This window comes from Microtus pennsylvanicus, chromosome 3, assembly GCF_037038515.1.
Source record: "Microtus pennsylvanicus isolate mMicPen1 chromosome 3, mMicPen1.hap1, whole genome shotgun sequence".
Lineage (NCBI taxonomy): Eukaryota > Metazoa > Chordata > Mammalia > Rodentia > Cricetidae > Microtus > Microtus pennsylvanicus.
Genome location: NC_134581.1, coordinates 83,308,804 through 83,452,982, shown reverse-complemented (window position 1 = coordinate 83,452,982; position 144,179 = coordinate 83,308,804). Strand labels below are relative to the sequence as shown.

At 42.4% G+C, this 144,179-nt stretch overlaps 4 protein-coding genes across 6 annotated transcripts; 1 reads left to right on the top strand and 3 right to left on the bottom strand.

Moving 5' to 3' along the window:
* Positions 1–43,634: 43,634 nt before the first annotated feature.
* Positions 43,635–54,500, bottom strand: Spa17 (sperm autoantigenic protein 17). The gene is made up of 5 exons (XM_075966336.1): positions 54,359–54,500; positions 52,642–52,822; positions 47,906–47,976; positions 46,299–46,376; positions 43,635–43,975 (listed from the first exon to the last, which is right to left on the bottom strand). Exons 2-5 carry the CDS (start codon positions 52,793–52,795, stop codon positions 43,826–43,828), a joined length of 453 nt encoding a protein of 150 aa, XP_075822451.1. The 5' UTR covers positions 52,796–52,822; positions 54,359–54,500; the 3' UTR covers positions 43,635–43,825.
* Positions 54,501–54,563: 63 nt separating this feature from the next.
* Positions 54,564–91,405, top strand: Siae (sialic acid acetylesterase). Of its 3 annotated transcripts, none has more exons than XM_075966332.1 (11): positions 54,564–54,715; positions 58,344–58,505; positions 65,231–65,406; positions 70,516–70,654; positions 74,388–74,646; positions 75,905–76,014; positions 76,534–76,667; positions 84,308–84,465; positions 86,474–86,669; positions 88,045–88,259; positions 88,304–91,405. In XM_075966332.1, exons 1-11 carry the CDS (start codon positions 54,649–54,651, stop codon positions 88,326–88,328), a joined length of 1,641 nt encoding a protein of 546 aa, XP_075822447.1. In that variant the 5' UTR covers positions 54,564–54,648; the 3' UTR covers positions 88,329–91,405. The 3 variants fall into 3 exon arrangements, with proteins under 3 accessions (XP_075822447.1, XP_075822449.1, XP_075822448.1); XM_075966334.1 differs by having other exon boundaries at positions 88,045–88,272; positions 88,317–91,405; XM_075966333.1 differs by having other exon boundaries at positions 88,045–91,405.
* An 869-nt stretch (positions 91,406–92,274) lies between these two features.
* Tbrg1 (transforming growth factor beta regulator 1) lies at positions 92,275–100,073 on the bottom strand. Its single transcript, XM_075966335.1, has 9 exons — positions 99,808–100,073; positions 98,063–98,133; positions 97,224–97,444; positions 96,222–96,358; positions 95,799–95,945; positions 94,466–94,563; positions 94,106–94,216; positions 93,176–93,318; positions 92,275–92,614 (listed from the first exon to the last, which is right to left on the bottom strand). The coding sequence occupies exons 1-9, from the start codon at positions 99,952–99,954 to the stop codon at positions 92,469–92,471; spliced, it is 1,221 nt and encodes a 406-aa protein (XP_075822450.1). The 5' UTR covers positions 99,955–100,073; the 3' UTR covers positions 92,275–92,468.
* A 3,471-nt stretch (positions 100,074–103,544) lies between these two features.
* Positions 103,545–110,703, bottom strand: Panx3 (pannexin 3). Its single transcript, XM_075967939.1, has 4 exons — positions 110,523–110,703; positions 108,673–108,815; positions 106,310–106,524; positions 103,545–104,184 (listed from the first exon to the last, which is right to left on the bottom strand). The coding sequence occupies exons 1-4, from the start codon at positions 110,701–110,703 to the stop codon at positions 103,545–103,547; spliced, it is 1,179 nt and encodes a 392-aa protein (XP_075824054.1).
* Between the last annotated feature and the right edge of the window lie 33,476 nt (positions 110,704–144,179).

The window sequence follows — 144,179 nt, the reverse complement described above, 5'->3', positions numbered from 1 at the left end:
TGCAGCAATTAGTAAATTACCCATATTTAGTAAATAACCCCTCATTCACACTCTAATTAATCTCAGTGGGTCACACATGAAAAAGAACAATGAAAGGTCACGGGGATAGAAGGGACTTGTTGGGAAGAGGAAGGGGCTCAGTGGGAGTGGGAGAGGGATGGAAGAATATAACGGGGAGCTTGGAAGTGAATGGAATACATTATACATGTACGAAACTGCCAAATAATAATGGTGATGATATCGATAAGAATAAGAAACTGCCAAATAATAATGGCTCTTGTTTCACCAAGGAGCACAGCTCGGCAGGGGGTTTTGCGGTGTGCATCTAGGAATGACAGATTGGTCCCTGATAGTTATCATCATCCTAACAGCACGTTGCTCCCTACATCTGGAACAGATGGACAAAAGAAGAGAAGCCATTTCTCCCTCCTTGAGAAAGCTACAATTGGGAAAGACGTAGGAGGGTGAACTGAAAGTCTGTGTGGTTAGGATCACAGGGAGGGGGTGTTATTTCTCTTAGGTTTTTGCACCTTGGCACAAGCTGATTTGTCTGACTTCAGCGGACATCTCTAGTGGACTCTCAATCCTTCTCCAAGGGTCTGCTCTAAAAAGCCAGCCTTAGTTACTCTCTTCCATTCTCTTCACCCCAAGCCTGTCCTAGGAACCTTCTCGCAACTTTGATGGTCTCATGTCTTCATTACCATGTTCATCATGTTGTGTAAAGTCTCTTCCTCCCCAAGGATAGAGCTCTCTGGTGGTAGAGGAGGTTTCATGGCATATACTTCTTTGTGGGGATCAGTATGTGCCTGGTGGGGGAAAGTTTTGTAATTTATTTATTATTATTATTATTATTTTAGAGAGGGTTTCTCTGTCTAGCCTTGGCTGTCCTGCAACTCACCCTGTAGACCAGTCTGGCCTTGGAGTAAGAGGTCCTCTGGCCTCTGCCTCCTGAGTGTTGGTATTAAAGGCACGAACCACCATCACTTTAGTTTTATTGAAAGTAGTAGGTTCTTTTCTAACATAACATCTGATTGCAGTTCCCCTCCTTCTACACCTCCCAGTTCTTCCCCTCCTCCCTGCCCATCCAGGTCCACTCCATTTCTGTTTCTCATTAGGAAACAACAGTCTTCTAAGAAACAATATTAAAATATAACATAATAAAAAATAATAAGATGGCTGCAGTGGAGGCGCACGCCTTTAACCCCAGCACTTGGAAGGCAGATGCAGGTGGATCTCTGTGAGTTTGGGGCTAGCCTGGTCTACAAAGAGAGTCCCAGGACAGCCAGGGGTGTTCCACAGAGAAACCCAGTCTTGAAAAACCACATATATATATATATATGGTTTATATATGATTTTATATATATATGATAAAACAAAAACTATCACATTGAAGTTTAAAGGTTATTTTTAAGGAGCACCTATTATTACAAAAGCAAGAAAGGACCTAGCATTAAAATGACTTAGACATCAGCTTCTAGAAGCACAGAGATAGAAGACTCAACTGTTGGACTCATGAAAAGGCAGTGGTATAAGGGCCTGGGAATTTAGAAGAGAAGGTAACTCAGGTTTCTGTGATGACTCGCAGGAAAAATCCCACATGTATCTGAGAAACCTGGGAGAGAATGAACCAGAGGAAAGGAGAAAGCCGGAGTGCGTCTGGACACCAGGTATTTGGGATCTCAAAGTGTTTCTGTATTTCTAACAAGAGGAAACTAGTGCTGTGTATGTTAGGTTGTTTCGCGGTTTGACCTCTGCCTTTCCTGGAAGAAAACTGTGCTGTCATGTTCCCATGTGACTGGAAGGTGCTGGTGAAGGTGTCAGAACTGCTCTGGGAAGGGGGAAGAGGAGGCAAGGAGCTGACTGTGTTGGAGTCTGGCGTGGTTATCACTTTGGTCCATGTATTTGGTGGGGGGGCTTGAGAAAGAGGGCTCGCCTTGGGTTCTCCCCTCACCCTTTCTTTTTCCGTCTCTCTTAAAATACCCCGTGTTCTTGCAGCAGTGTGGCTGCTCATCTAAAATAAAAACAGCAGGAAATGTAAATGGTCAGGTTCTCCTAGCAACAGGAGCCAGCCCACGCAGGGCGTGCAGAGCAGAGCAAAACTGTCCTGTGGCTGAGATGCGGGTGATTCGGGTGAGGAGCAAGTCTCCTCTTCCAGCTGGCCTCCTCCAATTTCTGGGAGGGACTGATCCGTAGGCAGCCACCTGCTGGGCCAAAGGCACCTCCTATAGGCTGGATTGGCAGAGGACCAAGTGTGGAGAGGAGGTGCAGGCTAAAGAAAAGGGGTCAGAGAGGAATGCCCTAGGGCGACACCCCTCCCTAGTGGGGTAGCTGGAGCCCAATCTCTCAGAGAACTTACTGGAAGAGGGCTGACTCAGTGAGAGGCTAGAAGGTTGCTGGGAAGGGCCTTGGGTTTGTGAACATGCTTATGTGGTCCATTGCAACCAACCCACGGGGCTTTGTCATTTCTAAAGTTTCGGAACGAAGGAAGATGCAAGGTAGTTCAGGTTCCTAAGTAAAGGGATCAGTATCAGGAAACTGCGAAGACTCTCTAAGACATCTGGTTTAATCCCCTGCTATGAAGGAAGAAACTGAGGTCAAGAGAGGTAAGTGAATTTCCCAGGACACAGAAGTAATTAGTAGCGGAGGAGGAATTGGAAAACAGGGTTCCAGGCTGAGACATTTCATCTTAAGTAGAAGCTGCTGACAACCCTCCTCTGCGCACAGCTTGATAATTAGAAGCCATGATAACCTTGCTGGGCCCCTGGGGGGGGGGGAACCATTCATTTTAGGCGCTTCCAAAAAGGCTGAAGACGCTTGAGCGACAAACTAGGGTTGGGCAGGAGCCCAGAGAGGCGCCATGTAAAAGTGAGAATGTGAAAGTGAAAGAAGCCTTAGCTGGGAGGCTCAGCAGGAGCTCTGCTGGGTTCTTGGCCTGCCTTGGGGGCTTCTCTCCTGGAGAAAAAGAAGGAAGAACACTTCTGTGTTCAGAAAACTGGAGAAGGTGACGATGGCTTGCTCTAGAGGATTGACCCAAATGTGCGTGAACGTGAGACAGAAACTTGGGAAAGATTCTGGCTCTGGTTCCCAGAGAGGTCCACATACCCTAGATGGTGTGGATCTCTCTTACATAAGCAGTTCCTTCATTACTCACACCCTGGCTTGCTGCTGCAGCCCTCCTACAGCATCTCACCTAGAACACACCAGAGAGAACGGGGTTTAGTTCCAACTGGATACTGGAGACTCTGGGGACACGGTTGCACCTACGGGTTCCAGGGGTGGATAAAACAAATGCATCAGGAACACTATTGTATCCAGACTTGATTTCCGAGCCACTGGCCCCCGTGCCATCTCTCAGTGCCTATCTGCATGCTTCACTTCCCAATGGACATCCCCACAACACCTGAGAGTGTCTTTAGTTCTTCTTTTCCTATGCTGCCTCATCCTTCCTGGCCAAAGCCCCAAACGGAGGTGGTCAGCTGATGACTAGAAGGAACATGGACTTTACTGTCTGTAGCCCGACTCAAATTTGAAGTTGTCGAATTCGTGATCTTAGTCTACACTTCCCTAGCTCCTGAGGGTTGGCTTCTTCAACTGTAAAATGAGAGCAACGAGTCTGTTTCAGAGATCTATGTGAAGAACTGGTATAGCCAGACATACAATAGGCACTCAATAAATATTGCTTTCTACACTTCTTACTTGTGGTAGCAGTTGCTCAGAGACCAGGTGGAGATTCAACTGCTGTTGCCAAGGCAGAGAATGCTATTTTCCAGGTAGCCCAAGATGGAGCTGTGGTTTCAATTCTTTATCACATAAAAAAAAAATGGCTTTGCTTTCGTAATTGGCAGAATCAGCTTTGATGGGTTGGTCTGGGCATGCCATTTCTCATGGCTTTGTTTTTCATCATTGTATCCCCAGCACAGCATGTATACAATAGACATTTGCTGAAGTTGTTTACATGCCAAAGGATACATCAAATTATGGGTAGTCAATTGACAAAAGGATATATAAAGCAGTGAGTGGATGTTTGGTATGCTCCAGGGTTCTCGCTAAGGCTGGGAAGACAGCCTATCAAGAGCTAGCCCTACTCTGGACAGTGCCTTTACTCCATCAAGACAACAGAGTCATAGGGATTTTTATAAGTAGATTTTGAAGAGGTAGGAGTGCTCGTGCATGTGTGTGTGCATGCGTGTGTGTGTGTGTGTGTGTGTGTGTGTGTGTGTTCCAGCAGCACAGATGAAGACACATTTCACTGAATTCTCTTCCAAGGAATTTGTTCTTTTCTCTTAGTTATGACTGCACACCCCCTCCACCTCAGTCCCTGCCTGACTTTCTCTCTCTCGTACACAGAACTGTGAGTTTGGATTTTGATCCTGCCATTTGAATTCCAGTTTCTATTCCTGTGAGCAGTACTGGCTTGTTCGCTGGTTCCTTGTTGCTGGAGTTGTAAAATTCAATGTCCCATTGTCGAGATGATGGCTCCTGTGTCTAAAGGGGCATTGCATTGGACTTCTGGGAAATCCCAGAGACAACCTACAAATGGGCTCAGGTAGTGAGGCCCCCAGAGAATTCCAACCCACCCCTCCTGGGAAAAGTACACCTGCTGAGCTCATCACATCTCCTGGAGTCTCAGAAGCACCGAAGTTTAGATTCCTTTTTCCTTACCTCCTGCACAAACACATTCGACTCGGGCACCAGGGATTATAGTCCCAGACTGCCACAGTGAGAAACAAGGTGTCTGACTTTCCCTTTTTGAAATAAATAAAGGTCCCAGCTCCCAGGAATAAAGCTGCCTGACATCATTATCTATGAAACTGGTGGAAAGCAAGAAAATCATATTTCTCTTCATGGGTGGAAAATCAGGTCAGGCTCTGCCAAGGTATAGCAAACTCCCTCAGGCTGTAGAGAACATGTTCTGGTTTCTGCCCAGAAAAACTATAGAGGCAAACTGTGGCTGCCTACTACTGAGTATCAGGGGAAAAGCAGAGATATTTTTAACATACGGAATATCAGTGAACAGAATGCTAAGGAACTAGGAAACTTATTCCAATAAATATGAAGCATATGCTCTGCTCAAAGCAAACCCAGCTTTTGCTATATACAAATTTCACAAAGGAAAAATATGTCAGAAATTGCATTATCTGATGGAAAGTGGGATACTATACCACTGTCTGCAGGAGACCCGCAAGATAGAGTGGGAAGAGTGGCTAAGTGGGTCAATGTGCTGGACTCTTCAGCAATCTTGTCTTGTGGGTGCGGGCTAGCTGTGGGCCCTTTGGCACAGAAGACACCCACTCCAACACCCTCATTTGCGATGGCAGGGGACTCCAGCAGCCACCGGACCATAATCTCTAGCTTCTCTATTCTGAATTGTCAGGCATACAAAATGCCTGTCTTGGTGGCAGAGATTCTCAGGTTTAGAAAAAAACAAAACGAACAAAACATGGCACTTTGGATTTTATGTGACAGGTTCTTCTTCTTGCAACTAAGGAAGGCAATTTGTATTCATCTCATTAGCGAGGCTCTAGTAATTGGGGGATATTAATTTTATTGCTAAACCTGACAAATACTTTACTCTCTCCTGTAGCGGGTAATTGCATCCCCAACAGCCTCGCTTTTGTGCCGCCAGATGGAAAGGATGTGTGTTTGCCATTTTCATTAATACAATTAGTACCTCAGCATCCCGTCTGCCCCCTCTCTAGCTGTGCACTGCCTGGGTCCTGGAGGAGGGTGCGTAGGAGGAGGGAGAGGAGGAGGAGGAAGAGGAGGAGGCCAGCCTGCCTGGGACTTAGGTGCTGGGGAGGCTGTGCCCAGGGGTTGGCAGAGAGCTGCTGAGAACCGCTGTTGAGAGCCAGCGAGCACAGCGCCTGGAGGCTGCCAAGCACTAAACCACAACAATAACACCACTGCTGCCACCGCTGACAACTCTGTGGTTAGGGAGCAACAAATCATTATGCTGCCTAGAACTCCCCAGTCCCAGAAGGGCGTGCACTCGCATGTGGGTGCCTCAGCCACCTTGGCTCCGGGGACTGCCTCACTGTTGATGCCCCTGCTGCAGCCGGCTTCTGCTTGCTCGCTGCACTCTTTTCCGTCCATGCAACTCTGCAAGGAGGGGATGGGAACATGGTTCCCTGCTCTCCCTCCTTTGGGAAATGGTGCAAATGTTATGCTCTTGCTGCCTGGGCCTCCACACTCCTTCTTGCTTTCCTTCTCCAAAAGCTGCTAACTGTTCCGAAGTTTTACTGTGCTCCTTGCTTCTCAGCCACCGCAGGCTCAGCTGGTCAGACAATCACTGTTAATGCGTTTCTTGGAGAGATGGAGAGGATGGCTGAAGCCATAGCGCACAAGGACTTCAAACTGTGTGTCAAGTCATAGGATGGCAAAGAAATAGGCCAGTGCCATGTGTGGATCAGCCTACCTCTAGTTGTTGGTCAGGGGTATCCCGGAGAACCAGCCCCTCCCCCCAAATATTACAGGCTATTGTTATTGCTTTTGGTTGCTCACCTGAGCCAGTGGTAAGAGCTTGCTGCTGAAGACACCATAAAATATGACCCGAGGACTGTAGGAAGCTTTGTTGTCAGTGGCCAGCTTACAAATAATGACATGGAGACTTCTTAATTATGAAAGCTAGGCCTTACCTTGTCCCACTAGCTCTTACAACTTAAACCGACCCATTTATATCAACCTACATTTTGCCTTGCGGCTTTTTACCTTTCTTTTATTCTGTACGTCCGATTCCCGCCATGTCTCATTGACATCCCCTCTGCCCCTTGATTATCTTCTCCTTCTTCCTCTCTCTGCCTGGAAGTCCCACCTATACCTCCTGACTAGCTATTGGCCTTTCAGATCTTATTAAACCAATCACAGCAATATATCTCCACACAGTGGACAAATTGTCCACAACCCAGGACAATGAGAAATCAAGTCGATACTGACCAGGAAACTTCCCCCGAAGCAGCTTTGCAGGCTATTGGATGGAGTGCAATAGTCTTACCCAGTTGTGAATTATAATGACAACCATGGCAAGATACTCTGGGACGCAATAGTGGCGTGCATGATATGGGGCTAACCAGTCAATTTGTGATTGGATTTAAGGCCTTACACTTCATGGGGAAATGTGTGCCTGATACTGTAAATCTACCAAGGAATCCAGGGCTGGTATCCTGTGGCAAAACTACTACTATTATTTTGCTGAGTGGTCGTAGTATCAAACTACCATCTATGTTTGCATCTCTGTATCAATAGAATGATTACTGCAGGTTCTTTGTGCAATGAATAAACATTAGTGCAAAAACTCACAACTGTTCAAAATGTAGAGAATAGAGTCTTTGGAGTGCTTAGTCACAAATGAGACCTCTAGCTCACCCTTTCTGCTCCTGAGGCTTAGAGACCATTGTGGAAGAGGAGGCAGAAAGATCATAGGTAGTAAAAGACTGAGCCGATGCCTTTTGGGTGCGACAGGACTGCTGCAGTGCTGAACTCAGAGCAATTGTAGCTGCCTGTGCAAGACCTGCCCTAAACCCAGCTGGCCAATACTCCAGCATGGAGGGGGTAAGAACTGATAAGCCCCTACCTTTGTCTGGGAAGCTACTGACAGTTGGTGGCTTCTGCAGCAGGGATAGTAAATTTTATTTAATGGTCTCTGATAGGTCAACCATGTTCCAGTGTGTGGCCCGACATTCATAGGTATATGAGTAACACAAGTTGGAACCTGTGGGAAGAAGAAGAAGAAGAAGAAGAAGAAGAAGAAGAAGAAGAGGAAGAGGAAGAGGAAGAGGAAGAGGAAGAGGAAGAGGAAGAAGAAGAAGAAGAAGAAGAAGAAGAAGAAGAAGAAGAAGAAGAAGAAGAAGAAGAAGAAGAAATGCAGGGGCAGGAGGTAGGAGGAGTGTATCTGAGTGGAGGAGTGTATCTGAGTAGAGGCATATCCAGGAGAGGAGGGATATGACCAAATGCATTGCATGCTTGTCTGAAATTCTCAAACAATTAAAAAATTAATTAAGTTCCAGGACACCAAGGCTACACAGTGAAACCCTGTCTTGAAAAACCAAAAGCATATACTTACTTTAGAAACAAGAAAAAAAAAACAAAAATATTTCCAAGAAAGCACGCTCATAATCTGCTGTCTATTATCTAGAGCTGCCCGTAGTTATCACTGATACACTGGAGACTGATGGCTTAAATGATAAATGTTTATGTATCCAGTTCCGGAGGTTCAAAGACCAAGATCCAGGCGCTGGCTAATCCAGTATTCCTGGAGAAGGCTGTCTTCCTGGTCTACAGACACCAGTCTTCTCTGTGTTCCCTCCCATGATGGAGAGGGAGACAGGAGAAGCCAGCTCTGTCTGCTTTTGTTTTTTGAGACAAGGTGTCACTATGAAGCCCACACTGGCCTGAAACTCCCTAGTTAGCCCAGGTCGACCTTAAACTTCTAAGTGATCCTCCTGCTTCTGCTTATCAGTGTTGGGATGACAGGAATGGGCACCAGGTCTCTCTTCTGATGAGGTTACTAATCTCACCATGAGGGAATCACCCTCAGGGCTGAACTGCCTCTAAAGACCCCATGTTAAAAGACCATCTCATGTGGAATAGGGTTCAGTACATAGGGGGTAGGGCACATACATGGGTGTTCCCATCTGTTCACAAATATCAGGAAGATGGGTACGTGGTGGTGCCATTTATTTTCAACCTGGCCATACCCAGAAGTCGGGCATCTGTCCCTCCCCTTTCTCTGGCTTCTCAGTGCAATTTGGGGACCAATAAAAAGGAGTCACAGGGGCCTGGAAAGATGGCTCAGCAGTTAAGAGAACTGACTGCTCTTCCAGAGGACCTAGGTTTGTTCCCAGCATTCACAAGCTGGCTCACAACTGTTTGTAGCTCCAATTTCAGGGGGTCCATCTGACACCCTCTTCTGGCCTCTTCTCAGGCATGTGTATACTAGTATGCACCCATATACATAAAACACAAAAACAAATAAATATCAAAGAAAAAAGATTCTCAGAAGCCTGCTCTAGACATCCAAGTCCTTCTCCTACAAAGAAGTCCGTCTTCCAGGGAACAGTAGCTGTTTTAGAGTAGGAAATGCTTTTAAAGATGTTAGTTTTACATCATATTGAGTGCTGTGACCCAGACCCAGAAAGACAAACACCACATGTACTCATTCATAAGTGGCTTTTAGACATAAAGCAAAGAAAAACCAGCCTACAGTTTATAATTCCAGAGAACCCAGACAACAAAGAAGACCCCAAGAGAGACACATGTGGATCTAATCTACATGGGTAGCAGAAAAAGACAAGATCTCCTGAGTAAAGTGGGAGCATGGGGACCATGGGGGACGATAGAAGGTGAGGGAGAGGAGAGCGGGGAGTGGAGAAAAAGATATTGCTCAATAAAAACAATAAAAAGATTAGTTTTAAACAGGGCAGTGGTGGTGCACACCTTTAATCCCAGCACCTGAGAGGCAGAAGCAGGTAGATCTCTGAGTTAGAGGCCAACCTGGTCTGCAAAGTTCCAGGACAGCCAAGGCTACACAGTGAAACCCTGTCTTGAAAAACCAAAAGTAAAACCAAACCAAAACACAACCCCCCCATACTGGTTTTAAATGTTGTCATCATAGATGTTTTGTGTTTGAGATCAATGTTTATTCTGATTTAAACATTATACTATGCTTACATATATTAAAAAATTTACATGATAACCCATAATATGTAAATAAATTAAAATAGTTGGGCATTGTGGCTCACACCTAAAATCCTAACGGTTGGGAGGCTGAGGCAGGAGAATTGCTATGAGTTTAAGTCTAGCCTGTGAGATTCTGTCTCAAAAAACCAAAACAATTTTTAAAACAAAATAAATGATTCTCAGATATATCATGGAACAGCAGTCACAGCTATTACATTGTACAAATGTTTCCCCAGGGACATTGAGCCCCCTTTTCTCAGGTTATTGTCTGATGTTATTTCAGCCACTTGCTTCCTTCCAGCTTATGGTCTTCCACTCAGAAGCCTTCCTTCACTGTGGCTGTGCAGAGCAAGCATTGCAGAGACTGCCCTGCCTGTCCTGATCTCTGACGGTGTAAATGGTGTTGTCTGCTACACTTAAGGGTGGCAGGAGAGCCTGCCTGGATGGTTGACAAAAGTTTCCTTATTCTGAACTTGAAACTGGCAGCACCGTGGGAGTTTCCAGAGTAAAGGGTTAAAGCAAATTTTGACATGTGGCCCTTGTCACTTTGCTTCCGATGTGTGCAGAGACCACCCACTCATCTGGCCTTTTCCTTTTTCTTTTGATAGATGGAACCACTTACCCCTTCCCCCCCCCCCCCGCCAAATAAAGTCTATTTAAAGTGGACAATTTTTATTAGAGTTTAAAGGAGAGACCCTAGGACAGGCAAGCCATAAATCACAGCAGCTGCCTGGAGGAGGAGAGGAGGAGGAGAAAAGCCCATGCAATTTGGGTTACTCTGGCATGAAGGTCAGATACATGATGGACAGGCAGACGTATGGTGAGCAATCATTTGCTCTTTACGTTAGAAACTGGATCACGACATGAACCATGATCTTTCGGATCTTCACTGGTGTGGGAAGTCTTTGAGAATTCTGTCACATTACTAAGAAATAAAATAACTCAGTGTTCTCTAGCGTTTTGAGTCACCCAGGGTATCTCTAGACCAGTTTAGGGTAGGCTGAGGTATGCAGGGTAGCATACCTCTCTCTTTGCTACAAGAAGTTGCTTCTGATTATCTTTAACAATGGGACTGGTAGGAAAAAGATTTTGTTAAGCTACTTTCCACAGACCAGCTTCCAAGGGCTGCACTGTTTAGCTCCGCCAAGTTACTGTATCCAGAATGTCATGAATGTTACCACCCGTGAGTGCATCTTCTGGTCTGTGGAGCCACTAAAACTAAGCAGATGTGATTGGAACCACAATTCTGCCTGTGTGTAATCTCCAGTAGTGGGATAGTCTGGGGTCCCCCAGGACGGTAGCCTTGGCTTATTAGCTTAGTAAGGGAGACTGGGTTGGGTTGAGTTGATTCTAGGAGCTTCTATTTGCTACTTGGAACTTGCTTCAGGCTATAGTAGATCCCACTCTAAGAATCAGGGAATTGAAATAGGATTCTCCCAGCTACTAAACATTGACTCATTCTGAGGCCAGAAATCACAAAATACCACTGATCTTAGATAAATCTTGAACTTTTTTTTTGAGACAGGGTTTCTCTGTGTAGCCCTGGCTATCCTGAAATTCACTCTGTAGACCAGGCTGGCCTCAAACTCAGAGATCTACTTGCCTCTACCTCCCGAGATCTGGGATTAGAGGTGTGCGCTACTACTGCCTGGTGGCAACCTGTTGTTAAGAAGGATACTTTCATCATTAGTCAACCAAGATGGCATTTTAGGTTTTATTATTAGAATCAGTTCAATTTCTTTTTTCTTTGTTTTCTTATTTTTAAGCATGTGTGTCTTCTTTTCTCCCTTTTTACTGAAAAAAGTTTCCCCCTGAATAATATATTCTGATTATGGTTTCCACTTCCTCTACTTATCCCCACTTGTCCTATCCAGAACCACTTCCTTCCTGTCTCTAATTAGAGAACAGCCAGGCGGTGATGGCGCACTCCTTTAATTCCAGCACTCGGGAGGCAGAGGCAGGTGGATCTCTGTGACTTTAAGGCCAGTCCAGCCTACAAGAGCTAGTTCCAGGACAGGCTCCAAAACAACAGAGAAACCCTGTCTTGAAAAACCAACAAAGCAAAACAAAACAAAACAAAAAATAATAACAGGCTTCTAAGGGATAATAATAAAATAAAATACAGTAAGATAAAACAAAAACTAAAACATCAGAACTGAACACAACAAACAAAAAAGAAAAAAAAAGAACCCAAGAGAAGGCACAAGAAGCAGAGACCTCTTGTTAGCACACTCAGGGATCCTATAAAAGCACTAAACTGGAAACCATAGTATATACGCAAAGGACCTGATACAGACTAGTACAGGGTCTGTGCATGCTACCTCCGTCTCTGAGAGTTCATGTGAGCTTTTTTAATTTAAAGGGTCTTATTTTCCTGGTGTTTTCCATCCCCTCTGGCTCTTACACTCTTTCTACCTCCTCTTCATCAGGGTTCCCTGAGATCTGAGAGGAGGGATTTTTATGGAGACATTCCACTTAGGGCTAAGTTTTCCAAGGTCTCTTACTCTTCTCATAATGTCTGTCTGTGGGTCACTGTATTTGTTCCCATCAGCTGCAGGAGGAAGCTTCTCTGATGATGGCTGATCAAAAGACACTGGTTTATGTATATAGTAGAATGTCATTAGGAGTCATTTTATTGCTGTTTTGAACAGCAGTAGTACTTGGTTTTACCCTTAATGCCCTAAGCTATCTATCTAGTCTCTAGTCACCCAAGCACTGTCAAGTATGGGTTCTTTCTTGTGGAGTGGGCTTTAAGTCAAATCAGATATTGGGTTCCACCCCTACAAGCCTTGTGCCGTCATTGCCCTAGCATAATTTACAGGCAGGACACCTTTGTAGATCAAAGAATTTATGACTGGATTGGTGTTTATGTTTCTCTTTCGGTAGCATTCAGAGTACCTTCTGCACCAAATATGCTAGAACGTAGGAGTGAAGGCTCCATGCAGGTAACAGCTTGACTTTCCCACTTTTAATGAGTTGTTAAAGTGTTGTCTTCAGTGATGAGGCCTTGCTGTCTGTTTGTGGAGAGCATCCTATAGTCTTGGCAACAGGCCAGGTTGTTTGGGGATTCTTATGGGACCCCTTTAACTCAATTAGATGTAACCCAATCCTGGGACTGGGTTCATTTGGTGACAGGAGATGTACAGTTGGGCTCTGTCTCTCCCATTATTTGGTTATTTCATTTAGATCTCCTTCATATGTATTATATTTTAGGAAGATGCTACTAGGTTTCAATGCTAGCCCTCAAATAGTCATTAATTTTAACTGTTTCTTCCAGTTTTCCCTTCCTTGCCCTCCTCTTCCCTTCCCCTTCTTACTTGATCCTTCTGTTCTAGCCCACCTCATCTTCCATAACTATCTATTCTTTTCCCTTTCCTAACAAGATCTCTCTGTCACCCTCGTCCCTTACCGTATGCTTAAACTCTGTGGATTTAACAGATTGTAGTTTATCATTGACTTAACAGCTAATATTCACATATAAGCAGATACATACCATATTTGGTTTTCTAGGTCTGGGATATCTCATTTAGGATTTTTTTTAATTCCATCCATTTACTTATGAATTTTATGATTTTATTTTTCAAACAGATGAGTAATACCACATTGTGTAAGTATACCATATTTTCTTTATCCATTTTTCTGTTGAGGGGTATCTAGGTTGTTTCCAATTTCTGTCTATTATGAATGAATAGTAATGAATATGGTTGAAAAGTATCTCTTTGATAGGATACAGAATCCTTTGGATATATGCCCAAGAATTGTACAGCTGGATCTTGAGGTAGATTGATTCCCATCTTCCTGAAGAACTGCCATCCTGATTTCCACGGTGGCTGTACAAGTTTGCACTCTCACCAGCAATGGATGAGTGTTCCCTTACTCCACATCTTCACCAGCATGAGCTGTTACTTGTTTTGTTGATCTTAGCTACTCTAACAGGTGTAAGATGAAATTTCAAAGTAGTTTTAATTTGCATTTTCCAGATGCCTAAGGATGTTGATCAAAGCACATATGGTATATCTAGTTTACTTTTCCCCTGTCCTTTAGCATTTTAACTACTTACCATGTCTGCTAGGTTCCAGGGAAGTTCTGATGCCTCAGTTTTGCTACCTGTCACTTTTGGACAGCTTAGCTGACTCCATGCTGCTTCCTCAGATCATGTGAGTAAACTCCAATTCTCCGTCGTGCCTCCACGTCAGCACATTCTTCCTCATCAAATCTTGCTGTATCTACTTGGCCTACTGACTTATGGAACCCACTTGAACACATGATACCCAGACTCCTGATTTAAGGTTTTGAATTTCTGCTCTTCCTTAGGTAGAAACTTCATCTCCTCTTAAGTTTTACACTTTCATCACCTGGACTGTGTTGGTATTTAATTCTCTTTGAGAAATTAGAAGCAATAGAAGATCATGGAAATAGATATTCAAGAAAATCACAGTTCATTGTATGGCTCCTTTCCAAGGTATGGTCTTCAGAATTTTTCAATTCTTTGCAAATGACCAGCTATAATCCTCCTGTTGGAGGTTTAGGTGATTTTCAGCTCGAATTCTAGACTCACTTGAACTTGTATAACTCTCTCCAACATCTCAACATCTATATATATATAGGGGGGGGAGTTCTACACTTTTCTCTGCTCCCCTCCCTGCTTCTCTCCTCCCCTTCAACCCTTTCCCAAGGTCCCCATGCTCCCAATTTACTCAGGAGATCTTGTCTTTTTCTATTTCCCCTGTCAGATCTTATAAATAAGCCAGGTTTGGCCCTTTGTTCTCAACAGACCAATTAAACAAACAAGTAATCTAGAAAAGCAGAAAAAGGAAACCTATATAATTTATGCATGGGGAAGAGAGACAAAGATGACCGACAGTCCTCCTAGTCTGTCTTCAGGGCCCTGGCGTCAGGCTTAAGTCGTGGAGCCAAGGTGTGAATAGCTAAGTAGCCCCAGTCAAGATATTCCAGAACAGTTTAACATCTATTTCTCTTCTAGAAGACAATTTCTTCCTCTGTTTGGCATTAGGCATCAGTCTTCGCCCAGCATGAGATTCCTGAGAAAACTGTAGTTTCACAAGGATATTGTTTTTGTAGTCTGAATGCCAAAGCGAGGGACACAAGTATCTCTTTAGATTCTTTCTTATAAACTGGCCTCCACAGTTTCTCTCTCTCTCTCTCTCTCTCTCTCTCTCTCTCTCTCTCTCTCTCTCCCTCCCTCCCTCCCTCCCTCCCTCCCTCCCTCCCTCCCTCTCTCTCTCTTCCTCTCTCTCTCTTTCTCTCTCTCTGTCTCTCTCTCTGTGTGTGTGTGTGCGCGCGTGCGCGTGCTTTACCAACAGCTTTCCAGATATCAGTACTTAATTGTTTTCTTTTAAAAAAATTTAACCCTGCAACTATTAAAAATAACTTTTAGTTTTGGTCTTGGTTTATATTAGTTCAATGACCAAAGGAGAAGGACTCTTTTAAAGATGCCACAGAGACTCTGACTTCCCATTAGATTCTGAGTTGGATATTTAAGTCACTTGATATTTTTTTCCTTGTTTACCATTCTTAGAGCCATCAGAAGCCATCAGCTGACTATAGTCTCTACAAGCACTACCGTTACCATAGCAACTAAGTACCCCAGTCACTTTATTTCTATTGCCCTCCTCCACCTGAATCCACTTCATGCTGCCACCAGTGATAGGTTGCCACTGTTATTTCACTGAACACCTTGGGTTGCCAGCATTCTACTTTCTCCTGGTGAGGAGGGTGGTTGTGTGTTTCTCAAATATATGAGAGCAACAAAATATCAGACTACTATTTTGAGAGTGTGTTTTCTTGAGCCCCTCCTGGTACCTATCCCTGCATCTATCTGCAGCCAGGAAGGCAACATATGGTACACTCAAATGGGGGCAATTGAGATGGATTTAATAAAGGAAATATTTATATAGATGTAAGCAGGGGTGACAGATTGAGTAATGAACTTTGTTTTCTTTAAAGATTAATTTTATGTGTACAGGTATTTTGCAGGTATGTATATGTATTGCAGATATGTACCTGTGCTCTTGGAGGCCAGAAGAGGACATCATATTTCCTGTAACTGGAGTTATAAACAGTTTTAAGCCACCATGTTGGAAATAAACCTGGGTTTTCTGTAAGAGCAGTGAATGCTTTTAATCACTGAACTATCTCTTCAATTCCAACTTAATTAAAATATTTTGTTTTATTTTTATTTCTCTGTGTGTGAGAAAGAGAGAAAGAGGGAGAGAGAGGGAGACTGTGGAGGCCAGAAGAGGGCATTGAATCCCCTGTAGCTGGAGTTACATATGGTAAGTTTACTCTATATCAAATAAATGGGTCACAGTGATGAGAAAGAAAACTCATATAGCCCCTTCTGTATAACTGTCTGACGGTGTGGAAGTGATACCGATTCAGCAACAATTTCTCTTTTCCCAGGTTAGCTTTTTGTGAAACAATACAGCAGTGAGCTGCAGCTTCCAGTTGCTTACAGGATGGTAGCGCAATCAGCAACTAAGTCTATGTAGCACACTGTGTTGCTTACATTTTAATTTTTGTTATGACAACAATCTGTGTGAGATATCCAGCCTTTGATCACAGAGCAAGTTTTCTGCTGATGTTTTGCCCAGCTTTAGGCTAATATGAGTGTTCTGAGCACATTTAAGGTAGGTGAGTTGAACTGTGATGTTCAGTAGTCTAGGGGTATCAGGGTCATTCCATTTATGGTGTTCAACTTTGATGGGGCTATTGGATGCAATCCATTGTAAGTCGAGCAGCGTCTGTACTCGTTTGTGCTTACAAGATGCTGCCGCAGCCATTAAAGAACTATGGCTGCTAAGAAGGATGAAAGACATGGGAACAGAGTAGCTCCGACCACACATTATGTACAGTATGAAATGCTCTTGTTCTAGGTGCTAAATTGTGAAGTAATGATGTCTAGCTGAGCTCATCTGACTCAAGCAAGATCTAGTGGACCTGAACCTGGAGATTATAGAAACACATGGTGGCTTTGCAGCATTAGTGTCACGGCAACCTGATGCATTGCAGTAAACAAAGGGATGGGACAGATGGGACAGATGGAGCCTAAAAGACGGTGGGAAAGAAGTTACTAAGACCTAGAGAGAGTAGACAGGAAAGAATGCTTGGCTAGAGCTGTGGCATTTGGTGATGGATGCAGGGATCCATAGAAATCAGAGTGGTAGCCAAGGGAAATAACCGGCATCACCTTGCTGTCTCCTGCTCTCCAAGGACTCTATTAGTACAGCTCACTTCTTCATAGTAACTGAAGCAGGATGAAGATTTGGAAGGAGATAGAAAATATTATATGTATTTCGCATTTCTGAAAATCTTTCTGTTTTATTCTCACGATCATGTGATAGTCTGGTGGGGTTCAGGATTCCTGGCTTGAGATGATTCTTTGCAGAAACGTGAAAAAGTTTCCAGTGGACTAGGGAGAGGTTGCCAGTTCTTCAGCTCTCTTTCTGTTTTTTTTCCAGGACAAGGTTTCTCTATGTAGGTCTTGTTGTCCTGGGACAGCTCTTTAGACCAGGATGGCCTAGAACTCAGAGATCTGCCCGTCTCTGCCTCCCAAATGCTGGAATTAAAGGCATGCTCAACCACCACCTGGCTTCTTCTTCAGCATCTTCTTCTTCTTCTTTTTTTTTTGAGACAGGATTTTTCTGTGTAGCAGTCCTAGCTCTCCTGGAAATAGCTCTGTAGACCAGACTGGCCTCAAGCTCACAGAGACTTGCCTGTCTCTGCCTCCTGAGTGCTGGGACTGAAAGCGTGCGCCATCGCCGCCCTTTCTTCTTTCAGCACTCTTAACTTTTGTGTGTGAACCATTAATTTTTATTCATCTCTGGAAACCAGTAGGATTTTCTTTGTCCTCAGTCAGATTTCACTACTTGCTAGTGTGTAGCTTGCACTGGATCTTTCTTTTGTACACTATTCTAGACAATTTACAGAGTTTTGATTCTGCAACTATTTCCTGAATTATTCATTTAAAGATCACACTTCTCCTTGTCGTGCTTGTGTGTTATGTATGGCATGTATATGCCATGAGGTGCATGTGGAGGTCAAAGGAACATCTGAGTCAATTCTCTCCTTCCACCGTACTGGTCACCGGGGTTGAACTCAGGTCGTCAGCTTCATGGCCAGTGCCTTTACCCACTGAGCCATCTCACCAGCCCTCCATAATTTAGCCTCTGCTCTTACTCTGTTCTTTTAAAATCAAATTTCTTTTTTATTGTTAAAACCTTAGTGATTTGGTTTTACTGTGTGTGTGTGTTGGGGGGGGCGTACTTACTAATAGAGGTGCCCATGGAGGCCAGAAGTGTTGGATTCCCCTGAAACTAGAGATCCAGGTGATAGTGAGCATCCTGATACGGGTGCTGGAAACTGAACTAGGGTCCCCTGGAAACGCATCAGGACACTCTTGGCCACGGAACCATCTCTTATTCCCCCCTTTTTTTCTATTTTCTTTTTCTCTACTCCCTTCTTTCCTCCCCCACTCTCTTTTCTTCCTCATTTTTATCCCTTACTTCTTCCTCTTTCTCCTTCCTCTCTGCTGGAAACAGGGCCTTGTGTTACCTAGTGGGGCCAGATGGTACTCCTGGTGATTGACCTGTTTTCTGAGAGCCAGCATACATTCTGGGAAAGAGTGCAATGAAAGGGTCAGCAAAGGAAAGAAGGCAAAAAGGAGGGTACCTTGGTTCAAGAAAGTTGCCAGCCTGCTTCATCCAAAGATGCTCACTTGTGTGAGAAACACAGAGGAGGAGGCTGATCTGCTGAATTCCCTGTGTTCATGGTATAAGAGATGAAAAACCAAGAAAACAAACAAAACCCCTTCAGTTGTAAAAATAACAAAGCTCCCCTCATCTACCCTCATTTTCTGTATCAGAAGCTACCTGTCATGTCTCATAGTCCTTGGCTGTTTAATAGTGATTTTTATTCAACGTGCAGAACCAGAAAGCCAACTGCATCATGGTCTTGATCATGTGAGTTTCTAACAGAATTTAAATCTAACTAATTTGATGGTGTATCTGCTGAGATCTCCTAATACCACTTAGCCTTAGATCAGCTTTTCCAGAAAGGACCTTATTAACATTGCTCTGTGTGTGTGTGTGTGTGTGTGTGTGTGTGTGTGTGTGTGTGTGTGTAATGTATGTACCCATAAGTGTCAATGGGTCTTAGAAAAGGGCAAAGGATCTCTGGAAGCTGGAATTACAGGTGGTTGTGAGCCACTTAAACTAGGTGATGAGAACCAAACTCTGGTCCTCTACAAGAAGAATAAGTGGCCTTTTACCACACTGTGCCATCTCTCCAGCCCCAGGGACACTGCACCTTCTCCTCTGAGAAGAAAAGGAGTTGGGAAGCCTTTGTACTCATGGTGTAGTATGCTATTAGGTTAGTCTGCTCTCTCTGGGTGTGGTGGTTTGAATGAAAATGGCCTCCATAGGCTCATAGGGAATGACATTATTTGACAGGATTAGGACCTGTGGCCTTGTTGGAGAAAGCAAGTGTTTCACTGGGGATGGACTTTGAGGTTTCATAACCAAAGTCTAGCTCTCTCTTTCTGCTGCCTGCAGACTGGCATGTAGAACTCTGAACTATGAAAGTGTGTCTGCCTGCACACTGTCATGCTTCCTGCCATGACAACAATGGACTAAACCACTGAACTGTAAGTCAGCCACAATGAAATGTTTTCCTTTGTAAGCGTTGCTGTGGTCATGGTGTCTCTTCACAGCAATAGAAACCCTAGCTAAGACACTGGGCATGGCATCCCATCTTTATAAGAACTGCTTCTATCTCCCAGTTCAGAGGTCATGCTACTCTCGGGACTATAAGCCTCAGTTATCTGTCAGGGCAAGGAATGAACACAGAAAAAAAGAGTTAAGGGACAGGACTGACTTTTCAACAGCCTTTATTGTCCTTTTTTTTTTTTTTTAAATGCTCATCCCCTTACCTGTCTTTTACCGCCACATCTGGTACCTGACACCCACTAGTCCTTACGTCCACATCTGGTACCTGACACCCACTAGTCCTTACGTCCACATCTGGCACCTGACACCCACTAGTCCTTACGTCCACATCTGGCACCTGACACCCACTAGTCCTTACGTCCACATCTGGTACCTGACACCCACTAGTCCTTACGTCCACATCTGGCACCTGACACCCACTAGTCCTTACGTCCACATCTGGTACCTGACACCCACTAGTCCTTACGTCCACATCTGGTACCTGACACCCACTAGTCCTTACGTCCACATCTGGTACCTGACACCCACTAGTCTTACGTCCACATCTGGTACCTGACACCCACTAGTCCTTACGTCCACATCTGGCACCTGACACCCACTAGTCTTACGTCCACATCTGGTACCTGACACCCACTAGTCCTTACGTCCACATCTGGCACCTGACACCCACTAGTCCTTACGTCCACATCTGGCACCTGACACCCACTAGTCCTTTATCTTTTGTGGATTTCGTGGCACAAACTGTTTCTCAGACTTCCTCACAGAGGGTCTGGGATTCAGATGTTCTGTTCTACTAGGTAAATCTAATTTCTAGCTTTCATAAAGCTTTGGTGGTGTTCTCTTTCTGTTGTAAACACCAGGATTAGCTTCTAAGATAACAGCATTTCTAGAGGATAAAGAATTAGGTATATTGTGTTCAATTTTCTATCTCAATCTACAAATTTCTAAGTCAATCAAAATCTGGTATTTTGAGTTTCATTTAAATTAATCACAGTCTTATTGGGACTCAGAAGCTGCTATACTTTATAGAATTCAATGTTAAGAATTACTAGTCAAGTGCACAGAATTGTTGCCATATGACTGAAAATGCTGTAGAGACAATAGCTGTTACAGAGACAAACATGGCTAGAAGCAGCTACTTGCCAATTCTTGTTCTAAAAGACAATGAGAAGTTGGAATTACTAAAACTTTCTTAGGAAAGGGGTCTCCTGGAGCTAACACTCGAACAACTGAGGAGCCTGGTGGGTGGCTGAGTGCTGAAAACTGGATGTACGTGCTTCTAGGCTGAGCTGCTGCTCTGGGGCCAGGAAGACACACTGTTGGTGGCACTATAAGGAATAGGGAGCAAACAGGAAGCAGACAGGAGGGGTACCTTCCTCTTATGGCCTTGAAGTCTCTCCTGAGATACTTGCTGTGCAGAAAGCAGCCCTGTATCACAGAGCCAGTCCCAGTGGCCTTGGAGGAGAGAGGACAGCTTACTAACTATTCAGGATCTTCATGCCTTTTGCCTTCCTACAAAGTCAATTCTCATACTCTCCCCCTACCCCCACAAGAAAAGGAGACATTTGTACTCACATAGGGGAATGGAGTCTCAGAATCTAGTACTGGGAAATACTGTTGTCAAATCCAGTTGAAGTCCCATCTAAACATTTTGTTTCTCTACATCTTATGGGCCAGGGAGATCTCGGCTCAGTAGGTAAGGGCATTTGGCACCAAGCCAGATGACTTGAGTTCAATGTCTGGAACTCTGTATTGTGGAAGGAGAAAACTGACTCCTGTAAGTTTTCCTCTGACCCTCTGACCTCCACTCAGCAGTGTGAGACACCACCCCACCCCCACAGCTTTTTACAAAGTGAAAAATAAAAAGAGCTTGTTTCTATTGCTGTGACAAAACACCATGACCAAACAACTTAATTTGGGGTTCATGGTTCCAGAGGGTTAGAATTCATGACCCTCTTCTGTGGGAAAATGGTCTTCTACCCTGTAAAGATCTGTCACTTGTATTGCTTTAATAAAACACTGATTGGCCAGTAGCAAGGCAGGAAGTATGTGCAGAGCAACCAGGCAGGAAGTATAGACAGGACGACCAGAACAGAAAAATTCTGAAAAGAGGAAAGGCTCAGCCTCAGATGCAAAGGAAACAAGATAAAAATGCCTCACTGATAAAGGTACCAAGCCACATGGCTAACACGGACAAAAATTATGGGTAAAAATTAGTTAATAAGAAAGCCTTAGCTAATAGGCCAACCAGTTTATAATTAATGTAGGCCTCTGTGTGTTTCTTTGAGACTGAACAACTATGGCACCAGGCATGATAGAAACCTCTGTCAACAACCCTCATGGTGGGGAACATGGCAGCAGGTGGGTAAGAGCTCACATCTTGATCCACAAGTATGAGGCAGAGAGTGGTAACTGGGAATGGTGTGGGCTCAAAGTCTGTTCCCAGTGACACACCTTCTCCAACAAGGTCACACCTCTTAATCCTTCCCAAACATTTCCACCAACTGGGGGTCATTCTCATTCAAACCACGACAGGGCTACACATTATCTTTTGCATTGTTTCCTCCTCAGCTGGTTCAGGGTGTGACTGGAAAGAGAGGTGATATTTTGGTGTGGCAGTTTGAATAAGAAAGGTTCCCATAGGCTCATATATTTGACTGCTTAGTCATCAGAAAATGGAACTATTTGAGGAGGATTAGGAAGTGTGGCCTTGTTGGAGGAATTGTGTTATTAGGGGGTGAGTTTTGAGGTTTCACAAGCCCATGACAGGCCCAGTCTTTCTGTCTTTCTGTTTGTGGATCAGATTGTATCTCTCAGCTACTTTGCCAGCACCATACCTGCCTGCTGCCATAATGATAATGGACTAAACCTCTGTAACTATAAGCAAAAACCCAATTAAAGGCTTCCTTTATAAGAGTTTCCTTGGTCATGGTGTCTTTCTTTTTTTTTTTTAAATTTATTTTTGGTTTTCCAAGGCAGGGTTTCTCTGTAGCTTTGGAGCCTTTCCTGGAACTAGCTCTTATAGACCAGAATGGCCTTGAACTCACAGAGATCCGCCTGCCTCTGCCTCCCAGGTGCTGGGATTAAATGCATGTGCCACCACTGCCTGGCTCACAGTTGGCTTTCTAAAAGCCCCCATAGTATGATCATTATAAATTTTATGGCAACTCTCATTCCAAAGAGCAGAATAAATGGGTTCTGGTTCATGACATCAATTTATGGGAAATTAAAAAATTTTGCTTGGCTGTACATGAAAATTTGTATGGCACCACTCTGTTGTGGGATAGTCTTTTTTTTTTAAAGGAACTTCTTTTTTTTAATATTTATTTATTATGTATACAATATTCTGTCTGTGTGTATGTCTGCAGGCCAGAAGAGGGCACCAGACCTCTTTACAGATGGTTGTGAGCCACCATGCGGTTGCTGGGAATTGAACTCAGGACCTTTGGAAGAGCAGGCAATGCTCTTAACCACTGAGCCATCTCTCCAGCCCTGTTGTGGGATAGTCTTTTCTGTATACTGTGAAACTGTGTCTCTTGCCAAGGCACCTTCTGATTGGTTTAATAAAGAGCTGAATGGTCAATAGCTAGGCAGGAGAGGATAGGTGGGACTTCTGGGAAGAGATAGGAAATCTGGGAAGAAGAAAGGTGGGGTTCATCAGCAAGATGCAGAGCAGGTAAGATGTACAGATGTAGGTAATGAGCCAGGTGACAGAACATAGATTAATATAAACATGTGAATTTAAGTTTTAGGAGCTATTTGGGAATAAGGCTAATCTAAAGCTAAGCTTTCATACTTCATAAGAAGTCTCTGTGTTATTATTTGGGAGTTGGTGTTCTGAAGAAAGTCTGGTTACACCTCTCCCTTCCCCTTCACCCTTTCCCTCTTCCCCTCTTCTTTGGAAGCATAGTTTATCAAGTATATTACAAGGGAGTTTTGGTTGCTATCCCCCTTTTTGATAGTACATTTCTTTCCCTTTTTAAAAAGTCTATTTTTATGTGTATGAATCTTTTGTTTGCCTGTATGTATGTCCACCATGTTCATGCTTGTCCACAGAAGCCAGAAGAGGCTATCAGAGGCCCTCAAAATGGAGGTACAAATGGTTGTGGGCTGTCATATGGGTACTGAAAATCAAATCTGGGTCCTTTGCAAGAGCACAAAGTTCTCTTAACCACTGAATCACCGCAAGATTGTGTTTCACTTAGCTGAGGTTAGTCTTGAACTTACCATATAACCAAGGATGACTCCTGATAATCATGCCTCAGCTTCCCCAGTTCTGGATCAGAGGCATGTCTCACTATATCTGGCTTGAAGTGATTTTCTTTGTTAGAGAGTCTTAACATCATTTTTCCATATGCTCACTAGATTTAGGTCTTCTTTCTCTGTTCTTTCATTTTTCCCACTTTTCTATTTTTTCTTCTTATTAATTTGTAAGCATTCTTACAGTTTTTCCTGAAACATATTTGAAGTATATAGATAAGAATGAAAGTTATGACAATTTATGTTCCCACCACCCAGCCTCAGTATTGCTCAGCACCATTTTAGTCAGTCAGGTTGTCCTCCAATTCACTCTGCCTGCCTCCATCTTTGTGAGTGCTAGAAACACAGGTGTATGACACTGTAACCAGTTTATCTCATTTTTAAAAGAAACAATGAAACAGGGGCTAGAGAGGTAACTCAGCCTGTAAGAGCAAGTATTTCACTTGCTGAAGACCAGAGCTAGATTCTCAGCTTTCATTTTGGGTGGCTCACAACTGCCTATATATCTCCAGATCCAGAGGGAGCTGACGGACGCCTCTAGTCTCTGGAGGCACCTACACTTATGTGCACATAGCCCTCACCTCTAGTCTCTGGAGGCACCTACACTTATGTGCACATACCCCTCTAGTCTCTGGAGGCACCTACACTTATGTGCACATAGCCCTCACCTCTAGTCTCTGGAGGCACCTACACTTATGTGCACATAGCCCTCACCTCTAGTCTCTGGAGGCACCTACACTTATGTGCACATAGCCCTCACCTCTAGTCTCTGGAGGCAGCTACACTTATGTGCACATAGCCCTCACCTCTAGTCTCTGGAGGCACCTACACTTATGTGCACATACCCCTCACCTCTAGTCTCTGGAGGCACCTACACTTATGTGCACATAGCCCTCTAGTCTCTGGAGGCACCTACACTTATGTGCACATACCCCTCACCTCTAGTCTCTGGAGGCACCTACACTTATGTGCACATAGCCCTCACCTCTAGTCTCTGGAGGCACCTACACTTATGTGCACATAGCCCTCACCTCTAGTCTCTGGAGGCACCTACACTTATGTGCACATAGCCCTCACCACTAGTCTCTGGAGGCACCTACACTTATGTGCACATAGCCCTCACCTCTAGTCTCTGGAGGCACCTACACTTATGTGCACATAGCCCTCACCTCTAGTCTCCGGAGGCACCTACACTTATGTGCACATACCCCTCACCTCTAGTCTCTGGAGGCACCTACACTTATGTGCACATAGCCCTCACCTCTAGTCTCTGGAGGCATCTACACTTATGTGCACATACCCCTCTAGTCTCTGGAGGCAGCTACACTTATGTGCACATAGCCCTCACCTCTAGTCTCTGGAGGCATCTACACTTATGTGCACATACCCCTCTAGTCTCTGGAGGCAGCTACACTTATGTGCACATAGCCCTCACCTCTAGTCTCTGGAGGCAGCTACACTTATGTGCACATAGCCCTCACCTCTAGTCTCTGGAGGCACCTACACTTATGTGCACATACCCCTCTAGTCTCTGGAGGCACCTACACTTATGTGCACATACCCCTCTAGTCTCTGGAGGCACCTACACTTATGTGCACATACCCCTCTAGTCTCTGGAGGCACCTACACTTATGTGCACATACCCCTCTAGTCTCTGGAGGCACCTACACTTATGTGCACATACCCCTCTAGTCTCTGGAGGCACCTACACTTATGTGCACATACCCCTCTAGTCTCTGGAGGCACCTACACTTATGTGCACATACCCCTCTAGTCTCTGGAGGCACCTACACTTATGTGCACATAGCCCTCACCTCTAGTCTCTGTGGGCACCTACACTTATGTGCACATAGCCCTCACCTCTAGTCTCTGGAGGCACCTACACTTATGTGCACATAGCCCTCACCTCTAGTCTCTGGAGGCACCTACACTTATGTGCACATAGCCCTCACCTCTAGTCTCTGGAGGCACCTACACTTATGTGCACATAGCCCTCACCTCTAGTCTCTGGAGGCACCTACACTTATGTGCACATAGCCCTCACCTCTAGTCTCTGGAGGCACCTACACTTATGTGCACATAGCCCTCACCTCTAGTCTCTGGAGGCATCTACACTTATGTGCACATACCCCTCTAGTCTCTGGAGGCAGCTACACTTATGTGCACATAGCCCTCACCTCTAGTCTCTGGAGGCATCTACACTTATGTGCACATACCCCTCTAGTCTCTGGAGGCAGCTACACTTATGTGCACATAGCCCTCACCTCTAGTCTCTGGAGGCACCTACACTTATGTGCACATAGCCCTCACCTCTAGTCTCTGGAGGCACCTACACTTATGTGCACATACCCCTCACCTCTAGTCTCTGGAGGCACCTACACTTATGTGCACATACCCCTCACCTCTAGTCTCTGGAGGCACCTACACTTATGTGCACATACCCCTCACCTCTAGTCTCTGGAGGCACCTACACTTATGTGCACATAGCCCTCACCTCTAGTCTCTGGAGGCACCTACACTTATGTGCACATAGCCCTCACCTCTAGTCTCTGGAGGCACCTACACTTATGTGCACATAGCCCTCACCTCTAGTCTCTGGAGGCACCTACACTTATGTGCACATAGCCCTCTAGTCTCTGGAGGCACCTACACTTATGTGCACATACCCCTCACCTCTAGTCTCTGGAGGCACCTACACTTATGTGCACATAGCCCTCACCTCTAGTCTCTGGAGGCACCTACACTTATGTGCACATAGCCCTCACCTCTAGTCTCTGGAGGCACCTACACTTATGTGCACATACCCCTCTAGTCTCTGGAGGCACCTACACTTATGTGCACATAGCCCTCACCTCTAGTCTCTGTGGGCACCTACACTTATGTGCACATACCCCTCACCTCTAGTCTCTGGAGGCACCTACACTTATGTGCACATAGCCCTCACCTCTAGTCTCTGGAGGCAGCTACACTTATGTGCACATAGCCCTCACCTCTAGTCTCTGGAGGCACCTACACTTATGTGCACATAGCCCTCACCTCTAGTCTCCGGAGGCACCTACACTTATGTGCACATACCCCTCACCTCTAGTCTCTGGAGGCACCTACACTTATGTGCACATAGCCCTCACCTCTAGTCTCTGGAGGCATCTACACTTATGTGCACATACCCCTCTAGTCTCTGGAGGCAGCTACACTTATGTGCACATAGCCCTCACCTCTAGTCTCTGGAGGCAGCTACACTTATGTGCACATACCCCTCTAGTCTCTGGAGGCAGCTACACTTATGTGCACATAGCCCTCACCTCTAGTCTCTGGAGGCAGCTACACTTATGTGCACATAGCCCTCACCTCTAGTCTCTGGAGGCACCTACACTTATGTGCACATACCCCTCTAGTCTCTGGAGGCACCTACACTTATGTGCACATACCCCTCTAGTCTCTGGAGGCACCTACACTTATGTGCACATACCCCTCTAGTCTCTGGAGGCACCTACACTTATGTGCACATACCCCTCTAGTCTCTGGAGGCACCTACACTTATGTGCACATACCCCTCTAGTCTCTGGAGGCACCTACACTTATGTGCACATACCCCTCTAGTCTCTGGAGGCACCTACACTTATGTGCACATACCCCTCTAGTCTCTGGAGGCACCTACACTTATGTGCACATAGCCCTCACCTCTAGTCTCTGTGGGCACCTACACTTATGTGCACATAGCCCTCACCTCTAGTCTCTGGAGGCACCTACACTTATGTGCACATAGCCCTCACCTCTAGTCTCTGGAGGCACCTACACTTATGTGCACATACCCCTCACCTCTAGTCTCTGGAGGCACCTACACTTATGTGCACATAGCCCTCACCTCTAGTCTCTGGAGGCACCTACACTTATGTGCACATAGCCCTCACCTCTAGTCTCTGGAGGCACCTACACTTATGTGCACATAGCCCTCACCTCTAGTCTCTGGAGGCACCTACACTTATGTGCACATACCCCTCACCTCTAGTCTCTGGAGGCATCTACACTTATGTGCACATACCCCTCTAGTCTCTGGAGGCAGCTACACTTATGTGCACATAGCCCTCACCTCTAGTCTCTGGAGGCATCTACACTTATGTGCACATACCCCTCTAGTCTCTGGAGGCAGCTACACTTATGTGCACATACCCCTCACCTCTAGTCTCTGGAGGCACCTACACTTATGTGCACATAGCCCTCACCTCTAGTCTCTGGAGGCACCTACACTTATGTGCACATACCCCTCACCTCTAGTCTCTGGAGGCACCTACACTTATGTGCACATAGCCCTCACCTCTAGTCTCTGGAGGCACCTACACTTATGTGCACATACCCCTCACCTCTAGTCTCTGGAGGCACCTACACTTATGTGCACATAGCCCTCTAGTCTCTGGAGGCACCTACACTTATGTGCACATAGCCCTCACCTCTAGTCTCTGGAGGCACCTACACTTATGTGCACATAGCCCTCACCTCTAATCTCTGGAGGCACCTACACTTATGTGCACATAGCCCTCACCTCTAGTCTCTGGAGGCACCTACACTTATGTGCACATAGCCCTCACCTCTAGTCTCTGGAGGCAGCTACACTTATGTGCACATAGCCCTCACCTCTAGTCTCTGGAGGCACCTACACTTATGTGCACATAGCCCTCACCTCTAGTCTCTGGAGGCATCTACACTTATGTGCACATACCCCTCTAGTCTCTGGAGGCAGCTACACTTATGTGCACATAGCCCTCACCTCTAGTCTCTGGAGGCACCTACACTTATGTGCACATAGCCCTCACCTCTAGTCTCTGGAGGCACCTACACTTATGTGCACATAGCCCTCACCTCTAGTCTCTGGAGGCACCTACACTTATGTGCACATAGCCCTCACCTCTAGTCTCTGGAGGCATCTACACTTATGTGCACATACCCCTCTAGTCTCTGGAGGCACCTACACTTATGTGCACATACCCCTCTAGTCTCTGGAGGCACCTACACTTATGTGCACATACCCCTCTAGTCTCTGGAGGCACCTACACTTATGTGCACATACCCCTCACCTCTAATCTCTGGAGGCACCTACACTTATGTGCACATACCCCTCTAGTCTCTGGAGGCAGCTACACTTATGTGCACATACCCCTCACCCATACATACACAAAATTAAAAATAATAAATCTTTTAAAAAAGAGAAACAAAACATTTCATATATGTGCTTCTGTGGCCTGCCCCATCCTGATTTCTCTGTTCCTCTCCTACCATAATCAGTATCACAAGTTTAGTATCCACTCTTCCCTTGCAGTCTTTATACTGAGTAGGAGTTTGTATTCTGTACACTAGTTTTTCCCTTAATTTTATGCAATTTGAATTGAAAATATCTCTTCTCAGTCTGTTGTTGTTGTTTTTTTTTTTTACCTTGCTTATGGTGTTTTCTTTTTTTAATATATGAAAGTCAAATTTGAATGTGACCACATTTATCAAATGTTTCTGTATGGCTTGTGCTTTTTTACTGTCTCCTTCAGCCCTGCCTCTTTTCGCTGCACTCATTTTGTGAATGCCTGTCTAATCTTTTGTGGAATGTCTGTTTCCTTGAGGAAATGTCCTGACTTAATGTACCTCCTTCATCCTCTACAAACTTCAGTGCAGTGTTTGCCAGTCGGTAGTTGCAGGTGGGCTGTGTGACTGTGTGCCTGTGCACACTCAGATCTACCTGTTGAGTTTGTATGGCTGTATCTTTGCACATCCAGATCTACCTGCTGCATTTGTGTGCCTTTGCACACTCAGATCTACCTGCTGCATTTAGCTGGTAGTTTCTACCTTTGCACTCTTTCCTCCTCCTTATTGTCAGCTTTCCTTTCTTTTCCTTTGCCCAGGACTTAGAGCACAGGAGTTTTCAGTCTGTTACAGATTACTGAAAATGATTAAAAATGAAGAAATTTGTGCCCACAAGTCAAAGTTCAAAGATTTTAGCATTATGTTGTTGATATAATCACTAAGCAAACAGACATGGTATGTTTCTTTAGTCTCTATTTCCTGCTTGGTCAGTTTTATCTGAAATCTTGTTCTCCCTTGGAACTACATGACATTGTTAGTGCTCTATTCAGGGGTTTTGCACCTTTAAACTATAGACATTTGGCCTTGATATTTTTTTTATGGTGGTGGTACATCTTACCTTAGTGTTGTACAATGTTTAGAAAACATGTTGGACTTCTACATATAGATATTTATAACCCGTTTCCTCCCTGTCCTGAGCTGCTACAACAGAAAATGTCTCCAGACATTGACAGCTGTCTCTTGAGGTAGGAAATCACCCTGGCTGAGCCTGACTATCTTAGTTCATTTTCTTTTTTAGAACATTTGATATGCACTAATAAAGGAGTGTATTTAGCTCATAGCTCTGAAGGCTGACATCAAGTGGCACAAAGTATGAAGGAGAAACCCTGCCCAATATATACATATGTGTGTATATATATATATATATATATATATATATATATACACACATATATATATTATTAATAGAATAAATACGTCCTGGAACTAGCTCTTGTAGACCAGGCTGGTCTTGAACTCACAGAGATCTGCCTACTTCTACCTCCTGAGTGTTCAGATTAAAGGCGTGTGTCACCACCCTCTGGCTATTGAAATGTTTATTGTCAGTGGTGATGCTATACCATACATGTAAAGTACAGCTTGTATTAGCAAATACATTTTCTTTTTAAAATTTTATTGAAACGTCTTTTCATTTATTTTACAAACTGACTGCAGTTTCCCCTTCCTCTTCTCCTCCAAGTCCCCTGCTCCCCCTGCTTCCCATTTACTACACCTCTTCTGCTCCTCCATTCAGAAAGGAGCAGGCCTCCTATGGGCTTGAGCAAAGCATGGCACATCAAGTTGAGGCATGACCAAGCTCCTCCCCTTGCATCAAGGCTGGGCAAAGTAATCCAGTATGAAGAACAGGTTTCCAAAAGCCAGCTAAGCAACACATAGAGAGAGGTCTTGATCTCACCACTAGGAGCCTTACAAAGAGACCAAGTTATACAACTGTCACACAGGTGTAGAGGGCCTAGCTAGGTCCCATGAGCTCAGGTCAGATGTCTTTATGGGTCTGCCCCCCATGGTGAACTCCTGGCTCATAAATCCCTTCTTCTTTCCTTTAGCAAGACTCCCCCAGGAGCTCACCCCAATGCTTGACTGTGGATCTCTGCCTCTGCTTCTATCAGTTACTAGATGGAGTATCTCTGATGACATTTAGGGTGGTCATCAATCTGATTAGAGTAGATGGCCAGTGCAGGCATCCTCTCCATCATTGCTAGGAGTCTCAGCTGGGGTCACCCTTGTGAATTCTTGGGTTTTTTTTCTGGTGCCAGGTTTCTCCCTAACCCCCAAATAGTCCCCTATCAAAATGTCTCTTTTCTTACTTTCCCCCTCCATCCCACCTCCAACCCACCTCCCACACCCAGCCTGTCCAACCAATTCCATCAAGATCCCATCCCTCGGCTGGGCGGTGGTGGCGCACACCTTTAATCCCAGCACTCGGGAGGCAGAGACAGGCGGATCTCTGTGAGTTCGAGGTCAGTTTGGTCTACAAGAGCTAGTTCCAGGACAGGCTCCAAAGCTACAGAGAAACCCTGTCACAAAAAACAAAAAACAAAAAAAAGAAGGAAAGAAAGAAAAAGAAAAGGACAAAGATCCCATCCCTCCATACCTCTCCCCACCCCCAGTTTACCCAGGAGATCTCTCCTATTTCTTCTTCCCAGGGAAGTCCATGCATCCCTCTTTGTGCCCTCCTTGTTATATAGCCTTTCTGGGGCTGTGGATAATATAGTATATTATAATTTTACTTTACTCCTAATATTCACTTAAGAGTTAGTATATAGCATGTTTGTCTTTCTTTGTCTGGGTTACCTTATTCAGAATATTTTTTTTCTAGTTCAGTCCAGTTGCCTGCAAATTCATGAGGTCATTGTTTTTTAACAACTGAGTAATACTTCATCTTGTAAACGTACCACATTTTCCTTATCAATTTTTGGTAGGGGGGTATCTAAGTTATTTCCAGGGTCTTGTTATTACAAATAATGCTGCTATGAACATAACTGAGTAAATGTCCTTGTATGATTGAGAATCCTTTGGATATAAGCCCAAGATTAGTATAGCTGGGTCTTAAAATAGATTGATTCTGAATTTTCTGAGAAACTGCCATACTGATTTCCAAAGTGGCTGTACCAGTTTGCACTCCTACCAGCAGTGGAGGAGTGTTCCGCTGAGTCCACAGTCTCTCCAGCATAAGCTGTCATTAGTGTTTTTGAACTTGGCCATTCTCACAGGTATCTCAGAGTTATTTTGATTTGTATTTACTTGATGGGTAAAGATGTGGAGCAATTCCTTAAATGTCTTTCACCCATTTGAGATTTTTCTGTTGAGAATTCTCTGTTTATATCCGTACCCCATTTAATTATTGGATTATTTGGTAGTTTGATGTCTAGTTTCTTAAGTTCTTTATTTTAGAGATCAGCACTCTGTCAGATGTGTGATTAGTGAAAATCTTTTCCCATTTTGTAGGCTGCCACTTTGTCCTATTGACCATGTCCTTTGCCTTACATAAGCTTTTCAGTTTCAGGAGGTCCCATTTATTAATTGTCCATCTCAGTGTCTGCGTTACTGGTGTTATTTCCAGAAAGAAGTCTCCAGTGCCAATGCATTCAAAGCCACTTCCCACTTTCTCTTCTAATGGCTTCAATGTAACTGGATTTATATGGAGGCCTTTGATCCACTAGGACCTGAGTTTTGTGCATGGTGATAGATATGGATCTATTTGCCTTTATCTACATGTTGATATCCAGTTATACCAGCACCATTATTTGAAGTACTTTCTTTTCCCCATTGTACAATTTTGGCTTCTTTGTCAAAAATCAGGTTTTCATATTCTACTCTATTAATCCATATGTCTCTTTTTATGCCAATACCAAGATGTTTTTATCACTACAGCTCTATAGTAGAGCTTGAAGTCATGGATGGTAATGCCTCCAGAGGTTCTATTACTGTACAGAATTGTTTTAGCTAGCCTGGGTTTTTTATTTTTCTATATGAAATTGAGTATTGTCCTTTCAAGGTCTTTGAAGTATTGTGTTGGGATTTTGAAGGGGATTGCATAAAATTTGTAGATTGCTTTTGGTAAAATCAGACCACGGTAATTTCTATAAAGGAAAACATTAAACTGGGGCTGGCTTACAGTTTAGAGGTTTTGTCCATTTTCATCATGGTGGGAAGTATGGCAGCACTCAGGCAGACATAGTGTTGGAGAGGAAGCCAAGAATTCTACGTCTGAATTGACAGGCAGCTGGAAGAGAGTGTGAGATTGGGCCTGGCTTGAGCACTTGAAACCTCAAAGTCCACCCCCAGGGACACACTTCCTCCAACAGGGTCTCAACTGCTCCATCAAGGCCACAACTTCAATAGTGCCACTCCCTATGAGTCTATGGTACCATTTTCATTCAAACTGCCACAATGTTTCTAAATATTTTATGTTCTTCCCCCTTTACATGATTTTCCATTTTCTTCTAATTTCAAATCTTGCTGAGCCTCTCTCCTGTTTGCAACTCTAACAAGTATCATTAACAGCACAATTTATATGGCAGATGCCCTACTTTTACTTTTGCTGCTGTGATACTATACAGCAAAAAGTAACAAGAGAACGTTCAGATCACAGTCCCAGGTTGCAGTCTTGGAAGAGTTGGTCATGTGACATCTACAGTTACAAGCAGAGAGAGATGGATGCATGCATGCTTACGACTCAGCTCATTTTCTGCACTCTAAAAATATTTATTTTTAAATTTCATGTAGATATGTGTGTCTCTGTGTTGGAATGTATATATGAATGCATGTGCCTGCAAAGGCCAAAAGAGGCCATGGGATCCGCTGGAGCTAGAGGTGGCAGGAGTAACATTGTTACTCCTTGGGACTTGGGAACTAAACTCAGGTCTCCTTTAAGAGCAGTATGTTCTCTAAGCCATAACTCCAGCTTCATTTTCTCCACTCATACAGTGCAGCACCCAAACCCAGGGAATGGTCCTGCCTACCGTGGCTATGTGTTTTAAATCAATTAGTGCAATTAAGACAAACCCCTATAGACAAGCTCACAGGCTAGCCAAATCTAGACAGTCCCTCCTTAGTGATTCTAAATCATGTCAAGTTGACAATTGAAAAAAGTCATCACAGCAGGCTACCCAAAATCCATATTTCTATATCACATTAATCTCTCACCTATTGTTTTAATATTTTCCTTTCATTCTCGACACTTCTCTATGACATAATGTCTGGTTTTTAGAACCAACAGGATAAACTGAAAAAGGAAGGTGTGATAGTTTGAATATAATTGCCCTCCCTAATCTCACAGGGAGTGGCACTATTAGGAAGTGTGGCTTTGTTGAAGTGGGTATGACTTTGCTGGAGGAAGTGTGTCACTGTGGGGGCAGACATTGAGGTTTCCTATGCTCAGGATAGTGCCCAGTGTCTCAGTCAACTTCCTGTTACCTACAAGATGTAGGACTCTCGGCTACTCTTCTAACACCATGTCTGCTTGTGTGCCACCATGTTCCCCACCATGATAATGGACTGAACCTCTGAAACTGCAAGCAAGCCCCCTCAATTAAATGTTTTCCTTATAAGAGTTGCTTGGGGTATTGGTGTCTTTTCACAGCAATAGAAACCCAAACTAAGAAGTCAAAAGGCTTAAAAAAAAAAAAAAAACTATTCCAAGAGAAGATCTCACTTTTACACCCAGAGTAATGACCCGAACTGAGATGATATCTGGTGAAAAGCATTCCACAGAGATGCAGGGAGCACCACACATAAAATCCCTAAGATGAAAGCAAGCCTAGAAAGTCTGAAAGATATTGATGCCAGTGTGTCTGGATCCCAGTGAATAAGCAAAGTAGGGCTGGAAATAAAAAGATCTGAAAAGGCCTTTGCAGACCATTATGACACCTTCATTTACAACTTGCAGTGAAATGAGAAGCCATTGAGGGTTTAAAAGGAGGGACATTTCAAAGAGCTGGAGATTTTGGGGGTGGACGTATGGGTAATTTTGTGTGCAAATTTGACTGGGTTAACGAATGCTCAGACAACTCATCCAAAGATATTTATGGGCATTTCTAGTAGTGATCAGCATTTAAATCAACATGCTAAGGGAGGTAGGTCTCCCCTCACCACAGGGTTCAACAGAGTGAAAATGCAAAGGAAGAGTGAATTCTCTTTTTGGAGCAGGGGTAATCCATCTTCTTTTGGTCTTAGAGACCGGAGCTCCTGGTTTGAGACCTTGTGAACTCCAGGACTTACAGCACAGGTACCTTCCTGATGTCAGGCCTTTGGTCTTGGACTGAGAATTACACTTTTGGCATCTGACTCTCCTGAACCTTCAGATTCTTACTGAATTACATGACTGGATTTCCTGATTCTCCTGCTTGTTAATGACATATCATTCTGAACCTCCATAATTAAATCATTGTGTGTGGGGGTGTGCATGTGTATGTGTGAAAAGTTCTTTCTTTTCCTTTGGACAATTCTAAGACAGAGCAGGAACAGAAAGGTTAGTTAGATATTATAGCTAAGGGCTCTATTGAAATTTGGTTTCAATTCTTGAAACTCTTAAAAGAAAAAAAAAGAGATGTTTTAACTTTTAGTACACAGAGTTTATGGTAGCCAAATACATAGAAACTTCACTAATTCTAAAGATAACCTTATTAGCACAAATATTACCAGCAGGCCTGAAAAGACGTCTCAGACACAGGTTCCATTCCCAGCACTTACATGGCAGCTCACAACCATCTTCTTTATTTTTATTCTCTCTCTCTCTCCTCTCTCTCTCTCTCTCTCTCTCTCTCTCTCTCTCTCTCTCTCTCTGTCTCTCTCTCTCTCTCTCTCTCTCTCTCTTCAAGACAGGGTTTCTCTGAGTAATAGCCCTGGAACTTGCTCTGTAGACCAGACTGGCCTTGAACTCAGAGAAATCCACCTGCCTTTGCCTCCCACGTCCCGGGATTAAAGGCATGTGCTATCACTGCCTGGCTCTCACAACCATCTTTAATTCCAGTTCCAGGCCATCTTTTCTGACCCCCAAAGGCATCAGGCACACAGCTGGTGCACATAAAAATATTCAGGCAAAATATACTCTTGTATACAAAATTAAAATAATAAAGCTTAAAATACATTTAAAAATAAGTACTAACATCAACTAAAAGAGAGAAAAACCCGTGTAAGTTATAGACAGCCCCTTCGGCATTCAATTTCTTACAAACAGGAAGCAGGTTGAGAACTCCACTGCCCTTTGCAAATATCTGAGGAAAACATGGAATCCAGGTACAGGGGACAGAGTGGGTGTCTATCCATGAGACATCATTCCACCTTTCATCTCACGCAGGAAACTAGTTACTCTGGAATTTCATCATTGTGATTGCGATTTGCTTTTTTAATTCAAAGATTTCTACATCAGGAAAAGGCACACCTGGACTTTGTAGAGATCATGAGATTCTAGATGTCAAAGATTTGATGGACCTTCTAGGGGGTTAGGATCAAGAGTGAATGTATTTTGCATGTGGGGAGGATGTAATTATAACCAAGAAAGCAGCCTACATAGGTTAAATTGGTCCCCATTACTCCCTACCCTATACTAAAATAGTATTTTGCACACAGACTCCTTTGCTATGCTGCAAATAAATAAGGGGTTATACTATTGCCTTTATATTTGGCCAAATGACTTTCTTTGGTCTATGGGATGGAGCACAAGTGACAAGTGCAAACACTTGAAATATTTGCCTGTGGTCTTGCTGCTTTTGCTTCTGTGGTCATCATGGGAAGGGCTTGTCTGAGGTTGTATCTTTCAGCAGAGGCAGGTGACCTGAGATTAGAGCATACAGTATGCCTCAAAATTAAGGCAACTGCTTGTGAATTATTATTCACAAGAGAGATGATGGGAACTAGGATCAAAGTGCTGCAATGGGCGTGGCAAGATGTGTTTAGCTTCTGGGTATACTTTATAGGTAGACCCCACAGATTTGCTGAGCATATATTTGATAGGAGGGAAAGTGATGAGTTAAAGATGAATCTGGAGATTTGGGTCTAGAAAGTAGGAAGAATGGAGCGGCCATTTGCAATGTATATTATATTAGTAAGTTATCATGTGTTGTTTGAATTTAGTGAGAAGTTGTCATTGGAAGCTGGTTGCCCCAACCTCCATTTTCAGACATGTCTGTCTCATAAGTGTCCTCCAAACCAGGTATGGTGGTGTACGCCTTTAGTCTCAGCATTTTGGAGGCAGATGCAGGTAGATCTCTGTGACTTCAGGGCCAGCAGTGGATTACATAGTGAATTCCAGGACAGATAGAGCTACAAAATAAAACCCTGCCTCTAAGAAAACAAAAAACAACACAAGACAGAAAAAGTGTCCCTCCTAGGCCACTTGTCTGAGGATGGATTGCATCCTCATAACTATGTGACAGGGAGAGAAGAAAACCTTAAAAAAAACCCAAGAGTGAGGCCCCAGCGACTTCCAGGAGCAGGTAGGAAGGCCCGAGTGACCTCTGGGAACAGGCAGAAAGGCTCAAGAGACCTTCAGGAGCGGGCAAGCAAGGCCTGAGCAAATTCTGGGAGCAGGTAGGAAGGCCCAAGCAACCTCAGAGAGCGCTGAGTGACTGGAACCATGGCCCTGACTCTAGCTCAAGGACAGACCATCTGAGCCTTGAACCCACTGGCATAGGGAGAAGTGATCATCGGAGAAACAGCTTCAATTACACCAGCTGGAAGAAAAGATGGGTAGACAGCAAGGTAAGAACACACTCAACAAAACATCACCAAAAAATAGTGGTTTTATGACAGCAAGACTTGAACACCCCAACACAGATGAAGCAGAAGAAAACATCCTTCAAAATAACTTTAGCTCCAAAGCTACAGAGAAACCCTGTCTTGAAAAAACAAAATAAAACAAAAATAACTTTAAGAAAATATTTGGGGTCCTTAAAATCGGAAATGAAAAATTCCCTCAAATAGAAAAAATAGAGGAAAAGACAACAAAAAGTTAGAAGAAATCAACAAAATCCTTAAAGAAAACCAAAAAAGGGGGGGGGGGGAATTAAACAGGTGAAAGAAACAATTCAAGACTAGGAAACCTGAAATAGAGATAATAAAGAATACAAACTGAGGGAATTCTGGAATGGAAAAAATGGGTAAACTATCAGGAACCACAAATGAAAGCATAAACAGAAGAATACAAGAGATGGAAGAGAGAATCTCGGGAGTTGAAGATATGATAGAGGAAATAGGCTTATTGGTCAAAGAAAATGTTAAATCTAACAAAAGCTTAACACAAAATATCCAGGAAATCCAGGACACCATGAAAAGACCAAATCTAAGAATAATATGGATAGAAGGAGAAGGCCAACTCAAAGGCACAGAAAATATACTCAATAAAATCATAGAAGAAAACTTTCTCAACCTAAAGAAGGCTATGCCTATGAGATTACAAGAATCTTACAGAACACCAGATAGACTGACCAAAAAAAAGTTCCCTTGCCATATTGTAATCAAAACACTAAACTTACAGAACAAAAGAAGAATATTAAGAACTGCAAAGGAAAAAGGCCAAGTAATATATAAAGGCAGACCTATCAGAATTACGACTGACTTTTCAATGGAAACAATGAAAGTCAGAAGGTCCTGGTCAAGTGTTATGCAGACCTATTAAGAGACCACAGATGCCAACCCAGACTACTATACCCAGCAAAACTTTCAATTACAATAAATAAAGAAAACAAGATATTCCAAGACAGAACCAGATTTAACCAATGCCTAGCCACAAACCCAGGCCTACACAAAGTACTAGAAGGAAAATTCCAACCCAAGGAAGTCAGCTACACCCACAAAAACACAGACAATAGATGATCTCACAGCAATAAATACCAAAGAAGGTAAAACACACACAATAATATCAGCACCAATGAAAACTAAAATAACAGGAACCAGTAATCACTGGTCATTAATATTCCTCAATATAAATGGACTCAACTCACATATAAAAAGACACAGATTGGATATGAAAACAGAATCCAACCTTCTGATGCATAGAAGAAACACACCTCAACCTCAAAGACAGACATCACCTCAGAGTAAAGGGTTGGGGAAAAAATTCTAATCAAATGGACCTAAGAAACAGGTGTAGCTATCCTAATTTCGAACAACATTAACTTCAAACTAAAGTTAGTCAAAAGAGACAAAGAAAGACATTTCATATTTGTCACAGGAAAAATCCATGAAGAGGAAATCTCAATACTGAACATCTATGCCCCAGATACAAGTGCATCTCATATGTAAAAGAAACACTACTAAAGCTTAAATCATACATTAAACTCAACATACTAACAGTGGGAGACTTTAACACCCCACTCTCACTACTGGACATGCCTACCAGAAAGAAACTTAATGAGAAATAATGAAACTAACAAATGTTATAACTCAAATGGATTAACAGACATCTATAGAACATTCCATCCAAACATAAAAGAATATATCTTCTCAGCACCTTATGGGACCTTCTTAAAAACTGACCACATACTTGGTAACAAAGCAAACTCAACAGATACAAAAAAAAATTGGAATAACTCCATGTATCTTATCAGATCACCATGGCTTAAAGTTCAAATTCAGTAGTAACACTAATTTCAGAAAGTCAACAAACACATGGAAACGGAACAATGCTCACTTGACCAATGGGTCAAGAAAAAATAAAGAAATTAAAACCTCCTAAAATTCAATGAAAATGACTGCACAAAATACCTAAACTTATGGGACACAATAAAAACAGTGTTAAGAGGAAAGTTCATAGCACTAAATGCCTACATAAAGCAGATGGAAAATTCCCACAAAGTGCTAGAACACAAAAAATATAAAATAGCAAATTCACCCAGGAGAAATAGACAGGAAATAATCAAATTGAGAACTGAAACCAACAAAATAGAAACCAAGAAAACAATACAAAAAAATCAGTGAGACAAAGAGTTGGTTCTTTGAGAAAATAAACAAAATAGACAAACCTTTATTCAAACTAACCAAAAGTCATAGAAAGAATATCCAAATGAACAAAATCGGAAATGAAAAGGGGGACATCAGACACAGAGAAAATCCAGAGAATTATCAGGTCATACTTCAAAAACTTGTACTCCACAAAATGTAAAACTTAAAGGAGATGAACAATTATCTGGATAAATATCACTTACCAAAATTAAATCAATACCCGATAAGCAAATTAAATAGACTTATAAACACTAAGGAAATAGAAACAACCATCAAAAATCTCTCAACCAAAACAGCCAAGGACCAAATAGTTTCAGCGCAGAATTCTACAAGATTTTCAAAGAACTAATACCAACACTCCTCAAATTGTTCCCCACAACAGAAACGAAACATTGCTAAACTCTTTTAATGAGGCTACAATTACTCTGATACCAAACCACATAAAGACATACTAAGAAAGAGAATTACAGACAAATCTCACTCATGAACATTGATGCAAAAATACTCAATAAAACACTGGCAAACTGAATCTAAGAATACATCAGAAAAATCATTCACTATGATAACCAAGTACGCTTTATCCCAGAGATGCTGGGATGGTTCATATATGAAAATCTGTCAATGTAATCCACCATATAAACAAACTGAAAAGAAAAAAAACACATGATCATTTCATTAGATACTGAAAAAGCCTTTGTAAAATTTAACACCTGTTCATGATAAAAGTCTTAGAGAGAGCAGGGATTCAAGGAACATACATAAATATAATAAAAGCAATATACAGCAAGGCAACAGCCAACATCAAACTAAATGGCAAGAAACTCAAGGCATATCCAGCTGAAATCAGAAAGAAGACAAGGTTGTTCACTCCCTCCATATCTATTCAATACAGCACTTGAAGTTCTGTAGCACAATAAGACAAAAAAGGAGATCAAGGGGATGGATACAAATTGGAAAACTCATGAACACCTTCAGTAATGCAACAGGATACAAGATTAACAAAAAAAAAAATCAATAGCCCTTCTTTATACAGATGATAAAAAGGCTGAGAAAGAAATCAGAGAAACATCACCCTTTACAATAGCCACAAATAACATAAAATATCTTGGGGTAACTCTAACTAAACAAGTGGAAGACCTGTATTACAAGAACTTTAAGTTTTTTAAAAAAAGAAATTGGCAAAGACACCAGAAAATGGAAAGATCTCCAATGCTCTTAAGTAGGTAGAATTAACATAGTAAAAATGGCAATTTTACCAAAAGAAATCCTCAGATTCAATGCAATGCCCATCAAAATCCCAGCAAAATTCTTTACAGACCTCGAAAGAACAATATGCAAATTCACAAGGAAAAAGAAAAAAACCAGGATAGCCAAAGCAATATTGTACAATAAAGGAATTTCTAGAGGCATCACTGTCCCTGACTTCAAACTCTACTATAGAGCTACAGTAATGAAAACCACTTGGTATTGGCATAAAACCAGACAGGAGGACCAATGGAATTGAATCGAAGACCTGGGTATCAATCCACACACCTATGAACACCTGTTTTTTGACAAAGAAGATAAAAATATAAAATGAAAAAAAAAGAAAGCAAATTCAACAAACGTTGCTGGCATAACTAGATATCAACATGTAGAAGAATGCAAATAGGTCCATATCTATCACTATTGGATGAGAGCCAGTTGTTGGTTCCTGGCTGCTTAGCAGCTCAGCCCGAATAATCACACAGAAACTGTGTTAATTAAATCACTGCTTGACCCATTAGCTCTAGCTTCTTATCAGCTACATTTAAAAAAGGAAGGTTTTAACTTTTAGTAATATTACATATAACAAAACAGGTATCAAGGAAGACTTACAGTTACAGTATTTATATCTATTTTATCTTTTATCATAACTAAAGAAAACTATAACTATAAATTCTTCAATTCCATCAAAGACCACAGAAGGATATGATATTACCTAAGGAAACAGGAAGTATATTGTAAGCAACTTTCAAAACTCTAGAATTGACAGAGAAATCTCACTGCCTGGACAGTCACCCAAAGTTCTTCTGTACCATTGGGGCATCCATCTTCAGCCTACATGCCCATAGTATCCAGTAGACTTTTCCATGAAGCAGGAAATTTCAAAGACAGTTCTGCCTATATTGGAAGTTTGCCAGTCACTTTCTTCTGTATCCTGCATAATGTCTAGCAGAGTCTTTCATGAAGCAGGAACCCTGAAAGATCATCTTATCTTTAGGCAAGTTCAGCAGTCACTTTCCGGGGGTCCTGCATGTCGAATTTACACAGCATACCAGGCAAGGGCTTAAAATTGTATCAATAAACCAAAATTCACACCAATGTAAATCTCTAAAGCATATCCCCCCTTTAAATGTAAACAAACATTTATAAACAATATTTGGGAATATGGACATAATTCTTCTCCAAACTGCTTCCTGCTGTTTATTGGGTGAAGTAAGTTTTTGATGGGTGTTCAAGAAAACCTTTCAGGGGCTCTTGGTCCATCAAACCACATTAGCCTGGAATGAATCCACAGGTTCTCATCCTCTGTGGAAACAAAAGAAGAACCTCTTTTCCAAAACAACATATCCTTAGACCCAAATTATGAAGTCAAGATGCCATTATAATATACATGCTGGTTTAGCTTAGCAACCCATTCAATGAAATGTCTTTCTGTACTTAGCTCTTTAACAGTCCAAAAATTCAAAGAAAGCACAATAATATAAATAACCCAGACTATCTGTGTATATTCCATATTTACGTGGCTTATTTGTTTTTACTCTATTACTTTTTAATATTTATTTTATTATCTTTGCTCTGTCTCTTTAAAGACAAGGAACATCAGTGGGGAGGGCAGGAGCTTTACTTACCTTTGTAACAACTCAAACATTAAAAGGAAATTAGGGCTCAGTCAGGGCCCTGGGATTCATCACCACCAACACCGAGAAGAAACAGAAAGCAGACTATACTTAAAAGGAAGTGAGGTTATCAGCAGAAGAGAAAGATGAGCTGAAGCCCAGATTCCAAGGGTCAGGTAGAGCAGCTTTACTCACTAGTTGTCAGTGTGAGGGCCAACCATGATAATCTAAATCTGGGCAGAAAGGAAGTTCTCCTCCAACCATTATCACCTGGAATTCTGGCCATCAATAAATTTAAATGGAGCCTAGAGTCTCAATAGTTGGGTTTTTGATCCTACTGCACGTACTGGCTTTGGGGGAGCCTAGGCAGTTTGGATGCTCACCTTACTAAACCTGGATGGAGGTGGGTGGTCCTTGGACTTCCCACAGGTCAGGGAACCCTGTTTGCTCTTCGAGCTGATGAGGGAGAGGGAGTTGATCGGGGGAGGGGGAGGGAAATGGGAGGCGGGGAGGAGGCAGAAATCCTTAATAAATAAATAAATTTTAAAAAAATAGTTTATCCTGAGACAATGCCTGGCAGGCTGAGATTATCTGACTCTCACCCAAGAGCATACCATTCAAAGGAAATTCTTGACATTCCAAGCACTGTAGATACAAACACCTGCCAGCACTTCACCAGGACACCCCTAGACATATGTCAACCAATCAGGGTTCCTGGACCTCAGAGACCCCTCACCCCCACCCTTTACTACTATAAAAACCCAATTCTAATTGAGCTTGGGGCTCTCCAGATACTCCAATACGTTGGACTTGCGGAGAGACCGAGTTTGCAAACTTGATTAAAATAAAGGCTCTTTGCTTTTACATATGGGACTCCTTTGTTGGCTTTTGTGGGGACCCACAAATTTGGGCATAACAATCAGACCACAACTCAAGGTCTGAAGTGTCAGGCACTACTGTTCAGATGCTGAATATATATATGTAAGCTGGGGACAAGTAGAGATGATCCTCCTGGTCCCAAGGAAGTCTTCATGGGGTGTGTTTCAATGCCATGTTTACTAAACAAATGCTAATGACAGATTTTCACAACAGCAACAAATGCTATTCTACTACATCAAATCTCCCTTACTGAGGAAAAAATGACAATCACAACATTGATGGATTTGGATTACTTTTTCATGTTTTCTAGGGTGGGGGGTAAAGCCAGTATCCTCACTCGGCTTCCTCTTCTTTCTCTTCTTCACTTTTATCTGACTTCATTTTCTTTACCTCTTCTCTGGCCACATATCCCCGGAAAACGGATTGTATTTTGAGAGCAGCAGCAGACTTCTCCTTTTCTCTTCCTTGCTCAGGTAACTCCTCCTTCATTGAAAGAAGAGAAAGTGAGACCCTTTTCCAGAATGCTGCCTCTTAGATGCCGTAGAAAGGAATGTATAGATTTAACTAATTTACAGATGCAACTATCTGAAGTCTGTTGCTTCCTGGGGGATTTTATACATTGTCACACACTGTGTATGTACCAAAGGCTACATGCCAAAAGAGCATACATTCAGCTTGCTACTCTTCAATATGTCTTAATACAAGATCGTTGCCAACTTCTTTTCTCTTGTTTCCAGACAGCACCTATTTAATGTTTCCTGAGAAATAACCTTTTGTTTAGGGTGGGGAAGCAAGAATTATTGAAGTAAGTACTGTTTGTTCTGTGTTAACACCAGCATATGTGCTATTTTGAAGTAATTGTGATTATACAAGACTTATAAATGTTAATTCTAATTTCTAAATGTTTAGACAATTAAAACCACACATTTAGAGGTGGAGCACCAAAGAGAAAGTCAATTTACTATTAGTAAATTGGACTTATCAGAGTTGGTTAAACAGTGACATACAGTTTCTTCTTTTTCTTTTAAATTTAGGTATAATTTACAGATGGCAAAATTCATGGATCCTAAATGTAGAACTGAAAAAAATATGGCCCTCAATATATCTTTTTTAAGCTATATTTAAAAATCCTCAAGTTATCACTTGTAGTACAAGTTGAAACATTTTCACCTCCTCAAATCTTGCTCCTAAAAAGTACCCTTTATTGTAGGTTGCGTGTCTCTGTGTGTATTTGTGTATGTTTATACATCCTTATAAAATTTCTCTATCTGTGAGTCCATTTACATGAAGACACATTTGTTTTTCAGTTTAAAACAAGACCATGCTAATTGGAGTGCTCTATAGCTACTTTCCCCATGAAACAAGATATCTGGGCTCTTTCTTCTATGCTATTATTTCATATATAATTTTGCTCAGTTTTAAGGGGAGGGACATGGACATTGTGTTCCATTGTACTGAAATTTATTATTCAGTCAACTATTGATGGACCTTTCAGCTATTCAAATCTATTCACTCTATTTCATATTTCAAACTGAGTTAAGTTTAGCTCTTAAACTTTTAAATACAAATAGACAGGCATAAAATTTTTTGAGGTGATATTCCAATATGGGCAAGTGAATTACTCTTAAGTTAAAAATCAATGGGACCATAACACAAACTTGTAGTAGCTTATAAAAGACAATCTACAAGAGAAGTAAGGAAATGGCTCTGCCTTTCTATATTCCCTGAATCCCTATTATGTCGGATGCCACTGTTAGATCATTTAGATTGTAGTAGTATTATTCTAGATTAGTTAAATAATGTAAGGAAAGGTTGGTGTAAAGTCAAGGACCCCTGAGGCGCATATTCATTTTAGGTATCAATATTGCTAACTGAGATACTAGGACATGAAACGGAACTCAAAGGTTTGAACTCTGACATTGTACAGAATGAATTCTTTTATGCAAAACCTTGCTTTTCTTTTTCCTTTTTTTAAAAGATGGGGTTACATTATGCAGCCTTATCCATCCTAGAACTAACTCTGTAAACCAGGCTGGCCTTGAACTCACATGCACCGCAGCCATCACCACCAGGCAAAGCCTGTTTTTTAATTAGTTTGGACTATGAAGAATACAGGTAATAATGTTCGGGTAAATGTTTAACTGGCTCTACAGGGAAATAATAGAACAAACAACATTGCCTTCCTAAAATACCACCAAAACTCTGGTTTGTAGTGTTTACCTTGGTCTCAATACTTTTAGTATTTTAAGTTATCAAAATGATGTTTATTGCATTGTAGACAATTATCTCCAAGTAATGGCTTTAGCACACCACTGAATAGAAATAGGTAGTCTCTTTGAAAGTGGATTTTCCTATGTGTAGGTGGTTTGGATGTAGAATATCAAGGCAGGAAATTATTTCTATAGAAGATCTTACAGGAAGTATGAGTAAGCCATACCGTGTAAGGCCATTTTATTTGGTAGTATGTAATTGTTTCCCTTTAGTTATCTCTAACCTTTGCCTTTGTGTGGTGGCAATGACAACAAGTAGTGGAAAAATTCCCAAAGTAGAATATTAATATGAAAGATGAGAGGCAGTTCCAAGTTCATCTGTCTACCTCTTCCATGGAAAGATTTTCTGATCTAGAGTTTTTAAAGGGAAGAATGCATTTATGAAAACAATCTGCTAGTTTATCACCAGTGTTAATCATCTAGAAAGCATGATTTTAATTTCAAAAAGTGTGTTGATATATATTTTGTGCACAACTTTAAACTCATCGATGCCATTTTGGATAGCAATACATAAGTAAATGAGAAATACTACATACAAAGGCCATAACTGGTGTTTCTTCATTAGCAGATGATTTGGCCATTTCTTCTTCACATTTCTCAGTTTGTTCTTCGTCCTAGAAAGAGATGAGAGGGCCACATAGGAACTGTTTTGAAGATAGAAAACTCTGGACCATACTGCATAAGAGAAACTTTAAGTTAAGGTACTGAGAATCATTGGGGAATTAAAGATATATACATATATATAAAATATTATATTTATCTTTAATATATACAGTATATGTATATTTAAATAATAATTTGTCTTGGAAGAAAGAAGTGAACAAAAACTCAAGGTATAAACCACCATCTCACACTAAAAATTGATTCAATTTGGTAATAAATCTTGAGGATAGTTAAAAAAAGTTTATAGTTTCTACAATAGTAATAAAATAAAAGTCATTGTATTCCATACTATGAAGCCAGGTTGACTTTTTAATGACAATTATAAGTTAAAAACTCAGTCAGTATTACAGAAGAGAAGGGGATTTGGGAAGAGCAGGTAATAGAGGATGAATATGATCACCTTATGTGCATACATGAAGATGTTAGCCATTATTTTATGCAATTAACATACAATAATATATTAAATCAAGGAAGTGAGTTTCACTTTGGAAAAAGCTATAAGCATAAAGGAGGAGCCAGCTCAGTCTGTTCTGATATGACTAGTCCAGTCTTCTGCCAAACAGAAGCACTGCTAACTCACTGCCTTTAGGAAGAGAGTCTAACATAGAACATGGAAAATTGAGGATAAATAAATAAATAACATAAAACCATAAAAACCCAAAATAAAAGAAACTCCTTGAATTTTCTTTGTGACACAAGGACATAACATTTTCAATATTATCTCTTTGATTTAAGTAAAAAATATAAACGAACAAACCAAAAACTCATGCGTATAGATAATCGTGGTTAAACTACAAATAAAAGCAACAGACTTACACAAGCAGGTATAAATGGATAGAAATTCACTTCTGAATGAAAAGTAACAGCTTCTACAAAAATATTTTGCAAATCTATTGGAGTGCATTAAAGCCTGAACTTTGTCAATCTCTAAAATCTCTGTCAGAGTAACAACAGAGAAAATGGTGTTTCTTCAGCTCTCTAGAGTAGTATTCTAAAAAATTTAATATATTGTCATTTGTTGTTGTTGCTGTTTCGAGATAGGGTTTCTCTGTGTAGCCCTGGCTGTCCTAGAACTTGCTCTGCAGACCAGGTTGGCCTCGAACTCAGAGATCTACCTGCCTCTGCCTCTGAGTTCCAAGATCAAAGGCATGCATGATCATATTTAATTCAAATTAGTCTTTTTGTAACATGCAAATGGAAAAGTTGGACTAATAATGTTTTATTTTATGAAATATAATTTATGACTTATGATGCTCAATAAAGTTTAAAGAATAAGAGATGAGAGTAATTCTGTGATATCATGCTCTTTCTCCTATTGGTCATCTTTAAATTTATGCTAAGTATCAGTATTCAATTCAGATAGTTTAGAAGATTATCTCTCATTATAAAAAAGTTTTAGTAAGCTATTAATAAAGCTTGACACACTTCTCGAAAGTTGGGGGAGACAATAGCCAAATCTGGTAGCTTCATAGGACTATACCTTGAATGCATGGTTGTTATAGAAGCGGTCCTCTATCTTAGCCCCCCATTCTGCTGGATCAAAGTTGGTTTCTAAATAACAAAAATATTTTTATATTTATTTTGTGTTCATTACAGTGACTCTAGAACAATACAGGAATAGAGGTTTCTTGTTTCAAATCATAGGTTCTTTACTGATAGCTGAAAATCTTACTGGCATTGAACAGCCCAGGGCTGCAGGCATAAACAATTATTAAATATATGATGACTAGTTTAACACTGGGTGATCCTTTAGGGACATTTACTCACAAGAAAATGGTAAAGAAAGAACAAATGCCAATATTCAAGTGAACAGACACCAAAAGCATGCATTAACAACGCATAAAAGCATACAAAATATGGTATTTGTATCAGGGAGTCTGGAAAAGTGAAAGATAAGGGAGGGTTTTCAAATGAAACACTATGTAGACAATTAACATAGACAAGAAGTATTTCTAGCCAAATATAATTTTCTTTAATTTTCTGTCATGAAGATTTTCAAACTCCCAAAATAGGATGTTCTGACAACCTCACGGGCACATTTCCTAGAGGCTACAATGGCCAATTCATGGCTTATCATTTTATCTCTACATATTCTTCTGGTTATTTTCCGGCCAACCCTAAACACCATATTAATTCATCTGTAAACATTTAAATTTGTAACTTTAAAATAGTCTTTAAAATATAAGCATGTACCATTACCATATCTGAAATATTAGCAGTTCCTTACAATCATCCTGCATCTAGCCTACTGTCCAAAACTGTCTGCAATGTCTAATATACTTAGGTATCTTGGTCATCAGAGCCCCCAAATGGACACACACTACCTTTTGTTATGCCTTTTAAAGAATTTTTAGTGGAAAATCCACCACCACCTTGTTTTTCTGTGCAATTTATTTGTTGATGAAGTTGGGCCAGTTTTCCTTTGGAATTTTCCAGTGCAGTTATTTCTGACGACTCCACTGGGAATTTTAACAGGGTCATTTGCCCTTAAATTCTCTGTAGTTAGAGTTGCAGGTTTCATCTGATTCAGATTTGATTGTTTTGGCAAGAATATTGATTGGTAGTGCTACTTAATCTCAGAAGATAAGTCATAACTTGCTCTCTCTAACCTTTAAATAATTTTTATGGGATCATGATGAGTGTTCCCTAACTTGTTTTGGGGTACAAAATGATAATGTTCTAAAGTAATCAGTACTTATTTTTGGGTGGATTCAATAAAGAAAACAGGCAACCATTTGGTTACCCTGAAATATGGCTCTTACAAAAAAGGTTACAGGTTTGATTCCCTCACCAGCTCTCTGAATAACCAGCTGGCTCCCAGAACTTTCCTGGGCAGCCTGACAATGATGAATTCTGTGACTGATTTTAAGTATTATGATCTCACAAATATTTAGTAACCTGGGTGAATTCTGGTCCACGGAGTTTTATTATTTTTTCTTAATTCTTTCTTTGTCCAAAATCTGGTTAGTGGTAGCTTATCCAGGTGCTTGGATGCTCCTCAGGTCTTTGCTAGCATCCCTAGAAATCGTTAGGAGCTTATTTCCTGGGATGGAAAGATGGCCAGCCTAGTCTTACATATTTATCCCATGTGTATAGAACTGCAAGTCTGACTCATGGGAATTGGTATTCAGGGATGATAATATAGGGGACAGATGTCCACTAACATTTGGTTAGTCATGATTTTGAGTTTTCAAAATCTACCAAAAATGACTTCCATTAAAAACGCATTTTAAAATAGTGCATACATGCATGAGTATGTGAGTGCATGCTCTATATATGTATGGGCATGGACATGCTATGGCACATGGTTGGAAGTCAGATGGCAAATTTCAGGAGTCTGCCTGATCTTTCCACAATGTGGGTCTTGGAAGTTGAACTCTAGTCTTCTGGCTTTTCACCAGGTGCCTTCACTCTCTGAGCTGCTTCCATTTTAAAAGAGAAAAGATCACATTGCTATTTCTAAATTCAAGATTACATGGTTTTATTAAACTATCTATAAAATTATATCTTCTTACACTCCAAATTTTATTCCCAATAAGACTAGCATACTTGCTTGATTTATTCTTTAATATACAGGTCAAAGTTTCTGGAATAACTCTACATATTAATCAGCTTTTATCACTGTCACAAATACCTGTGATAACTTAAAAAAGGTAAGGTCTACGTTGGTTTACAATTTGAGGTATTAGTTAAAGACTGTTTTGCCAGCACAAAAATTTTAAAAAGCAAAACAAAACACCTAATATGTATATTTGGGTTGTTTTCATAATGCTGTAATGAAAAGTGCAGAGGTTCAACTTCTGGGCTACAGGTTAAACAAATATGGAATTTTGGCATATGTTGCAAAATTCCTTTCCTTTAGATTTTATATTACATATTTAGTAGGAATGAGTATAAGGGCTTATTTCTCTGAGCTGTATCTACAAACCATATTGTCAAAGTGTTGACTTTCTGACAGTACGATGCAGGAGTAGCTGATGGCAGTTCAGTGTAATTTCTTCTATTTTTCTTTATGTGTGTGTGTGTGCCTATGGAAACAAAGAAGAAGTCAGATTCCCTGGAACTGTAGTTACAGGCAGTTGTGAGCCTCCAGAAGTGGGTACTGTTATCTGAACTTGAGTCCTCTGCAAAAGCAGTAAGTGCTCTTTACCCCTATACCATCTCTCCACCCCTAGCTGAGTGACATTTTGATTTGAATTGCTATTATGGGCCAGTCTGACTACATTTTCATGTTAAGGGCTATCTGTGTTTACCTCTGTGTGAACTGTTTGTTGGTATCTCCTGGTATACATATGTTACAACACAATATTTTTACAAGCTGTTTATTAGGTTTATTAACTTACTGGTATGCAAATTGCAAGCATTTTTTCTCAGTTTGCTATTTGCGTTTTTGTTTTCTTCATGGTGCTTTGCCACATACAAGTTTGCTTTTTATATTGTCAATTCTATCAATCTGTTCCCCCGTTGTATTTGGATTTGAAGCAACGAAGGCAACTTAGCAAGCAAGATGTTTTCTCCTAGCATCTATATGGTTTCTTTTTCATGTTTAAATTTGGAGTCAGGTTATAATTTATCTGGATGTATGCCATAAAGAATTGATGCTATTTTGTTTATCCATTTTTTATCTCACATCATTTAAGAAGTTTATTTTCCCTACTGATTGGAGAGACCACTTACATTGTATATTAACAGGTTTCCCACACAAAAAATGGAGCCTAGTAACCATCTGTGAAAAATGGTGGCAAGGGATTCTTGCAATGTGGGAGACTGGACGAGAAACCTACAATCGTTTATTTTGCCTTTGCTTGGGAAGGCTAAATTCTTACACTGTGTCAGTTGGAAATTCATGTGTAGTTGATATAGGTGGAAGTGGGTGTGGTGGTTAAATTTTTTCAAAGGTTTTAGTCATTTGTTTATCAGAGAGCTTGCATTCTGAGGCCATTCGTCATCAATTGTTTTTATTACTATGAGCTGGTAACAATGACTCAAATATGATTTTAGTGGTATGTTCCTGAGTTCTAAAGTTAAACAAATGACCAAAGATTTTTACTGCATGAATTTTCAAAATTACTGTTATAATAACAAAATTTGTGTTCATAAAACTACTACTTTTAATCAAACATGTTTAATAGCCTTTCCCTACTAACGTTGCAGGCTGTGCACCCTGACTAGATATGGGACAGATCGGCAGTAATCAGGAAATTGGTGAAATTTTGAGTTCTTCAAAGGCAGGATCATAATGGGCAGGGGGAGGAGCTGTTTGTGTGTACGGGAGTTGTTTTGATTCTTGCCTTGCTCTGGGTTTCTTCTCTTTGTAAAATGATTTACAAAAGAACATCTGTTTGTTTGGGGCTATTTCTAGTCTCCTTTGCCCAAAGTAATGATAACAAAGCTTATATAACAGGATTGTTTCAGGCAAAGAACAGGTTTTCAGTACAAAGTTACGATTTTAACAGTCCTCTTTGACCACTGGGCCAGACCTTCATAGTCATGAATCTTCAAGGCTGGGATCTGAAGATTGTCTTTATGAAAGGGAATGTAGGAACTTCACTTTGGCTTGAAATCAAAAAGTCACTATTAGCATGGACCCTAGTCTCTATGTAGGAAGGGACCTGGAGAGCATAGAGAATGTAAATTACCTTCCCCAACTGGCAATCCACTTGCCAAAGCGGTTTGTTTCTGTGTCTTCGTTGAAGAACAGTTTCATATACCCCAGAAAAAACTAATTTACTTAATCTAAAGAGTGTTGAAATATTTTTATAACACTTATAATACTTTCAAATGAGAGGAATCAAAATTTAAAGAAAGCCACAAATTATCCTCCCAGGAAGAACAGACAGTCAGCTAACAGAGATGCATAGGAACAGGCCCGCCTCCTTCAACACCCTGGATGTGAGAAAGGCAGCGAGTGTGGCCTGGGGAGTGAACCGGTACATACTGTTTCCAATAGCAAGAACCTGTCTCATAAAGGCTTTCTGCACAGTGAACACGATCTTAAGTTTTTGTTGTTGTTATTGTTCTCTTTTTTGTGTATGTTTTTGTGTTCACATGTGTGCGGGTACATGTGTGTGTGTGTGTGTTGAGGGTGTGTGAACATGTGTTTGCATATGTATGGAAAGACCAGGCTGAAGACAGGTATATTCTTCAATTGTAAGTTTTACCATAACAGAATGCTTAGTTCATTTAAAAATTCCTATTTTTTTTAAAAGAGCTTACTTTCTCTTTTTTCTAGAAGGTTTTCAAAATACGCTGCGGCAAAAGCTGGTATATTCTCCGGTTGCTCCCTCAGAATCTCCCGTGTCAGCCCTTCAAGAAGATTTCCAAATCCTTGTGGAATTCGGTAGTGGGTGTTGGAGAAAGGAATAGACATCTCCTTGGAAAGAATTGACTATGGTACCTGAAGATTTAGTTAAAAGTATCTAATTTTAATGTGTCTAATTTAAAGTACATAATCACAGCTACAACAAACCAACTCACAACACAACTCAAATTATTTCACAGACACACACATTTTGGACTTTAAAAAGAAAAGTTCATACAACCCAGGCCTGGTGGTGAACTACCTCAGTAGGTAAAGATAGCCTGGAAAGAAATCCCTGCAATCCACATGTGGAAGGTGAGAATTGACTCCCACAAACTGTTCCAGAGGCAGGCTGTGTCCCCAGGGTTACACCCATACAGACATTCGCACTCAATAAATGCAAACACAATTCAACCCTCTAAGTCTACCCATTTCTTTTGGAGTTTTTAAGTCTATCACGAATCACTGGATTTTTGTTTTGTTTTTCCTTTTGAGATAAAGTGTCTCTACATAGCCCTGGCTGTCGTCCTGTCTCCCAAGTGGTGGGATTAAAGGCGTGTCACACCACAGCCCGAGAATTATAGTATTATAAATGCAGATCCACTACTTTGGACAAATCATTCTTTTTAGAGAGCCACAGTTTTCCCTAGATATTAAGTACTTTGTCTTCCTGTCCTTACAAGGTGAGGTTGCTTTTGCTAGCCGGCAATATTTAAGAGACAGTGGTTGCTGGGAAGCTCATATAGTCCTGTTTACATTGCTAAGAAGAAACTGTTTAAAGTTTAAAGTTAAAAAACAAACAACTGGTCAGCTGAGGGCGGGGGAGCACTCCTCTGATCCCAGTAATTGGGAGACAGGTGGGCAAATCTCCGAGTTTGAGGCCAGTCTAATCTATAAAGCGAGTCCAAGGACAGTCAGGGTTACACAAAGAAACCCTGTCTCGGGGGGGGGGGCAAAAGCAACCCCCCCAAAAAAACTAGCCTAGCCTTGGTTGCAGACATTATTATAATTTGTTGAATAAAATTTCACTTTCTTTTTCAGCCCCCACTTCTGAAGCATAGCCTATAAAGTCTTCAAGCACCTCTGTATTCTAGGTATTCTAGGGTAGGGCTGAGAAAGAGAGGTCGTGGTTTTGGAAGCCAGCCTTTGAAGTTTGGTGGAGTCTTATTTTCTGTGTTTGCCTGGCCTTCTATTTTGTAATTCAAGGGCTGGTGGCTGAAAGGTGACTGACTGAGTAAAGACTGCTTAGGGATTGGGTTCTTTACCCTGAGAGGCACAAAGGGGCGCTGGGTGGGGTCTAGGCGGGAGGACTTGAGGTTTAACGAGGCCTAACCTTAGAGAGTCTTCCTTCTCTCTTGTGGGCGGGAACAGGAGATTAAATACCGAATCTTTGAGGACTGTGAAAAGCCCTAAACCGGGCGAGGAAGCGCGGGTGGTAGAGGGGGAAGACGGGTCAAACCGTGGGCGGGACGTCGACGACCTAACGTTCCAGCTTCTCCAAGAAAGGGCTTTCTGGGCTCCCTATCCGCTCTAGGGGTTGTGGGAGTGTAGGGGATGCCGAGAGACTAGGCCACACGACGAAAAAGGCGAAGCCTCCACGTTGGAGAGGGAATGGGGAGGAAACTGCCTCACCTCTTCTTTCTCTTCAAGCTGGTGCGGATGGTTCCAGTTGTTTTATCTCGTTGCTGGGTAACCGTTTTTTATTTTTTTTTTGTTTTTTTTTTTTTTTTTTACTACGGCGGCCGGGAAGGAGAGGGCCGGCTCCTTGCCGAGGATGGTTTCGCGTACTGAAGACTCGAGGGTGGGGCCCCGCTATTTGGCCCTGCCCAGGCCCCGCCCACCACACAGTGATCACGCCCCGTCCCCGCCCCTGCCTAGGGCCTCTTCCTGAGTCCAGCGCATTGACACGGATTTCCGCAAGCATGGTTGCCCTGGGGTCTGTGTATGGTCTGCTGCTGCTCATAATCGTTCGAGCCAGCAGAAGTGCAGGTGAGGTGACATGACTCTGCGGGACCCTTCCCTTTCAGATCCTCTGCAGGATCTTGGCTCTCCTTCCCTCTCAAGGTCTGGTTTGAGTCAGAACTGGTCTTTTCCTACGTAGGCCTGGGGTGTAGGTGAAGGTCCTGCTGGGCGGTCAGCTGCCTTTATCTCCACCCACCCACGGTCCTTCACTTAAAGCATTGGGGGCAAAGGGACACTTCGGTTTATCAAGTTGGGGAGGCTCCTATGTGCCCAGACCGAAGCCTTCAGGAGAGCTCTGAGAGAAGGGGGCGAAGCTAGTTAGATAATATTTGGAAACAGGTGACTGAGTCATCCAAAATACTTCAGCTCCTGCCCCCACAGTGGTACCCTTGGGGAGGGCTTCTATCGGAATGGGTGCCTTGAGGGAATTAAATTTTACTAGTTTAAGTGGTTATTAGGGCTAAGAAATGCAACCCCCTCACTAGTGCAGAATAATTTAAGGTTCAGCTCTGAATTTTGGTGCAGCTTAGAGAGATTGGTGGAGGGAGAAGGCTCATTGCCCTGGGAAGAGGGGGAGGCTAACTCACACTGGTCATTCTGCAGGGCAGAGCTTGTCATCTGACTAATCCAGACTGGACATTGCCTCTCAGCAAGGAGGTGCCTGATGATAGGAATCTGTCTCAAAGAAAATCTTTGAGAATCTTCACTCAAAGTGATAGTTAAAGCTGGATCCACCCACCCTTTTTCTTATTTGGATCGTTGAAAGAGTGAACCCCAAACACTGTCAATAAATGAAATTTGGGGGGTTGGGATTATAGCTCAGCAGTAGAGCTCTTGGCTAGAATGCTAGGAATTTGGATTTTGTTCACCACAGTAAAAAGAAATGAAGGTTGAAGTGAGAAGAAAAGGCTTGTTGGTGTTCCACCTAAGCACAAGACAGACCCAGCCCATCAATGGCCTTTCAGAGTTTCAAAGCTGTAGTTAGCGGTCTCTCCCATTTCTTGTCTTTCTCATGATCCTGGAAACCTATCCGAGGAGGTGGGGAGAAGGTAAAGACAGTGGAGTTTTCCTCTTAGTTATTTTTCTTAAGGTCTGTCACATTTAATATCACTTTTATTTCCTTTGGGTCATATTATATGACCTTGGTTGCTCTTGCCATTCATTGGTGCTCTAGAGTTCTCTCCCTTCTTCCTGGCATATCCTAAGGTCTTTCTTTTAACTCTCTCCTTTTGCTCATGTTTATAATGTAACAAAAAGTTACACTTCACAATGAGGGTCCCTATGAACTCACCACCCAGTGTGAGAGCTGTGGTTTTTACGGAGACTGCCAGAGTACTCCTCATTAGTACCTCAGCTGGGTTCTCATCAGAGGTAACCACTGTCCGAAAACTTTTGCTAGTCTACTTGTAATGATTGCTTCTTCCCCACAGCTCCCGTTCTATTTTCCACTTCAGTTCCCAAATGAAGAGAGAAATCCAGCACCTTTAAAAAAATTCATTTTGACTATGCCTGGTTGTTTGAGATGCGTGACTCTTTTCCGTCCGTTTCTGGTCCTCAGTATCTTTCACATCTGTCCAGCTTAGAATGTGAACTTTGTAAGGGTAGAATATATAATTTTTCTTTACACTATCATCACGATCTAACTGAAGCAAAAAGGAAATTATTCCTTCAGAATTAGATGACATGGATTCTAATTCTATCATAAACTACCTTCTGAAGCCAGTCAAGGAAATGACTGTCTCCAGTATCTTCAGCACTCCGATACATGTGTAACTTCCTAGTAGGTTGCAAAATACCCAGCAGCCAGACTTTTTAATCTATTATTGGTAGTATTTTCCCTCCACCGTTACAGCCTCAGTGTGTAAAATAGTGCCTGGCACACAGTAGGTATCAAGAGATATTTGTTGACTTCACAGCTATTCTTAAAAATTGCTTAATCTATTTGTGTCCTAGTCCCTTGGTGGGTAATGTGTTTAAATCTCTTGATCAGTCAGTAACACAATTATACTATTATTATAAAATATTTTCCACCTCTAAAATTCTTTTGCTCATCCTAAAGCCATTCGCAGAGACATTCTATAAATGCGTGTTGGCAAACACAGACTGGCTTGAAAAGGCATTTCCCAGCCTGTGGACAGACTACTGGCTGCATACTCCAGTTCGTAAGCAACGTTTTCTTCACTCAGTTCCTCTAACTCCAGCCCTCTCTCTACTTAGTTCTTATTTATGCCTTTGCTTTTCAGCTTTTGTTCTGTATCCACCCGAGACAGGGCCCTCCCACACATATGCCTCCCGGTTTCCCCAGCAGGCCGCCAGCCTGCTTATGCAATTCTGGGATGTTGTGGTTCTAGAGTGTTTTGCTCATGGTACACGCATCGTGAGCTTGTTAAGCCTTCTGGATGATCTTTGATTGTCATGGCGGCTTCATGATCAAATGAACTCCTGAGTGAGAAAGAGAGCTGAGGATTTTTAGGGACTTGTCTGGTATTCTAAGAGCAGTATAAATAGGCCACCAAGCTTGCCAGGAGACCCCGTTAGCTCTACTGCCCTGTTAAGTATAGCCTAAGGGGCCTGCCATCTTTTGTAGCTTCCAGGGAGGAAAATGTCAGCTTTGTTTGTTAATTCTAATTCTCTTTCCTACCTATCATGCTTATAAAAAAATAAACCTTAATTTTGTTAATTATTTTCTTTGGAGGATTTTAAAAAATCTTTTCTGTTGAGACAAATGGGGATGTAAGTTTTATGATTTTCCTAGTTAAATTTCTGTGAGCTCACTGGGATCATGTGGATCAACGCTTGTTATTTAAAAAGTACTTCGATATAGGCTATGAGTAAAAATAGAAATGATCTCGTTAAAGTGAATTCTTATTCAGTCTTCTTAGTGACTCTTAGCACAGCATCCAATATGCAAGCATGCCTCCTCTTTCTTTTGCCTGTGAAATGGTGACGAGACATTTTCTCTAAGATTTTAACCTTCTGTCTCTCCATGATCTTAATTTTGTGTCCCGAATTTATCTGAATTTCTCAGGGAGATTTGTCACGGTTATAAGTGTGCTATCCCGGGTCATCAAAAAACAATCAAAAATCCTCCAAACCAGACAATAACGATGGCAACAATGCGTGCTGAGAGGAATGATGTGAAGGGATTTGGCAGTGGCAGGATGGAAGATGGGCACGGCATTAGAGAGGCTGTGCTGGAGACAGGCATCACTCTTCCTTCCTAGCTCCTAGGAGTGGGCACAGTGGCGGAGAGTTGGGGAAGGAAGTGGTTTGGTTTTCTTATAAACACCATCTGTGAGGTATGTGCATGGTTCACTTTTAGTGATTAGGAAGAAAAGTTAAGTGTTAGAGCCAAGTTTTAGAGCAAGGGCGTGTGGAAGGGTGTTGACCAAGAGCTATGAAGGGGAGGGAAAGAGAGTGTGTACGTTGGTTGTTGTCCTGGGCCCTAAGTTTTCCTTAATGTTATCCTGTGATGCACATTGTTGGAAACTGTCCTTATTATGTTGTTATTTAGTTAAGAGCAGCACAGTCTAGTTTTGGAAGATTACAAGGCTCGCGTAGACTCATATTCTTTTGTATAAAGACTGTATGTTACTTCCACTTGATGCTCAGTCTCTCTAATGATAGTCTCCTACGTGTTTGCCAACATTTTTAGGTGTTGGTTTTCGCTTTGCCTCATACATCGATAATTACATGGTGCTGCAGAAGGAGCCTTCAGGGGCAGTGATCTGGGGCTTTGGTACACCCGGAGCTACAGTGACAGTGACCTTGTGCCAAGGTCAGGAAACCATCACGAAGAAAGTGACCAGCGTGAAAGGTAAGCCAGCCCATTTTTTCTTCAGTTGTTGTCTTCTTCTGCCACCTGCTGGATTATCTGAAAATGAATGCTTATAGTTCCAGCTCAGGCTGTCAATCCATCCATCCATCCATCCATCCATCCATCCATGCACCCAACCATAAAAGCTATTTTATTTGACTATTTACTATGTGAATAGGCACCGAAGATACCACAAATGGGAACAAGGCTCAAAGGGTTTGCTAAGGATCTTATTGAGCAGAACAGATTATGCAGAAGTTTGATGAACACTGATAAATTATCTATGGAGTTCTGTGAGATACAGAAGAGAGGCATATACCTCAGCGGGGTTGCTATGGAAAAGATGCCAATGAAGATGATATTTGAGCTGAATCATACATGCCAGATAGGCAGTCCTAGATTCGAGAGAGATGGCTCAGTGGGTGAGAGCTTTTGCTGCTCCTGCAGAGGACCTGGGTTCAGTTCCCAGCCCTCACACTGGGTGACTCATAAGGCCCTGTAAACTCCAGCTCCAGGGGATCTGATGCCCTCTTCTGTTTACTCTGGGCACCTACATATACATGGTACACATGGACACACACACACACACACAATTTCTTAAAAAGTTTTAAAAAAAGAGTCAATTTGGAGATCTGCTAAATAACTTTGGCTTTAGAGTTCATGGTCTAGGTTCTGATTCTGACTGTCATTTCTGGGTATATAATTTAGACATATCAAATATTTAAGTGACAGTGTGTTTTCCATGTATAAAGTAGAAGTGGTACTAATTATTAATGGATGATAATGAGGAGTAAATACATAAATTAGTTAAAACAGTGTTTGGCACATTAACTTGGGTGGACATTATTGTTACTATTACTGTTGCTATTATTTACTCAGTTATTCCAATATTTATTATCTACTATGTGCGAGGTACTGGTGATAAGGTGATACATAAAACTGATTTAGCCTCTCCGTTAGTGAAGCCTGAAGGTTAGGGAAGGCAGGAAAATAGAGAATACTTATAGCTATGTGAGATGTGCGCCACAATAAGGAAGGATAGTGTGTGTGTGTGTGTGTGTGTGTGTGTGTGTGTGTGAGTTTAGCAGGGTAATGGACTTAGTTTAAGACTTGTCTTGAAAGAGGAGGCACAAGTCCTGGATACAGGGGTAGGAGACCATGTGTAACACTGGAGAATTGCCGTGGAGGTATGTTGTTCTGGGACACTGGGCTAAGCGACTGGTGGTGGATGACGGTAGATGGGACAGCATAGAGGCTTGTCTCTTTGCTAAAGCACATAAGTCATGGATCTGTAGATTTGAAGCAATAAAAACACACAAGCAGATCGAAAGGGTTTGACAGCCATCAGATAGGGCTGGTAGAGCTGTGGGCAGACTCTTATGATATGCAGATGTTCACAGTGAGGACTTGAGAGTGTGGCTGTGGGGATGAAGGCTCAAGGTGAGAGTAAAGAGGTCTCTGGAGAAGGGATAAGGATGTCCAAGAGTGGATTCTGGGGACCAAGCTCAGGTCCTCTACACGAGCAGCATGCACTCTTGACTGCTGAGCCAGCCTCCAGTCCCTCTTTGTGGTTTGTGAGATGCACAAAGTGAAGAATTCCAAGACTGCTGTGATTTCTGCCTAGTCTGTCCTCAAATACGTTATGTAGCTGAGAATTACATTGAGCTTCTGGTCCTTCTTCTTCTGTGTCCTAAGGCAGCAAAGTGTGGGTCATGACCCCTTTGACCCTTTCACAGGGTCGCCTAAGACCATCAGAAATATCAGATAGTCTCACTATGATTCATCACAGCAGCAAGATTACAGCCAGGAAGTGGCAACAAAAATAATCTTATGATTGGGGTCATCACAATATGAGGAACTGTATTAAAGGGCCACAGTCCTAAAGGATGGGAGTGTAGGCATGAACCATCGTCACACCTGGTTTATGCAGTGCTGGGGAGTGAATCCGGAGCTTTGTGCGTGCTATGCAAGTGCTCTATCAATTCAGCTATATCCCCAGTCTCCTTTTTGAAAGCATATGAAATAATGGGTCTCATTATTGGCATTTTATGCATAGGTATCATTATATTTTGCTCACATTCACTTCTTTACCCATCTTCCACCTCCTGACTCTAACTGCTTGTCTCCTTTCCCCCTCCAAGTAGTCCATTCTGCCTCATGTCTCGTATTATGTTGAATATATTTTATTTAAATCTAGATTATTTGTGATAGATGTAATATTTGTCCTTGTCTGACTTATTTAGCTTAATATGATGCTTTTCTATTTTATCCATTTTCCTTACAAATGATATAATTTCATTCTTTTTTATGTCTGAATAAAAATCCATTGCATGTAGGTACGTAACACATTTTCTTCTTTATTGATGATATCTGGGCCGATTTTTTATCTTGGCTATTGTGAATAGTGCCTCAGAAGCATAGATGTGTAAGTATCTCTATGATGTGCTGGTTTATCTTCATTCAGGTATATACTCTGGAATTTACCTGCAGGTATAGCTGGATCACATGGTCATTTTACTTTTAATTTTTTGAACATATTAATCTTCTTTTCTTTTTTCTTTCCTTCCTTCCTTCCTTCCTTCCTTCCTTTCTCTTTCTTTCTTTCTTTCTTTTGTTTTTTTGAGACAGAGTTTCTCTGTGTAGCCCTGGCTGTCCTGGAACTTACTCTGAGAACCAGACTGACCTCAAATTTAGAGATCCACCTGCCTCTGCCTCATGAGTGCTGGGATTAAAGGTGTGTGCCACCATCGTCTGGCTAGAGCATATTAATTTTCATGGATACTTAGTCAGCTTATGTTCCCATTAGTAGTCTATAAAGGTTCCTCACCGGCTTTTGTTGTCACTTTTTTTCTTAATGATGGCCGTTGTGACTGAGGTGAGTAGACTTTCCGCCTTCATAAAATAATCTAGTCTCAACAGGACATTTCACCTCTCCTCTGCTGTAGAACTATTGATTGAAAGCAGGTCATAGGTTCTGTTTGCTCTGGAGCAGGGAGGATAATCCAAGCCTGTAACTTTAGAACCCGCTCTAAGGTATGTATGCCACAACATGCTATAGTTTATATGATTTTCATAAGCAGCTTTACTGACATAAAGTGTTAAGTTTTTATTTTGTTCTTATTTGGTGGTGATAGATTTGCATTTTAAGCTATAGACTGAATGTCGGTAGTAAGGGATGGTTCAGGCAGCAAGGTTTTCACCTTTGAGCCACATTTAAAAGCCACAGGATCACGTTACAGCCAATGTAGAGTCAGGTTCTGTGTGGAGAAGTGAAGAGAGCCGCTTCTTTTAGCCCTATGTGTTCCTCTTGAGAAGATAAAAGGCCTTGGATATCCCACCCCCTTCTTGGTATTGGGCACAGTGACCTGCAAAATAATTAATATTTGATATGACTAATAAGAAGAAAGGAAAGAAAATATTTTATAATTAATCATGTCTTTACACACGTTATTTTCATTTTGTCCTTTTGATGGTGGTTTCCATCTTGAGGCTGGAGTTATCTGGGGAAGATGGAGAGAAGAGGGAGATAGAGAATTCTTTCTTCGCGTCTGTCCTTGGCTGTCATATTCAGATCAGTAGTTGGGCAAGCCACGAGACATGCTGTTCCATGTGAAAACATAGAGCCCTTGTCAGTGTGCATGGCTTTCTTCTCAGCATAACCCAGGGTTGGAGTTCATTTTTGTCATTTACTTGATGGGGTGCTTGGCAAAATGTAAGCAGGCTAAGAAGCTGTATGATGAAGCAAGGAGATCAGTCTTCCTAGATGGTAGAAGAAAAAAAAATGTAAGGACGCAGAATTAAGGAAGGTCTTACTGCACTGAAAATGAAAACTTAGAGAAGCGGGGTGGGGAGTGGGGGGGTGGGGGGTTGGGGGATGGAGGGGGGGGCAGGACTAGCATGAGAGGTAACAAGGTAGCAAATGACGATTGCCCAGCAGGCAAGGCCAGAGCAACTGTGGGTCAGAAGACCAAGAACCAGCAGAAAGCCCATTGGATGCTGGATGAGTTATGGTCTCTGGCTCAAATTTTCTATTTGTACCCATCCTAGCAGACTTGATGGGTGAACAGACTTTCTAAAAGCTCGTAAGTGGCCTGTGGCTTGCTCCTCATCAGCAACCTGTTCGAAATTGACAATGCCAGGACTAGCCAGTTCTCCTTGTGAAACACGGTGGCTTCTGACTTTAGAATCCCACCCTTGGTCTAAGACATCACAGAGGCTGCACTCTTTCCTGCAGGCAGTATCCACACAGAATCAGATCCTATAGCTTGTGAGTCATCTCTTGAATGGGCGTTCCCATCAGTGAATTCACTGCTGTGCAATAAGTTTCTCCTGCTCTGTTGCCCAATACAGCATTGGGTCAGGGCTTATTTTTCATTTTCTTAAATAAAAGAGGGAAAACACTAGAAACTCAACGATTTTAGCTAGCCAAGATGGAGGCTTTTTGAGAGATTGAAGACGGGTTTCTCTGGTACAAAGGATGTTGAGATCAGAGCTCAGCCTCCAGATTCGGTTCTCCTCAGGTTCTAGGCCCTCCCAGTAGTCCCTCTGCTATAGTGGAGAGTAAAGATGGTGGCGCTGGTTTCCCTCTTCTCCTTCCTGTCTTTTTGTTGTTGTCTTAGTCAGGGTGTCTGTTGCTGTGAAGAGACACCATGACCACGGCAACTCTTACAAAGGAAAACATTTAAATGGGGCTGCTTACAGGTTCAGGGGTTTAGTCCATTATCATTATGGCAAGAAGCATGGTGGCACACAGGCAGACATGGTGCTGGAGAACGAGCTGAGAGTTCTGTATCTGGATAGGCAGGCAGCAGGAAGAGAGAGCTACTGGATCTGGCTTGAGCATTTGAAACACCAAAGCCCATCCGCAGTGATACAGTTCCTCCAATAAGGTCACACCTAATGCCTCTTCCTAAGCATTCACATATATGAGCCGTGGGGCCAATCTTATTCATATCACCGTAGACAGTGACACTTGTTTAGAAGTGCTGGCCAGAGGAGCTTTTGCCACCACCTGTGTGTGCCGAAAAGCTAAGGGAAAATACCCAATTAATACCTCTGAATCCTTGGATAATAGGAGAAGTCTAAGACATTAAGACTTAACTGTGTTAAGTTTTCTGGCACTTGACCCCATCAGCACACATGAGCAGTGCTAGAGGCAGGAGGACAGAGTAGTCTTGGGGAGATGTGTCAGTGCGGGAAGCCTGGAAAGACCTTGGCAAGCCTGTATTAGGACAGATTGGAATGTCTGCCTGTTCAGAAGTGTGAGCCATACGGAGCACATCACACCTGTGAGACTCAATCTGTACTCACTGCCCACTGTTTCCAAAACAGTGATTTTTCTGGTTTAGGTGGAATTATGAATTTTATACGCTGATGCCTGGCTATTGGTCAGAGAAATACAATAGTGAGCACTTGGTCCTGGGCTTCGCTGACCTCCTGGAGGGGAGCGACAAGCTCAGCTGCTTTTGCTTTTCAGAGGCCAAATATGTAGACATTTCCTCTGGCATTCTAAGCTACCCTTTATGGCTTCAGTTTTTCCTCGTTTTCCGGTGTGCATCTGGGCATCTGTTTCTGCTTAGCCGTCTCTGGCTAGAAAGAGCCTCGGCTGCCCAGCATGGAGTAGGTGCTTGGGTGGTATTTATGTAATTGTCTATGTAATTATTTCTTCGCATAGGTTAGGGGAATAACTTTCCACTGCTCTGTTGCCTCGTCTCCCCATTCTTTTCCTTTGAATTTAGATTGATGTGATGGCAACTGTGTTAAGCTAGTTCATGTTTGACCATTTTTATGTTAAAATGTTTTCTCTGCCTTTTCTATGTTTGTATTTCCCTGTTCTGCTGTTTTTATGTTTTCTTGTTGTTTTTCTTGCATACTTTGCCACTTGGAAGACAATTTTTTTTTTTTAAATCTCTGAGTTTGACAGTGACTGCAGTGATGCAGTGACCGGGAAGAAGGGCAGTGGAAGGTGTGGCTCCCAGGGAGCAAGCCAGGGATCCCTAAAATAGGGTCTTTCGTAGCGTCTCCTTTCCTTAGTGGAGTCCCAAAAGCTCATTCTGAATAATCGACTGGGCAAGTTAAAATATCTTTTTTGCAGAGATTAATTTATACGCTTCCCACTACTTGTTGACGTGTTCGTTTCTCCACGCACCTGTTCGTTAATGGGAGAGCCCAGTGCCACCAGCAATGTTAATACTTGTTAGCAACGTGGGAGGAGGTGGGGTGGATGACAAGGGTGATTCTGCTTAGTAAAGGGAATATTCAGAGTAGAAACGAGTCTTAGCCTGTGCTCACATTTGATTGGATAATTGCAAGTTAGTTCAGGGTGCTGTGTAAATCAGAAAGATTAGATTATGGTAATATTGACAGTTGGATAGTGTAATGAGAATTTCTATTTTGTGTTTTTTAAATTTTTTTAAAACTAACTGTCCTTGAATTTTAATCTATCTGTATTTTTGTCTCTCCTAATTTAGGATTATAACTGGGTAACTAATTTTTCCTGTAAACGCCTTAGATAAAAATAAGCGTGGATTGGTACAGATTAAGGATAAAAGGGCTGCTGTTCTCGACAGCTCCATCCCCCCTTGTCTGGATTTTGGCCAATCCCTATAATGTTGCATACAGTTTGTCACAGAGCCTGGGCATAGCCACACGTGGAGTGTGTTTGGGGTTTGACTTCGTTTTAGGTGGTTGGTTGGCTAATTCCTTGGAGTCTGTTGTTGTTGCAGCACACTCCAACACTTGGATGGTGGTGCTGGATCCCATGGAGCCCGGGGGACCCTTTGAAGTGATGGCACAGCAGACTCTGGGGACAACGAATGTCACCCTAAGGGTTCACAATGTCTTATTTGGAGACGTCTGGCTGTGCAGTGGGCAGAGTAACATGCAGATGACTGTGTCACAGGTAATTCAGAGTCTCAGCTGACAATAAATGTTGATGATGATGGGGAGGAAGAGAGAAGAAGGAGAAGGGAAAAAGACTAACAAGGAAAAGGAAGGCTGTTTTCATTTACTAAGTGCTTATCATGCGCAGGATCTAATCCGAGTGCTTTCATACTAAATTGTTTTATTTAGCAATCTAAAGAAGTGAACTATTGATTATATTGGAGTTATTGGTTGGCACTAATTGTGTTTATATACTCAGTTTTCTCCCTAAAGAGGTTAAAGCTTACCTCTATTCCTATCTTTATCCTCCAAACTGAGTTTCTTTTCTAGTTGATTTATCTCTTCTTGCCTTTCTTGACTATCCATTTTTCTGTTTTTAAGAAATATTTTAAGTTTGAGGTTTAGGAATCTGTACAACCAAGCCATGCTTTCCTTTCAATTCTCTCTTTGATAAAAGTATAAACTAGAGGGGCTGGAGAGATGAGTCACTGGTTAAGAGCACTGGCTGTTTTTCCAGAGGACCCAGGTTCAATTCCCAGCACCTAAACATCAGCTCATAACTGTCTGTAACTCCAGTTCCAGTGGAGCCAACAGGCACACATGCAGGAAAAACACCAATGCACATAAAATGAAAATAAATCCTAAAAAAGTGGAAACTAGAGTACTTTTATATATGTTAAGCCTTTTTTTTTTTTTGAGATAGGGTTTCTTTGTGTAGCCCTGTTCCTGGCTGTCCTGGATCTAGCTCTGTATATCAGGCTGACTTTAAACTTAGCCATTCGCCTTCCTCTGTCTCCTAGGGACTGGGATTAATGGTTTGTGCCACCACTGCCTGGCTTGTTTATACAGCTTTTATTCTTTATAATTTCATTATTCCCTTTAGTAAAACCTGTTGCCAAACAATGGTATTAAAAAGGTTGACAAATCTACTTCATTTTACCCATGTTTAACTAATTAAAAAAATCTGACTTTTTGTATATATAGTTTTCTAATCAGTATTTTGTGAACTTTTCCTGCCTTAATTAAATATATGGAAGTATTTTAAATTGAAATGCCTATTAAGCTAAACTTGGCCTGAACCTTGTTGGCATGTTTGAATGGACACAGATGTGAGGTTTTATCCTGGTAGGAATCATGGTTTTATACAGAAGTGGAATTGCTGTCAAGTCATTAGAGAAAGCAGTGCTTTCCCTCATGTTTTAATTGTAGTTCTGTGTTTTCACAGAAAGGCATGGACCAGATCTGTTTGTATCTATATAGTAACTTTCTCAATAGCAGGCTATGCCAAGGGATCCCATCCCATTTTCTGTCAAGCTAAATCAGATCTTGATTGCTAAGCGTAAACACTTTCTTTCTGCCTGGAATTTTCTTGAGCATCTTCTGAATTAACTCTGGGATGGAGGGGGACAGAAAAGAGGATTCTATCATCTGAAACATATGTGTTCTCTCCCTCTTTCTCTCTCTGATGCACTTAGTTTGTAAGGCAGCATTTTAGGTGCGATATTACCGAAAGCCACATTTTCCAGTCTTTTAACAGTGTGCAGAGCCTTCTCTTTTGATAGGAAGCATGCATTGCACGGCTCCCCCTTGATGCTTTTGCTCCTTTCTCTGTCCAGATTCCCAGTGCACATAAGCACACAAGCACAGGGCTGTCTCTCTCCCCTTTCCTCCCTCCATGTGCCTTTTTGAGGAGGTAAGATTCTCACTATAACCTACCCCTCTTCACATTCAAAGAAGGAAATGGCAGATTGTATGCCCATCTTGTTGTTAGGGTAAAATGGAATTTTAAAGCTGAATGTTATTTATAACACCGAGTGAGATGTTTATAAATGGAGAAAAGTTTAAATGTTCATCTGCCACCTCAGGGTAGGTCTTAAGACTCAGCTATTTCCAGTAAGCTTAGGAAAAGATGGCCAGTATCAGACAAGAAGCCCAAATTACCCATCACTTGACAATCTCTTCTTTCTTATTTTACATATAAAGAAATTAATATACGGAAGAGAGGGATGGGTGCCACATTCCAGTAGCAGACTCTTGGAAGTATGGCGGATGGCTTATATACCATTATTTCCTCAACCTTAGAACTAAACTGATATAGTAGAAGATGAAACAAAGTACTAAATCTCCAGATTCTTCTGTGTCGATGACTAGATGTCCGTCCACCACATGTGTGAGTGTGAGCACACACATATGTTTACATTTTCATGCATTCACATACATACACACTTACACATGTGTCTTGTTCCCCCTGCAGGCCCCTTGCTTAGAGCCTCTGAGGGAAATCGATTCTTGGCGTGTCTTCATTAATTCAAGAATGTGGTACAAAGGTTACAAAATGAACACTGGTGAGCAGCTGCTTTGATGGGGACCTGTCTGGTCCCTGGAGAGACAGCGGTGCTCTCCCTCAGCCCAGGCAGCCTTAATGACTTCAAATACCTTGGTATTCATTTACATCCTCATTTAAATACTTGGTAGGGAAATAATTATACTGAGGTGTTTGATGAGATGAAATCTGATCTCAGCAGATGGAGTAAAGCTTCCCTTTCATCAGCAGGGAAACCAAGTGTCATTTAAATGAAAATCTTCCTGAAATCTCTTTATTCCTAAATTTGCTGCCAACATCCCAGAGGAAATGCTTCCATCAAAAAGGCAGTGGTATTGGGAACGGGGACCAATTTCAGACGTGATTGTCATCAGGTACAGCAGGAATTTTCCCCACCCCCATTTTTGTTAACACCCGGCTTTCCAGTTCTGGCAAATATGAGAAAAGATGGAAGCCTTCCAGTTAATGTTTTGAATCCAATTCCCTGGGCTGGTAACAATACAGGAGCATGCCAGCCACCCTGACTCCACTGCCCTCGCACTACCCAGGCAGACTCAGCAATGGGGTTGGAAGACAAGTAGCATGTTCTCCCATCCTGCTTGCCCAAGCTGGCGTCTCATTGCTATGAGCTGCTCGCGTTCCCAGGCAGTGCGGAAGCTAGTGTGGGTGGAGGGAATGAAAGCAGCTTCATCCACTGTTTCCATGGAAGCAACACACGATGCTTCGTGCTCAGTGCAGAGCTGAATTTCAAAGGAGGTGACTTTTTTACAGGTACTTAACGCTAAAAAATAATTTCCCTGCCAGAGTACACTGTGAGCACATCAGCTTGTTTCTCTTTGCCATCCATTTTCCATTAAACCTGCCAGGTAAGCTCCTGAAGACTGATCAGGATTTCCAGTGGAATTTTCCTGTGACTGTGTGATGTCTGCCCTAAGTATGGAGACCTTCACAGCTGGAGTTGATACTGCCCAGGAGGCACATCAGGTTGTGGCTCCCACAGTGACCCAAGAGTAATTTAATTTCCTTTGTATTTGCTTGTGTTGTTGGCTACAGCCAGTGCAATAGTCAACTCAAGGCGATTCTAGGGACAGCAGTTTTCAATGAGATGCAAAGGGGGCACCTTGGCTGCTTTATCCTTTTCCTTCTTCTGGATCATGGGCTGGAAGGCCAGCTGTATTCTCTGCGGTGGCTGGGAGGGAAAGCGAAGCAGCTGCCATCTCTGTGGCTGGAGGCCAATGCAAAGTACCCTGGCCTCCTGTGCCTTGCTGTGGCAGCCGGACCCAGCTGGAGAGCCTGCTCCCTGAGGCACATGGTAACTGACCTTCCTGATGATCCTGTTGGTCCTTTGTCTTGGGAGAAGCTGACTGCTCTGGGGGATAGAGAAGACTCTGGAGCAAATGCGCACACAAATACAAAACCAAGCCAAGATATTGTTCTTCGATTTTTACCATAAAGGAAACAACATCAACAGACCTGTGCTAGCTGGTTTTGTGTGTCAGCTTGACATAAACTAGAGTCATCAGAGGAAGGAAGGAGCCTCAGCTGAGGAAATGCCTCCATAAGATTGAGCTGTAAGGCATTTCCTCGTTTAGTGATCAGCGGGGAGGGCCCAGCCTATGATAGATGGTGCCATCCCTGAGCTGTCGGTCCTGGGTTCTTTAAGAAGGTGAGTTAAGGAAGCCATAGGAAGCAAGCCAGTAAGCAGCAACCCCCATGGCCTGTGCATCAGCTCTTGCCTCCAGGATCCTGTCTTGTTACTTCCTGACTTCCTTCAGTGATGAACAGCAATGCTGAAGTGTAAGCCAAATAAACCCTTTCCTCCTCAACTTGCTTTTTGGTCATGGTGTTTCGTCACAGCAATAGAAACCTTAATGAAGACAAAACCCCAAACAATAACCCAACAAGAGTGCAAGAGACCACAATGAAAGGAAGTAGGGTGCTCCTAAGATTTAGAGGAACGAGGCTTACCAGGCCTGATGAGTAAGTCACTCAGTACGGCATGTACAATCTTGCCCAGAATAGCACCAGACCACTGTGTCATGAGGACTCGTGGGGTGGTTTGGGACGTGTGGTATCTCTGGGCAGACACGTTTCTTTCTTTAGTTCATTGGGACTCTTCTGAACCTTCCCCTGGCAGCACTTTTCAGATTACCTCTCTTGCTAGCCTTTTCCTTAGTGACTATGCCCCACCCCAGGATCAAGATGAGAGTAACCTAGGTTCCACAGTCATTTCTCTTGTGCGTTTCTTTGTAATCTTTTTCTTTATTAATGGTATATAGATTAAATAAGTCATGGTCTATGTTGTCTTCACAGACACTCCCTAAACACCATTGTTAAAAGGAGTTAATTCAGAGACTCTGTGTTATCCGGTATCAGTTACCAGAGGGAACAAGTCTTTTAGTTTCATATTAAACTATGGGCTGGGAGGTGTAGCTTGGTGGTAGAAGGATTCCCAGGCATGCCCTAGGCCCTAGATCCAGTCCTCAGAGCCATGGGGGTGAGGGGAGACAATGATGTAATACATAGTGTTCTTTAGCTGTACCCCGGCACAGCTCTTCTTGTCCCGTATAGACCTGCTGTGGCATATGACGGGTTCCCTCGCTTGTGAGTTGTGATTCATCATGGACTCCATTGGTCAGAGTGGACCCAATGGTTTTGGTCCAAACCATTACTGATTTGGTTATTCCTTTGTTCTCTGTGTATCCAAGTGTTAGAAGGAGCTCAGTGGATTGCAAGAAGTGTTTACTGTGAAGCTACAAGCCAGCTTGCTGTCTCTCAGGTTAACGGACCCTCTCATCTTTCTAGATCTTTAATGCCTCGAAGGAGTTGTCTGACAGTGCTGCCTACCAGTCTGTGCGCATCTTCTCTGTCTCCCTCGTCCAGGCAGAGGAGGAACTGGAAGACCTTGATGAGGTTGACCTGTCGTGGTCCAAGCCCACTGCAGGTACGTGAGTGCTTCAGCCTGCACGTCTCTCGGGAATGGGTTAGTGACTTAAGCAGAACCTGTAACCCCTCAATTTGGTTCTTATTATTACAGAACTATCCTTTTGTTCCTATTGGGTCTCCATCCCATCCCTGATGATCATGGTTTCATGTTTCATGTCCACCCTGAGTCTTGCCCTGGTGTTCAGGAAAGGGCTCTTGCTTTTACTTTAGAACAGTACTGATGTTGTTCAGCATGAGGGGGGCCAGCATCTTCCTCCCTCATGGTAACCCTCTCTGTTGCCCCGCCCCCATGCTGGTGTTTGAGTACAACTTACTGATGTCCTTTTAGAGTGAATTTGGATCTGCCCCAGCTTCCTCCAGAGCCTTTTTCATCAGGATTTATTCTGCCCTTTTTCTCCATTCGACACAGAGTCTTTATTTCGTGTCTCTGCCTTTTCTGCTGAAGACTCTGCACTAGTCCAAGGACAGGGCAGAGAGTGTGAGAGACACATAATTCCTACTGCAAGGGTTTAGCCTTGCTCTTTCTTTTCACAAACTAAAACAGAGCCAACATCGTCTCATGACGCTCCATCTCGTCCTGTTGCTTTACACTTTCTAGAGTCTTTTGTTTTCATTTTCTTCACTGCCTTGACATGTTTCACTCCTTTTTTTTTTCTTTTCTTTTTTTCGAGATAGGGCTTCTCTGTGTAGCCCTGGCTGTCCTGAAACTCTGTCTATAGAACAGACTGACCTCGAGCTCCAAGATCCTCCTGCTGGCCTCTGCCTCCTGAATGATGAAATTAAAGGTGTGCGCCACCATCGCCTAGCAACATGGTCCATTCTTCAGTCCTTGGTAGTCTGGATCTTACACCTCAACACTTTGTTCACCTTAATGTTACTGCTCTCGTTATAAACTCTGTGACTTCAGCGGCACTTGGCACTGTTGACCACTGCCCTTAGCCACTCCTAACCGTGTGGTAATTCTTTCCAGTTCTCCTGCCACCACCCCCTCACCCCTGTTCTTTGCTTCCTTAATCCTACTTTCAAATGTGGTCTCCATGTTCTTTCTAGGCCCTTTCTTTTTTACTTTGTATATGCTTTCCCTCAGAGACTTTATTTGTTCCTCCCTTTTCAAGTATTAGTGTATTCACCAAGCTCCCGAGAGCCCATCATTTGCTAGGCACTGTTTTAAGTGCTTTGGGTATAGCAGTGAACGACACAAGTAAAAACACCTGACCTCATGTGCTTATAATCTACTGTGAAAAAATTCAGGAACCCAGTACTTAGTAAACTACATTCTGTCTGATTCTTAGGGGCAGTGGATAATAGGGCCTGTTTCCGTGCCTTAACAACCTGAGTTTGATCCCTAGGACCCAACATGATGGAAGGGTGGAACTAGCTCCCACCTCTGTCTCTGTCTCTCTTACACACACACATTCCATATAGAATGCCAGTTTTGCTATCTAGTGCCTAGAGATGATAAAATGTTTGCCGTGTAAGCCTGAGGACCTGAATCTGGAACCCCAGTACTCATTAAAAGGCAAATGTGGCAGCATGTGTCTATAATTCCATCACTGGGGAGGCAGACACAAGCTGATCTCTGCAGCTCACTGGTCAGCCAGCTTAGCCGAATAAATAAGTCTCAGGCTTAGTGAGAGGCCATATCAAACGAGAGAACCCATTGCTGAGAGCTGCCGTGGGAATACACAGTGACAGCTGTAGCTCTCAGCAATAAATAAATGGAAACATGAATATATAAGTAAGGTGGAGGGCAGTCGAAAAAGACACTTGACATCAACTCTGGTCTCTACATAGGTACACACACACACACACACACACACACACACACACACACCCCACAAATAAATAAATTCTTGCCTATCCTATGTCCTCCTAACCTATTTTCTTCCTTCTCAGTGACCTTTCTCCTCTACCTACCAGGCAGATCTATCTTAAACTGGTTACCCACAGCCACCTAACACTAGAACACACACACTTGCTCTGATTGTATCCTAGACATCAGAGACATAGGTATGAATAAGGTAAGTTCCTGCCTTCGGGTAACTAAAACTATAGAAGACAAATACTCTTCTATAGCTGCGAGACACCATGACCAGGGCAACTTACAGAAGAAAACATTTAATTGAGGGCTTGCTTATAGCTTCAGAGGGGAGAGAGAGAGAGAGAGAGAGAGAGAGAGAGAGAGAGAGGAGAGGGGAGAGGGGAGAGGGGAGAGGGGAGAGGGGAGAGAAGGGGCTTGGCATGGACTTTTGAAACCTCAAAGCCCACTCCCAGTGGCATTCCTCCAACAAGGCTACATCTCCTAATCACGACTAAACAGTGGAGTCAGTGTCATTCTGACCACCATAGAGGGAAACACTGAGCAGATTATTACAGGAAGTGACTTGATCAGGCTGTGCAGAGAGGGGAGGAAGCCAGTCTAGACGAGACTTTTTAAGAAATATTTTTTTATTTTATGTTCATTAGTGTTTTTCCCACATATATGTCTGTATGAGGGTGTCAAGAAACCCTGGAACTGGAGTTACAGACAGTTGTGAGCTGCCCCGTGGTTGCTGGCAATTGAACCCTGGTCCTCTGGAAGAGCAGCCAGTGCTCTTAACTGCTGAGCCACCTCTCTAGCCCCCAAACCAGGCTTTTTATGAACTTCATTTCATTTAGTATTTTTTCTTTGTTAACTCTGCCTTTCACTTCTCTGCCTCTCTTAAGACACTGTATTGTCATTTTACTCAGCTAATCACTTGACTTACTCAGTAAGCTTTAGAGCTCTGAGCGGTTCTTTGTGGCTCATTCATTGCTGCTGTGTCTCAACCATCATGTAGCTTGGCACATAGCAGGTGCTCAATTCTAATTCGTCGGAAATTGCTTTGATTTTCTGTGTTTGCACTATCACTTCTTGGGTTTGAGTCCTTTGCAGTACTACGCCAGTGCCTAAGTACTGATCTGAATCAGTATTGTCACTGTGTGTGTTTGCATCCTCCCTCCCCTCACCAACTTCCTCCCTGTGGAACTCAGGTGCAGCAGCTTATGTTGGTTCCGGGGCAGTGTGAACAGATAAACCAGAAAGAGTAAAGCTGGGGATGGCCGTGTCTCCCCTTCTGCTGGATTTCTCAGCACTCCATTACATTAGGCATGGAGTTGGTCATAAAATCATCCAGAAAAAAAGAATGCATCTCATCCCTCCCTCCTGACTGCTTGCCTTAAGTGAGTAGCCAGACAAGAGGGTGGAAAAGGGACCTGATGGTTCTTGTGCCACTTACCCCCTGAAGAGGGCGAAGATTCCCGGATTACAAGGTGCTTGAGGTTCTAGGGTACCTCAAAAGCTGCTTAGAGTTTTGGTTTCCTGATTACATAAGTGCATTATTTCTGTTCAGACGGCAACATAGTTGTTTTCATTTGCCTTGATGCTACACTGAGAGCTCTAGTTCCTCGTTATGGGAGAAGACATAAACAACTGAAAAAACAAACAAACAAACAACCTAAAAAGCTACCAAGAGAAATGGTCACTAATGAGGGGGTGGGGGAGAAGATTCTCCACAGGGGAGCTTTCGAAGCTAAGCTTCATCATAGGCTGTATCTTGTTTCTGTCCCTCATTTTACCTTGCATCTGCAGGTCTTAGAAAGGAGCCCAGGGCTGGCTCCTGCCCCCTGCTCTCACCTAGACTGATTTCACAGCTCCGGTTTGTATTCCCTTGCTTTTCTCATGACTGTCCCTGTAATATTTCTCTGCCCAGGAAACTTGGGCCATGGAAATTTCACTTACATGTCAGCAGTGTGCTGGCTCTTTGGGCGTTACCTGTATGACACTCTGCAATATCCCATTGGACTGGTCTCCTCCAGTTGGGGTGGGACACCCATTGAAGTCTGGTCATCTAGAAGGTCACTGGAAGCCTGTGGAGTCCCTGATACATGGAACGCAAGAGTTCTTCAGCCTGAGATAAAGCCCAGAAAGAGGGAGTGTGAGAGTGATGGACCCTTGTGTTCTCTGAGGAGGTAAGTGTGCACTGAATGTCCACATTTGCCCTGCGTCTGTGGAGTTCTCCATGTGCAGGGCACAGCTGTTGTCGTGAGCACTGTAGTCATCTGGGTACATGTCAGTAGGGGATAACGACCTTTTAACTCAGTAACAGCAGTAGCTGAGTGCTTGCTGCCGTTTTCTATGGAGGGTACTGCACTAGGCTCTTACATCCCTAAAGTGTCGATACTGCTGCTGTTCCGTGGTTAAAGACACTGAGTCCCACAGAGGATCAATAAGTGGCTGTGGGCAGGACTAGTAAGTGGGCTAATCCAACCCCAACACCTGGGTTCCTCTTGGCCACCGTACAAGCTCTCGTGCCTCAAGAGTAAACAGCCAGGCAGGAAGGAATGCATAAATATGTATTTAAAATATATTAGTGTGCTGAGTAAGCCTGCCTGAGAAAAGCTGGTGGGGAGAATATCTGGGGGAGAGAAAGAACTAGTTAGTGAAAAACGAAACAAAGCCCTAAAGAATACTGTATGCAGGTGAAGGTGAACGGCATGCGCCCCACTTCTGCGAGCCCTGTTTCATCCTCTCTGGGAGGTACAGTTGGGACATTTGGATACAGGCTTGCCTGGGAATGAGTGGGGTGGAGACAGTAAGTTTGGACAAAGAGAATGGCCTTTGGGAGAGTAGGAGGCAAAGTCCTATCTGGCTGTGGTGGGATTTTAAAGCCAGATCTCTGAGGAGTGGGGGTGCAAACGCAAATGGCGGGGGAAAGTGGGAGTCCTCGTACAGAGCTGCAGCACAGCTAAATGCATATATGTATTCCACAGGAAGTTTGGAACCATATCCAAAGTCAGAAAAAAAAAAAACCTTCTTTTTGACTCAGTAATGCTGCTGCTGGGAATTTATCTTGCAAAAAGAATTAAGTATGTATGCATTTTGTTTAGCTCTATGGAAGATAATCGTGATATTACTGACAAAAGCAAAACACTTAAGCTAGTCTAAGCGTCTCTCTACTGAGGAATAGTTAGCTGAAATTATTGCCTGTAAATCGGCCTCCCTCTCGCTTTAATGGCCGTATCTGGAAACTGGCATGGCTTCCTGTGGACTTGCACAGAACTGACTCAGAAGAGCCTGGAGGTAGAACCCCAAGGCTTTTCCCGTGCTCTCAAGTGAAATGCAACTGGATTAGCCCTGTGCTGTTTCTTCTGAGGTTTGTCCAAGTGAGCGTGCGTGGGCAGGCTGACTATTGTGATCTGGTGACCCTGTTCATCTTTCCGATTCCAGGTTCTTCCGGGCTGCTTTAGTGGCTGGACCCTCAGCGCACTCTGTCCTCTGGAATGCCATGATCCATCCACTGCAAAACATGACTTTGAAAGGGGCGGTGTGGTACCAGGGTGAGCTTACCCTTTCTCCATTGTATCAGTTAGCTTTTGCCGTGTGGCCAAGTGCCCCAAGAAGTTAATGGCGTCAAAGCCCAGTGACTTTATACTTTTCTTTAGCTCTCTCTTCTCTGGCTTAACAGGGTGGTTCTCCTATCTGTGCTGCTTCAGCTGGTTTTGTCTGGGATCTCTTATTTGTCCTTAGCTACCTGCTAAGTTATCTGGTGGCCAGAGGGCCAAGGATGGCCTGTCTCTCATAACCATTGACTAGGGGCTGCGTGCTGGGCGTCGTGATTCTCAGGTAGCCTGTTCTTTAGCAGATTGGCTCACAAGTATTTTTCATTTCCTTTATGGTCCCAGAGTTCCAGGAACCTAGAGAGAGCCACGCCTAGAGCCTCTGGACACAGCAAGTGATGACCCCATAAGAGCTGGCAGGCTACTACTTCAGGGCATGGATGGGGAGAAGAAAAATGTAAGGCATTTTAAAAATCCACACCAAATTCCTCTCATGATTTCGGTGATTTTTTTTTTTAGGGGAGTCTAATGCAGATTATAACCGAGACCTGTACTCCTGCATGTTTCCCGCACTCATTGACGACTGGCGCCAGACCTTCCACCATGGCTCCCAGGGGCAGACAGAGCGTTTCTTTCCTTTTGGATTTGTCCAGGTATGTGTCAGAGGAAGGGTGCTGAGCATATGTGGAAGGTATGCGCCATGCAGATCTCTGTCCAGGAGTTTGCGTTCCCACGTTTGTTTTCAGTGTGTGCTAACTCCGAGCTGTATATAACCCTTAATTCATATGAATTTACTGAAGAGATGATGAAATCTTTAAACATGTTAATAAACAGCTAATATTTTTTATTCTAAAAGCACTCCAATTTCACTGGAAAACTTTCAAAGATGAGACAAACACCCAAACAAAAACAATCCCAGCTACCACCACTACCACCACCACCACCACGATTATAAAGCTAAAACTGCTGAGAATTCTAGAAAAAAAAAAGCATACTTCTGTTTGTATACAATTGTTGTTTCTCTTCCTATCATATTGTAAACATTTTCATGCCAATAAATCGTATTCTTCAACATGATTTGTCATGCTTACAGAATATTCAGAAATACGGATTCACTGAAACACATTGAAATGAGTTCTTAATGGACAGGCACTACGTGGTTTCTCTTATTTTGCGTTTACAAGCTGTGTTGTTTTCCTGAAAGCAGATTCCTTGTAACTTAATTATTGCCCAATGATAAATTCCCAGAAATGAAACAGCTGGGTCAGAAGATATACCTCCCCAAAGGCTTTATCCACATCCCCATTTCTTGTTAAAATTATGCAATTGTGTAAATGTGTACCCTTAGCAGTGGGTGAGAATGTGGACTGTCCCATGCTGAGCAGGGTTGTGCATTTCCCCGGCTGGCTCAGGCTGGCTCGGCTGCCTCCTTAGACTACTCACAAACTGCTCAACCAACCAGCCATGCTAGCTTTCCACTGTCTCCGTGACTTGCTGTTATCCCTGACACCCTCTAGATCTGGCCATATCGCCTGCCTGTCTTCCAAGCATCGTACATATCCTTGGTTTGAAGACCTAGTCGGGTCTCTGCCTGGATTTTAGGAAACTTTGTGTGACTAGTGAGAGTCTGGGCTAGATGCCTTTCCCCCAGATAATGCATTTCTTAGTAATCACTTACGCTCTTGTTTGGTTTACATGTAGTTGTATGGGTGGCTATATTTCTGGGGGTGAGCTTTGTGTTTCTAGTATGTGGTTGTTTGGCACTTTTCAGATAATGGCTTGCAACACAAAATGAAAACATTGTGAGGAAAAGCTGTGCTTTCTGTCAGAGGAAGCTGGTCAGAAATATTCTGCTTTCACCCTTAGATAAAAGGAATAAACGTATGGGCCAAGTTCAGATGTGTTCACGACATATCTAATGCCTGGACTTTTTAGTGGAGTGGTAGTTCTGGCTTTTATGACTCGGAAATTACACAATTAAGGTATTATGAAAACATCCAGCCGTCAGTGGCCACTGTCGTGGTTCAGTTATTACCCTGTGAGCCATAAACTCTTTGTTCTCGTCACCTTCCCTCTCTTGTGCCTTTATCTTCCTTACCATACCCTTCCTGGGGAAGCCTTTTGTGTATGTGTGTTTATGTGGCGTGTGCTTCTGTGTATCAGCAAGAGCCAGTCCTCACCTTGTGTAAGACGGGGTCCTGTTTGCTCATATGCCAGGCGAACTGGTCCACAAGCTTGTGGGGGACGTTCTTGTCTCTGCTTCCCCTCTTGTTCTGGAAATACTGGACTCAGAAATGTGCGCTACTGAACCTGACTTTATATGGATTCTGTGGATTTGAACTCAGATCCTTATGCTTGTGCAGCAAGGGCTTTACCCACAGATCCATCTCCACAGCTGAGCCTGGCTTTATGTGAGTTCTGTGGATCTGAACTCAGAGCCTCTTGCTTGCGTGGTGTGAAGATTTTCCTCACAGAGCCATTTCCCCAGCCACCAAACCCTGTATTTGAGAAAAGGTTTTTTTTTTTTTTTTTTTTTTTTTTACTTTTTTTCACCTAACATGGCTGAATGATGATTTTCAGTTCTCTGTTACTGTTTCTCAGCTCGTGTATTTGGTTGTTTGAAGGTGACTCTCTAATTCAAATGAAAAATATGCACTGGATACTTATAAACATGGCATCTGGTCTTCTTAAATTTTAGTCTATAAAATTACCCTTTAACCTTAACTTTATCACTAACAAAAAATATGCCGATTACTTGTAATATTATCTTATGTATTTATGTAAGGATGTGAATTCAAAGGGAAGTCCTGAATGTGACAGCCCAGCCCAGTGCTGGGCTGGAGTTAGCATCTGGGGCTCCAGTTACCCACCCCCTCCCGCAGTGACACTCCTTGTGCTGTGTGATGTTGAGCAACTTGTCAAGCGTTTTTCTTATTTTAAGTAGTGTGTAACTTAATCTGTATGAAAACATGCTGCATGTTAGCATTTATTATTTTTGCAGAGCTGGTGGGGTATTCTACTTACTGGGAGAAGGGTGGCTGGAAGGACGAGAGAAAGAAGATCCAGAGGCTGGGTTTTAAAAGGGACCTTGGAGGAAGAGATTGAAAACTTCCCTGTTATGTGTAACATCTTCTGAATGTGGCTAGTTTTGTGGGTTTTTTGTTTTACGGTTATATGTCTTCATTAGCCTCTGTATTTGTAAGAAGCACCACGGGAGACTGAACCACACTTGACTGTACTTCAGATTAGGAAAAACACAAGCGTTTCATTTGGGTGTGGAGTATGCTGGTGCCCCCAAGTGGCTGGTGTGCGGTAGTGCCGCCCGTGAAACAACTGAAGGAATTCCCAGCAGACTGCCATTTTGAGGAAAGGCCTTTGGCTGGAGGGGCTGATGTAGCTGGTCTGCCTGTTGAGCTTAAGGCTGCTTCCAGTGGCTTTGTTGCTTTGTTTCCATTATGACTCTGCCTGGTGAATATGGTTCCATTTACAGTCCTTGCCTTGACAGAAGATGGAGGACTAATTAGGGTGTGTGTGTGTGTGTGTTCACATTTGTACGGGGACATGTGCACGTACAGGCATGTGGGAGGCGTGAGGATAGCTTTTGGTATGGTTCCTCATGTGTTCCTTGTTTGTTGAGATGAAGTCTCTCTTAGCCTGGACCCTGTGTGTGCTTCTGCAGTGCCGGGCTTGTGTTTTCTGGTGATCAAACTTTCCATGCAGGCCCTTGATTGGCTGGGCTGTCTCTTCAGCCTTATTCTTTTCTTTTTGATGAGATTCTGCTGTGAAGCAAGGTTTGTTGTTTCCTATGTCAAACCATGTTTGCATAGCAGGATCCTAACAAGAAAACTGGAATGTTCCTTTGCTTCTGTGCCACAGTCAGGGCTCTCGTCACTGCTTTAACCTTTCCTGATTCGTGAGCACACATCGCTCACGAATCAGGAAACATCTTTAAAGTATCATCTGGGCACATGTGTAGAGGATGCCAGGTTTTTTTCTGGGCAGCGTGATGAGTCAGGCTGGGTAGAACGCTCTGTAGAATGGAGCGTCTCTGGTGGGGTCAGGCTTTTTGAAATAGAGTCAGACGACAATTTGGGTGCTGTCCAGACTGTGTCTTGACTTCTTGTTAGATCATGGTTGTGAAAAGATAGAGCAGGCTGATGCCTTTCGTTGGCTGGAACCAGGGCTGAGAATGAGATGCTGTCTAAATCATCAGAAAATAAACTCAGAAGGAAAAACCCAGCAGAAACACATGTGGCACTGTGATGCTCAGGCATCCTCTTCCTTTTTATGTGATCTTCTATTACTGTATGGTAGTTATATGTAATGGTAGATTTCATTAGGACGTTTTCTTCATGTTCACAAGCAATTTGGTTATATTCACCCCATTGCTTTCTCTAGTCCCCCTTTCTTTCCTCTTTCCAAGGAGCTCCCATTCTACTTCCGTGTGTGTGTGTGTGTGTGTGTGTGTGTGTGTGTGTGTGTGTGTGTTCCAGTCTAGGATCATGGGTGAAGGTTTATTTACAGGAGCATGGACACCTTACCAGTAGCTCCATCACTGGAGAAATGACTCTACCTCTCTCCTCAACCTTTAGCTGTATACAAATTCTCAAAGAGGGGTTAGGTGTGGGGGCTTCACATGCCCCTCCCCTTCTCATGACAGTGTTGACAAGCTCAATCTTGTATAGATCTTGTGCAGCTAATCACCGCTGTTGTGAGTTCGAGAATACTAGCCATGGTATATCTAGAAGTTAGAGGTCCATGTGAGTTCGAGTATACTAGCCATGGTATATCTAGAAGTCAGAGGTCCGTATCTTTAAAGGTCTACCCTTCCTTTGACTCTTACATTCTTTCTCCCCTTCTTCCTCAAAGCACCTTGAACTTCGGAGGGATTGGCATGGGCATTGGATTTATGGCTGGGCATTTACCAGTCATTTGTTCTCAGCACTTTGATTAGTAAACCTTCTCTCAGGAGCCCCTGTTCTTTGCAGGGCTGGGGGCATATTAGCATGAATTAGTTAATCTTATTTACTGCTCACTGTGTAGGTTCTAGAGCGCTTCTCTCTTACCCCGACTGCTCCTTCACTAGCCAAGGACTCTCCCTTGACTTACCGTCTCTTATCAAAAGCCTTTCTTCTTGTTTCTATGCTGACTCCTCCTCTTCAGGCTATTCTCAATGTATCAGTCAGGGTTTCAGTGTGCCCCCACCTTGACTTGCAACTAATACCACGAAGGCCATGTATGCTCTGCTCCCAGCACCCTTGACCTCACTTCCTAATGCTCTCTGCCTGTTCCATCTGAGCCATACTGGTTGCCTGATTTTTTTCCTAGGCGTACTTTGACTTTAATTCCTGACACTTTCTTTTTCTCCTGCCTGCAAAGTATTTTCTCTACTCTATTTTCTCTTGCTGCATAATAACTATATTTAGCAGCTTAAAACCATCCAACATATATTTATTTATTATCTCGCAGTTCCCGTTTGCTGTGTGCCTGGCACAGGTGGCCTAGCTGGATGCTGGTGTCAGGCAGAGCTGGAGGGAGTCTCCTCTGAGACTCGGGGTTCTTGTCTAAACTCCCACAATTAATTGTGGCAAAATTAATTTCCTTGAAGCTTCTCTAGGACTGTGGCAGTCAGATTCCTGAAAGGCAGCAGGGGCCAGTCTGTGACTCCAGACCTTCTCTGAAAGGGCACCCCTGACTGGTCAGGCTCACCAAGATTCCTACCCTTTTGATCTTGAAGTCAACATTACATCTGCAAATGCATTCTTCGCCATGTGACAGGACATAATCCTAGGGATAGCATCCCATTACCATAGTATGTTGGTTAGGAGCAAGCTACCCCCACACAAAGGGTATAGTCTCATATAAGGATGTGGGCTAGTGTGTGTCATCTTAGAATTCTCCCTAACATGCTTTGATATCCACATAGCTTGCTTTCTTATGTTGTTGTCTTTGTTCAGCCTCAGAACTCTCTCTTTTCATATTATATACGAATTCATATTATATATTATTATTTTCTTGGTGACAAAGTGAGTTACCCTATTTTGTTTGTTTGTCATGTCTCTCCCCTGGAATGCATCTTGTAAAAATATTGCCACTCTGAGTTTTGTTCCCTACTCCATCTTCTTGGTGAGGTTGTTGCCTGAATCAAGTAAGCACTCATTGAGAGAACGAATGAGCGGACTGCCTGACACTACACCAGTGTTAGTCTTCACAGGTTCTTTCTGGAACGGTGTTTTCTACAGGTTCTAGTTGTCTTTGGTGAATTTCTCTAGAACCCAAGCAGATGATCCAAATGTTACTGATTCTAAGCTACACACTTAGTGTTTTCTCTTGAGCCCTGTGTCTGGTTGGCTGCCTGGTCCTGTTGGTTTATTTCATTCCTGAGCATCCCATTCCCACTGTTACCCCTCTAGATAGGTCTGGCTTCTGTCTGTCTGTCTAGAAATACTAAACTTTGTGCCAGCATAATGAGTACCTGAGACAAGTCAACATCTCTTAAGATTCTCCCGCCTAACCAGCAGCACTCACTGGGACCAGTTCTTGAATGTATGCACTTTTGTGGACATTCATCTTCGGAGGTGGACATACCTCACGGCCCGCCAGTTTCCCTGTCCAGTCGTCATGCTAGCTTTACAACTTGCCTTTACTATGTCGACAGTTTCGATGGCACTCAGTGAACTGAAATTCTTTTAAGGCTGACCATTTTCCAGTTCTCAGTTCAGAGGATTTGAGCTACGGTGCTGTGTAGCTACCCCATCCTGAGTGGCTGTCATTGTTTACAGAATCAAGTAGGAACCGTGTTCCCACCTTGGTCAGCTGTCTTTCCAACCTTGCGTTTCAGTCACAAACCCATGCAGGTGGTCTGCACCCTCCCTCAGAACAGCAATTCTTCAAGAAGCGGTTCTTCTTCATCTGAGCAGGGCTCCTTGGATGGCTTCTTTGCCTTTCTGCTTTTTTTAAAACTCCTAAATATATTGAGTCTTTGCACAACAGTAGTCACTGTCTGCTTGAAATGTAGGCTCAAATTGCTGTAGCACCAATTAGCTTTCAATCTATACTATTGTATGTGGCCGCATATTACTTTTAGTTTGTCATGCTCCGCTCTATCCCTCCCACAAGGCTGTGAAGTACTTGTACTAGGTAGCTACAACTTTGTAACAAACCACTTCCAAACCCCATGGCTCAGAACAGTCTTTATGTTATAGTTCACATAGCCAAGGAACCCGGGGCTTAGCCCCTCTGGGCTCTTCAGAGCTGTGTGGCTTAGCCAGGGCTCAGCTCCAGTTGAAGCAGAGCTGGACTTGTTAGATGGACAGACAGCTCCGTTCCACAGCTCTCATTCTTCTCTAGAGAGCAGTAGGCTAGCCAAGCCACATTCCTCTCTCAGTGGTGCCAGAAGTACAGACTAGGCAAGACCTACTGACACCTAGGCTGGCACACATTAATCTCAGCTTCCAAGGTCAAAGCAAACCTCATGACTGACCTCAGAGTCAATGGGTGGAGGAATATACTGCTTCTTATAATAAGAGGAACTGCAAAGTCACATTCAAGAGGTGTGGATGTGAGGAGGAGTGAAGACTTGGGGTCTTTTTGAGACTTGCCATGTACAGGGTGGAGTCTCCTTTGCTTCTCTCTGGTGCCAGCCCTGTGCTGCATGCTCATCTATCAGCTCCCTGTGGCAGTGTAACAAATTACCCCGGATATGTAGCTAAAAACATTATTGTTATCTACTCATATTGCACGGCTGGCGAGACTGAGCTAGGTCGTGTTTGTTCATCTCTGTCCTAGGTATTGTTAGTGAGACTTGCTAGTGTGGCCATAATCTGACTGCAGCATCTAGAATTCACACGACTGGCCCTTCAGCTGCTGTTTTTAGCTGTCTCCATATTATGTCCCAAACCTCCTCTATTTACAGTTTCTCCAGCAGAGTAGCTGGATATTTTTTGTCCTTTCATGGCTAATGGATGATTTTAAAAACACAAAGCTACAAGCAAAGGCCTCTGGACATAGATTCAGAAGCTGTATACAAATTCTGCCTCGTTTTATTGATCAGCAAACCACAGGGTGAGCCTAAATTGAGTAGAAAAAAGAATGAGACTTACAATACATTGTAAAAAGTCACGTGGCTGTTGGAGACTATGCTGTCCATCCCCGGAGACACCCTCAACAATATGAGATGCTCAGAAAATACTTGAATAAATGTGTGGACAAAACAGTGGAGCAGAAGCAAAGTATCAGTGAGAAGCATCCAGGAGTCAAATACAGTAAAAATGACAGCATCTTTCTTTTCTAGCTGTCTTCATACACCTTGATGAACACATCAGATTATGGATTTCCTGAGATTCGCTGGCATCAAACAGCAGACTTTGGCTTTGTCCCCAACCTGAAGATGCCCAATACTTTCATGGCTGTTGCTATGGATCTCTGTGATCGGGACTCACCTTTTGGCAGGTATGCTTCCCTCTTCAACTTTGCTTCACCAGTAAATATTCTTGCCTGTTGTCTTTCAATGTGATGTTCACTTGTAATGGGATGGATTGGACTCTAGGTTGGAGCTTAGATGTACTATCTAATGTATCTAATGATTGCTACTAATGTATCAATCATCTATGCTGGGATGTGCTGCAATAATCCAAACCAAAGCACACCTCCCCCAATACAGAAACTCTGACCAATAAACCAACCAAGACCCCCTTGGCACCTACCTCAGGGCTTTGATGCCACAGGAGCTTATGTCATGCTCACATTCAGTCAAGCAGATCAATAGAGACTTTGCTCATTACAGTTGATCACAGATCCAGAGCAAAGGTCTCCAAAGATCTGGGACGTAGCTTAGTAGTAGAGTGCTTATCTAATGTGTTCTAAGCTCTTGGTTCAAGCCCTAGTATCATCCCTAAAGAAATGACTCTCCAAGCTTATCTTTCTCCCATCATTACTTTTAAGTCTTATATTGGGAAGTAAGTGCTGTCATCTGGAAGCCACGTGTATTAGTGAAGGTTTCTATTGCTATTACAAACACAATCACCAAAACTGCTTGAAAAGGAAAGGATTTATTTCAGCATACAGTTCCACATCACAGTCCATCATCAGAGGGAGTTAGGGTAGAAACTGAAGCAGGGCAGGAACCTGGAGCCACAGCTGATGCAGAGGCCATGTTGGAATGTGCTGCTTATGCCTGCTTTTTTCTAGAACCCAGGACCACCAGGCCAGGGTGGCATCACCCACAATGGGCTGGGCCCTCCCACAATTACAAACCAAGAAAGTGTACCTCCTCTTCCCTACAGGCCAGTCTGGCAGGGGCATTTTCTCAACTGAGGTTCCCTCTTCTCAAATGACTCTGGCTGGTGTCCAGACAACTTAAAATATACTACACAAGTCACTTTTGCTTACACTGAATCACTAAACTAAATCATGGATTTAATCACCTTTGGTGAGAATAGGTTGTGGAATTGTAGTATGGACTCAGGGAAGGCTGGCATTTTTGTTGTCAGCACCAATGAATATTGCATACTAGCTGTAGGATATAGTATTCCAAATATGAAATGGAGCCTGATACATGACCTTTAGGTTACAGAAGGAACTTGATCATATTTATTGAGGGAATAAATAAAAGGCAGACAGACCTGAATGATGAACATCTGGTTAGAGGAGGGATGGCTTTTAGTGGTAGGCAGTAGATGTTAGCTGTCCTAGGCTTGGGTTATTGCGTCACATCCCAGCATGGACAGCGGATACATAGTGTACCTAAGCTGCAACCAACAGTCCTTACACTTCACCCTTCTCTCCCCTTTTCTTCCTTCTCGCCCTCAGTTGCTGAAGGTTCTAAACCCATCCATCTCTCATTATCGCTTACTGTTCTGAAGATCACTAGCCACTGATTATTGATTTCAGCCAATTTTAGTCTTTCCTCTTTCTTTTTCCTCCTCTTTCTTTGCCCCTTCTTTTTCCCTTCTTTTTCCTTTTTTTCTTTAGCATTTTGAGACAGACTCTCACTGAGTTGACCAGACTGGCCCTGAACGTGTGATCTTTCTGCCTCTGCCTCCTAAGTACTGCTCGTACAGGCATGTGCTACCATACCCGGAAATCCTTTCCTCCCTTTATTCCCTCTTCTTTAAAAAAAGATTTTAGAGACCAGAGAGATACCTCAGTGGTTAGGGACACTTGCCACTTTTTCAGAGGTCCCCAGTTTGGTTTCCAGAACCCATATGGTGGCTCACACCTCTTTATTAATCCAGTTCTAGAGGATGTGACACTCTCTTCTGGCCCCCACGGGCACCAGGCATGTATGTGATGCATACATACATGCAGGCAAAACATATGTACACATAAAATAAAAATAAATGCACCTTTGAAGAATTGTTACTTTATCCCTACTTGAGTGCTTTGAATACTCTGCCTTATAACATGTAGTTATTGTTGCGCTCAGTCCCATCATCCTCCTTGTGTTCTTACACTGCAGCATCCACCCTCGAGATAAACAGACTGTGGCCTACCGACTGCACTTGGGGGCTCGAGCTGTGGCTTATGGTGAGAAAAATTTGACCTTTCAAGGACCACTACCTAAGAAGATAGAGCTCTTGGCTCACAATGGGCTGCTCAGCCTCACATATGACCAGGAAATCAAGGTGCATAGGCAAGATAACAAGACATTTGAGGTGAGAATAGCAGGGGGAAGAATGAGGATGGGTTTATGTCTGTGGTAGTGGGGAGTCTTTCCCCCACCGGGGCCCTTTCCCATCACTGCAGTGTGATGTTGGAACAGCTGCTGGGTGGCTGGGGTGGTGGTGAGCTCATCTCAGAAGGACAAATGCACAACTATTGATCCATTAGTTTGGACACAAGTTTGATACAGCAACCAAGGGAGGGAAAATCAGCCCCTAATAAACCATATTACTTTCCTATTTCCTTTCTCAGGGCAGCCACCTTTGCTCAGAGAATGGCCTTATTCAGACTTTATCTGTTAAATGATCATTGCTATAAAAGAATCCCCTAAACCTTAGCTGTCTTTTTTGTTGCACTGTGCTAAAATCTGAATTTCTCAGAGTTTAGCATCTGTTTTGAAAAACTTAAGCTGCATGATTCCCAGCTTAGTATGAACTAACATAGTCAGTCTGACCACTGATTGAAGAGGTGAATTAGAATCTCTTGTAGTTGAGGGAAGAGGCTTTCTCAGATGCCTCGTCTTTGGGAAACCTGAGGACACCAGACTCGGAGCTGGGGTGTGAAAAGAGGGCGTGGTGGGGGATGATAATCGTGACAGGTGACCTTTGTGCAGGAGGTTAGAGCTGGAGCTCCCAGGGGTCCACGTGCCTCAGAGGCCTGGTCAGTGTCCGCCCTCTGCTAATTTCCACGCGGGCTTGAGGTGAATTTAGAGATTGTCAAGAAAGCTCTGCATTCTCCCATTGTTAGCTGGTGGTCTGCCCTTCATCTGGCCCTGGAACCAACTTTGGTTGGCGTTAGGGCAGAATTTAACCTTTAGGTTCCGGAGAATTTGTCTTCTCTGGATTGCTTTCTAATGCCCAAGGTTCAGCAGCCATGGTGGCTCTATGTCCCATCTTACTGCATCCTCCTCTGGGAGTGCCAGAGAGCCACAGCTGGGTTGCTAGCTCACTCACATTTTGGCTTTAACATCTGGAGGGAGACATCAGCTGGACAATGCTCAGGGGTCCAGTCTCTGAATGCGGGACTATTGTTCCTTGTCTCCCCAGAAAGTTAATATTTTTCAATGGGCTTTAATTACTTAATCACTTGAACATTAAAATTTATTTTTGGTGCTGAGATCAAACCCAGGGTCTTGTAAATGCTAGGCATAGGCGCTTTCACCAAGCTATAACTTTAGCCTACATGAACACTTACTATTAACCCGTGACTCCGTCACCAGACCCATCAAACTGCTCTCTGGCTCAGAGTGGCTTATTTTCCCTCCTTTCTAGTATGTCTGAAAGAGTGGGTCTTTGGTTTTTTTTTCTTCTTTTTTTGGGGGGGTACACCCCTCTAATTTGGCTGGCCATTCTGTGTTTCTCTTATTAGATCTCCTGTTGCAGTGACCATCAGTGCAAATGGCTTCCAGCTCCTATGAACACGTTCTCCACCCAGACCCTGATCTTGGGTATCAATGCTTGTCTTGGCACCGTGGTTGCTGTTCGCTATGCCTGGATCACATGGCCCTGTGAATATAAGCAGTGTGCCATTTACCACCCTAGCAGTACCTTGCCAGCTCCTCCCTTCACTGCTCATATTACACACTAGGTTCCTGGACTTAGGGCAGGGCTGTCAAAGAACATTTGACACCTCTTAAATACAAGGGCATTTAGGAGTTTAAATGACGACAGCTATGGCTTTTAAGGGCAATTATCAGAAGTCTCATTGAATAGCTCCCAGCTACCGTATGGCTCTTCCCATATTCTGGGATGAGCATTGACCAACAGACACTTGAAAATACTTACCTTTGTCTTCTAGGCTGATCTAATTCTTAACTGCAACATTGGGCCTTACCACCACCTACTTCCCTGATATAGGGAGTGAAATGCCCATTTATGCCCCTTCATCCAAAACTGAGAACCCTCAGGCATGTGAGAGATGTTGAAGGCCGCAGAGGCTGGTGCTTTGCGTGTTCTTTCCAAACCCCTGAAAATAGCTGGGGATGCTAAGAAGTTCCCATCTGCGGAACAGCTGTTTTTTGTGAAGCGTTACTACCTCATGACTAATCTTTCAGGTAACCTTAGACCATGTATTTGCATCCTCATTAAACTCCCAAAACTATCAGTATTCAGCACAAATCTTATTCTAAAATGAATCTTTGAGACATATCAGTCCTATGTTTAGGCATAGTGGCAGGTGCTAAGGACGGGCCTTAAGGAATAAAGAGAGAGGGCCCAAAGGGTGGAGAAATCACAGGCATAGGGATACATGAAGGTAGATGTACTTGGGGCAAATAAGTCTCAGGTCCCTGAGAGCTAGAAGTTGACTAAGGTTAATCCCCATTGAAGAAAGAGTTTAGGTGAAAGAAAAGCCCCATGATAAGAATGAGTGCAGGCAAGGCAAAGGTGTTGGTGCAGTCTGCCAGCTGATCAGAGACAGCTGGCAGCTCTGACAATTGCATCTAATAGACATTGGTAATAAACAAAGCGTGCTGTGCACACCTTTAATCCCAGCACTTGGGAGGCAGAGATGGTGGATCTCTTGAGTTCAAGTCCAGTTGGTCTACAGAGTAATTTCCAAAACAGCCAGAATTATCTAGAGAAACACTCTCTTGAATCCCCCCCAAAGAAATTGGAAATAAAAGTATTATAACTAGTGATATATCTATATATTCAGTCAGATTGTTAGCAAGAGATTTAGTGTCCTTGAAGCATAGGAAGGAGTACGAGTGTCACCTGCACGTAGCTCTTTTGTTTGGTGTGAGAAGTGGGAACTGAAGCAGTGAGCATTTCTTATTATTCTGTGCGGCTCTGGTGTTACTAGAAGCAGCAAGATGTGTCAGGAGTTTATTTGGTTAAAAACAAAACAAAACAAAACAAAACAAAACACCAAACTATCTATTCTGCAAGGGCCTTGACTTGTGTGGATTTCTAGCCTGCATTCAATTCCTAATGCCCACACGCTGACCTCTCTGCATCTGCCATATGAGAACATAAGCCCAGTAACCATCAGTTCTCAAGAAAAAGTCAAATCTACCTGCCCGGCCCTCTGCCAAACCCTGGTGTTAATCCCACCAAACAAGAGTAAGGACCGTTACCCAAATTCTTTGGTCAAATTATTCAAGCTTTATTTTCTATGAGGCAGAGCTAGCTCCCTAAAGTGGGGGTTTAAAGAAAATAGCATCGAACACAGGGAAGGGTTTATAAAGTTCAAAAACTGCAAGACTACATGGTTTTCCAGGATTGGGGGATTTCCAGAGGAATGTTGGTTACATAGGAATTTAGCTGAACATTTCAAAAATTATTCGGTAGAACATCTTATCAGGGTACATTCAGGGTGTGAGTCAAACTCCATAGAGTAGGGAGCATGTCAAATTCCAGAAACAGGCTAAAGCACGGTCAAGCTTGAATTCTGCAGCAAACAAACTTATTCTTAGGAACTTATTCTTAACCTTGTAACAAAATGGCTTCCATACTTAAAATGAAGTTGAGCTGGTTCATCACTGGTACACAGGCTTATGTTGTTCTAATGTGGAGGCTGCCAGGAACCCCGAGCCGTGTCCTTTAACACCCAATAATTGGTACATACAGAGCAAACTTTGTTTCAGATAAATCATGTGGCAATGAAGTCATTATGAATAAAATTTTAGTATTTGAAAAGTTTCAAACATTGTGTGCAGATTGTTTATTTCCCCAAATGGAAATAATGTACAACTGTTTGAAAATTAATCATCTACAATCATTTGGGTTAAAGGAGAGTGTAAAAACCAGTCCTGAATCATCACTCAAGGAGAAACACTGCTGTGCTGACTTTCGCCTGGCTTGTACTGTATTTCATATGATATATATATATATATATATATATGTAAATATGTATACACACTATAGTTGAAGCCAACCTTTCCATGTCTCATATGTTTTAGTTGGATGTGACCTTGAAAAGATTTAGGTGTTGACTCAAAGTTAAAGTTTTTTTTGGGGGGGGGGAAGGACAGGGTCTCACTATATAGCTCTGGCTGTCCTGGAACTATGTAAACCAGGCTGGCCTTGAACTCAAGAGATCTGCCTACCTCTACCTCTGAAATGCTAGGATTAAAGGCATGAGCCATTGCACCCAGTAATTCCGTAAATGCAAGCAGCTAGAGGATTAAGGTTTGTAGTTCAAAAGTTGTGAACTTGTGCTAATCCATCAAATTGTAAAAGATGTTGAGGTAGGATCTTAACTTTTAGTCTTGGCTTGCTTTGAACTCACAAATCTGCCTACTTTTCCTTGTTAAGATTAACAGTGTGTACCACCATGTTTGACTTAAAATGCTTTAGTTTGTCTCTATTTAGGTTGTAATTACAATTGGCTGATACTTTTATATGGCAAAAGGAGCATGCTCCAGAAACTTGACAAAAATAAGACCAGGGTATTATTCTCTCCATTCTCGTAGATAGAAAGTTATGAACTTGGGCCCAAGTAAAGTACACTGATTCAGAAGTAGGTGCCACAGAAAGTCCCCCTCTCCCAACTTTGATGTTGTATGAAGGATCCAAAAAGTCCAATTGTGTAGAATACAGTAAAAACCGAGTCTGTATGGAGGAAGGGAACTAATCCTTAACTATGTCGTATCTGAACTTGTGTTAACATTGGTACAAGTGCATTCTTTAATAAGGAACTGAGTTACGGAGGACTTTATCCCCTCAAAAGATGTGCAAAACTCGACAAAAAATATGAATAAATATATGGATTCCCAGTTTGGAGATAAGCAGAACTTTTCTACTGATATTGACAAGAAAATAAAGCCAGGGACTGGGTTACAGGGGCTTGGTGACTCAATATTCCTAACTAGGATTAGAATTTAGTGTATCAAGTTGTTAGACTCTCTGCTTACTTCATGAATCAGCAGCTGCCATGAATTCACTTTGCTAATGCGAATCCCTCTGTGATGTTACAGTCTTAGGGAGTTAGGTCCAAATAGCTCTGCATAACTGTAGGGATATATTTGTATTTTGATAAATAAAGCTTGCCTGAAGTTCAGAGAGTAAAACAGCCATACTGGTCAGCCTTCCAGACCAGGCAGTGGTGACACACCAGTTGCCATAGAAACTGGGCGGTAGTGGTGCATGCCTTGAATCCCAGCCCTAGAGAGGAATACAACACAGGAGGAGACAGCTCTCACAGTCTCATTCTGAGGATTCCTGGAGGCAGGATCACCATTTTGGACTGAGGTAGATGTAAGAGCCAGTGGCTGGCTGTTTTGCTTTTCTGACCTTCAGGTTGAACCCCAATTTCTGTCTCTGGGTTTTTATTAATTGTGCTTCATTTGGCACCCAATATGGGGCTCGAACCCATGGCCTTGAGATTAAAAGTCTTATGCTCTACCGTCTCCCTTCCACTTAGTCAAAGCAAAGCAGTTAGCTAAGAACCCGGGACAAGCTGTCACCAGGCATCTTGAATTATGACTTCCCAGGCTCCCAACTGTGAGTAGTAAATTTGTTTATAAGCTACCCAGAGCATGGCAATTTGTTATAGCAGCCCAACAGACTAAGTACATTTATATAGACTTAAGCTTACTTCAGGGAGAACTGAACAAGAATGATCAGATCCTGACTACAAAAAGATAAAAATAAGCAGAACTGTCAAGAGATATTTATTACTAAAAATAAAAGCAACTGAGGTTTTATCCCAGGGTACACTGTCAGCACAGGAACAGCCACGGTGAAATGTGTTGATATCGTCTCAGCTTCTCAATTGCTGCCTCCTTCCACATAGAGTAAGTTTAAGTTAAAAACTCATGATGATGAAAGGAAGTGGGCTCTCTGCCCTCTTCAGTCTGAAGACTGCATTGGGCTACACTGTGATGGAGACTTGAGATGCTGCAGGTCAGTGTCCACCAAGGGCTCATGTGTCAGGAACTCTGGTTGGTAAGACGACACAAAGGCTTCATGCTGAAGCTCAGGCAGGTCCAGGGATCCTGAAAAAAACAATTCCTTAACACATCGTTGCCTGGGAATCTCAGGACTGTTTTGCTTGGATGCATACACAGCCTCTTAATTCCTTACACTTGTAAAAGTCAACCCTGTTTTGCCTTTGGTTGGTAAATAGACAGGCAGGTATTTCCTTTAACTGTGGAACAAAGATGAATAGACATAGTGAACTGTCATACACACAAACCCTTATATCCCTAAAATCCCCAAGCCCCTGACCACTTTTCATTTCTGGAAAATAATCCAGGCAACATAGGGCAGGGTCAGAAGCCACCACTGGCCTTTGCCTTCAGCCCAAGTTTTATTCCCTGTACAGTGCACCCTGCCAGTTTGCATCGGTCTCACTTAAGTTACAGAATGAGACAGTGAAGTTTCTGGGCAGGTTCTGTGGTAGCACGGAAGCCCCAGGCAGGCTTCCCATCCCCCTTACTTTCACTTTCTATGGCTGGCTCAATGAAGCACGCTACTTACTGCCTGCCAATGTGTGATGAGGGTGCAGTAGTCTAATGATGGTCGGTGTTCAAACCAGAAAGGGAAAGTTAAGATACCTGGCAGAATGGAATCCTCATGGTCATCATCAAAGGGCTGTGTCTGAAAGGCTTCAAGGCTCATAGCTGCATCGTTCTCTGGTAGCTCCTGGGAGAGCTGCCCCTTCCTGGGTCTGCATGCATCAGATTTCACCCACTGGTAACTGTGGACCAAAGGGAGTCATCCTGGAGAGCTGCCTGTTAGCCCACAATAACCCTTCCTACCAATTGGATCAACTTTTTTTTCATCTGGTCTTCCTCTGCTATATATCTAAAAAGCATCAGCTAAGAAAAACAACCCAAGCAAACCTGAGCAGGCAAGCCTCTGGTGACAGGTGACAGTCTCCACAGTACACAAAATGGCACAAATTGAGCAGCCTTAATTTGAGAATTCAAAATACTCCAACACATTTTGTGTAACCATGAAAACAATGGGAAATTCTACACCTCAGGGGAAGGTCACAAAATGAAGGTGCACTAAAAATATAGTATAAAACTGTCCAGGGTGTATTAGTAGTGTGTATAGCAAACAACTGGATTTCCTATTTAGACTTAGGTCTTGTCTCCAAGTTACCTCTTGTGCATATAAAGTCATCCCCCTCCCCCACCACCACCACACCGCCCAAACTTGATCTGAAGACCAGGAATACAGAGATCCACCTGCCTCTGCCTCCCACGTATGGGAATTATGAGTGTGCACCACCACACCTGGCCCGCATAGAAAGTCTTAAAAAACCCCAAACTGAAGTTGTCTCCTCAAGCATTTTGGATTCGGAGCACACTGGGTAACTGGCTCCTGCTCACCTATCTAGGTGGATAAGTGGGTCAGCGTTGTGGCACACGGTAAAGGAGCAAGCACACCTTTGACGCAGAAATGCATACACGAACAAAGTACACTGGTCCGCGGGCAGCTGAGCGCCTACCAGTGGAACAGTTTTGGCTCCCACTTACTTGGCGCAGTTCTGAGCTTCCGGACAACTCTGAATCAGGTTGTGGATGATTGGATGGGAAAACCCGAAGAACTCAGCACCACATGAAAGTAGGTTAGGCATCAGTTTCCCCCTAAGCAGAAGAGAGAGAGCTTTAACTTGAGAGCTTAGGAGGAGAAGACAGGCTTAAGAATGGAACAGTAGTATGAGCAGACAGCACACTTAGGCTTTCCTAATATCCTCTGAGGCCAGCAGCTGAAGAGTCTAAGGATACAGCTTAGGTTTCTATAAAGCAAGAGATCTCCAGGCACTGAGAGAGAAATGTCTCAATTATACCAATGGTGAACCCTTTTGTGAGTCCTCTAGCTGGTGGACAACTTACGTTGCAACACTGATGGCCCTGACCAGTTCTTCGTAACAAGCATCTGCAGAAGAGCCGACGATGGTGTTCTGGGGGTCATCTTCAGGAACAATCTCAAACTGAGAAGGACAGGAACAACTAGGTCAATTTACAACGGGAGAGAGGTAGAGTTGTATGACTCCTGTAACCAGCCTCAGTCTCTAAAGCTGCTGCACAACATGCCAGGAGACGGGCACAAAAGCATCTTACAATGTTGTTAAAAGTTCAAACCCAAGTAAACAGAGAAAATCCCGTGACTTCTGATTCTCTGTACCTTGTTTGACTTTCGGTCAGCACTGAACTTACTCCATACCTTTCTATCCACTTACAACCCCAAGTCCAAATAAAACCAGTACTTTACAGAAATGAACACGCTGTTCTATGTCATGCTCTATTTCTCTGGGAAATACAAGCGTACCTAGAAATATTCTGGGCCAAAGGATACTTTACCAATTTTCACTGTGTATTTGTTTTTTCTTTATCTTTGCCAATACTGGATATTATCAAACTAAAGTCACCTAATGTGGGAAAAAATTGAAGCCAAACTTTTATTATAAATCAATCATATTATACTAAAAAATAGAATCTTGTGTGATTAGTGACCTAAGAACAGTAAATCTTCTTTTTGCATTTTGTCTCCCAGAGGAAATGAAGAATCATGTGATTTTCATTAAAATTCTACTAAGACTCTGACTGGATAAGTGCTGCACTTACAGATGTTGAAAATGTGGTACAGCGCACAATAGTAACTTTCCCTATTAGCATACTTTCTGTGGAGCAGGCTGTGGAGCTGAAATGATGTCAAACACCAGCTCCATGGGCCAGAGCTGTGACAGATGAGTTTCCCACAGTTAGGTAGGCTCAGGTTCTGACTCAAGGGTCCTTACCACGCCTCCAGCTCAGTGTTCTTGATTGGCAGCTGTATCAGAGAGGGAACCAAGGAACTCTGACACTGCTGTTTTTTCCTGAGGGTCCTTGTATCTTAACTGAAGCAACAATTTATCAAATGATCTCTGTTTGAATTTGCACTTAACCTAAACCAACTCGTTCTAGCCTCAAACAGTAACAGTATGTGTGGTAAAATTACTATGGTTTAAGGAAAAGATATCACCTAGTGAATTAAAAACAAATTTGTATCCAAATCAAACACCCAGAAGTACAGCTGTGACAGGTTTTCTGCATCTTGGTATTGAACAAATGGTGACTATAGTATCTTACAGTCTGTCAGAATAAGTAAATAGTCAAAAAGCCAAGGATAAAAGAAGTTCTCAAAACAGAAATAACAAGAAAGGAAAATAATCATGAGGAGGGGTACCTGGGGTTGCACACCACCGTCCTTGATCTGACAGGTGTACAGACACTTCTGGTCTGGGTACTTCATGCTGGCAAACACTCGAGTACTGCAGTAGCCCACAGGGTAGATGGCACTCTCATCATGGAAGCCAGGTCGGTTGGTGATGATCTATAAAAGATTGCCCAATTCTGAGTTCAGGTCACTTAAGGCTTTAGAGGCCCAGTTTACTATGGTAGCCTTTAGAGCCACTGTGGGGCTGCAGAGAGTGACAAATCCAACAGAAAGTGATGGCCGTGAACAGACGACACTGACCTGGTTTCGTAGGGACAAGAGATTTTCTGGGGTTGGTATAGATCAGCAAAGGGCTGCTGCCAGTGGGAACAGGGAAGGCTCAACCCCACTCCCACGGTTCTGATTATCTGTCTATGTGCTGGTCTCACTCACCTCCCCCAGGCTATATACTGTTAGACCCCCCAGTCCGATGGGGAACACAGGCCGTCCTGAGGGATCCAGGGCAATGGGCCGAACCAGCTTGCGAGCACCTCCCTCCATTTTCTTTTTCTTGGATGTTTTCTTCAGAACTGAAACGCAAATCTGGGGTCACCCACTTTAGGCCCCTTCCATTGCCAAGGGGAAGGGAAATTTACATATGAATGGTAAAGGCAGAAAGCAAATCTTGGCTTATACAGATGCTTTTTATGATGGCATTTTATACCTTAAGCCCATCATAAGTTGAAAATACTATAAGTTAATACATATAATATACTTAAATTAACAAGTATCACGGCAACAGAGTACACTGTGGAGTATCAAGTGTTTCCACAAGTATGTGTCTGTCTAGGAGCTGTAGCTTGAAGCTATTAGCTAATATCAGAATATCACACTGCATATCACTATCCTAAGAAAAGATCAAAATTCAAAGTCCAATTTTGACTGAATGCATACTGCTTTCATAAAATTGTCAAGTTGAGAAATCACTAAGTAGAACCAACAGCTGTGACTGAGGTACCATCTGCATTCACTAAATAGCCATATGGACCCATCCCCAAAGCCCAAGAATCTTACAGCCGATAACAGTAACCAGTTCTAACATAAGCACTGTGCTGCTAAAAAATCTTATATGTTTAAAGTACTCCTCAACTGTACTACCAGGAATTCCTGAAGGACAGCAGTGTGCTCAAAAGGCCACCCTGCCCATTTCCCTGCCTTTAGGGAAGAGCAGTGAATGCAGTCCAGCCAGCAGGGGCACAAGACGAGGGGCAGAGGCCTCCGGCTGCTTATCCCCATCTATCAGGTCTAACCGGGATCTCTCCAAAGCAGCTTCTATAGCACATGTGTTTCTCAGGGACTTTAAGGAACTTTATGAAACGTCCACCAGTTAGTCTACCAGGTCTTTGTTATCAGTGTAGTCACTGAGACAATGGATACACTGTCTTCTTAAAATACCTTCCAGTTTGTTGTTCTCTTTGCCCTTTTCTTTTTTCTCCTTCTTGGATTTCTTCCCAAATGGTTCCTCGGCCCCAGTGTTGGGCCCAGTTCCCTGGATAGTTCCCACAGAGCTGGCCACCCCATAAGCCAGGGGCAGAGTGGAGCTGTGGGAAGGAACTGCAGCTTGGGGTTCCCCTTCAGTTAGAGCCTGAAGCTGGAGGAGCTTCTTCAGCAAGTATCTGAGGTTGAGAGGAATGGGAGGAGAGGCGTGATGTTCTGGCTTTGTTTTTCTTTTTTTTTTCTTTCTCAATTCATCATTTTACTTAAGTATTGGGAAGTACAGAATTATATACAATGATTATCACACTCAAACAATAAGGTTCTCATTGGAACCTGGAGACAATGAAGCCCCAGAGGATAATCAATAGTCAAGAAATTGAGATAATGGCTAGAGTTTCTCTTGCACCAGCAGGGCTCTTCTTCCTTTAGGGTGCAAGGCCTGAGGTGTCTGAAGGGTGTTCGCAGGAGGTAGAGGCATCCACATACCCACTGTGCTTTGCATAGGGAAGTACAGACCAAATATTTGTAGAATGAGTATTATGTATTTTATCCCTTCGTTTTCCTAACTGGGAAGTGATAATTACATGTAGAAGAAGGCTCTATCAGAAAGACGAGAGGAAGAACTCTCTTGTCATCAGAGCCCAACAAAGCTTGGGTAGAAACACCACAGGTTTGGAGTTTCTTTGTATTGCTTCAAGTGGTTGTGCTATGTGCAAGAGTCCACTGGAGAAAAAAACATCTCCATACCGACCACTAATAAAAATAACAACAACAACAACAAAATGAAGCTTGTTTACCTTCTTTCTTCTTTTGCCTTAAGAAATTTTTCCTCAAGACGAGCAATTTCATCACAAATAGCAGCATTTTCCTTTAAGAAAAAAATGGACTGTAATCACATCAAATGAATTTAAAAAGCCATTTTCGGGGAACAAGATCTATATCTCAAACAAACAAACAAGAACCCCTCTGTGTTTCAGGATAAAAGGGAAATGCTATTCTACTCTGCACACAAGCTATTAGTACATCTTTAAAGGACTGGGAGGTGGCTGAGCAGGGAAAGGCACCTTCTATGCAAGCACAACTTGACTTGATCCCCAGAACCCATAGTGGAAGGAGAGAAATGACTCCTGAAAATTGTCTGCTAACTTTTTCATGTGTTTGGTGGCACACACACACATCAATAATAAAAAGAAATAAAATAAAATAGGTAAAGTGTTTGGGTTCTACTGCAGGCAGAGAAATTACATAATTTCTTATCCAGTGAGTGGACACATGTCAGAACAATATGGTACACCAGGATTGTCATCAATACCAATCAAGGTATGTGGTCACTCCAGTTAGTGTAGCCTTTGGAGAGAAAACGACACACTACCTATACTCAGAATTACACCACTACAGAATTCTAAGGATCAGCTACGCTCATCAGCCTTGACAATCTACAAGAAATTAAATACAGTGTGTAAAATCCTTATCACCATTCTTTACTGACGACTCAGTCTATCTTAAAACCAGTTCTGAAGGAAACACCCATTTAGGTGCTTCACAGGTGGAACTTTGTTCAGTGTTCAAAACATCCTCTGGCTTCACAAGATTTTCATATACTTAAAGAATCATCATCTTTAAAATAAATTGTAAGCATTAGGCAACGATGACAGGAAGTGACAAAAGGGAACAGTAAGGAAGGTGTTGCGATCTTCATTTACTTTTCTTAATTTTTTTCAACACAACACATACAAATATTAATGTTTTAGGAATAACAAATTTAATGTTCAAGCTTTCCCTGATGCATCTAAAAGGCCTATATTTAATTGAAATTTTGTAGAAACAAGAGTTAAACTACTGATTCAGATGCGTGAGAGCATTTGGAACGTAGACCTATTTCCAAGCGCCGAGCTGACTCAGGTTAAGCCAGGATAGTCTGAGTATTAGACATATCAGACCCTAGTAAGTCTTGTGGGCAAAACAATTCATTCACTAAATCCGAAATCCCTACAGTTAAGGCAGGAAGTGCAGATACACCTCGACAACAGGGCCATAGTGTGAGTCCTTCTGTGACGACTTAAATTTCCCCAGTATCAGGAAGAGGGGAGGCAGAAACACCTGGAAGACTCGTCAAAGGCAACTACAACTCTGAAAGATTCAGGGCCTGTTTAAGCAAGGTGTCAGTCACGGCGATGGGTTGGGGCGTGCTTAGGAATTGGGCTGTGTAGTGTAAATCATAAACTGTAATCAGGATATTCGAGTTGTAGTCCGGGCAAACCATCTCTCTGAGCTTCAAGTGTTCTCGCATTAAAAGACACTTAATGCTGAGTTCATCTAGAAAACTGAAACGTAGCAAAAAGGTAATGATTACAGTTTACTGGAGGGACACTTTGCAGTTCTCATTTACAGAGGAGTTAGACAGGACTAGAGAAATGACAACTTATCCAAGGACGGGGGACTAATAAGTGACGAAACTAACGCTGGCCTGACACTGTGTCTCTAGGCGACGAACAGGTGGGCAGAACAGTCCCAGGGAGAGAGCGGCTGAACCCAGACTCACAAACACTGTAGCCTTGGCTGCTTTGCGCAGCCGCAGGTACTTCAACCGGTACTTCTCGTTCTGGCTCTTCTTCGGGAGCTTTTTCATCCTGGCCTTGTTGGACAGCGGGGTGCGTGGCTCGGAAGCCAGGCCGCCCAGCAGGCTCATGATCCGGCCCCAGCTGGGGGGCTTGGGGCTGCGGGGGGCATGAAGGGGAGGTGACACCCGCAGGTACTCCCCGGCACTTCCGCGTCAGGGTCCCAAGGAAGCCGCGCCGGAAGTTACGCAAGACTCTGGCCACGTGTAACTTCCGGGCTTGGGAGCTGCGGGTGGTCCGGGCCTGGGCGGACTCGGAGGAGGGGTGTGGCAGCCGGGAGAAGCTGAGGCTGGAAGGGACCTGTCCTACCCGGGTGTTAGTGTGTGCCGTAGAGGAAGGAAAACAGATTAAAACACCAAACCCTTGCGGACTCTCCGGTTCTCTTTGCGCTCAGGCGGGTGCGAGTTAACGTCTGCGTTTTCCAGTTGCTCTGAGCAGACCTTCCTGGGTTTTAAGAGACTTGAGTATTAGTGCTGGAACTCAGCTTCCCATTTATTCTACTTACACAAGTGTTGTGAACTTTGGGGATAGGGGAAAAAAAAAAGACCTCGATTGTTCCAAAGCTTGCTGTCTAGTTAGCAAACGGTTTTAATAAAATGTTAGCACAAAGTCGGCGTTCAGTGGTTTTTGAATGAAACAAAGTATTTCTGTTCATATGTACCGTATTATTATTTTTTAATAGTTAAGTTTAATGTTTATAACTAAGGCCAGCGGACAAATCTTTTAATTACAAGATTGTCCTAGACTGGACAGCAGGTTTACATTATTTTAGCACTGTCACTGAGCCTCTTGTTTACGTTTTTTTTTCCTCTGAAAACAATATAAGTAATGAGATGGGTGGAATTTCCAAAGTAGTGTCCTGATACAGGAGAATTGCTGTTAAATTCTCAAAAGTCTAGACATTTAAGGTTGTACATGAAAACTCAGAAAGATGTAATTGACAAGTTCTCTGATTACTAAAGAAAAATCTAATCCTAATAAAAAACAACAGAGTAAAGTAAGTGACCCACGTACTTCATCTCTGAAAGCTGTAAAACAGTTGCAGTATTGACAAAATGGATTTGTTATTGTTTGTTTTTTAAGACAGGGTCTCTCTTTGTGGCTCTGTAGACCAGGCTGGCCTTGAACTCACAGACAGCCGCCTGCCTCTGCTTCCTGAGTGCTGAGATTAAAGGTGTGCGCCATTGCCACCATGGACAAAATGGATTTTACACAAAGAAAAAGCTTGTAGATATTCTCCTGTGACTGCCCGTGTTATAAATGACTTTCTTTTTCTTTTTCTTTTTTTTGTTTTTCAAGACAGGGTTTCTCTGTGGCTTTGGAGCCTGTCCTGGAACTAGCTCTGTAGACCAGGCTGGCCTCGAACTCACAGAGATCCGCCTGCCTCTGCCTCCCAAGTGCTGGGATTGAAGGCGTGCGCCACCTTTTGATCAAAGGCTTTTGATCAACCTGAGTGTGTCTAATGATGCAACGTTGCCTTCACAAATGTACCCATGGCAGTCCTGTAGATTCAGCTTTGGAAATTGTCAGAATTATGAAAGCCTACAAAATCCACTGTCTTAGGAAATATGTACTGGAATCTTAGCTTGGAACCTGAAAACAGTCATAGTAATCGAAATTGACTTCATTCTTATTAAAAAATGTTATTTTTAGTTATTTGATTTTTTTTTTTTTGTCTAGCTGTGTTTTGTTCTTATAGACTTTGTCTGACTTTATTTGTATGTTGTTTGACTTTTTTGGTCAGTTCGTGTGACACACATCTCTGTGGCCAAGGCCTTTTGATATTGGACTATGTAAATGAGTTTGTGAGTTCCAAACCATGTGTTGCTACTGACTAACCTGTTCTTTCACTAATTTGTGCAGATTAGTGTCTACCATGACATAACCATTAGAAAACTTCATTGATATAGTATGAAAGTTTATTTCTGCACTAGATTTTGCTAGGTATGGCAATAACCACTAGGGAAAGAGAAAGACAATAGGAAGAATTCTTGAAGGAGCTTTTCCTGTCACGTCTGTCTGTTAGTTAAGAAGACTATGTCATTCTATAGTACAGTCCAGTCATTCTATTAATTTTAAAATTGAAAGCTGGAGATAGAATTTTAAAGTAGTTTGGTTAAGTTGTACAAACAAAAACAGGGCTCGGGCTGTTTCCTAGGGCTGCTTTCTCCTGGCTCCACCACTCATGTCCGTCCATCTTTTTATCTAATGGGGAAGCAAGAGGAGAGAGACACTCAAGTAGTGGGCAGCGTGTACAGCACCAAAGGTGTCTATACTCAATGAGCAGTTGGGCTTTCATTAATGGCACAAGACTTTTATTAATGCCATCAGTGAGCTCTTGGCTTGCTTTAGGTAAATTTACCTGAGTTTGTCAGAAGTAACATGACTTTTCTACTTACCTATATGAAGAGGGATCTAAATGGCTTGTTTAAAAATTCTCTCAAGAAATACATAACAGGGGGCTGGAGAGATGGCTCAGAGGTTAAGAGCGTTGCCTGCTCTTCCAAAGGTCCTGAGTTCAATTCCCAGCAACTACATGGTGGCTCACAACCATCTGTAATGGGGCCTGGTGCCCTCTTCTGGTCTGCTAGCATACATACAAACAGAATATTGTATTCATAATAAATAAATAAATATTAAAAAAAGAAATACATAACATACAGCTAAAAATTTTCATTAAGAGCACCATGGTATTGTGGGTAAAGCACAGCCTATGGAATCAGAGCAAAGCTTTGGCAGTTAGATGCAAGGATGGAGTAGTGAAACGGAGAACGGACAGAGTGGATCAACGTGACGTTCATGTTTAACATTTATTTATTTGTTTGTTTGTTTATTTATTTGCTTGTGGAGATCAGAAGCTAACTTGCAGGCATCAGTTTTCTCTTTCTATCATTTGGGTCCCAGGATTGAACTCAGGTCGTCAGGCTTGGCAGCAATCCCCTTAACCTACTGCCCTTCAGTTGTTGACTGTAAGTGAAGGTGTGGAATCTCTTGAACTATTAAGACTTGTGAAAATGTTCATAGTCCGTAATCTGAGCCCTTGTGGAAAAGAGGCCAGTTTATATATAATTAAAAGTATATCTGTCCCCTAAAGATTCCGTTCATGTTCTTTGCTTCTGTCCTTACATCCCACGAGCAGACTACAAGTTAAAGTCATTTCTTGTCTTGCTTTGCAGGCAATGGAGGATTTGACTAGGCTGAAGGTGTCTTCAGAGCAAGATGGACAGGCAAATCAAAGTGTTTCCAGGGGTTTCATATCCTTACTAATCTCTTACCAAATTGCTCTACCTGCTCATTGGGGTGAGGCAAGCAGACTTCTAGAGTGGATATTGTGAGAATTTTCCTCCATAAATGGCCTTTAGAATCTTTCTGTGTTCAAAGTCTAGACTTCAATTTATTCATTCAGCGTCACTGTCCTTAGAATTCTCTAGACCTAATTTTTCTATTCTTTGACTCTTCATTTCTAGGCTTCATATTGAATATTTATGCATTGATTCTATCTTCTTATAAATACAGGGTATTCAGCTGATCTAACCTTAGCGATTTTAAGTGAATATAATATCATCATCTTTATTATTTTTTTGGTCTTTTACTTTGTCTAGCTTGTGAAGAAGGAGAGTAACTTTATACAAAACTTATGTCTCCATGGTTCCTTTCTTAACTATGGGTGTTCATCATGCATCGGTTGGGTGAGATGTTTAGGTTTTGAGGGTTCTAACCCAGCCAATAAGGTCATAAAATCAACCACTGTGTCAATGTTGTGTTTCTGGGTGGTTGTGTCTTTCAACACACATAAGACACTGAGCCAGCTGAAAGAGATGAGCTCAGAAATGTTAGCTCGGAGAAAAAGAAGGATTACATTGAGGTCATTGATGGGGCATCCCAGCATCTTTCTACTGAGGAGATCAAAAGCTGGCAGCATCTCATAGATGGAAAGGAGCCGTTTGTCCCACCGACATAGCCGTGTGAGATTGTATATTATCACTGGAACCAGTAGGGTGTATATTGCTGCACTGGAGAGGCTAACGATCTGGAAGACAGACAGGGAAGTCAGCCTGCAGGTGATCAGCTCTGGCACATGGGTCTCAGCGTGTAGCAGCCCTGTCTTGATGGAGCAGTTGAATTCTTCTTGGAAGAAGACATCTAAGTGGAAGTGGCCAAGGTATAGGTAAGTGGCTGAGGTGAAGAAAAGTAAGAGGGAGTTCCTCAGGAGGTAGGTGGCCACTAGCGAATGGGAGCGTTGCTTGCATGCCAGGTACCGCTCTAACAAGGCGAACTCAAAGTATCGTTCTTTCCGGGCCCTGGGCAGGGGAAGGAAGAAGGCTTTGTTAGGAAGCATCATTTTAGAACCACATCTCAAAAGTCATGTGGAGACTAGCAGTTCTGTGTGTCTAACATGACATTATTTTTTTAACCTTTTTTTTTATTTTATGCGCATGGGTAGTTAGCCTGCACTTCTGCTTGTGTGCTACATGCGTACATTGTTGAAGAAGCCAGAAGTGGGCGTTGGATCTCCCGGGACCGAGTTACAGATGTTGTGAGCAGCCATGTGAGCGCTAAGAAGGTAACTCCAGTCTTCTGCAAGAGCAGCCAGTGGTTTTACCTGCTGATCTATCTCCCCAGCCCCAAGCATGACAGTTTTAGTATCTATGAAAATCTATATTCCCTTCATGATCATAACCACAATTCTTCACTCAGAGGGGGTGTGTGAGTACTCTCCAGCTCTCCAAACATTAAATACAGTGTCTTTTTAAAAAAAAAATAGTTATTTATTTATTAGGTATACAATATTCTGTCTGTGTGTATGTCTGCAGGCCAGAAGAGGGCACCAGACCTCATTCCAGATGGTTGTGAGCCACCATGTGGTTGCTGGGAATTGAACTCAGGGCCTTTGGAAGAGCAGGCAATGCTCTTAACCACCGAGCCATCTCTCCAGCCCCCAAAATACAGTGTCTTAAATCCAGGGATGATCAATAAAGTATGAATGATCACAGTCCAAGTGAATTCCTGTCCAATAAGGTTAACTGAAGCTCAAAGTAGGACTTACAAAGCAATAAGCTTATGATTGGGAATGTAAATAATGGAATTCTATGTTCTGAGTATGATTTTGAGGCCAGTTCATTCATTTTATACAGATTAAAACACTAACAACTCAGAGAACCGTGCTGGGGGGTACAGGTAAGCCTGTCTCTGCTTCGAGGAAGCTTTAGTGTCTGCCTTGAGGGGAAGGGCAGATAAGATTTGTCATCTACAGTAAAATTAATGCTTGTTGCTGAGTGCACATAAACCATAACAGTTGTGAATATTAGGAGATGGAATAGCAGTGTACGTTAGAGTGTTCAGAAGCCATGAGAGAGAATATCAGCTTAAATATGGGTTCCAAAATGGTAGAGCAGAGCTTTTTTGGAGGACACGGCATGCACATGAACATGAGACAGAACACAATCACAAATCTTAGCTAAACTCCCCTTTCACTGGCTCCCACTGGCCATAACAGACCTATTTAAAAATGGCACCGTTTTTTATCTCTTAGCTTTCCAGTTCCCTTGCCCTCTGTTACCTTTTTCTTTCATACTGTTTGTCATCTACGAAAATGTATTTTATGTGTGTACCTTGCTTACTTGCTGCCTGCTTTCCTTCAATTGACTCTCAGCCCCACACTGGTAAGTATAGCTTTGTTGCCTTTGTCCCTGTCCTTCCTGAACATCTACATGTGTGCACATGTGTGCATGTACACACACACACACACACACACACACACACACACACACACACACAAAGCCCGGTACTTAGATAGATGAAGGACTAATTCTATCATTGATTTTCTCAGGGATAAGGGGGAAACTACTTAGGCAAAATAGAAGATTTTTGTTGTCCAGACTATGTTAAGTATCCCATATCCCAGATCTTTCGGGTCTGGGAGTATCTCAGATTTTTCCTTGTGGGCTTCATACATGGAATACTTGAAAGAGTTTATCAATGATATTTTTAAAAAATTGGATTTTGGAACACTGGTCAATGTGGGGATTAAGAATACTCAAGTTGTAACTAGAAGTTTGAAAAGTAGTTGACATTGTGCTTGAGGCCTTGGACAGATATTTGAGACTTTTAACCTTTTTTTTTTGTTGTTGTTGTTGTTAAGCATTTGGGAGTTAGCCGAGGTTTCTGAGCAAGGGAATGGTATTCAAAGTAATATTTTAGAGCTATTAATCCCTAAAGCCCAGTGTGTTCCTTTGTAACCTAGAGGCCGAGTCCTCTTCTGTCTGCAGGAATGAGGAGGTCATCCCTTCCAAGAATGAAGGGATGAACTGAGTACTTTGTTCTCTCGAGAGGGATGGCATAGAGAAAATATAAAGATGATTATGCACCGGTATCAATTTAATATGCCATAGAGTTCTTTAGAAAAACCTAGAGGGAGCAACTTACTTCTCTAGCTCATCCCAGAAGACATGGGGGTCAGAGCTCTTCTGCCGGATCTTCAACATGTGCTGCACCAGGCGGATGGAGCGGTTGTAGGACTTGTCCAGTTCACTGATGATGAACAGCAGGTCAGAGCTGAGGGCCGGCACAGCTGCATATTGCCACAGCAGTACTGGCAGATACATGGCCACAGCCAGGGCTAGTAGCGAGTAGGGGAGAGCCTGCAAGGAAGAGAAGGCTGAGGAGGGAGGCCAGGGTATTGGGCCTTGAATGACGGTTAAGTGGGTGCTTTGCTGCTCTTCTCGTCCCACTTTAGAAGGGAAGAGAGTGCACAGAGTCGACTACCCAAGCTCTGCCCACATGTAATAATATAGTGAAGCTGGTAGAGGAGCAACATCGTCACTCCATGTTACCCAGATCCATGGTCTATGGGTTTTCTGATCTATGATCTGTCTGGGGCTCCAAAGAGAAGAGAAAAAAGAAAGCTGAAGAGGAATGGAGGATAGAAAGTGTCTGATAGGAGATCTCTGTCTCCTCTGCCTCAGCAGTGCAGGCTGAGTATCTAGCCTGAGAATTTGACCAACAGTGGTCCCGGAATCCTAGGTGAGGGAAAATATTGTTTCGTTTATATATCCTGTCCTGTGCTTGTCTTTTCTAATCTCTGGATCCTCAGCAGTGTCGAGTGACAGCACTGCACGCGCTTTGGGAATTCTCTGGGGGTCATTTCAGGATAATGGAATGGACCTTTAGAAAATGTAGGTCATGCCTTCTCAGCTACACTGGTGTTTTTAAAGACTTTCCTCCCCTCATATGAAGATAGGCATTCATACATGGCGAATACCCAGGATGGTGTGTCTGTGAGTCAGACAGAAGAAACAGAAGATATATCTCTTGCAGCCCTCAGAGGAATCAACTGCTGACACTTTACATTTCTGTTTAGGTTGCCCTTTGTTGTGGTGGCCTGGGCAGGGAGGACAAGGTCTTCTCTTCAGTTTTCTTATTATACTTATGCATCCAACAGAGGCAGACTCATCTCTTTATCCATAGCACTCTCCTTGTGAAGGATTTGTGAATCTGTGTTTGTTGCTCAGCACACAGGATTCATTATTTCACTTGGTTTTCACAAGTACGCTATGGTGGGGTGCCATCCCTATGTCTATTTACAGTGGGGGGAGCTGCATCAAGGCCAAGGCCAAGTCAAGCATTTGCACATACCACACACTCAGCAGGTGGAAGAGTGAAGATTTGGAACAGGATGGGAGGCTTAGGAGCTTATTCTCCTGATGACCCCTTGACCCACAGTTTCTTCCAGATTGCTTTGTCTTTGCAGTAGCAAGTTTAGAGGAAAAAATGGAAGCCATCTCCATCTCTCCTCCCTCTCTCTCTCTCTCTTTCTCATCCTGGTGACACTGATGGTCAGGCATTTTGACCTTTCCTAACATGAATCTCCTCCCAAATCTGTGGACTTATCACTGTCTTGGCCTGCTGATCTCCACCAAGTCTCTGGTTTTGCCTTCTAAGATGACAAGAAAGAACAAAGACAAAGTATAAGGACAAAGAAAACAGAAGACGAGGAGGCAAGAGCAGCAAAATATTGAAAGCTGGGGGTCAGCTGCCTGATACAAGGTGTGGTGTGAGGAGAGGCAGGGATTCCAGGCAAGCACAACTATCGGCAACCCAGAACCAGGAATCAGGGATACGGGTGAAACTGAAAAGCAAGAGTATATATAAGTCAGTTTGAAACAGGATACCGAAAAGTAGGTGTGAGATGCTGAACTGCAGATTTTTCTGCAATATACAGCAGCCAAGCAACCACCCTTCCCCATTCCTGAAGGAAGGCTTGAAGTTTTGTCTCTGAAGAGACTAAACCACTCTATGCTTACGTCTACTATGCGCAGGAGAGCTATTCTGAAGGGCGGGGGAACGAAGAACTAGATGATGTGACCCATGCCTCAGTTCCCGGAGGGTTAGCAGTCAAGCTTGGTACCCGCTGAAGTCTACCCCTCTCCTCCAACTCAGGACTGAATGACTCAGAGACAGCAGACAATCCTGGCATAGGACTAGATACTAATATCTGAGTTTCTTTCCAATGAATCACACCAAAGGGATCTCCTTTACCTGAAACTTGTCAGCAAGCCTCGCCCACAAGCACAAAACTTCCAATCAGATGAAAGCTGGCAACCAGAGATCAACAGGCATTTGAGGAACCCCAGAGTATGAAAGTCAGCTGCCAAAGTAAATGGGCAAGGGCAGGGCCAAGTGGAAGGGGGCATGTGGGCAAGGGTGGCATGCAGTGGGAGGGGTATGGTGGTTCAGTCCACCCCCACTCCCAAGCAGGAAGCCGTCCTGCAAGGACCTTTGTGTTTTACCTTGTGAGGCCAGAGAGACTTCACCTGGTACTGCCCAGACTCGTCCTGCTTATGGTGAACCAGGGAGTCCCAGCAGGAGCTGTCCACATAGGCAGCCTGTCTGACGCTGAAGTTGCTGGGAGAGAAGCAGCTGATCGGAGATCCTGCAAAAGGACCATGACTTTGAGGCAGCCTTGGTTGCAGCAGAGGGATGGAAGTCATCCAAGAGCTTTCTGGGCGAGGGGACATTCTTATGACTTGGTAACCGTCTGTGGGTGGCAGGCCTTGCCTTCTCTCTAAGTCTCAGCTTTCCGGGCCCTGCACTGCTGCGTCGTGATGGAATGGCCCACACAGTTTGGCCTGTGCTACCAATGCACTGACTTGCTCTTTTAGGTCTGATGGGCCTTAACTCTCAAGTTTCCCCAGGCTCCCACATAGGAAGCCACCAGAGAGACTCCTTGAATTCAGCAATTTGCTACCAGAAAGCTTGACATTTAATAGTGACATTTCCATTCAAGAAAGATGATGTCTTTTTTGGTTGTTGTTGTTTTTATCTTTCAAGACAAGGTTTCTCTGTCTAGCTCTGGCTAAACTGGAACTCAATCTGAAGACCAGACTGGCCTAGAACTCAGAGACAACTGTCTGCCTCTGACTCCCTGAATGCTGGAATTAAAGGCTGTGCCACCACCACCCAGCAGAGAGATGGCTTCCTTTAAAAATATTTTTGAAATTATTATATGTGTGTATCAAGTGTGTGCATGGGTTGTGTCATACTTGTGGGGGCCAGAAGATGACTTGTAGAAATTGCTTCTGTCCTTCTGCCATAGTTTCAGAGTTCCCCCATGTGTGAACTGTACCTCATGTGGGCAGACTTAGCAGCAAGCGCCTTTACCTGCCTGGTCATCTTGTCAGCGTTGCTTTGTTTTGGGATAGAGTCTCACTGTGTAGCTCAGGCTGACTTCAAACTTGTCACCCCCCTACCTCAGGCTCCAGAATGCTGGGATTACAGGTGTGTGTACTATCCCCAGATTAAAAGATGACTCTCTTTTGTTTTGTAAAATGCAGAGAACTAATGCCTACATGGAAAGGGAAATGGGTTTGGACGAGAGGATCTAGCTTTCCTGTCTCTTCTCAGATATTGGTAGAGCTGGGAACCACTCCAGTTCCCGTCCTTGCAGGTGAAGAAGCAGAGAGAGGTGGAATACCTCATCAGAAAATGCAGTCAACTAATGGGCACAGACAGGAAGAAACAAAACAAAACAAGGGGCCCAGTTGACTGCAGTAGAGAGACCAGCAGGCTTTCTGAGTTAACCCAGTGCTTACAACATTGCAAACGCGCCTGCATTAGTGTCTGTTTATGTCTAGGGTCGTGGAAAAGACATAGGGGTTTGTTGAGCGCCTCCCAACAAGGCTGTATTACCTCTGCAAGTGGGGGTGGGAAGAGGGTTCAGAGGAGAAAAAAATTTGCTCACAGTGGGCTAAGAGTCCCAACCTTTCTTGTCTCTAGAAGCCAAAATGATAGTTTGTATCATTGATTTGACACAAAATGCATGACTGCTAAAGGGAAGAACTAGTTTTGATTTCAAATTTTTGTTTATTTTTTTAGTTTCAGGTATATATAGTATGTTGAGCATATTCTTTCCTTCATACTCCCCACACTCTCCTTGCTCCACCCACCCCCTTCTTTATTGTAAGATTTTCAGGTTGACTCTCGTAACTTTTTGGTTCTTCTGCTTTGCAGGTGCACTAGACTCACCCATGACCTGCCTCTTAGGAATCCAGTCCAGCCCAAAGCCAGGAAACCTACTTCAGACAGGAGTTGGCTCTCACTTTATCCGGGGTGTAGGGTGGAATGAAGTCGGGTCTCTTACCTGATGAGAACTCCTGGGCAAAAGCCAGAGACATCAGTAGCAAGGGGAAACCCACAGTGACGAACTTGATTATCTTGTCCAGGGGCAGCTCTAGCCGCAGTCCTTTGAGGCGAGAGCCCCGGCGGTCAGGCAGCAGGGCATCAGAGAGCATATACTCTGCAGCTGTGTGTGCCAGTGACATGATGCTGTCGCGCTCAAGGTGAAGAGGAGGCTGCTGCTCTCGGCAATCCCGGGACAGCGGGGCGAAGTAGTGACAGCTTCACGCAGCTACTTTGTAGCCAACCAAGGGGTGGCCCCAGCTTTACGCATCTGTGCTAGGACCAGGCAATGGTTCTCTACCTAACTGTCCAGGCTCCGAGCCAGTGAGACACTCTGGCAATTAGAGGAAGGCGTAGCCTCAGTGGGTCCTCGTTGGAGGAGGGTCAGGCTTCACGTGTGGCTGGTGCCAGGCGCTTGCCTGGGTTGTCTCCCAGCAGGCGAAGCCCTGTGGCTTTATGTTGCCCTCTGATTAATACAGTATTTTCAGCAGAGTGGTCGAGAGAAGGAGGGGCCGTGGGCTCAGCCCCCCATGTAATTGGTGTGGAATTTGGGGGGAGATTGCTTAAATATGTTGAAGGCTCTCATTTTGTGGTTTGGGGTGGGAATGGAGCCCCCAGGATTCAGCGAGGATAGTTGCCCGTATAGAGCAGCCTTTGTCTCAGGGACGAGTTTTGCTTAAGGTCCTAACTTCCTCCCAGAAACTGCCCTGCATTTGATGTTAACTTTCCTTCCCCCACTCTCGACTTCTTTCTACAGTGTATTTACACTTTTCAGTTCCGTAGAGCTTGCCCTTTCTCTAGGAAGCTGGGGGAGGCCCGACAGTGTGGAGTAGTGGGAACACCACGACCTTTGAACTTTGGGAGGAAAGGTTGTCCCTGGAGACCCAACAGTGCCTATTTTTCAACTGTATTATTCCAGACAAGTCGCTTTGTCGAAGTTTTCTCTTCTCTCAAGGACCAGTCTGTTAGAGATCATGTCGGCTTGGTTGTGCGCATGAGAACGTGCTTGCTAGATTGTAAAACCCAGGGCGTGCCCTACATTTTGGTAAGTGTCCACAGGGCCTGGGTGTTAAAGGCTTGGCTGCCAGCCTGTGATACCCTGGGGATGTGGTGGAGCAAGTAGAGGACACTGGGGCTTGTCCTTGTTGGGGACAGCTTTTTTCCTGTGTGCTTCGGCCATGAGCCACTGTGCCACTCCCAAAGGACTAAATAAACCTAGGACTTAATAAACATCCCCTCCCTTTGTGTTCTGCTTTTTACAGTGAGGAAGCCTCACGTGTGACGAGCTCTGTCCCCATCTCACCTTCTCTTCCCTTTAAGTTGATTATATCCGAAACTTTGTCACACTAACAGCAAATGGACAAGAATACCAAATGGCAGGTCAAGTTGATATGTGGTTGGGTTGGAGACCAAGACAGTCTTGTCTGTAATACTGCCCTTAAACATGGGAATGAAGACCCTTCCCTGGCCTCCTTTTGGTCTTCCTTGGCTGTATTATTCCTTGGGGGGCAGGGAGTCTGTGGGCAGATGGGATGTGCTCATTCCGTGCTATGCCGAACTGGTATGCCCTTCAAACCACTTTACAGCACCCTTGCTTCTGCAGCTCCCTACCCACGGGCCTTGGCCTGCTTTCAGGGCTTGTGTGGGCCCTTTTCTCAGGCTTGGGTACACCTTCTTAAGGGATGACTGTGCGGGTACACACCCAAGGTCTAAGAAACAGCTACTTAGCATGGTTGGAATTTAAATATCCTGATACGTCCACACATGCAATTGTGAGTCCCCCCTCCTTTAGTGTGGGACTTGGCTGTATTGGGATAGAGACGTGGGATAGTGCAATGATTCTAAATTGAACCTAAAACTGCTGATCCTTATGAAGTGTGTGTGTATGTGTGTGTGTTTGTGTGTATGTGTGCCTGTGTGCATGTGCGTGTGAGTGTGTGTGTGTGTGTGTGAAGCCAGGCAGGTAGAACGTGTATAACAATTTGTTAGCTTGGTTGTTATTTTTTACTTTTTAGATATATGTGGTATATATATCTCTACAAATACTTTTATCCTGTGACCACAGATGTTTAGGCTGGGCCAGCCTTCCCCTCGTCTGACTGGCTCGAGGCCCACCCTAATTTAGAGTTGCCCCATGAATGCTAATGAGTTAGGTATCCAGACCACAAGAGGAATGCTTTGTTTCTGTCCTCTTCGACCCTTTCTGGATTTCTGTATCTTTTAATTATGTGTATTTTTGTCAATGGTTATGGTAGGTTGTTGTGCATATATAGTCTTTTGATTTTTAAAAATATTTGTGTTTTTGAAGTATACTATCCATACACAGTATAATATGCCAACATGAGCCATTCAGTAATGCTTCATCTGAGTAAGAAACAGCATTTGACTCCTCAGACACTGCAATGTGTTCCTTCTATTAGTTCTCTCTTCCCCAAAGGTAGCTGTCACCCTAACTTCTAGTAGCATAGGTTAGTTTAGCAATTTTAACACCTTAAAGATGGAGGGCCAGGGATATAGCTCAGGGGTAAAACAGTTGTCTAGCATTTGTGAGGCCCTGGGTTCAACCAGTCTTTGGAACTTCCACCTCTGCCCCAACCCCCTAAAGGAAAGAACAGTTTTTATTTTGTATTGTGAGGTGGCTTAGTGGGAAAAGACATTTATTTGCTGCCAAACCTGACTCCTATGTTTATGAAAATTATGTAGTTTGTTGCTTGTTTTTGTATTCCATACTGATGAAATTACATTATTTTTTTGGTATTTGGATTCATGGTTCAAAATACCTTAGAGATTTACCCATGCTGCTATGTGAATCAGATGTTGATCCCATTTTATTGTAGAAACATAAACATATTTGTGCCTTCACACATTGGTAGTCATCAGGGTTTCCAGGTTCTGGTCATTAAAATAATGTTTTTGTGAACCTTGCAATATGCATCTTATGATGGACATATGTATGTATTTATGCTGGATATATACTCAGAAGAGGACTGCTGGTCACAATGACATACATATGTTCATCTTCATATCTTTCCAAGTGGTTGTTTATACTTTCACCAAAAGCTTCTGAGAGTCCTAAGAGCTCTTTGTTAGTAATTTTTTCCAATTAAAAATTTTAAGACCTTTTGGAATGTGTGAAAAGTAATGTGTGAAAAAGTGTGTGGTTTTAATTTGAAGTTTCTCTGATGAGTAATTGGTTGTTTTGGTCTCTTTGATGCCAATCTTTTATGAAGTGTGTGCTTAGGACTTTTGCTTGCTTTTTAGTTGTTTTTCCTACCTTTCCTTAATGTTCTGAGACTATTTTGAGAAGTCTGTTTTACTTGATGTCTTCTTGCTGTCCATTGCTGCATTTTCATTTTCTTCTTGGTGTTTTCTAATGTCTTGAAATTCTCATTCTACGGCAATTGATGAATTTTTGTTTTTTTTCCTCTTCTAATGAATTTTATTTATTTATTTATTTATTCTTCTCTCACATAATACATCTTGACAGCAGTTTCCCCTCTCTCCACTGCCCCCACCTCTTCCCTCTCTCAGATCCAATCCTTCTTCCTTCAGAAAAGAACAGGCCTTCCAGGGATATCAACTGAACGCAATAAGACTAGGCACAAACCCTATCAAGACTGAGTGAGACAACACAGTAGGGGGTAAAGTGTCCCAAAAACAGGCAAAAGAGTCAGAGACACCCCCCACTCCCACTGTTAGGAGTCCCCCAAGAACACCAAGTTACATCTTTTTTTTTTTTTTTAACAGAAAGCGTTTTGTGTGTGTGTGTGTGTGTGTGTGTGTGTGTGTGTGTCATCTGCAGGAAACCATCAGCTATTCCAATATTAAGAAAAGCAATTCTTACGTGTTCTCTAATATATCTCTGCTTCGTATTTCTTTTTGTGTTTGAAGTCCATCTGAAATTTTTTTAAAACCAAGGGATGGAATGGAGGTCAAGGTATATTATTTTTTACATGTCTTTCCGATGATTCATCCAGTTTATTGAAAAGCCCACCTCTTCCCTTGGTAGTGTACTGTTGCTATTGTCAACCAATCTGGACTCCACTTGCCTATTTTCTTCTCTTTTTTTCCTTTTTAAAGATTTTTTTTTTTAATTTGGTATACAATGCTCTGTATACATGTACACCTGCAGGCCAGAAGAGGGCGCCAGATCTCATTACAGATGGTTGTGAACCACTATGTGGTGTCTGGGAACTGAACTCAGGACCTCTGGAAGAACAGTCAGAGCTCTTAACCACTGAGCCATCTCTTCCACCTTCCACTTGCCTATTTTTGTACCAATTCTATAGTATTTTAATTATGAAGACTCTATAACAGGTGTTAATACTATAATGTAATATTGTTGTTGCTCAAGATTGTTGTGGATAATGTTGGTCTTCTGTACTTTTATTTGAATTTTGCAATCAGATTATGAATTTTAGTAGGGAAATCCAGCCAGAACTTTTGATCAGGTCTTTTAAACCTATAACTTAATTTATTTATGCCTTTGGAAATTTCTGTTTATTGAACTTTTGGTCTTTTGTTGAGGTTTATTTTTTTATGTTTTGGTAGTGTGTGTCTGCATGTGTGAGTGCAGGTGCTCATGGGAGCCAGAAGAGAGCACTGGATCCCTTGGAGCTGAAGTTACAGGCAGTTGTGGGTTCTTGATGTGGGAGCTGGGAATCAAAGTCAGGTCCTCTGTAACAGCAGCGTGTGCCCTTACCCATCTCTCCAACTCCACTTTTCACTTTTTAGTGGAAAGGACTTACATATCTCTTGTTGGATTTGTTTGTTTGGCATTTTTGGTTCCTTTGCTAATTGAATTAAAAAAATTCAGTTACTTGTTGCTAATATATGGAAATACAATTGATTTTTTTCTATATAAAGCTTATATTCAACAATCTTTATGGTCACTTATTGATTATATAACTTGCCGGACCATTCATTTTTTTATCAATACAACTATATTGTCCTAGTCCGGGTTTCTATTGCTGTAAAGAGACACCATGACCACGGCAACTCTTAGAAAGGAAAACATTTAATTGGGGCTAGCTTACAGTTCAGAGGTTTAGTTCATTGTCATCATGCAGAAAGATAGAGGCATTCAGGCAGATGTGGAGGTGGAGGAGCTGAGAGTCCTACATCCAGATCAGAAGGCAACAGAAAGTTAGCATGACCCTGGACTTGGCGTATGTATTTGAAACCTCAAAGCCCACTCGCAGTGATGTAAGACTTTAAGACAATCCTGAAGCCATTTTTGACAATTCTGAATCCTCTCAGCCTCTGTGCCATAGTGCTTCCCCTCCTCCCCTGGGAAGCAAGGACCTAATAGCTACACTCGCACATACTCAGTTCCTGAACAATTACCCACATACGTATGTTTTGGTTCGGTCCCCTGGGAAACAGGGTCAAAATGACCTCTTACCTCATCTGATCTGGCAACAGCTCTCCAGTCAATTATTGGTAATAGCCCTTTCAAATAAGCCAATCAGAATAGTCAAACAACCCCCCTTGCTTCTGTGGCCCTTTTAAAAGTAGACTGTACCAGCTATTTGAGGTCCCTCGGCTTCCCGAATGCTGGGGGACCCTGTCATGACAGAATTAATAAAATCCTCATGCTTTTGCATCGGCTGTGGTGTGTGAGATGGTCTCTGGGGGCGACTCCTTCTCGGTGTTGGGACCCTAGAGTCCAACAGTGACACACTTCCTCCAACAAAGCCACACCTACTCTCACAAGGCTACACCTTCTGGTAGTGCCACTCCCTATGACCCTATGAGGGCCATTTTCATTTAACCACCACATGTCTATGAAAAGAATTGTACTTTTCTCCTTCCTAGTCTTTATATCTTTATTTTCCCAGTTGCACTAATTTGATTCTTCAGGGCGTCTAACACAACACTGCATCTTTTTTTTTTTTTTACTTTTCTACTTATTTATTTATTTATTGAAAAAATTTCTGCCTCCTCCCTGCCTCCCATTTCCCTCCCCCTCCTCCCACTCCTCTTCCCCTCCCCCTCCTCTCTCCCTCTCCTCAGTCCTCTCCCCCTCTCCCTACTCCATTCCCCCTCCCTCTCAAGTCTAAAGAGCAGTCCAGATTCCCTGCCCTGTGGGAAGTCCAAGGTCCTCCCCGCTCCATCCAGGTCCAGGAAGGTGAGCATCCAAACAGGCTAGGCTCCCACAAAGCCAGTTCATGCAGTAGGATCGAAACCCAGTGCCATTGTCCTAGGCATCAGCCCTCATTGTCTGCCACATTCAGAGAGTCTGGTTTTATCTCATGCTTTTTCAGTTCCAGTCCAGCTGGCTTTGGTGAGCTCCCAATAGATCAGCCCCACTGTCTCAGTGGGTGGGTGCACCCCTCGCGGTCCTGACTTCCTTGCTCATGTTCTCCCTCCTTCTGCTCCTCATTTGGACCTTGGGAGCTCAGTCCGGTGCTCCAATGTGGGTCTCTGTCTCTATCTCCATCCATTGCCAGATAAAGATTCTATGGTGATATGCAAGATATTCATCAGTATGGCTATAGGATAGGGTCATTTCTGGTTCATAGTAGCATTATTTGTAATAGCCAGAGCCTGGAAACAACCTAGATGCCGTTCAATGGAAGAATGGATGAAGAAAGTGTGGAATATATACATATTAGAGTACTACTCAGCGGTAAAAAACAATGACATCTTGAATTTTGCATGCAAATGGATGGAAATAGAAAACACTATCCTGAGTGAGGTAACCCAGACCCCAAAAGATGAACATGAGATGTACTCACTCATAATTGGTTTCTAGCCATAAATAAAGGACATTGAGCCTATAATTTTTGATCCTAGAGAAGCTAAATAAGAAGGTGAACCCAAAGAAAAACATATAGTTATCTGCCTGGATATGGGAAGTAGACAAGATTGCTGGTCAAAAACTAGGAACTTGGGGGTGGGGAGGGGATGGGGGTAAGGGGAAATGGGGTGAGAAAAGTGAGAAGGGGAGGATGGGGGAGCTTGGGGGAATGGGATGGTTGGGATAAAGGAAGGATGGATATGGGAGCAGGGAAGTATATATCCTAATTAAGGGAGCCATCTTAGGGTTGGCAAGAGACTTGACTCTAGAGGGGCTCGCAGGTGTCCAGGGAGATGTCCCCAGTTAGTACCTTGGGCAACTGAGGAGAGGGAATATAACTGCATCTTTATCTCATTCTTTGTCTTAGGCAGAAAGTTTTCAATGTTTAATATTTATTTGGATGCTCACTGTAGATCTCTTTCTTTTGTTTTCTTGATTTTTGTGGTAGGTCACATTTTCCAAGTTAAAGAACTTTTATTTATTGCTAGTTTCCTAAGAATGTTTATAAAGAATAGATGTTGAGTTTAAAAAATGCGTTTCTTGGGCACATTGAAATATTCATAGAATTTTTCTCTTTATATATGTTATTAACATGGCATATATTGGTGGATGTTGGAATGTTAAATTATTCTTACATTGGTGAAATAAATGTCACGGCCTCTAGTATTTCATCAACTTGGTTTTATTAGTTTCAGTTTAATAAAATTTCTTCAAGTTTTTTTAGATTATGTTTAAGCAATTGAGAGATTAATTTAATTTTTCATTGTAATATTGTGGCAGGTTATGCTGGCCACACTGAAAGAATTAGCAAGTTTTTTTTAAAAAAACTCTATTTGGTGAAAGTATATTGTAAGTATTTGGAAAAATTTGCAGCTGAAAACATTGTCTCGGAGTTTTCTTCGTGTGGAAATTTTATTGATGGATATAATTTCTTTAATGAATATGTGGCTATTCAGAGTATATAGTTTCACTTGTGTGGCTTATAAGTTACTAGTTTACTGCTATTGCATACAAGTTTTACAAAAACTTAGGGCTTAAACAACAGCAAAACCCACTTATTATATTCTGTAGATGAAAAGTTGGGGAGCAGTTTGGCTGAGCTGTTCTGGCCTTTAAGTAGTTTGCCATCAGTACCCAATGCCCTACGTGGTTACAGTCCTAGAATCCAAATTCTTTCTGCAGTAGGCCGCACTTCCTCACCACAGGGGGCTTCTCAGGGTGAGGTGGAGCTGGTTTATCTGGAGCAGATGACCAAAGAGAGGAAGCAACAGAACTCTGCTGTGCCTTTAATGAGCAAATCTTTGTAGTCGCCATTAACGGATGCTTCTGTCTTTCTTTTATTTATTGAAAGGAGGCCACTAAATCCAGCTTGTTTCCAGAAAGATTGTCAAAGAATTCATACACTAAGCAATATTGGATAAGTGAAAAAAAGTGAGGAAATTATCCATTTTTTATCCCAAAGCCAAACTTATTACCACACTGTTAATAACATCCCCATAACAATATTTTGTTATATAATTTGAAATATACAGCAAAGATGAAAGAACTTTTAACTAAACATCTGCAATCTTTAATTTTATTATTTTCATATTTTGTTGCCTATCTCTCCATCCTGTACCCACCAATCCATCTTTTAAAATATTTATTTCCAAATAAATTGCAAGCCCTCTTTTTTTCTAAACACTTCAGCATGTATAGCATAACTTACTTTTGTTCTTATTTGCAGTTTAATTCTTTTGAGATAAAATTTACATGCAATTGAACGTACGAAGTTTAGCTGTATACATGGAATTTGATGCATTCACATACTCCTGTGATTTACGTTCTGTTAAGGTTAGAGCCAAGACCAGAAAAATCCCTTTTGATTCTGTCTTAGAGATCATGGTTTTCTAGTGGAACTCTCCATACTTATTTCTTTTATTATAATCTTTTTTTAAAATAGCTTTATTTATTTGTTTTACATCCCAGCCACAGTTTTCCCTTTCCTCCCAAACCCTCCCCCAATCCACCCTCTGTTCCTCCCATCCCCAATCCTCTCCTCTGTTTCTGTTTAGGAAAGCACAGGTCTCCCATGAATATCAACAAGCATGGCATATCAAGTTGCAGTAAGACGAAGCACCTCCCTATGTATTAAGGCTGTGCAACGTGACCCAGTATGAGGAATAGGGTCCCAAAAGCCAGTAATAAAGTTGGAGACAGCCTCTGTTTCCACTGTTAGAAGTCCCACAAGAGGACCAAGCTACACAACCATAACATATATGCAGAGAGCCTAGGTCAGTCCTATGAAGGCTCCCTGGTTGTCGGTTGAGTCTTCATAAGGGTCTATGAATTCAGGTTAGTTGATGCTGTGAGTTTTCTTGTGACCCCTCTGACTCCTACAATCCTTTCTCTCTCCTTCTGCAGGATCCCCTGAGCGCCACCAAATGTTTGGCTCTGTGTCTGCATCTGCTACCATCAGTTGTTGGACGAAGGCTTTGTGATGACAGCTGGGCTAGGCACCAATCTATGTGGACAGCAGAATATCATTAGACATCATTACGTTGACTTTTTTTTTTAAACCTTCTAGTCATGTTTGATTCTATTCTATGTCTCTGGGCCATCCAACTTGTGGGCCCTGGTGCTCTAGGCAGTGTCAGGGGTGGGCTTACTCTGGTGGCATGGGTTTTAGGCTAGACCAGTAATTGGTTGGCCATTCCCCTAATCTCTAGGCCACCCTTACCTCAGCACATCCTATAGGCAGAGCAGACTGTGGGTTGAAGGTTATATGGGTGGGTTGGGGTCCTACTCTTTCCTCTTGAAGTCTTGCCTGGTCACAGCAGGTGGCCAGGTCAGGTAACATGTGTGCTATTGCTAGGAGTCTTAGTTGGGATCTTTCTTGTAGATTCCCTTGTGCCAGGTTTTTACCAGACTCTGAGATGTCTCCCCTTTCCAGTAGTCCCTTTCAGTACTCTCTCCCAGCTCTCACCCTGATCACTCAATTCCCATGCCCACTTGTGTCAAGGTCCAGCCCCAACCAAAGTGGGGATACGAGCCACCTGCCCTCAGTTCTTTCATGAAATCTCTTCTATTTTTCCTTTCCAGGGAGATCCAAAGTTCCTCCCTTGAAACCTTCTTGTTACCTAGTCTCTCTGTGTTTGTGAACTGTAGCATAATTATTCTTTATTTTATAGCTCAGTGTCATGTATGGAAATTCGCCATACTTATGTAATTTATTTGTTTTATACTTAGTTGACCATATTAATTAGAATTATTTTATAATCTTTATCAGTAACTCCGGAACCTAGGCAATCTATGGATTCACTTCTACTGTCTATTCTTTGTCTTCTTTGTTGACTGATGCTATCTATAGTTTTTATCTGGAGTGTCCCACAGGCCCACATGTAAAATGTTTGATTCTTGGTATGGCATTACTGGGGAGGTAGAAACTGGGCCTGGTGAAAAGTTTTGTGACATCAAGTGCCACCCTTAAAGAGGATCGTAGGGTCCTGATCTCTTCTTCTTGTTCTGTTCCCTCCACACATCTCTTTATGACCACAAGGCAAACAGTTTTGTTCTGGCATTCATATCTCAAAGACTGAAAGTCATGAGGTCATTCAATCATCGAGTCGAAGTAACGTTTTTCTTTACAGGTTGATCCTATCAGTCATCTGTTACAGGAAGAGAAAGCTGAGTAGGATTGTCATATGGCCATAACTCTTTGCATGTCTGTATGTTAATTTGTAACATACACTGAACATGGTGTATGAGAAACCACAGAACCATAGATACTCTAGCTAGTCTGTCACCAGAGATGGCTCTTGTTTCTTCTGTTACGCACACAGACAAGTACTGATCACTACCTATTCTGGAACAGGCTCCGTCAGGCCTGTGTTGAAAAGGCACACTCTGCATTACTGCTGTATGATCTCTCCCAATTTTTAACAGAAGGTTTTTCAACTTTGAGTGACCAAGGACTTTTTACTCTCTTGAGAGGATTTTCTTTTTGCTCCTTAGCTTCCAGTTATAGGTAGCCTCAAACTTTGGTCCCTGTTTCAAAGTTTGTGGGGGTGAGCTTAGGGCTAGCACTTCCCTTGGGACTGTCTTTGTTTCCTGAGTACCACAGGGTGGAGGAACTTTCACTTTGCATAGGATTCTGTGCGGATGTCAGCTCACATAGTCCCAGCATCCTGCAAATGTCCCATGGGGGAAACCGACCATGTGTTTGAAGCTCCTCAAGTTTCCATCTGTCATCCCACCCCTGTAGCAACAGCTTAAGGCTTTGATGGCTCATTTTCTCCCTGACAGAGGCCTTCTACTTGGACTAAAGCCAATGGAGAATTGCTGCTTAGAAGCAGAAGCTTCACCCAGAGTAAAAATTTCTAGTTATAGATACATTTTCTGTTATGATCTTACAGAAGAATTTGGTTAGGATACTAACTTTCTATGTCTTATAAGGTTATGGGAGTACAGTAATATGTTGTCATTTTAATTAGCATTTCCTTCTATAATTAATGAGTTTAAGTATCTCTTTATATGTACATTAACTATTTCTGCGAAGTAAATTGGTTAATATCTTTAAACAGTGAATGCAATCCACTTAATGTAGGTCAGGAATTTGGGAGCAGCTTAGCTAGTTTGCTTACAAGGTTACATTTAAGAGATTGGCTTTGCTCACCCGAGGGTTGACCTAGGATTGGGAGTGTCCTATCCCAGATGACTTTTGGCAGAAGGCCTCTGTGACTGAAAAAGTGCCTTGCTTCCTTACATGTGGTCCTTTACACAGGACTGCTATCTTTCTACATGGTTCCTGACCTTTGCTGAAATGAGCCGAAGTGAAGAGAAGCAGGGTTGTATAACACTCATGGAAAAAGCCCGGAGCTGCTGCTGAGAACTGTGGATTTGCCCTCTGTGAAGCTGATGAAGAAGCTGGGGAGATTATGAATAGGACAGAAGGACTATTGATATAGTGACTGTTATGTAAAACTAACCCCCAAAGATCATATCAATAACATAAAGGCTAACGTGTAAGGGAAGGAATCAATGGTGGCTAACTCAAAATAGGATAGTTTCAGCATGAAGTTCAATGTCTACTGTTGATCCATTTGTCCTCTTTACAAATACTACAACTTGGGCTGGAGAAATTGCTCACTGGTTAAGAACACTGGTTAACCTTCCAGAAGACTCAAGTTCAATCCCCAGCACCCAGTTGTGAATTAGAGTTCACAACTGCCTGTAAATTCAGTCTCAGGTAATTCAGTGTCCTCTTCTGGATTCCAAGGGTACCAGGTACACTTGTGGTATGCAGACATGCGTGCAGGCAAACAACCATACACATAAAATAAATAAATAAAATTATTAAAAAGGAAAATAAATACTGTAGTTAATTAGAAAGGTGACCCAACAATATGCAATGACACTGGTTGCCAGCCAGAATGTAATCTTGGTCCAGCAAACACAGGGAAGAAGTGCAATGTGGCATGCTATTCTTAGCACAAAATTGTGTTCTTCTCCATTACAAAGTTTATCAGTATTTTAGAGGCTCTGCGAGGGAAGACATCCTGAGTGATTAATATATGATGATAATTGCACACACACACACACACACACACACACACACACACACACGCAGATACAGTGTGCACCCAAACAAGCTGTTCTTAGAAATATTGATGGAACTTGGATAGTTAAATTTCTGTCACACAGATGTAAACATGAGAAGGTCATGAAGAAACTGTTGTAGGGTTCTCATTTGGTCACATGTCACCAAAGAAGCAAAAGAATAAAGAACAAGGAATTGTACACACCCACAACTCATGTATGTTTTCCCAACTGTGTCCTTATGAAAATTGTATTTATATTTGTGGGTACATATACATTGAAGATGGAAGAAAATATGAAGGGAAGTGAGATTCAGCACTTTGCCTGTGTATGCCAATAGCTGAGTATACTTTGCATATGAAATTGGATCCAACAAATTGGGAGTTGGGCTCAAACCCCAGGATTGTTGAGATGCCAGCATCTGAGACTAGGCTGGGCACAGTGTTCTGCTGGAGAAGAACCAGATATTATCAATCATGAATTTTGTACTTAAAAAAATTGGGCAAATTTCTCTTGGAACGTAGTTTGTCCTCATAAGATAGGGGCGCTAAGGAAAGATGAGCTCCAAAGCGCTCCTTCTGCGTTCAGAGGAGCTCAGGAGAGTTCAGATGAGGGCAGCATTAAAATGTGTAACCAGATCCAGAACATAACATTCTCAGAACAAAAGAAAACCGATTTAATTGGGGAACTGGTTCCGCCTCTTCTCTGTGTCTTTTGTATTGTGGTCTCAAGAAGTCTGGTTGTCCTTCACCTCCTTATGTCTTCTTTTTCCCTCACGAAAAATGTCAGCCACTCTTGCTGCTTCACTGCTTCTGATTCTGCTTTGATTCTCGAGGCACTTTATTGGCTTAGCTCTCTTTTCGACCTCTCGAGGCTTACTGTTGATGGTGATTATAGGTTGGCACCGAGAGGATCATTGAGAACTCTTGAGCCCCTTAAAACTAAAAGGTAGGTTGAGGTTTTACCTTTTAAAAGAAATCATTTTGAAGCGATAAAACTCAGAAGGTAACATCAGAAGATATTTTCATGACCTTGGATATGGTAATGAATTCTTAGATTTAAATACTGTGGTGTTGAATTGTAATCCACTTGTCATACAGTCCACTTGTTTGAAGAGTACAATCTTACGGCTTTTAGTGTGTTCACAGTATTGTACAAACCATCACTGCAATCCACTATAGAGTATTTTTATCAACCCAAGACAGCAAATACATAGCTCTTAGCATTTGTTCCAAATCCTTTTCTGCAGACCATTCTTACACTCCATGGTCCTAGGCAACCACTCATTTACTCCGTCTGTCTGTCCCTCCTTCTCTTTCTGATTTCTCTCTTTCTCCCTCTCCTTCTATGCAGGCATACTTACACCCTCCTTGGCTAACATCATACCACCCTCCACCCTAACCATGTAAGTTTGTGGCAACTAAAATTCTATTATCCCCTTTAGTGAAACCAGTTTTTAGGTTTCACGTATGAATGAGATCATACTACATTTGTCTCTCTATATGCCTGACTTTAAAAAAGTGTCTTCTAATTCACCCATGTTTTTACAAATGCCAAGGTTTTGTTCTCTTAATGACTTAATAGCATTCCATTATGCATATATCACATTTATCCATCCATCCATCCATCCATCCATCCATCCATCCATCCATCCACTGATGTACATCTAAGTGCATTTCGTGTCTTAGCCACTATGAATAGTCCTGGCAGTGAAGACATTTCTTCAGTATACTGGTTTAATTTCCTTTGGCTATATGTACCTGGCAGTGAACTAATAGTAGCACTATGTTAAATTGCTCATTGAATTTAATTTTGAACAAACTATGTACTGTTTCTTACAATGACTATGCTAATTTATGTTGCTGGCAGCAGTGTGGAAGGGAGAACTGTCATACATCACTGTGGAAATCTAAAATGGCGCAGCCACTGTGAAACAGTTTCAGATGGCAGTGGTTTTCTTCAGATTTGACATTAAAAGCATAAGCAAGAAATTTAGAACCAAATAAATTAAACTCAGACATGGTGGTTACTGACAAATTGAACCCAGTGACACCATATGACCTAACCGAAGATGCAATTGAATACAATACAATAACAAAGTATCACTGTATTTTTTTTGGAATTTAAAATAGCAAAAGCAATTCTCATGCATGTCAAATGATAAATACGCATAAAACACATTAAACCAAACCCATCACACTCCTTCTGTCCAAATGATGAACATTCTTTTTAAAAAATATTTATTTATTATGTATATAGTGTATATAGTGTTCTGTCTACATGCATGCCTGCTGGTCAGGAGAGGGTGCCAAATCTTATTACAGATGGGTTTGAGTGACCATGTGGTTGCTGGGAATTGAGCTCAGGACCTCTGGAAGAGCAAAAAAGTGCTCTTAACCACTGAGCCATCTCTCCAGCTTGCAAATGATGAACATTTTTAACCACTCCATGCTACCTTTCCAAAGATTTCCATGTGGGTTCGTATGCCTTATTTTCCTAAAGTAATATATACTGTTTGTAATTTATGTTTTCAGCGTCACATTTTACAGTGCATAATTGTGGGCTAGGGAGATGTTTCAGTAGTATGTACTTGCTGTGTAAACCTGAGTACCCAAGTGTGGATCCCTGGCAACCGTGTGAAGCCTGGCATGGAAATGCACACTTATAGTCACAGAATCAGCATGGTGAAGCTAGAGGGACCCTGGATTCACTGGTTGGCTAAGTGGAGAGCTGCAGATTCAGAGAGATACTCTGTCTCAAAGATGGAGAATGACTGAGAAAGACATCAGATGTCAACCTCTGGCCTCAATATACATGAACATGTATACACACATATACTCACACAAATGAAATAAAGGACATTATTTTGCTTGATTTCACATATATTCCTCAGACTCTCGAAAAGATTCATTAGGTTTCTATTTAGAATGGTGAAGACAAGAAGTCCATATTGCAACATGAGCTTCACACTTTAAGTTAGGTAGTCAGAAATGGCTTTATTTATGACCTTTGGGATGTGCCTTTCTAGCTTTATGTTAGATAAAAGACTTGACATCCAGAGCAAGGTACACAGATCAATCACTGCCAGTTGTCTTGTTAGTGGCAGGGTCTTAGGACCGACAGCACTCTGATTCCCAAGCGTACGCTGAACTCTGGGTCAGACAGTTGATTTGCCATCCAGATGTCAAATATCTGAGAACAAGGACGGAAAATGGGTGGTTCCAGAGCAATGTTCACAAACAGGGCTGCAGAGGGGACTCAGAAGGCCTCCCCTCTACCCACGAAGCAACAAAGAAACTGATAAAAAGCAGAACCAACTTTGCAGAACTCGGAGTACTAACAGAGAGTTGCAGAGACCAGGGAGTGCATACTTTCTTAGCAAGAGAGCATCGTGGCTTTTAAGTTGTGCTGGATGCCTCTCCTATTCCAGCTTGTTGGCAGCAGCCTTGGAGACAGCAGCCCACATTCCTGGCTTAAGTATCTGGCAGAGAGCACAACAGACCTCCTAAAGAAGGTTGAAGTTTTTAATTATAGAAATTCAAGGTGAACAGCATGTTTCCTTCCATTCAAGGAGATGGGGATTTTGTAATATTATAATACAGTACTGCATTACAATAAATGTACAATATTACAATAAATGTACTATTTACACTTCCTTATCCAACTGACTGCTGGGGCGTAGCTTTTGTTCCTTTCCACACTTTAATCAAAATCTTTTAAAATGTCTGTTTAGGAACATAGAGAGGATTCAGCAGATTCAGCAGTTAAAGTGCTTGCTACGCAGATAAAGGGACCTGAGTTTGAAAGTTCAGAAGCTACAGAGAAGCCGGTCATGAGTGCCTGTCTATTATCCCGGTGCTCCCACGGTGAGAAGGCTGGTGGAGACTGGAGAATCTCCAGATTCCACAGCTAGCTAGCCTGGCACACGCAGCAGCAAACATTAAAGAGACCCTGCTTTACTGGCGAGCGAGATGGGCACACAAGGTTGTCCTCTGACTTTCGTGTGCATGTGGTAACATGCAGGCCTGCACACATGAACACACACAAACCCCCACATGAAGTACATATTTCATTTGCACTCACTAATGTTCTATGTTTATGGGGTACTGGGATGTCTCTGCGCATGCGGCACTGTGACAATTGGATCCGGATGATTGGTATCACTTTGGACACAGCAAGTCTCTGTGTTGGAAACATTCATCATGCTCTTGGTGATCTGAAAATAAGCAGTTAATTCTTTCCGCCTATGGTCACACCACTGTGTTATAGAATATTACACACTACTCTTATCCAGCTGCATCCTTATACCCATTAAGGAGATGAATATTTATACATTGTGAGATGACTACTACAATAAGCAATTAGGACACTTGTCATCTTACGTAATTCTTTATGTGTATTCACCTAAACTCTTCCCTCAAGTCGAAATTCCAACACACAATATGCGGTTATTAATTGGAGCTTTTGGGCTGCACATTGTTTCTTTACATGTGTTCATTTTATGTCACTGCAAGTTTGTACCCTTTGACCCATGCGCCCCTGTTGTATGCCTCTCCCACCTCCAGTGACCACTGTTCCATTCCACAGAGTTAATTTCTCCTTAGATTCCACATACAAGAGAGGCCACAAGAGATTTTGTCTTTCGGCACATCTCCTTAGTTTACCTAGCGAAGTATCTTCCGGATTCATGTTCAAAGGTAAGTAGTATTCCATTGTGTATGAAGAGAGGAGCCTGAAATTATCTTGCTACAAGGTTGCTGAGATGACCTTGTAGAAGGGGAGGAAGGAGGTGGGACTTGAGCCATTAAGAGGTGGTTATATTAGTGGCAGCCTGAAGCGAGGTATGGTGACTGAAATAAACGGCACATTGACTAGAAAGCGTAGGAGGAGAGAATGGAGAATAAGATATTCTGGTAACTCAGGACTTCACAAAGCTTCATGTGAGAATCTAAACAACCACGTGCCATTGTTTTCTTAGTCATCATTATTGTATGCTTAATTTTATTTTAGTGTATGCGTGTGTTTTGTGTGTATACAAATGCACAAGAGTGGAGGCCAGAGGATAGTTCTGTGGAATCAGTTCTCTCTTTCCACTTTTAAGTGGGTTCTGGGGATCGAACTCAGGTCTTCAGGATTGCCTGGAAAGTATTTTTTCCAGCTTAATCATGTTGCCTGCCTAGAAAGGCCTCAGGCACACTTAGGTCTAATACTGTTCATAAGAGGCCTGAGTAGGTCCTAAGCCCTCATCTTTGGCTAACCTTCAGGCAGCATTATTTATAGCAGCTTAAAAGTGGAAACAACTCACATAACCATAAACGAATAAAAGAACAGATATGATGTACCATCTCCACACAATGAGATGCGATTCAGCTATGGAAAGGAACAAAGCCGAGCAAGGTGATGCATGCCTGTAATCCCAGCACTTGGCAAGTAGAGTCCAGAGGATCAGGAGTTCAAGGCAACCTTGCTACATGGTGAATTCTAGGCCAGACTGGTCTACATGACACTATCAAAAGAAAAAAAAAAAGAGAAAGAAATGAAGATGCAAGGTGTGCTCTGATATGGGTAAGCCCTGAAGTCATTAGGCTGAGTGAGAGAAGCCAGTGCGAAGGCCACAGAGGCCGTCAGTTCATTTAGAAGAAACTTATCCACAATAGGTTCAGGCCACTGGTTTCCATGGGCTGGAGGTAACAGAGAGCAGGGAATGGCTGTGTTATAAGTGCAGATTTTGGGGGCTGGGGTGGGATTGGTAGAATGTTTTGGAAATAAATAGTGTTTAACAAGATGTACTAAAAGCCTATGGGTGAGAACTCTAAAATGCTTAAAACGGTGAATTTTATGTTATGTGACTTTTATCTCAATAAGAATAAATAATTGAAAAACAACACTAACTTGCACTCTAATAAAACTGAAACACATTTGCAATGAAGTCTCCATGGCAACAGTCTCTGTGGCGACATCAACTGAGGAGCTTTCCCAGGGGTTACATCATCCAGCACAGAATCCTCCAAGGTTGTTGGAGAAAAGTGAACTTTTAATGAATCCCGGAGGGTTTTTTCTTGAGTCTTGAGGAGCATTAGCCTTGTGGGGCTTATTTGAACTTTGTCTTAATTAATTGTTTTTCTCTATGTGTAACTTTTGTGCAGTGGGGTAGAGAACAGGCATTAGGATTTACTAATGACTCTGAAAAACGTATCCACATTCTAAGTAGAACAATCCGCAAATGATGGAGTTTGAGAGATGGCTCAGCGGTTAAGAACACTTGTTGCTCTTGCAGAGGATCAGCGTTGGGTCCTCAACACCCAGTGGTTCACAGCTGGCTTTCACTCTGGTTCTAGGGGATCCAACGCCCTCTTCTGGGCAGTCACTGAATTTCACTTGGTGCACAGACATAAATGCAGGCAAATCACACGTTCTCTCTCTCTCCTGGCCCTTCCTTTACCCCTCCCCCTCCTTAAAAAAAGGAAAAACAAATAAATCCTGCAAATCAGGCAGTGTCTGTGGAGGCATGCAGTGTAGAGGAGAAACATGGCGAGCAGAGTGTCCATACATTCCTGAACATAAACAGGCCTCCTTGGGGAGGAGCCGGACTTGGCTTTTGTGTCATGACTCCCATTTCTTCTCCAGGAGGAGAAATTGCAGCTTTTAACTGTCCTCAAACTCGAGTCTGTTTGCTGCCTGAACTTTGAATTTCTTCAAAGAGAGGGTAATAGATTTGACTAACATGCCAGTTTCTAGCCAGTTTGTTGAGAGAGATGATTCTTGCTCAGTCGACTGGGTTGGTTCCCGTTTTGTAGTCTGGGGCTGCCTTTGAACTCATAGAAATCCCCCTTTTCCAGTTCCCCAAATTAGTGTCCCACTATGTGACGTTTTGTTAATTTCTATCATAAATAAATTACTAAAATAAGCTCCCCATACAAAAGGGGAAGTGATGTGTCCAAAGAACCATGTTCTAACTGTACTGCACTTGAAGGAATGGATTCTATTGCTCCTGGAACCTGAGTTCATAATGAGTGGAATTTGCTTATCTCTACTCTTTTTTTTTTTAACTAGAAATGGCATTTCTACACAGGTGCACGGTGTGCTTTGTCATGCTCATCAGCTGTTGCTCTCTTGTTCTTCTTCCTCTCCCTAAATGGACACCCTTCCTCTCCTGTAAACTAGACTCTGCGTGTGAGAGAATAATGTGGTATTTGTTTCTCTGAATCTGGCTTGTTTTGTTCTGTATGATGATCTTCAGTTCTACCCATTTTCCTGCAAGTGATGTAAACTTTGCACTTCCTCTTAAAAAATTTTACTTATTTGTTTTTATTTTATGTGCATGAGTGTTTTGCTGGCACGAGAATGTAGGCCACATATGTGCCCGGTACCCTAGGAGGTCAGAAGAGTGTGTCGGAAGGCCTGGAACTGGAGTTACAGATACTCGTGGACTGCTGCATGGGGGCTAGGAATGGAGCCAGGGGCTCTGGAAGAGCAGCCAGCACTCGGCCACCGAGACATCTCTCCAGCTGCAGGATTTTGTGCTTCTTAATGGCTGTTGATAGTTTATGAAAGGAATTCAGAGAAGCTACCGTTGGGCGTCGGAAGAACAAAACTAGGGGTTCACAGTGACATTTGCTGTATGCCTCAGGATTCTTTCTTTCTTTATTAAAAATTTCCACCTCCTCCCCTCCTCCCATTTCCCTCCGTCTCCCCCCACTTCCCCTCCCCCTCCCTCTCCAGTCCTAAGAGCAGTCAGGGTTTCCTGCCCCGTGGAAGTCCTAGGTCCTCCCCACTCCATCCAGGTCTAGGAAGGTGAGCATCCAAACAGACTAGGCTCCCAGAAGCCAGCCCATGCAGTAGAATCAAAACCCAGTGCCATTGTCCTTGGCTTCTCAGTCAGTCCTCATTGTCAGCCACGTCCAGGATGTCTGGTTTGATCACATGCTCCATCAGTCCCAGTCCAGCTGGCCTTGGTGAGCTCCCATTAGATCAGTCCCATTGTCTAAGTGGGTGGGCGCACCCCTCATGGTCCTGACTTCCTTGCTCATGTTCTCCCTCCTTCTGCTCCTCATTTGGACCTTGGGGGCTCAGTCCGGTGCTCCAATGTGGGTCTCTGTCTCTATCTCCACCCATCGCCGGATGGGTTCTATGGTAATATGCAAGATATTCATCAGCGTGGCTATAAGATAAGGCCAGTTCAGGCACCCTCTCCTCTGCTGCCCAGGGAACTAGTTGGGGAAATCCCCTTGGACTCCTGGAAACCCCTCTAGAGCCAAGACTCTAGCCAACCCTAAAATGGCTCCCTTGGTTAGGATAACTTCTTCCCTGCTCCCATATCCACCCTTCCTCCATCTCAATTATCCCATTCTCCCAATCTCTCCCCAATCATCCCCTTCTCCATTCTCTCTCCCCATTTCCCCTTCCCCCCAATCCACTCCCACCCTGCTGCTCCCAACTTTTGCTCGGCGATCTTGTCAACTTTTAAGATCCAGGAGGATAACTATGCTTTTCTTTGGGTTCACTTTCTTATTTAGCTTCTCTAGGATCACGAACTATAGGCTCAATGTCCTTTGTTTATGGCTAGAATCCGCTTATGAGTGAGTACATACCATAACCCAGACCCAAAAAAGAGGAATATGCTTCAGGATTTTTTAATGCACGCGGAGAGCTTTTGTCCTCTGAATGATATCCAGAATCTTCCCTGCTGAGATCATTTCTAGCTTGATTTCTGTGTCCTGACACCAAACTGTGTGGTGTCTTCAACAATAGGTCTTCTCCATCTAAGTTTTGTGTCAACAAAGAGCAATGGGAATAGACTGTATATATATATTTTAGAGCATCTTGGACTAATCTGGTCAGTAACTCAAAGGGAAGGGTCCTGAATTGGATGCCAGGATTTTTTTTCTATTAAAAACTGTAACTTCTCAGTACCTATGTAGGCACATTTATTTCAAAATCTTTTAAAGATATGTATTTTTCAATTATAAGGGAATAGGTTTTTACATGACTTTTGCATATGTCCTTTGATTTTGCTAACCTTCCCCTGTATACAGTTAAGGGCCGATGCTAACTTTTAAATAATTCATCCCATTTCTTGCTTATTTCTCTTCATATCTTGTGTCATAGTATACCTGTCTTGACCATAAGCTTATATTAAAACTCTGAATTTTCTACGCAGTTTAAAAATTGCTATTTTTTCTAAGCCAACTGATCCACGGCAGTACTTACCAACATGTTTGTCTATTTTTTGTCATTTGTGTTTTTTGATTTTATATTCATAAATATACTTAATTAGTAGTACATGGTATAAAATTGCTCTTTTTAGTTCTTTCTTGGACTAAAGGGAGCCTCTTGAGTGAATTGCATTCTTTTTCTTGAAGTTTAGGTATGCTGCCACCAGGTGGCAGTAGCAGAAGGGGTCATCCTACTGGGGCAGACAAGGGTGTTCGGGCTGTGCTACTTGAATCCTGTGATTGTAATGCACAGACAGAGTGTAAATATACTTATGCATAAATACACATTTGTTTTAAAAAGTAAATTCTAGCAAGCTTTAAAATACAATTCAGTGGAAATTATATAGGAAAACTTGAGTGTCCTTGTTCCCAGCTGTAATGGGTACAGCACTGCTCCTCAGAAGCAGTGGCAGAACAAATATGTATTTTACTCTTCAAGGCAGTATCTGCAGCTGTTTAATGAAACACATATCTCAGTGGGCGTGACTAGTTCTGTAGAATTTAGCTGTAAATGGTGCTTGAAACAATGGCTTTGCCATGTGCAGAATCTTGAAGCCCTTTCCAATCGTTTCATGCACAAGGGTGTTGCACAGTGTGTTAGAGAAATATCCTCTGTAAGGATTCCCACCTGGCATCAACCCTATGCCATATTCTGTAATGGGGAAGGGAGAGAGAAGTTGTTTTCTCCTATTAGTTTCTGTGTAGACAGAAAGGCCACGCTCTCCTACCTTTACTTAGGGAGAGACAGAAATCTCTGGATTTCTACATAGGACATTGTGTATTTATCTGTAACCCAACATCAGCTGTTAGTTCTCTGGTTGCTCTCGAAATGGGACACACCCTGTGAATTTACACCCAAACTGCTGGTGACATCCCAGGGATGTCTGAGTTAAGCGGGAAATCATCATTTTAAGATGTGTATGCCCGGCGTTGGTGGCACACACCTTTAATTCCAGCAGTCGGGAGGCAGAGGCAGGTGGATTTCTGTAAGTTCAATGTCAGCCTGGTCTATAAGAGCTAGTTTCAGGAGTTCCAGGACAGACCCCCCAAAGCTACAGAGAAACCCTGTCTCAAAAAAACCAAAAAGAAAAAAAAAGCGTAAGGGGTAGTTGTAGAAATTAAATCTATATCTTAGATGCAGCGTAGCTCTGAACTCTACTTACTGAGCAAGTATTTACCATGCAGCAAGAAGGGAACAGGCTGGTCCTGGACAGTGGAGCGCCTGCTCCTTCCTCATCCTTCGAGGTCAACACATGTGAAAACGCCTTCCTTTGATCTCCTGTGGAATCTCCCAGAGGAAACAATGACTCTAACTACTGATGCCCAGAGACAGCAAGGGCAAGAGTTTGCTTTCTGTCCCTGGAGCATATAGCTGAGTTCACTATTTATGAAGAGAAGGTTTATCTTGGCTAGTTACAGCTTCCAGGCCATGACCTTTGGCCTCGCTGCTCTGGGCCTGTGCTGAGGCATCACATCCCTGTGGGAGTGGATGGTGAAGCAAGTGTGTTCACCTCACAACTGGGGGTAGAAGACAGAAGGAAGGGCCCAGGCTCTCCCATTTCCTCAATGAATCTTCTGGGTCTAACCTCTTAAATGACCCTTCTACTATGCCCTTTCTACTAGGCCCAACCTCTTAACTCTTTCTTCGTTCCACAAAGACCCCTTCCTGGTGACCAAGCCTGCCCACACATAGGCCTTTGGAGAACTTTTGCCATTTCACTCAGCTGTACAATGATTTAGTCATTATGCTACCCACCTTTTTCTAATATAATGGAATTTTCTGGGGCTCCATAGAAATTTATGCCACTTTCCCTACCTGGAAAGCTCTCATTCATCTTCTCATGATCATTTAGGATTCTATTTAATATTTAGGAATCATAGTACAAATGTCACCTTAACTTATATTGGCATTGTATCACAATAAACACTTTATAAATTGAAAACATCATTAATTAAAAATGTTTAATCCATCTAACCTACTAACACATCTAATCCATCTAACACTAGCTTAGCTCAGTCTACTTTACACTTGTTTAGAGCACTTATATTATTTTATAGCTGGACAATGTTGTCCACTGGTCCTCTGTTTGCTCATTATTTGATAATGTTCCCTGGGTGTTCATGTGATAAAGCTAAGGTCATCATCATAAGTTCTACATTTAACATATGATTTAACTAGTCTTCATATTTTAACCCATGACCGTTATGAGTTAAAGGTCAGTCTCTTATATGACATCCACATGCACACAAGTTCATGACATCTATGCCCACATCAATACAAGGAACAGCTTGTATTAATTGCTCACCTTATAAACCTTTCTTAGGAAAGGCTTATGCTGGACCCCATAACATTACCCAAAGCAACATTAATTTCTTTATGAACGCCTTGTGTCTTTGCCTGCCATTGCTTTGGACTCTTGATGAATGGTTGCATGTTCTGGCCTTTGCTTCCAGAACAAACATATTTCACTTATTTTCACATATATTCACTTATATATTTTACAATTATCTTTAACAGCTTCTCTTTAAAAACCTCAGCACTGTTAGAATCAGCCTGTTGCCTTGTCACTAGCCTTTACGTTACAGGGTTGGTGATTCTGAAACAATAAAACCCCCCGTAACTTTCTATAAGTTGTGTTTGTGCATGAGTGTGTGTGTGTGTGTGTGTGTAGCATTATTGGCATACTTTTAGTGAATTAGCAGGGTTCTTCCCGAGCTGGGATTGTTAGTAAGCTAGGCAGTATGGGCTTCTGTACTGGTCTTCCTTCTATGCCAGTACTCCCTTGTTATCCAGAGTGCAGCTCTCTTCTTCACGAAGGTAGGTTTCATGGATGCTGATAAGAAAGTTTCTGTCTCACTGATTCACTTTCTGTACTTTGATATGTCTGGTATTATCAATTGTGAGAAGCTTTACTTATCTGTTCTGATCGCCATTGACCTCTTCCTTCGTATTGGTTAACTACTTTGAGTTTAATCTCAACTGTAATTGTAGCTGGCATGGTTCCTTGTCTCCAAAAGAGAGAAATTTGGGTTTGAAAATTTAGTTTTGTGGTAGAGTGCTTGCCTTAGCTTTGAGAGAAACCGAGAGAAGTTGTTTTCTTGTTCTTACCAGAAATGGGGCACACTATTGGTCGTTTTGTTGACATGAGATCTAAAGACACAAAATACAACATCTCTAAACCTTTGCAATACTCCTAAGTATCAGTTGTTATTGATCCTATGGCTGACTGGGAGCTGGTGACCTACCACATTGCCCAGTTTCGTGAAAGAGAGTCTGACTCCATATTCAGTTAGGTAGACAGTAAAGTCAAAGCTTGATATATGATTTATACTCTCAAACCTTTGAGTGTGTGTGTGTGTGTGTGTGTGTGTGTGTGTGTGTGTATGTGAATCAATTGTGAGTTAGGGGTATCTGTAATAGGTTGTTAGCATACCATGACAATGAGTTCCTACAGTAATGATGTTAAAATATATAACATGGTTCCAAGCAAAGACAGAGTGTAGAACAAAGATGTGGCTACTTAACCTGTCATGAAAGCAGAGGTGAATCACATACTAAAGCTATAGTCATTTAAAAACATGAAACCATGAAATAAATCTTATGAAATGGGTAGCAGGCTTGTCCTTATGTAACCTCCACTGACAAGGTGTGTGTCTGTTTCCACACATGTGCATTTGTATATCATATAAAAGATTGACCTCTGGCATACCTGTGATGGTTTAAAATATACAATATAACCATCCCATGTATTATTTGCCTGTAATAAGGATGCCCTTTGCTTATTGGGCTTGGGAAACATTTTGGGATGTAATAAGTTATTTTAAGAAATTTCCCCACAGAATTTGAGTTGGTCTTTTTGCTTGTTGACATTAGAGAGTTAATATTTGGTTTTTATTCCTTTAAATGTAGCTCTTGTAAGACAGTTGACTACAGAATCTGAAGTGCAGGCTTATTTTTTCTCACTAAAACATCAAAGAGAGACTAGATGGGATTAAAAAGTATAAATACAACCTGAGTCCTGTGGACGAGCCAGGGGAGAGTGGAGGAGAATTGTAACCAGATATGGAGTGAGAGAGGGCTGAACACAGCCTGGAATGTCTTCTCCACTCCCTCATGCTTTTCTCAGCCTCTGCTCTGGATATCTTCTTACTAAAAAAAGGTGATGTCTCTTGGTCTCAAAACATGAAATATGACCCTCATAAAATCAGCAAGTTGGGATTTTTTTTGAAAGATATAGGGTACTTCACAGAACTGCAGAGGAAGTTAAGAAACAGAATAGCTTCTCTAGTCAGTCATCAGGCAAGCCTCCTGCAGGTAGGCTGCTCCGACACCCATTGATTGAACCCTGCAAGCTACAAGTTCCACTCTGCCCCCAAACCCTCCTGTCCCCTGCGCCCTCAGATGAACTCTGAAACACAGGTTGCAACTATACAGAGAGGACCAAGAGGTGAGTGATCACCCACCCAACAGGGCACCCCACTCTCTAGGTTTTCCATACTGGAGCAAAACCCAGGGTCCCTCCCTCACCTACCTCAGCTTCTCTAGTCAGTGAGTAGGCAAGCTTCCTGCAGGTAGGCTGCTCCAACATGCCCATCCCATCAATGGGACCCTGCGAACTACAACCACAATACAGAGCAGACCAAGAGCAGTTCCCAAAGACACAGAGAGCAACTGCAAGGATTGGACCAAGAGGCAAAGACACTGCTGACACCAATTGGAGGAAGAGATTGATAGGTGCCAATGCAAGAATTCATCCAACAACCTAAGAAGCAACATGGTAACATCAGAACCCTGTTATCACACAACAGGAAGACTTGATCATCTGAATCCAGAAGAAGCAGAACAAAATAATTTTAAATGTAACTTTATGAGGATGATGGATAGCTTTAAAGAGGAAATGACAAATTCCCTTAAAGAAATGGAGGAAAAGAAAGTTAAGACACTAGATTTGCAAAATGACGTCCAAGGAAGCTAGGAAGCTAGAAATATAGCTGAAGTCACAAATACAGGATGCATTGGCTTAAGGCACGAGGACGAGTGACCACTGCCCCTGGATCCATCTGGTGCCACTGTACAGCATACTTCGGTGCCATTAGTTGTCAGTTGGTCTTTTCTACTGAATTATTCCCGACTCTTTATACTGTTTTCACAGAAGAACATCTCTGAGTGGAAGCATTAGTTGGTGGAGGCCGAGTGTCCTTCTGCACTGATGACAGAGGGCACATGTAGAAATTGCCTCAAGCTCTATTATCTGGTATAACTAGGCACCAGATAGATTTTCCTGACAGAGATACAGTGCAGGTGTGGAAAGCCGCACATTAGATCTGCCTCACAATCCTTTGGATTTCTGAATTCTGCTTCTGAGGAAGGCTATTTGTACTTTTGATGACCAGTTTCTAAGAAAATTGTTCTTTGTATATTTTGAAGATCAGACCTCTGTCTGATGTGGGGTTAGTGAAGATCTTTTCCCATTCTGTAGGCTGCCGTTTTGTCTTATTGATCATGTCTTTGCTTTACAGAAGGCTTTCAGTTTTAGGAGGTCCCATTTATTAATTGTTTCTCTCAGGATCTGTGCTACTGGGATTATATTTAGGAAGTGGTCTCCTGTGCCAGTGCATTCAAGTGTACTTCCCACTTTCTCTTTTATGAGGATCAGGGTGGTTGATTTTATGTTGGGGTCTTTGATCCATTTGGACTTGAGTTTTGTGCATGGATTTATTTTCATTCTTCTACATGTTGATATCCATTTGTTGAATATGCTTTATTTTGTCAAAAATCAGGTGTTCATTGGTGTGTGGATTGATATCTGGGTCTTTTATTCAGTTTCATGGGTCCTCCTGTTTTTTAGGCCAATACCAGGCTGTTTTCAGTACTGTAGCTCTGAAGTAGAGTTTGAAGTCAGTGATTGTGATACCTCTAGAAGTTCCTTTATTATATAAGATTGTTTTGCCTATTCTGGGTTTTTTGTTTTTCCATATGAAGTTGAGTACTGTCCTTTCGAGGTCTGTGAAGAATTTTGTGGAGATTTTGATGGGCATTGCATTGAATCTGTAGATTGCTTTTGGTAAGATTGTCATTTTTACTATGCTAATTCTACGTACCCAAGAGCATGGGAGATCTTTACATTTTCTGGTGTCTTCTTCAATTTCTTTCTTCAAAGATTTAAAGTTCTTGTCAAACAAGTCTTCCACTTATTTGGGGAGAGTTACTCCAAGATATTTTATGTTATTTGTGGCTGCTGTGAAGAGTGATGTTTTCCTGATTTCTTTCTCAGTCCTTTTATCATCTGTGTAAAGGAGGGTTAGTGATTTTTTTGAGTTAATCTTGTATCATGCTACATTACTGAAAGTGTTTATGAGTTATAGAAGTTCCTCAGTAGAATTTTTAGGGTCACTTATGTAAATTATCAAATCATCAACAAATAGTGAGAGTTTGACTTCTTCTTTTCTGATCTGTATCCCCTTGATCTCCTTTTGTTGGCTTATAGCTCTAGTAGAACTTCAAGTACTATATTGAATAGATATGGAGAGAGTGGCCAACCTTGTCTTGTTTCTGATTTCAGTGGGATCACTGTGAGTTTCTCTCCATTTAGTTTGATGTTGACTGTTGGCTTGCTGTATATTACCTTTATTATGTTATGTTTAGGTATGTTTCTTGTATCCCTGCTCTCTCCAAGACCTTTATCATGAAGGGATGTTGTATTTTGTCAAAATCTTTTAAAGCAACTAATGAGATTATCATTTTTTTTAGCTTGTTTATATGGTGGATTACATTTTCATATGTTGAACCATCCCTGCATCTCTGGGATGAAGTCAACTTGGATGATTTTTCTGATGTGGTCTTAGATTTGGTTTGCCAGTATTTTGAGTATTTTTTCATTAATATTCATGAGTGAGATTGTTCTGTTATTCTCTTTCTTAGTAATGTTTTTATGTGGTTTGGGTATCAGGGTAGCCTCATAAAAAGAGTTTGGCAATGTTCTTTCTGTTTCTATTGTGTGGAACAATTTGAAGAGTATTGGTATTAGTTATTCTTTGAACATCTTGTAGAATTCTGCATTAAAACCACCCGGTCGTAGGCTATTTTTGGTTGGGAGACTTTAGATGACTATTTCTATTTCTTTAGCCATTATAGGTCTATTTAATTTGTTTTTCTGGTCTTGATTTTATTTTGGTAAGTGATATTTATCCAGAAAGCTGTCCATTTATTTTTCAATTTTGTGCAGTACAGGTTTTTGAAATATGACCTACTGATTCTCTGGATTTCCATCATGTCTGTTGTTATGCCCCCTTTTCATTTCTGAATTTGTTAATTTGGATATTCTCTTTTTGTCTTTTGGTTAATTTGGATAAAGGTTTGTCTATTTTGTTGATTTTCTTGAAGAACCAACTCTTTGTCTCATTGATTCTTTGTACTGTTTCTTTGTTTCTATTTTGTCAATTTTAGCTCTCAATTTGATTTTTTTCCTGTCATCTAGTTCTCCTGGGTGAGTTTGCTTTTTTTTTTTTGTTCTAAAGCTTTCAGGTGTTCTGTTAACTCACTACTGTGGGATGTGGGATTTTTCCAGCTTCCTTATGTGGGCATTTACTGTTTTGAACTTTCCTCTTAACACTGCTTTCATTGTGTCCCATAAATTTGGGTATGTTTTGAGGTCATTTTCATTGGATATTAGGAAGTCTTTAATTTCTTCCTTTATTTCTTCCTTGATGCTTCAGGTGAGCATTGTTTAATTTCCATGTGTTTGTGGGCTTTCTGAAATTAATGTTGCTGTTGCATTCTAATTTTAATTTGTGGTCAGTTTTTGAGAAGGTTCCTTGAGGTGCTGAGAAGAAGGTATATTCTTTTATTTTGGATAGAATATTCTATAGATATCTGTTAAGTCCACTTGATTCATAACATTTGCTAGTTCTCTTATTTGTCTGGTAATTTTCTGTCTTACAGACCTGTCCAGTGGTGAGAGTGGGGTGTTGAAGTCTCCCACTATTACTGTGTGGGGTTTAATGTGTAAATTCAACTTTAGCAGTGTTTCTTTTACATACGAAGGTGCCCTTGTATTTGGGGCCTAGATGTTCAGTATTGAGATTTCCTCTTGATGGAAGCTCATTTTTCTTAACACTGACTCTCTCACTGGATGTACAGGTACCAATTCATTTACCTTTGTATTCATTGTTCATTTGGAAGAGCTGTCTGCATACCATGCTCTTTATCAGATACATTATTCACCAATATTCTCTTCCAGTATGTGGCTTATGTTCCTAATCTCAGTTAATCAAGGTATTATTTTTATTATTTGAGGCAGATTTCACCATGTGGCCTAAGTTGGCATTGAACTTCAGGGCTCAAATGATCTATATTCCTGCTTCCTGTATAACTGAGATATGTGTGTTGACATACTCCCACATTGCATATGTTTTCTTGCATAAAATTTTAATATGCATAAGCAACATTGTGTTTTATTTCTTATCATCTTTATTTTCTCACTGTGTAGGGTATCTTTAAGCTATACTGCCTGTGACTATTCTTAGATATTATAAAGTCTCCACAACAAATGATCTGCTAATTTTCTTAAAGATGGAGTCCTGTTTTGCCCATTTCCCATCACCAAAAATAATAGCACAAAGCGTTTTTGCACATGTCCTCCTGTGTACATGGGAGGCAAGACATTGAGTCATGTACACCTGGGCCAGAACTAATGAGTGTATGCACACTTAGCCTTGTGTTTTCTAAGTAATGCCTTCCTGTTTTCTAGACCAATCACAGAATACAAGTGTTCTTCTTCACTAACATGCATCGCTCCCCAGCTTTTAAGCCTTTACCATTCTCACAGGTGTAAGAAGATATATCACTGCTTTAGTTTGCATTTCTGTGTTTAGTGATCTGAGAACCTCTTCATGTGGTGGATGACACTCCATACTTCCTCTGTAAACTGGGTTCTCTGTCCATTTCCGATTTATTCTGATTATTATTGTGATTTCTGTAGTCTATTACAGATCGGTGTTAGGATATTAAGATATTATCCCATATATTAGGCTTTTCTCAGATTGGGTTACATTACTATCACTGGTGTTCTTTGCTACATGATTTCTGTAACAATTTATAATTAAAATTGATCATTATTTTTTCTTTATGGTTTCACACCTTAAGCTGATTGTTTTCCTTTGTATTTTATTCTAATTAAAATAAAGTTACAGTGGTAGAAGGCACATTTCTTCAATGAAAGAGAAGAAAGAAAAATGAGTGGAAGAGTCAAGAGGAAATGACTGTCTTAACATCTGCTACATCTTTCTAATGTGTTAGAAAGCTAAAACTACACTTCCCAGGTTATTTTGAGCTTAATTGTAGAAATAATTGGTTTCAATTAATTAAAAGAATTTGTGTGATATCTAGAAGGTGAGAGAGTACAAATGTAACCACAATTAGCTAGGGTTTGCTTAGTAGCAGTTCAGTAGGTTTGGTGTGAATCTGAAAATTTGCATATCTACCAAGTTCCCAGGTGACATCTATCCTAGGATCCTGTCATTTATGTTGGTCTTGCAAGTGTGAGACAGATTTGCCATGGAAATTCAGGCTCCTAACTATTGGAGAATTATTTGCAGATTCCTCACTAGTCATACTAAGCCAATGAACATGAATCAAATGGTTAATATTGGCCATCAGCTTGGCAGGGTCTGGAGTCACCCAGGAGATAAACCTTTGGGCCTGTCTGTGAGAAAGTTTCTAGATTAGTTGGGATGACCCACATTAAATGTGAGCAAAGCCTTTACATTTATGTACTTAAAAACATACAGATTCCATATCTGAATGAAACTTGTGATGTTGTTCATTTGAAACTGGCTTGTTTTGCTTGACATAATAATGCTTCCTAATTTCGTCTACTTTATCTTAAAGTGGCACAATTTTAATTTTCTTAATGAATGAATGATATTCCAGAGTGTAATGTGGGATTCCCATCTATATGTCATGCATATGTTTTATTACCATTGGTTAATAAAGAAGTTGCTTTGGCCTATGGCAGGGCAGAATAGAGCTAGGGGAAAAATTAAACTGAACGTAGGGAAAAGAAGATAGAGTCAAAGAGATACCGTGCAGTTGCCAAAAGAGAAAGATGCTGGAAACTTACTGGTAGGCCACGATCTCATGGTGATACACAGATTAATAGAAATGGGTTAATTTAAGATTTAAGAGCTAGCTATAAATATATGTGAGCCATGGGCCAAATAACATTATAATAAATACAGTTTCTGTGTGATTATTTGGGTCAGGGCAGCCGGAAACCAAGGCATAGTCTTCATTTACAAGTGTATCTACAGGTTTATCTGTTAATAGACATTGCTATGGTTAATTGACTGGAGTTAGACTCAACTAGGAGACATACACCTAGGTATGCCCATGAAGGACTCCCTGAGGAGCAAAGGCACACTGTTACAAGGAGTGGGGCCCCATGTTTATCCCTGCTGCCTGGCTAGCTTAGCCCCTGAAATAACCACACAGACACTGTATTCATTAAAACACTGCTTGGCCCGTTAGTTCTAGTTTCTTATTGGCTAATTCTTATATCTTAATTTAACCCATTTCTATTAATCTGTGTATCGCCATGTGACTGTGGCTTACCAGCAAGATTCTATCTAGAGTCCATCTCAGGCAGAAGATCCATGGCGTCTCTCACTCTGCCCTTTTTCCCAGCATCCTGTTCTGTCTTCTCTGCCTAAGTTCTTCCCTATCAGGCCCAAAGGAGGGAAAGGAGGCAGCCAGCCAGCACCAGCGTTCATGCTCTTCTGCTTCCTGAGTGCAGATGATGATTGTGTGGGGATATGCATACTTGAGTGCAGTGCATGCAGAAGTCAGAAGAAGGTGCTAAATCTCCTGGAACTGCAGTTGTAGACAGTTGTGAGCCACCCAGCTAAGGTGCTGAGTTCTGAACTCAGGTTCTTCACAAGAACAGTACACTCTTAACTGTTGGGCCTTCTCTGTAGCCCCTCAGGACCCACTGCTATTAGTTTCTAATACTTTGTTGAGTGTCTGATATGAAGTATGTTCTGATGTATCTAACTCATGCTTTTGACTTCAGACCTAGAGGAAAACACTTTTATAGAAATTTGCTTTTTTTAGTGAGGAAATGAAAGTTCAGAAACACAAAATAGATTTGAGACTAGATTATTGCTTCTGAAGCCATAAGTATTTTCAGATATTTGCTGATAGAATTAAGAAACTTAGGACTACAGAGTTCTCAAGTCATTGCTGCTTTCTTTCCATAAACATGTCCAATAGTTTTACCAGGATATATTTTGTTATTTGTTTTGGAATAACTTTCTTTTACGATGTATGTTTTTTCTTGCTCTTGTTCTTTTTTGTTTTCTTCTTCCTTTCCTTCTCCTCCTCTTATCACTGTTAGAGAGTATATGTATATGTATATATATATATATATATATATATATATATATATATACATGTATAGATGTGTGTGTTTGTTAAATTTATCTTTCTTCTTCTGTTGTCTTTGTTGGGATTTCTTCACCGGGGCTCTTTATTTGTTCTCCTTTGTCCAGTTTCTATATTTACTGTTTTCCCATTAAATCTCTTCATTTTATTTTTAATTTTACTTTTAAATACACACATATATTTAAAATAAAGAAAACAAGACTATCTACTTGAGAGTGGGAAACATGGCAAAACTGGCCACTGGGCAAGGAACTGTCCATGCATCGACCATGACAAATTGCACGATATCCAGACAGGACAAGCAGGATGCAACAAAAAAGACTATCAAATCTTGCCAAGACAGGGTAAGACAGTTTTGAAAAATTTCTTGTCTCTGAAAATGGTCTGTCAGTTACTCTAGGCCTTAGCCAAAGTTGGTTGCTTCAACATTGAAAATGAGACTTTGGGTGATTGCCAAGGTAGCTATTGAATTCTAATTTTAATCCAATAAGTTATATGGGGTTATTCCAGTTTTTTTTTGTATCTGCTGAGGTTTGCTTTGTTACCTAGTATGTGGTCAATATTTGAGAAGGTTCCATGAGGTTC

Coding starts and splice junctions, on each gene's coding strand:
- Panx3 (XM_075967939.1), bottom strand. CDS start 110,703: ATGTCACTGGCACACACAGCTGCAGAGTATATGCTCTCTGATGCCCTG. Junction 108,816..110,522: donor TGCCCAGGAGTTCTCATCAG/GTAAGAGACCCG, acceptor GTCCTTTTGCAG/GATCTCCGATCAGCTGCTTC. Junction 104,185..106,309: donor TTCTGGGATGAGCTAGAGAA/GTAAGTTGCTCC, acceptor TCCCCTGCCCAG/GGCCCGGAAAGAACGATACT.
- Spa17 (XM_075966336.1), bottom strand. CDS start 52,795: ATGTCTATTCCTTTCTCCAACACCCACTACCGAATTCCACAAGGATTT. Junction 47,977..52,641: donor CCTTCTAGAAAAAAGAGAAA/GTAAGCTCTTTT, acceptor TTTGTTATTTAG/AAACCAACTTTGATCCAGCA. Junction 43,976..46,298: donor AAACACCAGTTATGGCCTTT/GTATGTAGTATT, acceptor CTTTCAATGAAG/GAGGAGTTACCTGAGCAAGG.
- Tbrg1 (XM_075966335.1), bottom strand. CDS start 99,954: ATGAGCCTGCTGGGCGGCCTGGCTTCCGAGCCACGCACCCCGCTGTCC. Junction 96,359..97,223: donor AGAGAACAACAAACTGGAAG/GTATTTTAAGAA, acceptor TTTGCGTTTCAG/TTCTGAAGAAAACATCCAAG. Junction 92,615..93,175: donor TGAGGATTCCATTCTGCCAG/GTATCTTAACTT, acceptor TGTTTTTTTCAG/GATCCCTGGACCTGCCTGAG.
- Siae (XM_075966332.1), top strand. CDS start 54,649: ATGGTTGCCCTGGGGTCTGTGTATGGTCTGCTGCTGCTCATAATCGTT. Junction 65,407..70,515: donor TGCAGATGACTGTGTCACAG/GTAATTCAGAGT, acceptor TCATCTTTCTAG/ATCTTTAATGCCTCGAAGGA. Junction 88,260..88,303: donor TTCACTGCTCATATTACACA/CTAGGTTCCTGG, acceptor AGAACATTTGAC/ACCTCTTAAATACAAGGGCA.